Source organism: Herpailurus yagouaroundi, unplaced genomic scaffold, assembly GCF_014898765.1.
Source record: "Herpailurus yagouaroundi ecotype Mexico unplaced genomic scaffold, PumYag 28, whole genome shotgun sequence".
NCBI classification, from domain to species: Eukaryota; Metazoa; Chordata; class Mammalia; order Carnivora; family Felidae; genus Herpailurus; species Herpailurus yagouaroundi.
Window position 1 is genome coordinate 81,637,124 of NW_024412376.1, and position 114,865 is coordinate 81,751,988.

The window sequence follows — 114,865 nt, forward strand, 5'->3', positions numbered from 1 at the left end:
TAAATAAATAAATAAATAAATAAATAAATAAATAAATAAATAAATAAGCAAGCAAGCAAGCAAGCAAGCAAGCAAGCAAGCAGAAACTTAGAAATGAAATGTAGGAATATATTTTCATGCAAAATAATGATTATTTTTGTATTCCTAGAAAAATTACTTTTAAAAGGCATATAAATACTATTCTAAAAGTCCTGGCTCGGGGCGCCTGGGTGGCGCAGTCGGTTAAGCGTCCGACTTCAGCCAGGTCACGATCTCGCGGTCCGTGAGTTCGAGCCCCGTGTCAGGCTCTGGGCTGATGGCTCGGAGCCTGGAGCCTGTTTCCGATTCTGTGTCTCCCTCTCTCTCTGCCCTTCCCCCGTTCATGCTCTGTCTCTCTCTGTCCCCAAAATAAATAAAAAACGTTGAAAAAAAAATTTAAAAAAAAAAAAAAAAGTCCTCATTCAATAAGACATGAAACAGAGAGGCAATAAAAAACAATCTCATATACTTTAATGTAAAACTAAAAACCAAGAAAATCAATTGTAAATTCTTAGAACTTTTTAGAATAATTATTTAATATTTCAAATCACATTTTTATTCAATCAAGAAATATTTGTTGAGTCTTCTATATGTTGGTCATTCCTCTAGATGTCATGTATACAGCAGTGGAAAGAAAAGTACCTCCCTTCCTTCTAGTTGCTTATATTCTTGTTCAGGAAGACAGAAAGTAACCATGTATATATGTGTGTCAAATGGTGAAAAGTGCAATGGGAAAAAGTTAAGCTAGACAAGGGGTGTATGGGTGCTGGGTGAAAGTGAGGGTGGGAGGGAAACCTCTTATCTTACAAAGCGTTGCTGAGCAGAGCCACACCATTAAGAGGACTTGAAGGGATGAGTGAGCTCTGTGGTAGCAGAAGGGCCTTCTAGGCAAAGGAAATCTCAGATAGCCTAGACATGTTTAAGAAACAAGCCGGTGTCTCCTGTGCAGAATGAGCAAGGGGACAGAGGTGGGAAAGAAGGTAAGAAGTAGCAGAAAGTCAACTCGTAAAGGGTCTCACAGGTTATCATAAGAACTTTGGTTTTTATTTTGAGTGAGCTGAGAAGTCATCGGGATTTTGGCAAAAGGATATAATGATCTGACTTAATTTTAAAGGCTGCCCTTTGAAAATCAAATCCAAGAGGGTGTGTTTGTTGTAGCTGCTACAACAAAGGGAAGCAGACTGCAACAACTCAAACAAGAGAGAATCTTGTTTCTCTATCTCATATAAAAGTATGAGTTCCAGGTTGGCAGGAGGGTCCATACTGCATGACCATTCAGAGGCTCACTTGTCTCCCATCCTGTTTCTCCACCACCCCTCTGGTGCTGTTTTCATCTGCATGGTTAAAGCCAGGTTGTAAGCAGTTCATGCTCCGGTTCATAGCAAAGGGACAGATGGAGAAGCCAAAATTCATCTTAAAATCTCTATTCTTAAAAAAGACTCTGGCCCACATGCCTTCCTTTCATATTTCTTGGAGTTAAGACATTATGCCAGAGTTTTTGGCCCGGACAACTGGAAGGTTATAAACTTATATTCTATAAAATGCAACGTGTATTTAACTCAACATAAGAAAAAACTTTTAACCTATTCCCCACTATTTGAAAACATCTTGGATATAGCTGTCCAATATAATGTGGGGTTTATTAATTGAATAGAGAAGAAAGTAATTTGAACAAATGAATCATTAAAATTTTGTTTCAGTCTTGATACATTTCCTCCCTTGTATCATTACAAATTGTTTATATCGAGTAGCAGTGAATTTATAAAAAATTTAAGTTGCATTAAAACTTTAGGGACATCCCGCATGATGGGAAAAAAAAGATTTTTTTTTAATTTTTTTTTTTTAATTTTTTTTTTCAACGTTTATTTATTTTTGGGACAGAGAGAGACAGAGCATGAACGGGGGAGGGGCAGAGAGAGAGGGAGACACAGAATCGGAAACAGGCTCCAGGCTCCAAGCCATCAGCCCAGAGCCTGACGCGGGGCTCGAACTCACGGACCGCGAGATCGTGACCTGGCTGAAGTCGGACGCTTAACCGACTGCGCCACCCAGGCGCCCCTAATGTTTATTTATTTTTGATAGAGCACAAGTGGGGAAGAGGTAGAGAGAGAGACACAGACACAGAATCTGAAGCAGGCTCTCAGCTGTCAGCACAGAGTGGGGCTCAGACTTACAATCATGACCTGAGCCACCCAGGCACCCCAGAAGAAAAAAGATCTTATTTATGATGGTCACAAAATCAAAAATAAAATGTTTGAATGACTAACCTTAACAAAAAATGAGGAAAACATATATGAAAAGAGCAAGAGAACTTAAAAAAGAAATACAGAGCGTGTGGTTTATAAGAAACACACCATTTCCTAGGTTGGAACTTCAATACTGTACAAGCCTAAGTTGTTCCCAAGTTAATTCCTAACTTTCATGTAATTCAAATCAGAATTTCAAAGGAATTCTTTCTCAGGTAGAGCCAGGAAACTTTCTTAACTGAATCCATCTAAAATGCAGCTGATAAATAGGTGATATTAACAAATTTATGTTTGCAGTCTTCTCAGTTTATTAGTGAAACTATTTAAGACTCAGTATTTCTTGAGTGCAGCATTGGTCGCATGCCGTATGTTTGAAATATGGAATTCTGTTGTCTTTCATTTCTAATTTGGTATTTTCAGTTTTGATTTCTCTTACATAAGAATGTTTTAAATAATGTTATATGTGACATTTATTTCATTATACCATGGCAAAAAAAACTGTAATCTCTGCATTTTCTTTTTAGTGTCATAAGTGGATACCTTTTTTTTTTAAAGTTCTTTGAACTTTTAAAACAGTATATAGACAAGTAGATCAGTGGAAGAGAATAGAAGGCTTAGAAGTAGACCCACACAAATGCAGTCAGCTGATCCTAGACAGAACAAAGGCAGTTGAGTAGACTCAACTTAGCAACTAGTGATGCTGGAGCATCTGGACTTCCATAGGCCAAAAAACGAATCTTGACAGAGACCCTCTATCTGCCACAAAAAGTAACTCAGTTGATCAAAAATCTAAATGTAAAACACAAAACTAGAAAACCCCCAGAAGAGAAGATAGAAGATCTAGGTGGCCGTGGGCTTGGGAGTGACTTTCTCTTAGATACAACACCAAAAGCACGATCCAGGAAAGAAAAAACTGGTAAGTTGAAATGAAAATATTTAAATGAAAAATATCTGCTCTGTGAAGGACAGTTAAAATTAAAAGACAAGTCACAGACCGGAAGAAAAATTTTTGCAAAACACATATCTGATAAAGAACTGTTGTCCAAAATAAACAAAGAACTCTTAAAAGTCCATGATAAAAACAACCTGATTAAAAAATGGGCAACAGATCTAAACAGACACCCCACCTAAGAAGATACTCATGGGACAAATAAGCAAATGAAAAGATTCTCAGCTTCATGTCATTAGAGTATTGCAAATTAAAACAAAATACACTACACTATAACACCTATGGTATCTCAAAATGCCATGCTCGCCAAAATCCAAAACATCACACTAAATGCTGATGAGGAGCTGGAGGAATAGGAACTTTCATTCATTGCTTGAAGGACTGCAAATGGGACAGCCAGTTTGAAAGAGAGTTTGGCAACTTCTTACAAAACTGACAACACTTCAGTCAGCCACATTCTCAGGGAGTCCCTGATATGAGCATCTGAATCAGAAGGTGGGGTATTGAACGGGTGCTGTGACTGAGCAAACAGTGGGCTTCTCCAAGAATGGGCTTATCTTACCCTGTCATCAGCCTCCTTAAGCTGAACATCTGTCATTTTGCATCTTTTTAGTCTTTGCTAGCCATGGTGTGCATGTGAATGTTTCTATGGGGTTTGGGGTGAGAAAGCCTAGAGAAATAAAGAGAGCTCTCTAGGTCCCTATTTAGATGGGTTTTATTTTGTATTCAATATCTAATTCTCCATTGTATGGCTGCGGTACAATGATAAAAAGTGATTTATTCAGCAATAATAAGAAATGAGCTAACAAGCCACAAAAAGATGCGGACGAACCTTAAATACACACCGCTAATTAAAAGAAGCCAATCTGAGGGGCACCTGGGTGGCGCAGTCGGTTAAGCGTCCGACTTCAGCTCAGGTCACAATCTCGTGGTCCGTGAGTTTGAGCCCTGCGTCGGGCTCTGGGCTGATGGCTCGGAGCCTGGAGCCTGCTTCCAATTCTGTGTCTCCCTCTCTCTCTGCCCCTCCCCCATTCGTGCTCTGTTTCTCTCTATCTCAAAAATAAATAAACGTTAAAAATTTTTTTTTTTTTTTTTTTTTTTAAAAGAAGCCAATCTGAGGTGGTGCTTGTGTGGCTCAGTTGGTTAAGCGTCTATCTTTGGCTCAGGTCATGATTTCATGGCTCATGAGTTCAAGACCTGCACCAGGCTCTGTGCTGACAGCTCAGAGCCTGGAGACTGCTTTGGATTCTGTGCCTCCCTCTCTCTCTGCTCCTCCCCGGCTTGTGCTCAGTCTCTCTCTCTCTCTCTCTCTCTCTCTCTCTCTCTCTCTCTCTCTCAAAAATAAATAAAACGCATTAAAAAAAAAATTCAGAAGAAGCCAATCTGAAAAGACTACATTCCCTATGATTCCAACTATATGACATTCTGGAAAAGGCAAAACCAGGGAGACAGTAAAAAAATCAATGGTTGCCAATGGTCCGGAAGGGGTTAGGGAGGGAAAGATGAATAGATGAAACACAGGGGATTTTTAGGGCAGTGAAGCTATTCTGTATGATACAGTAATGATGGATATGTGCCATTTTACATCTGTCAAAATCCATAGAATGTACAGTACAAATAAAAAACCCTAATGCAACCTAAAATATATCAATATTGGCTCATCATTTGTAACAAATGTACCACACTAATATGTGATGTTAATAATGGGGGAAATGGGCAGGGTGGGGAGGGAGATGGAGTGCAACAAGGGTATATGGGAACTCTGTGTACTCTCTGCTCAGTTTTTCTATCAACCTAAAGTTTCTCTAAAATATAAAAATCTGTTTATTAAAAAAAGATTTAAATATATGCAAGTATGTATTTATGTACGTTTTTGTTTTTGTTTTTGTTTTTTTCCTGTGATGGGAAGTAGATACATTGACAGCACTGGATTGAACCATCCTTGAGTACACAATGTCCCAACAACACTTTATACTGCTTTGTGCCTTGGTTCAGTTCTAGTTTGCTGTTTGTTTTGCCATTCTGGCATCTTTTTGTTTCATTTTACCCTCCCTGTCTCTGCCCCCCCCCACCCCCATTATTCTCAACATTTGTTGCATTTTGTCTTAAGTATTTCATTTTTAATTGGAAAAAAAATTGTTTTAAGAAATGAAAGTCATATGTTCTTAATTACGTATTAGCTTCCAGTAGTTTCAAATATACTTCACATCAAATATCTGCTTGTTCATTTTAGGATTAAATTTTGGGCCTTTTCCTGCTTTTCATATATTTGAAGTTTGCTGTTTTAAAATGTTCCTACCGGGGCGCCTGGGTGGCACAGTCGGTTAAGCGTTGACTTCGGCTCAGGTCATGATCTCACGGTCCGTGAGTTCGAGCCCCGCGTCGGGCTCTGTGCTGACTGCTCAGAGCCTGGAGCCTGTTTCCGATTCTGTGTCTCCCTCTCTCTCTGCCCCTCCCCTGTTCATGCTCTGTCTCTCTCTGTCTCAAAAATAAATAAACGTTAAAAAAAAAATAAAATGTTCCTACCAAATCAAGGTAGTTAACAACTCTTTAAAACTGCTCTGAAATTATTTTCTTTTTCTCTTCTCTAAAAAATTTAGGACAAAGTTGCTTTAGGAGCTAAGCCCTACAAAGAAGAAATTGAAGATCTCAAAACAAAGCTGGTAAAAATAGACCTAGAGAAGATGAAAACTGCCAAAGAGTTTGAAAAAGAGTACGTCTTTGCCTTAATTGAACACGACTTTAATAGCTCAAGTTTGCCTTCTAAATTATATAAATTCCTTTGCATTGGTTAACTTTTTAAAATATATGGAAATACTGTTATTGCTTTTTAAAATAAATATCCACATCCACAGATTTTAAACTTGTTAAATTCTCATTACATATCCAAAGTTTTTTAAAAATGTGCATAGTTCTGGCCAATTACTAATACAATGTTTCTTTTGATGCTTCTTGCTCAGTCATATATAAACAGCTTAAAAATGGCCTTTTTATGCTTGAAAATGAATGTTAAGAACCTGTATGTGTGTGTTTGTGTCTAGCAGTTTGACCAAGGTTTCTGTCGGTTCTGTTAATTTAATTTGTTCCTCCTGTTGTGTTTTTGTGTAAAGGTTGTATTTCCTTTTAAATTATGGTACCTAGTACCCAAATGCATAACCTCTTTTTATTTGTTTATGTATACTACTGTATATAATGGCACGCCTAAAATTCTTTATGATATGGCGTAATGAAAGAACATGAAACAGTCAGAGACAGTGAATTGGAAATATAATATTGCCACATTATTATATCACCTTGCATAGGCTGTTTAATCTCTCTGGGCTTTATGTTCATATTCAATAAATAAAGCAATAAGTTTGTATTAGACGATTTCTTAAGATTCCTTCTGGCTCCTAATGCTTTTTGTTCTTCCTATAAATATTTAACAAGGATACCTAATTTGCCCAAAAAGTAGCATTCTGAAGCTTTTGCATCCGGACTAGCCTTCCATTGATAAGACTATTGGTTTTAGTGAAACTTATACCTATCAAGTTCTTCACTATAAAAAAAGCAATTTTACTTAGAGAATAGGATCAGCAGATAACTTTCAGAGTCTCTAAAGGGAGAAAGTCTCATGATTTATCACTGCTGATTAATGCTTAAGCCAGGAGTTCATAAAATATCACTTTCTACTGGGAGACAGTGAGCAGAATTTGTTTGACCTTTGACTATCACACTGGACTGGACTGCAGCCGGGGTTTACTTCCCTGACAATGTAGACATAGGTAGAAGTTTTTTCTCACTTTCATGCTCTGGTAATCATTGTATCCAATTAATAGCTATTGGGCTTCCAGATATTTAAAAAGAATTGTTTTAAAAAATTACTCCTGCAACCAGACAGAATGCTTCTGATTTGATGGTGTTGTACCTATAAAACACTCGGTACCAGGAGGGTATCTGCTACTACTTATGGGTTTCATGTCAATGTGATATATCTTATTAGAAAATTCTTGACAGCAGTTCTGGTTATTCTTCCATTAAAAATTAGTTGCTAGGCTTTTACATATTTCCATTGTTCTTTTTAGAATTACTTCTACAAAAGCCACTGTAGAATATCAAAAAGAAGTTATAAGGGTATTGAGAGAAAATCTTAGAAGAAATCAACAAGCGCAAGATACCTCACGTAAGTAGAAAATGCTGATATTTCCATAACTCTCCATTTTACTTCTCAATACACTTAGACATTTTGAATACTATTATATATGTGACAGTCAAGAATAAACATGTTAATCACTAATTTAGAAAGAACTGTTTTTGAAACGAACTTACTGGGATCATATTTATCCTGTACCAAATTTAGTTTGGTTTCCTATAATTTTAACTGTCCATTGGAGAGTCTTAAAAAAATACAAATTTTACCTTTGCATTATCAGATCATCACATCTTTACATAGTAGTGAAGACATTCACATCTTAATAGATTTTAACCATAGGCACAGTAAAAATGCAATCAGTACACAGTAGAAATAAGGAAATAAAATCCTATTCTTAGTACTGAAAATACAGAGTTGATGCTTATTTGCAAACTCTTTGAAATCGTGCAATCTTTTTGAAATTGATTTTAGACACAGTTTTCAAATCTAATGATAAAATTTCTCATATGATTTCCTCAACCTATATCTTTTTCCATATTTTTATCTCATGTTTCATTTGAAAAGAGAGGATGCTGAACAGTACTTGGGACAGCTTTGTGTAGTAAAGACTGAACTAAGAACAGGTCACTCTCACTTCATGGCCCTATGAAATCATGGGGACAATAATACTTGACCTTCTAGCTTATATATATACTTATTGTAGCTTATATATATACTTACTGTAAGGATCAAACTGAAAGTTGTGTGTGAAAGCGCACTGAAAGTTCTAAATGTCAAGCAAACATAAGGTAATACTTGTGTGTATTATTATCCACTCATTTAAAAAAAAATGAGAAAGTGTTAAAGATGTTGTCTAGTACATATGTAGACTGAACTTCTCTAGTGGCTATTGTGGGATAATTGCACCCCTACCTGGAAAACTTTAAGGGATAAAAATAGAAATGAGCAAACTTTGTTGTTACAGAAGGGTCAGGATAATTAACTCTTGATTTGTGACTTTCAGGACATATTGTATCTGAATCCAAAGTAATTCAAAAGAAAATGGACATTAAGTGTCTTCCCCATACACACCTTACCACCCTTTTGTAAATTGTTGGTTACACAGTGGATTATTCTACGTAGAAGCACCTCACATTTTAATGCAGTTTTACCTGAAATTTAAAAAACAACTCCTTACATTACTTTTACACACATAGTGCAGAATACTTAATAATATATGCTTTAGTATCTTTCTGAGGTTTATTCAGCTAACAAGTATGTGTTGAGAGCTTACAGTGCACTGAGTAACTGGCAGTGGACCCCACACACACACATTCTGTATTGTAAGAAGCCCTCTGGGTGTTTCCACTGATGGAGAGGAGAGAGAGTGAAGGACCACACTCACTGGGGAGATTACTGCTCCTGCCGTCATTGTGCAAGATTTCAGGGAGCACTGTGGTGGGAGTGGACTTGGTGGGTTGGAAAGAAGCAGGAGGACTCTAGAGATAATTAGAAATGTTCATCATATAGGCACAGGAAGTGAGGTAGAAGGAGAAGGCAAGGATAGCTTCTAGGGAGATGATTGAGATGGTCTGGTTTTTACAGTGACTTATTGCGCTCAGTAACATTCCCTTTATTTTGAACTTTGGAGATAATTAAAATTATCACTTAATGTGTGTATTTGCCCTCCTCACAGTTGTATCAGAATGTACGGACTCTCAGCCTTCTAATAAACCCTTAACCTGTGGAGGTGGCAGTGGCATCGTACAAAGCACAAAAGCTCTTATTTTTAAAAGTGAATATATACGGCTAGAAAAAGAAATCTCTAAGTTAAAGCAGCAAAATGAACAGCTAATAAAGCAAAAAAATGAACTATTAAGGTAAGATCTGCTTACACGATACTGAAATTATGCTTCTGGCTATTACATGTGGGGAGCATGGCATATACATATGCATATATATTTTTTGCAATTGGCAAGCCTTCACACATCTGGGGAAAGTTATTTTTTAGAGTATGTGTAATAAATATATATTTTTTTAATTTAATTTAAATCCAAGCTAGTTAACATATAGTGTAATAATGATTTCAGGAGTAGAATTTAGTGATTCATCACTTAACATACATTACCCAGTGCTCATCCCTACAAGTATCCTCCCTACTGCCCATCACCCATTTAGCCCATGCCCCAACCCAACACCCCTCCAGCAACCCTCAGTTTGTTCACTGTATTTAAGAGTCTCTTATGGTTTGTCTCCCTCTCTGTTTTTATCTTATTTTTCCTTCCCTTCCCCTATGTTCATCTGTTGCGTTTCTTAAATTCCACATGCATGGAATTATGATATTTATCCTCCTCTGACTGACTTATTTCGCTTAGCAGAATACATTCTAGTTATTTTTTTTTTAACGTTTATTTATTTTTGAGACATGAACAGGGGAGGGGCAGAGAGAGAGGGAGACACAGAATCTGAAACGGGCTCCGGGCTCTGAGCTGTCACCACAGAGCCCGACGCGGGGCTCGAACTCACGGACCGTGAGATCATGACCTGAGCTGAAGTCGGACGCTTAACCGACTGAGCCACCCAGGTACCCCAGAATACATTCTAGTTATATCCATGTTGTTGTAAATGGCAAGATTTCATTCTTTTTGATTGCTGAGCAATATTCTATTATATGTATATATACACACACATACCACATCTTCTTTAGCCATTCACTAGTCGATGGACATTTGGGCTCTTTCCATAATTTGGCTATTGCTGATAGTGCTGCTATAAACATTGGGGTGCGTGTGCCCCTTCGAATCAGCATTTTTGTAATATATGTCTTTTAAGAGGAATAAGACTGGGGCGCCTGGGTGGCGCAGTCGGTTGAGCGTCCGACTTCAGCCAGGTCACGATCTCGCGGTCCGTGAGTTCGAGCCCCGCGTCGGGCTCTGGGCTGATGGCTCAGAGCCTGGAGCCTGTTTCCGATTCTGTGTCTCCCTCTCTCTCTGCCCCTCCCCCGTTCATGCTCTGTCTCTCTCTGTCCCAAAAATAAATAAAAACATTGAAAAAAAAATTAAAAAAAAAAAAAAAAAAGAGGAATAAGACTATGGGACACCATTCCAGATGTTTGCTATCTATCAATTGACCTATTTTTAACAAAGCCCAGAAGCAGGAAGTAAACAGATCTTGAGGGGCAGCTCAAGTATACCACAAGTCTGTATACCCAAGTCAAAGGAGAACTTAAGTCCATTATTGTAGCGTATTTCCTTTTACTTCATAAACAGTTCTAACAGATTTAATTATTTGGCTTCTATCAAGGATTAGAATCTTGTGCCAAGCACTTTACTAATGATACAATAGAAGAAAAATAGGCATTAAACAAATAACTAAACAACTAATTTTTGCAATGAGTGCTATTAAACAGCAACAGAAAAAAAACACATTATCTAGTTGTGGGGAGGGGTGATGGCGAAGAAACTGATAGAAGAGCAGTTATAGAAAAGGGTAGAGGTTAGGCCAGATGAAAGGAGAGACATAGAAGCCTTCTAGGCAGGGGCCAGCATGTGCACAGGCTTCAATCAGAAAGAATAACCTGTTGGTGGAACTGAAAGACACCCAGTGTGACTGGGGTGTAGAGAATGAAACATTAAGGTACAAGAAGAGATGCCAGAGGTCACTGGTCTAGGTTACTTACACAGGCCTTTTTGGGTCAGTCTGAGAAAGCGTGGGTGATAATCTGCAATATAATGAGAAAGTGACCTCCAGTGGAGGATTTTAAGCCAGGGTCTGATGAGATCAGATAGCATCTCTGGCTCTAGAGCAAATAGGGAAACCCAGTTTAGGAATCTATTTGCTATAGTCCATGCAAAAGATAATTTTGGCATGGACTAGAATGGAGCCAATTGGGATAAATATAAGGAGATAAATTTGAAAGATTAAGTGTGAGGTTGGGTCCACAGACCTGGATGACCAAATAAAGGAGAGCAAGGCCTCTGGGATTGGTCCCCAGGCTTCTCTCTGCAGGAACTGGATAAATGCTGGTGACATTTCCTGCAGCAAGCAAGACTATAACTAGTTCAGAAGCATGGTGTAGTATTTTTTTTAAAATAACAAAGGTACATTAAAGATTAGTCTATCCAGAAGATTAATTTGTCAAGTTATTGCTGCAAGGTATCAATAGGTAAACCACTCTGGATGATCTCACTGATTCATTTGAAAATCTGTCATACTCTAAGCTTTCTTTTCAGGACTCCATGATTACAATTGTTCAGTTAATGCGACCTCATTTCATTTTCTGAACTGTGAAAATAATCCAAGCAGGAAGCATTAGGTGGGAATATAAGTATGATAAAATGGTAAATTATAACAAACAGGCAAAGGGGGGGGGGAGAGAAAGAGAGTTGGGGTGCCTGGGTGGCTCAGTTGATTAGATGTCTGACTTCAGCTCAGATCATGATCTCATGGTCCGTGAGTTCGAGCCCCACATCGAACTCTGTGCTGACAGCTCAGAGCCTGGAGCCTGCTTCAGATTCTGTGTCCCCTCCTCTTTCTCTGCCCCTGCGCCACTCGTGCTCTGCCTCACTCTGTCTCTCAAAAATAAATGTAAAAAAAAGAGAGAGAGACAGAGACAAACCAAGAAGCTCTTAACCATAGAGAACAAACTGATGGTTACCAGAGGGAAGGGGGTAATGGGATGGGTGAAATAGGTGATGGGGACTTAAGAGTACACTTGTTGTGAAGAGCACTGGGTATTGTATGCAAGTGTCGAATCACTATTTTGTACACCTGAAACTAATATAACACTATATGTTAACTGTACTAGAACTAAAATTTAAGATTAAAAACAAGACAAAGTGGTAAATTATATGTTGTATATATTTTACCAGAGTTTAAAAAATTTTTAATGTAAGTGTGAATAAATTTCAGGAATTGAGCAGACTTACAGTCTCTTTTTTTTTTTTTTTTTTTTTTTTTTTTTCCCTACTACATTCAAGCAATAATCATCATCTTTCCGGTGAGGTCAAAATGTGGAAGGAAAGAATCCTTAAAAGAGAGGCACACAAAGAAGTTAATTGTGAGAATTCTCCACAGTCTCCTAAAATGACTAGAACAGCTTCCAAAAAGAGGCCACATACACCTTCTCAATGCAAGGAACGGAATTTACAAGATCCTGTGCCAAGGGAATCACCAAAATCTTCATTTTTCGATAGCCGATCAAAGTCTTTACCAACACCTCAACCAGTTCGCTATTTTGATAACTCAGGTTTAGGCCTTTGCCCAGGTAAGTAAATATCCTGGTTCCTTAAAAATCAGGGGATATCTGTCAGAATTTATCATTAATTTGTGACCCCAAAGGGCAAGTTTAGACAAGATATAGTTGAGCAAACTATGGTGCTCAACTTGATTTGGCATTTCTGGGGTGAGAAAGTTTCTCCAAAGCATGGCACTAACGTGTATTGTTTTTTACCCCAAGCTAAGTCTTTATTCTGCCTCTTAAACCTTCAGCTTTTCCCTAAGAGAAATAAGCAATTCTGTTAAAAACATGAAGACACTACACTATAAACAAAACTTTTACCGAAGAAGCCCTTCTTATCAATTCAGTTGGCCAGCATTTCCAATAGCATTATATTCATTTTACACAAGCCAGATCATAGACTTATTTCACTTACTTATTAATTCAATCAACAAAAAATTTTGATCTCCAACTATGTGTCAGATACATTGATAAGCAAAACCAGACATGGTCCCTTACTCTACTGGAGTGTATAGTCCAATAGGAGATATAGTAATCAAGTAGTCAAAAATAAACAGACAGGTAAAATTCTAGAGTATAAAAGGCTATGAGGCATATTATAGGTTTTTGTTGCAGGAATATTAAGGAAGTCTTCCTTGAAGAAGGAAACTGAGATCTAAGGTTAATGGGAGTTTGCTTAACGAAGAGGGGAGGGAAAAGTATTTCTGGCAGATAGAACAGTGACAGCCCAAGGTAGGAGGGACCATAACCAGGGGAAGCATTAGAAGAAAGATCGTATGGCCACAGCACAGTTAACACAAGCTGCTGTGGTTGGAGGCCCTGAAGGCAAAGAGGAGAAGAGCCAGGTGTGTGGGAATTTGTAGATTGTATAGAAGAAGTCTTTGAAAGATTTTAAACAACATAATGGCAGGGGATCATAATGAGTTATAAATTTTGAACACATCACCTTAGTTATATGGTAACCAACAAATAATAGGAGCAAGAGTTTATGACAGTTGTCTAAGCAAGAGGTCATACTAGCGTGGACCTGAGCAGATTCAGTAGAGCTAGAGAGAAGTGGATGGACAGGAGAGATAGGGGAGTCAAAGCAGTCATAGGTGCCTGGCTAGATGGTAGGAGGGGTGCCAGACACAGAGGTGTAGAGCATTGCAGAAGAAAGTCTGTAATACTGTGTTTCTTGTAGTCCTTCTCACCACACAGCATTGATTGTGTGTGTGGCCAGAGCCTTTGTGACTGCATATCTGCCTGTCAGAAATCCCATTACACAGTTGTAGAAATCTACAGCAATAAAATTGTACACCTAAGGAAAGCAGTTGCCAAATCATTTTTGGCCCCAAGTGAAGGTTGTGGATTTGTGAGGAACTCTACTGTGTGACTTTAAAAAAAATCTGTCCATTCTCATCAACTTTAAAATCAATATTAGATAAGTCCTCAGTCTTAAAGTGCTCTTTGGGATATAGGAAGACATCAATTTGAAAAAATGTTTAAACTATTCATTTTATGGAATAGTATTTAACAAACATTTAAGCACTTGCCATTAGCTAACACTTATGTGGAACTTTTGCTGTATATGCATACATGCTATTTTAGAAGAGTCTTCTGAAAAATCAGGAAACTGTTAATCACCTCTTGATTTTATCTGATAATGCCAGAGACACATGCATGATATGAAACCACAAGTAGAAATGCTTAAGTCTTTTTATCAATATATGGATCACTCTGGTACTGTTTTTAAGTAAAATAAATAAAAGAGTAGGCTGGAGGGACACCTGGGTGGCTCAGTGGCTGACTCAGTTAAGTGTCTGACTCTTGATTTTGGCTCAAGTCCTTATCTCATGGTTCGTGAGATCAAGCCCCACTGGGGCTCTGCACTGACAGTGTGGCATTCTCTCTCCCTCTCTCTCTGCCGCTCCCCTGCTTATATATGCTCTCTCCCTCTCTCAAATAAATAAGCTTAAAAAAAAAAAAAGAGTAGACTGGAATTATATATGAATCAAAAAACTGGCCAATTCAGCCTTAAAGGACATAGTCCCAGCCTGAATTAGTAAAATACCATTCTAAGAAAATTTTAATGCTTTTATTTTGAATTATAAAAGATAATTTAAAATTTCTCAACAACTTGAGATAATTGCAAAGACCAGGTATGAGACATTTACTTATATGAATATAATCATTTGAAAATCAATATTATTTATAAACAAATAAACACAACTGAAGTGCTCTTTAAAGGCTCAAAGAGGGGCGCCTGGGTGGCGCAGTCGGTTAAGCGTCCGACTTCAGCCAGGTCACGATCTCGCGGTCCGTGGGTTCGAGCCCCGCGTCGGGCTCTGGGCTGATGGCTCAGAGCCCGGAGCCTGTTTCCGACTCTGTGTCTCCCTCTCTCTCTGCCCCTCCCCCGTTCATGCTCTGTCTCTCTCTGTCCCAAAAAATAAATAAACGTTGAAAAAAAAAAATTAAAAAAAAAAAATAAATAAAGGCTCAAAGAAAGTTTTCCAAGGATGGCTAAATAGTCTCCAAAATTAATAGTATTTGTTTAGTATAGCATTTTTTTTTCCCTAAAATTCAGGCAAAAGAAAATCAGACTCACTCTGTGTTTGATTTCACTTTGAATCTCAAACTGATGAATTTCAAATGAGACTTTATTGCTTCTTGGTTTTATGTTCAAAATGGTTTTTCTAACAATTGATTTTGTGAGAAAATGGGGAATAAACTTCTCCAACTCTGATGAAGTGAAATATACCTTTGTAATGACCAAACATGAGGTTAATGACCATATTGTCATTTTTCATTCTTCTTATCTCTGCTGTCTTAGCATTGTGTACATTTCCAATTCTATTAGAATTTTGTGTAGTTTTTTTAATAAAATATGGTTACTTTTGGGTTTTTTTTTTTTCTTTTTGTTTTTTCTCAGAAGAACAAACTGCTGGAGCAGAGAGAGTGGGTCCTCAGCCAAGTCTTTGGCACACCTCCTCAAGAAAAGATATGCCTGAGTGCAAGACCCAGTAGGCTCCTCTACTGTCACTTTCCTGGGGGCCCAGCATTTCCTGCTGAGAAATGACTGTACTTTTACATTATGTGCCTATCCCTGGCAATGTTACCACAGTCCAACGTAATTTCAGTTCAGTTTTCACTTTGCCACTAGAATTGGAAGATGAAGGAACAGGAGGTTAATGCATTCCAATAATTTGGAATGACTGATAGCAAAACCTCCTTGAATGTGGTAATACTTTAGAAATTGAATTGTTTTATTTATTTATATATTTTATAAAGAATAAAATTATTGAAGGAAATGTCCAGTCTTTCCATGCATATGCAAAATGTATTCATCTTTATTAATGTAATGTTTTACACATGACTTAGGTAATTCTAAGGCCTAATACATAAAGTGTCATTTAATTAACATTATGAACTACTTTTTAAGTGCCTTGAACATTGAATAAATGTTTAACTAGTGGTTCTGAATCACAACTTTATGTAATATTGATGGTTTCTTGGTGGGGTATTCAGGGTATATTTGGCTGTACTCGTTTGGTGACTTTCAGAATTTTGCTACAAGAATATATACATGCTTCCTGGATTTAAGTTGCTAAGGGACAGCAAAGTGCTGTGACCTCTTCATTTTCTAGTCTGATCTTTGTTTTGCTATAATAAATACAAAAATTCTCTTTGTTTTTCTGTACCCACCCACTCCCTATACAAGAACTCTAAATTGGTTGATTTGCTATTACACTTTGTACTGTGCTGCATTTTACTCCCAGCGGTAAGAACTTCATACCATTTATCCTACCCTTGTATTTCAGACATGAGGAAACAACACCTGGTTTCTATCAAAGTAGAAAATCTTAGAAACCCAGAGTCCCCACACATACATATGGCATCTGTGGATAGGCTTCATGCAGTCTGTAAGACCTCTGAAATTTTATGTTAATTTGTATGTAAACTCATTTTTCTAGGATACTTGGGTCCATACTTCTATCATATTCTTAAAGGGATCTGTCACCCTATAGGAGGTTAAGAACTATGGTTTTAGAGAGCATCTGTTACTACTTTTAAATCATAAGACTTTGAAAAATCACATAAAACAGCAAGTTGCATAAGGTTTAGAACAGTTAGTGATTTCAGTGCATTCTTGGCTCTTTGATAAAATTCATTCAAAGGAAGAGATTGTGAATTACATCATAGCCATCATTTTACAATCTATGGATGGATATTTTCCCTTAATATACTATCATAGGCATTCACTAGGGCTAAGGGAAGGTGTCCCTTCCAATAACTGTCTCCCCCAAGCCAGTCCCTTCGGAGTTGTTTCTCCTTTCCACTCTTCCCCCAATAAGACACTATAGCAGAGCTGCAGATTTGTTTCTTGACAATGTCTGCTCCTCCACTGAATAACAGTAACTCAAGGTAGTAGGTTCACCTGGATAATAAAACTAAGTCCATTAAACGTAATCAGTCATCAGGTATCCAGTCTAGTAGAATATTGCTCAACTCTAGAATTTGGATGTCCATTTCCTTAGATTTGGGAAGTTTAGGGCCATTATTTCTTCAAATAAATTTTTTGACCCTCTCTCTGTTCTGGAAGTCCCATAATGCATATATTGGTCCACTTGCTGATGTCCCATGAGAACCTTAGGCTTTCTTCATGTTTCTTTATTCCTTTTTCTTTGATTCTTTCTGCTCCTGGATCAAGTCTTGCTACTGAACCCCTCTAGTAAATTTTTTAATTCAGTCATTGTATTCTTCAGGTCCAGAATTTCTTTATGGTTCTTTTTTTATAGTTTATATTTCTTTGTTAATATTGTCATTTTGTTCATGCATTGTTTTTCTAATTTCATGTAGTTGCCCATCTGCATTGTCTTGTAGATCATTGAGCATCTTTAAAACTATTGTTTTGAATTCTTTGGTAATTCATAGATCACTTTTTCTTTGGCGTTAGTTTCTGGAGACTTATTTTGTTCCTTCGGGTCATGCTTCTCTTTGTGTGTACATGTGCTTTCTGATTTTTTGCTGAGTTTAATGCATTTGAAAAAGCAGCCACCTCTTCTAGTATACAGATTGCTTCACACAGGGGAATGCTTACACCAGTCAGCCTGGTCATAGATGCCAGGGGTCTCTGAAAACTTTTTAGGGGGATATGACTTCTCTGGGCTATGTGTATAATTTGCCAATTTCTTTTCTGAGAGCTGGATCTCTTGCTCCCTCTGGTGTCTCTCTGCAGTACAGCATGTTCTTTAATGCAGTAAGAAGCCACCTGCTCTCCTTTGTTCTCATTAGCCCCCAGACATCCAAAGCATCTCAGCCCCCCATTAGCACCCCAGGTAGATAAGACAAATATCAGTCTTGGACAGCCTTCCAAAGAGTGGGAACACCAAGCACATACTCTACTCTTCCTCCTCTCTCCCAAGTGTGCTGAACCATTCCAGTCTCCTTCTGGGGCACTGCAGGCCGTCTAGTGCCAACTATGCCAGTTCCATCAGCCTCCCAAGTCAGGCAAGACAGAAACCAGTCCCTTGGGCTGCCATATGGAAAGAATTTTGGATGAATTTTCCACTCTTTTCTTTCCCCCTACTCCCCTGGAGAAACCAGGAGCCAGAGGCTGAACTGTGCTAGCTTGGGAAAGGGGTGGGGTGGGATGGGCGGAGCCACAGGTGAGGTGAAATGGCTCTTGCCCATTTCAATGCAGCTGTTCTTAGCTTTCTCCTCACCAAGGGTACTGCAACTTCTTAACTGGCTTAGTTAGGTTAAGAAGGTATTTTGGTTCATTTAGTGTTTTAAATCAGTGTCTCGGGGGAAAAGAGAGGTGGGACTCCCTTTTCCTCCATGTTGTCGACATCTCCCTCAGAATGTTAAACTCTTGAGATCTGAGTTTCAATATCATGATGAATGGCTGTGAAAGGATAATGATGAAAGTCATCAATGAAACATGCAAGAATGTTAAAAAGCAGTAATATGGTCAGAAAACACTAAACTGGCCTGAAAATAAAGCCAAGACTGAAGACAAATAGATTATTGTTCATAGGAAATATTTTCTTGAGAGCCTGGCAGATTTATATTCAAGAAAACTAAGAGCCTGCCATTCATACTCGGCAAATATTTAATGGTTGTTTACTGTGTGCCAATCGCTGGTCTGGACACCAAAAGGTACTGTCTTGGTGAAATTCATGTTTAGTTGGAAAACAAATTACTGTATGCTGATTGCAATATAAGGGTGAAAAAGATATGGCCCCTAGCCTTGAAGAAATTTAGTCCATGGAAAATACAGATGTGTAAGCAAATTTTTACAACACCATGTTACTTAGGCTATCACAGAGTAAGCATTATTGTGGAAAATCTGGGGACAAAGGGGTCAGAAGAAAGTTGCACCAAGAAAGTGTTAGAGTTGGCCTTGATTAGAGAATTCTCATGTCCATATAAAATCCGTTCTAAAATCCTCAAAAGTTAAAGGAAAGACAGTGAGGCAAGGAGCACAGCTGGGGATGATTAGAGATCATTAGACTCCATTGGAAGCTACCGTAGGCAATGAGGGACAGTTTTACCAAAAACTGTATGTGGATGTATGCAGAAATTAGATCAGAGATTTTTTTAAAATCAAATTTTTCCATCTACTATAATTGAATTTTAATAATCACTAACGTTTATTAAGTAAAAATGTAACAAATGTGTTGGCATCTGTACATGCCTCTAGTCCCTCCTCACATGCCTGAGGTAGGTGCTATGGTTACCTTCATTAACAGATGAGAAAACTGGGGTTTGGAGAGTTGTTACTTACTCAGCTAGTGAAAAGATGTGGGGCTTACCTTGGTCTTTCTGACTCCGCAGTCTTTGTTCTTAACCATCATGACTGTTATGAAGATACTTGGTTCCAAAGACAAAAAAACCTGGAGAAAAACATAATCTAATGAAGTTAACTTTTTCTCATATAAGGAGCACAGAGGAGTTAGTCTAGGGCTGAGGCACTGAGGCTGTCTTCAAGCCATCAGGTTCCTTCCCTTACCGGGCTCTGTCCTTAATGTGTGCCTCTGACCTCGTACCAAGTCACAAAATGGCTGCCATGTCCCAAGGAATATTCGCATTCCAGGAAAAAGCAAGGAAAGGGCAAAAATGGAAAGCATTTCAGAGTGGCCTTGCCTTTCTATCCAAGAAGGAAGTCCTCCTCAGCTTGTGTTTCCTTGGCCAGCACTAGCAGCAAAAGAGGCTGGAATTTGAGACTTTTGTTTTCCGACCTTTATAAAATAAAAGGCAGAGGAAAGTGAGGTGGGTGCATGTTGAGTAAACCAACTTAAATAGTACATGCAGAAAATAACTTACACAATCACCCTGCTCAATTACACACCTGATAAGTATGAATGACTAAGCCTAGCACACATGACCTCATCCTTTCTTTTCAATCTCTAATATCTGTTCTCTTCAGCCGAGCTTGATTTTTTTTTTGCTCCTACCCAACATGTCCTTCCCTTTCAAGCCTCCACACCTCCTCCACACTGTGAAGCTTGAAGTGTTGCCTGGACCCTGCCTCCTCAGGGTAGTCAGGATGCCTGCACTCTGCCACTAAATATGTACTAGTGTTAGAGTAGACTGTGACGAAACAACCGTAACTATGCCTTAAAATGAGAGAATTTTTATTTCTCTCCCTCAAAACAATCTTGGTGAAGGGCCAGGAAGGAAGCCTCCACTATCTTAAATGATCTAGGGCCCTTCTATTTTATTGCCCTGCTCTCTTTCACGTGAAATTTCTTACTCATTAAAATGTAAATATCCTAGAAGAGCGCATAATAGACCCCAACAAACAACAAAGACCCGTTAAAGTGAAGCAAATGATTTCCACATCCTAAGTAATTTGTAAGGGGGCTTTTCCAGTTTTCACCTTCTCCTTGGAGTTAACAGTTCTAGATGAGCTCCACTAGATGGCAGCACACACACGTGTATATAGTATACAAACGTGCGACTCCTTAAAACTGAACGAAACTACAAATCCCAACATGCATCTTTAAGCGCCTGACTTGTTCCTGCACAAAGGTCTCAAGTTTGTTGCTCGCACGGGGATCTGGAGGACGCCGTCCACTTGCTGCTCTAAAGTAAGATTTCCTAATATTTTTTAAATTTAATTTTAGCCTGGGAAAAGAAGAGGTTTAGATTTTTGCTTTGTTCTGCAAGTTACCTATTTCAACATTAATCTTAGCAGTTAGGTCAGGGTAATGGTGTGTTTTTAACAAGTTTGAAACTCTGGTATATTAGTTTTTCAATGTGCTTTTCACGTTGGATTTTACCATTTAAGGCCACGTTTGCACTCATTTTCCCAAATAAACCCATTTATATTTAATAATGTAGTTTATTCTAACAGGTTTTAGCCCCAAAATCTGGTTCCAGAAAGCCAAGGCTAGCTAGGGGAGATATCGGAGTGAGCAAAGTGGCTACTCTGTGCTCCAGCAATTGTTCAGTAGTAAGTGCTTCTTTCTCCTGGTGTCAGAGATTCCTAGGGACACCTTTGGTGTGTGCCTTCAGTGTCATGTTCCTGAAGCCAGCAATTGACAGAGGTGTAAAATAATCGCTTTTTAATACACCACGCCCAGGATTCGGGGGGGGGGGGGGGGGGGGAGATGATTGGATTCTCTTACTTTCTATAGTATATATGGTTATATCTCTCAACTCTTTACATGTTTAAAGTGAAAACGTATCACTCGTGTAAGAATAAAGACAAAATAAATACAGAAAATCCATGGCATCAGAGTAGGTCAGGCAGTGTAAAAGCTCAGTTTCTCTGGCGCATGACAAACGCAGATTTAATCCCAGAGAGTATCAGTGAGACTCTAAGCAGGTCCCTGGAGCGGGTTGTTCGTCTGGCCCTCGGGGAAGCAAAACTCCAAGACAGAGGTAAACGTGCAGGAGAGTTATAAGGGGAAATGCTGGTGTGAGAGAAAATGAGAGGGAACCAGCCGTCAGACCACGAGGGAGCCCCTCCTCCCTCCCCGGGGCAGGAAGGCAGTGCAGTGACTGGAGGGTCCGCAAGGCCCCGGAAAGAGCCCCGTGTCCCCCAGAAAAGAGTCAGCCTTGGTGGTGGTGCGCACTCGCGCCCAGGTCTCACAGCGTGCGGGTGGGCGTGCGGAGACTGCGAGAACCACGCGAACCACGAGGTCCTCTCCTGGACCTGCAATCCGCAGGCCTAATTCGCAGCCGCGAGGCAGGGTGCAGACCACATGATCTCTCCGAAGATAGGGCACTGGTGACCAGGCCTTGTGTCACGTCTCAAATGCTTCTCTGATCCAGGGGCCCCCCCCCCGCCTCCCTGCTATTTCACGCTCGGCCCTTCAGGCCCCCGCAGCACCCTCCCAAGGAAACCACCCACTCCCCAAGGTCTGCTCCAGTGATCTTTCCAAAATACATGTCTTCTTGTGTTGCACTCATTTCATCAGGCCTTCAGTGCCCATTATCCACAGGAGTAACTGGCCGCTCAGCATTCCGAGCTTAGATAAAGTGTGAAGGCTTGATTACAGCAAAATGCCAAGGTTGGCAGAAGACAGCAGAGATATATTCACAAAGATAGCACTAGGTCATGTGAGCCCTTTAGGCAAGACTAGCTAGTTACCTGTATTTTTTTAGGCGGTGTGGGTTATCTGTACATGTACTATTTAAGTAAGTTCACTCGGTACCCACCCAATTACGCACCCCTTCCCCCAGCTTTTCTCTTAATAGAGGCCAGAAAACAAAACTCAAATTCCTAGCCTTTGCTGCTAGAGCTGGCGAATGAAATGTAGGCTGAAATGTTTGGCAAGGGCTTCCTTGTTGACCAGAAAGTGAGGACTCTCTGAAAGGCTTTTTTGGCTTTTATTTCCCACCACCACGCCCACTTTTTTTTTTTTTTTTTTTTTTTTTTTTTTTGCCTGAATGCTGATGAGATGCCTTGCGACAAAGTAGCCATTTTGTGACTTGGCAGTGAGATCAGAGGCAGCCATGAAGTACAGCAGGTTGAGAAAAGACGCCCAGGTCCTTGAAGACAGCCTCAGTTGATCATCATCTGACTCTTAACCACCCCCAATCTCGTCATGAGCCATTCCTCTTATCCCAGAATCTACAATCCAAGCACCAGATATCTTATGCGTATCTTATTTTCCTGATGTCAGAATTTCTGTCTCCAGTTTGAAAATTACTGATGGTATCTGATAAAGTGTCACTACTTTAAGAGAGGATCAGCAGCATTGTGGAGTGGAATTTCACATAGCAAAGGAGTCGGGAGGATTGAGCTTAGTTCTGGTTCTGTCATTAACTGGCTCTGTGACCTCGAGCAAGTCAGATCAGTTTTCCCCTCTACAAAACGGGAGTGTTGGACATGATTTTATTTTTCCAGTTCTTTTGTTCAATGACTCTCTGAGGCCAACCACTAAATCTTTCCAAGGGAGAAGGAAAAGCCATGGACAATTGATAGTGCAAACCCCAACAAAAATTTATAGCAGAGAAATTGGGAAGCAGCCCCAAGTAGTAAGGACATATACAATGCCAAAAAAAGTGTGTATAGAGAGAGTGGTGGTAGTGAGGGGAAGGACTCCTCCCCTGCTGTATCAGTATCAGAGGCTGTCTTCTCTAAGTAGTGAAGAAACCAAATGGTAGGTTGAAGTCCCATGTCTGTCTGTTGCCGGTTATCACTTCAATGGGTTATGCTAAATGTTTTTGATTTACAAAGCTACGTATCTAGAGTCAGCAATCTTGGAGAATTCAGTTGATGGACTATCTGTACAGAAATGCTGCCTTTAAGTTCATTCTAGGTGTCACTGCACAGGACCACATGCTGCAGTGTAAGCCATTAAATACACATGTCTCTAGATTGAACCACAGGTTCCATGATGGGTCGACTTGATGGGAAGATCATCGTCCTGACCGCTGCTGCTCAGGGGATTGGGAGGGCAGCTGCCATAGTAAGTTATTATTTCTTGTTAGCTTACTAACTTTTGAGGTATTAAATTATGTGGACACAGCCCGTGGTTATTTAATTCTGCTCTCGTTTTTGGTTGTTTTTGGCTTTGATTTTGTTTTGTTTTACTTTTGTGCTTCTGTTGTCTGAGGTTACAAAAAGAAAACTCACTAGCCTTGACCCAGGGTAAGTGAAGGAATGAATACCTCACATGTTTATTATGCAACATCAGTGATAACCTTGGACTCTGAGAAACTTAATTCTCTGCCTCAGTTTCTCTGCACGATGATATATTTACTGCAGGGGACCTACAGGAATGTATTGCTTTCTGTAATTGTCAATTCAGATGTAGGACTCCAGAGATACAAGACTATCAGGTTACTTTCACCTTCTAATTTATATCAACTTCTTGTGCATTATAACCCACACCTGAACTCATTAATGCACTTACAGTATAATAGGGTATGGTTTGACATTTATGAAAACAGTAATATAGTTTTAGGAGAAAAAGTGTGAAAATAACGCATTTTCTCTTATTATTTGGGATATAGTAAAAAATGGAAAATAATAAGAACTAGCTCAGAAATGAAATACAGGCTATCACATCACAGAATAGTATTTTGAGAGGTGTCAGTAACAGAGTCCTAGTTTTTAAAAACACTCTTTTATTTGATAATGCTTACAGGCATAAAGTCAGATGACAAGCACAATGTATGTCATGTTGTTCTAATTAATGGTAAAAATATTAACAATGGGAAGGATGAAATGAGAGTAGAGAGCTTAAAATTCCACCTATTTTTTAGGTAAAACAATGAAAATAAGATAAGGGAGGAAAGGCTAAATGACTTTCCACTCATAAGAATGGAATCAAATCGAATAAACAAAGGATTTATTTGTACATTGTGTCTACCAGGCTTTTGCAAGAGAAGGTGCCAAAGTCATAGCCACAGATATCAATGAGTCCAAACTTCAGGAGCTGGAAAAGTACCCTGGTAAGCAACTCAGCACTTTGAACTTGGGATTCAGAATCTACAAGGTATTATAAAGCAATATTGTTCACATGTTGAAAGAAAAGTCCTTAGCTGCTCGGTTCTGCTGGCCTTTTTTAGAGCCTTTTTCTCTGCTATCACGTCCATATTCTGTATGGGGCTCCTGGGCGGCTCAGTCAGTTAAGCATCTGACTCTCGATTTCAGCTCAGGTCATGATCTCATGATTTGTGAGACTGAGCCCTATGTTGGGCTCTATGCTGACAGCACAGAACCTGCTTGGGATTCCCTCTCCCTTTTTCTCTGCCCCTCTTCCTCTTGCATTCTCCCTCTCTCTACTTTTCTCTCTCTCAAAATAAATAAACGTTTTTTAAAAATCTGTATTCTGTGAACCTACAGACAAAAATCTATACATTTAAATGTATAAACAAAATTTTAAGATGTATGCTTAAATTTTTTTTATTTAGCCAAAATGTTGAAGGATTCATTACTCAATTACAAAATTACATGTGAAAATTTAATAGTTGTTAACTTTTTTTTTTAAGTAAGCTTTCGTCAATGATGAGCTTGAACTCACAACCCTAAGGTCAAGAGTCACATGCTCCACTGACTGAGCCAGCCAGGTGCCCCTGTTACGTTAACTTTTGATGATGACTTTCTACTTCTCTGCCTCCCTCTGGGGGAGACACTGTCCAATAGACACATGACATGAGCCATATGTGCAAGTGTAAATTTTCTTAGTGGCTACATTTAAAAAGTAAAAAGATACAGGTGAAATTAATTTTAATAATGTATTTTAATTAATTCAATGTATCCGAAATATTGTAATTTTAACATATGCAATTGTAAAACATTACAATAGAAAATTTTACATTTTTTACACTAAATCTCTGAAATCCATGTGTATTTTACATTTACAGCACATTTCAGTTCAGACTAGCTTCATTTCCCATCCATGCTTAGTAGCCAGCCACATGTGGCTAGTGGCCACCATATTGGAGACAGCTCAGCCTTAAAATCACATGTCATGATCAGAAACTATAAGAGATTAACTTGTTCAAGTGCATATTGCCCCTTACTGTACCACACCGAACCTAACTCCGACGTCAAAGGGCTTTAATTGGCGTTACTCAGAAAGAAATCAGAACATAGAACTCATTTCAAAGTTAACTGTTTCAGCGAAATAGAATAGGTTTCATGATCAAACATAATTTAGTTCAATTGAATTAACTGAATTAGACTGAGTTATCATTTCAACAAATGTAAGGGAAGCTGCTGTCGTAGAAAAGCACAGAGGAAAGGAAAGTCCTTCTGAAACTCCATTCTAGTCCTCCCTTTATTTATAATCTTTCTTTTCTATATCCAAAAGGGAAGAATAGAATAATAAACCATATATTTTTTAAATCATAAAAATTATGACTGCTGCTTAATGAAAGCATTAGAACATATTTTTTTAGTAGCTAGTACAGTGTGTCTGCCTCAGACCCCATGCCAACTCTCTCATGGCTAGTGTTTTCATCCCTTCTTGTGGCCTGTCATTTCTTCTTGGAATTTGGTCCAGAAATAAGTGATGGTACCTGTGATCCGCAAAGTCATTTCTAGTCGATAATACAATTGACATAAAGGTAAAATGCACAAATAGAAACCATCTCTTATCCCACTGCCCCTGTCCTTCCCCCTCAGACAGAATTCAGCATCACTGTAGCAGTGATTCAACCTCTGGGTTGAAAGACGGGACTAGAATGAGCCCACTTGCAGGTATTGCTGCTGGTTTGCTGAGAAGCATCTACTATAGAGGTCAAGGTGGAGCACCTGGCTGGCTCAGTCTGTAGAGCCTCCAACTCTTGATGTCAGGTCGTAAGTTCAAGTCCCATGCTGGCTGTGGAGCCTACTTAAAAAAAAAAAAAAAAAGATGGGGAGGACTTCAAGATTTTTACTAATGAGATTCTTAAGATTGGTAAGACCCTACTAATGGCCGACAATCCTGTGAAGTCTAACTGGACAAATACTACAGTCTTCACACTTCAGAACAGCTAAATCTTCAAGGCTAAACACTTTGTTTAGTTTTTCAGGTATTTTGTTTTGTTTTTCAGGTATTCAGATTCGGGCACTTGATGTCACAAAGAAGAAACAAATTGATCAGTTTGCCAATGAAGTTGAGAGACTTGATGTTCTCTTTAATGTTGCTGGGTAACTCATACTTTTTCATTTCACTCTCCTTACAGAAAGTTTTATATGACTTTTATTTAAAAAGTTTTGGTAAGGGGCACTTGGGTGGCTCAGTCAGTTAAGCATCAAGTCTTGATTTTGGCTCAGGTCATGATTTCACGGTTCGTGAGATCAAACCTTGCATCAGGCTCTGCACTGACATTGTGGAGCCTGCTTGAGATTCTCTGTCTCCCTCTCTCTCTGCCTTTCTCTGGCTCGTGCTCTGTCTCACTCTCTCAAAATGAATACACTTTTAAAAATTTTTTGATAATAAGGCATAATTGTTCATCATGAACCATAATATATTTCTTAGGAAACATAGTTAGGTTTTAGACAAATTTTATTCCAAGTAAGATTCAGCAAATAAGACCGCCATAGAAGTGAACATGGGCTTCAGGCTCTGCACTGATAGTGCGGAGCCCACTTGAGATCCCCTCTCTCTCTCTCTCCCACTTCTCTCTCAGTCGCTTCCCTGCTTGCATGCACATGCACTCTCTCTCCCTCTGTCTCAAAATAAATAAATAAACTTAAGGAAAAAAAAAAGTGGACATGGACTTGAGTCCTAAGGAAAATGACGGTCTACTCAAGAGAACTGGTATTAATCCAAACCTGTTAATCTTAAGGCTGGTCATAGGCTTACAGCAATGGACTGGCTGTGGACGCTCCACTAAGACTTATAAAATAAAATGAAAAACCATTTTCCAGTAGGTGTCTTTTTTTTTTTTTAATGTTTTTATTTATTTTTGAGACAGAGAGAGACAGAGCATGAGCAGGGGAGGGGCAGAGAGGAAGACACAGAATCTGAAGCAGGCTCCGGGCTCTGAGCTGTCAGCACAGAGCCTGATGTGGGGCTTGAACCACGAACTGTGAGATCATGACCTAAGCCGAAGTCGGACACTTAACCAACTGAGCCACCCAGGCACCCCTCCAGAAGGTGTCTTTAAAGCAAAGTATATTTACCAGAAACCAAGTACTCAGCTTATTGAAATGCAGGTGTTCCCAATTTTTTGGCATGGCATTCTAGCAACTCCTTTACACATCCCAAGCTCAGTGTTTCTTACTGGGACAATGAATTCCACCCAGCAAAAGAAGTTTCCTTGTTGCGTCTCTGCATAGAGCACAAAGAGAATGGTTTAATTGAACTTACGCAGATGATACCAAACATGCTGAACCGTGTATGAATGAGGAGAGGCTGGAACTGGAGCAGCTCGTGCTGGGACTTTCCCTGCTCAGGCGAGACAGGAGAGATGACTACAGCCGAGGTTTACACAGGAACTAAGTGACATTCCACTTTTCTTATGTTCTGTTATATTTGTACTGCCGCATTGACGGAAAAATTCCAGAGCCTTCTAATACATGTTTGTTCTTCCTAATCATTATGTTTCTGCACCAAAAAAATGTGTGTGTGTGTGTATATATATATATACACATATGTATACATATATATGCGTGTATATATATATATATATATACATATATATATATATAGTTTGTCATAGGTTACACTGTGTGGATATCAAACCAACAATTTATGACAATCTGCTACATAAATAAACTGCTCATCCCTTATATGAGAATATACTCAGAGCCATGACAAAAAAATCAGTTAGCAGAACTGGTTTTTTAATATCTACGTATTAAATTCTCAGCAAGGTAAGGGATATAGAAATAGAGCGTGGGTTCCTGCTGTCATACGAAGGATGAGAAGGTTATTTAAGAGTGTGACTTGAGGGGCACCTGGGTAGCTTAGTCGGTTAAGCGCCCAACTTCAGCTCAGGTCAGGATCTCACAGCTCGTGAGTTTGAGCCCCGCATCGAGCTATGTGCTGACAGCTCAGAGCCTGGAGCCTCCTTCAGATTCTCTGTCTCCCTCTCTCTGTCCCTCCTCTGTTTGCACTCTCTCTCAAAAACAAATAAACACTAAAAAAAATTTTTTTATAAAGAAGAGTGTGACTGGAAAAGAAGTGAAAGTTGCTTTAAGAGTTTTGCTTTGTTCTGCTTTGTTTACTCAATATGTTAGAACTATATGATACCGATATCACTTTGCTACCCTGAGATGTTGAGACAATGGTTTTCCTTTGCAATTTGATTTCCTTTTGAAAATGTTAAATCTATGCCACCTGAGGGCACTGTTGCTTATGAAATAGGAGTCGGGGCGCGTATCATGTTCTCATTTGTTTTTGATATTGTTTTTGCTATTTCCTGTGCACTTGCCATAGAGCTTCTTATGTTTGGTGGCCCCAAGCCTTTGCCTTTCTTTCAAAAGAAGGATGTTGTTTTCAAATAAATGTATTTAGCTTAAGCTGTTGGATACTTACTAACTTAATGTACTAAGTGTTTCTATGAATTGCTAAAATCTTCATAAGGTTTAAGTCAATAAATGACAATATAAAATGATAAGGAAGTACAATAGAAATCCTAAATGATCATTTTTCCCCACTGATTAATCCCTCTTCCAGTTTTGTCCATCATGGAACCATCCTGGACTGTGAGGAGAAGGACTGGGACTTCTCGATGAATCTCAATGTCCGCAGCATGTACCTGATGATCAAGGCATTTCTTCCTAAAGTAAGGACCACCATCACTATGATAAGTAGGTCTCCACACTGGGCATCCAGAAAGGGCCCTTACCTTTCTGTTCTGAAGTGTGACAGTAGCTACCACAATGACTAACCCATACTGAACATTTATATCAAGACACTTAATACAAACTCACTTAACCTTCCAGTTAAGAAATATTCAAGAAGTATTAAGAACTTTCTTTATGCAAGTCTCCATTCTGGGTGCAGAAGACTCATCAGAAAAACAAGTCCCTTCTATGAGAGAGATCTCATTTTGGGGGAGTGAGACAGGATAACATAATTAAATAAACATATAACTCCGGGAGTGGTTAGAAGTACTATGAAGAAGGAGCACCTGGGTGGCTTAGTAGGTTGAGTGTCTAAATCTTGATTTCAGCTCAGGTCATGATCTCATGGTTCATGAGTTTGAGCCCCACTTCGGGCTCTGCACTGACAGCGTGGGGCCTGCTGGGAATTCTCTGTCTCCCTCTCTCTCTGCCCCTCCCCTGCTCATGCTTGCTCACTCTCTCTCAAAAATAAATACACTTAAAAAAAAAAAAGTGCTAGGAAGAAAAGGAAGCTAGGATATCAGTAAAGCCCAGGGTGCCTCGCTGATAAGCTGAAATTTTCATGGAGGTCCAAGTGAAATGAGGGAGCTAACCATTGAGGTATATGAGGAAGAGGGTCCCAGAGAGAGGGATAGCAAGGAGGTACATGGGACCAGAAGAATGGGATAAGGTAGGTACTACTTTATCACATCCACTGTACAGAGGATAAAACTGGGAGGTGAGGTAACTTGCCCAAGGTCACATAACTAGCAAGTGGTTAGAGCCGGGATTTGAACCCTGGAGGTTAGGCCCCTTCTTGAATTTCATTGTCTAGGCACATGCTGTCAGATGCATGTACCTCATTGCTTTTCTGTTCCTTGAGTATTCTTCTTGCACTCGTGTTTTTAACTGAGCCACAGAGGTACCAGAGAGGTGAGAGACAGTGTGTGCTAAAGAGAGAGAGCATTCTTCCTGAATCTGCTACCCTGGAATTCCACAGCTTTTCCACAACTCATTAATAATTTTCATTTTGTTTTACAAACAAGCATTACATGCCTTTTGATGAAAAGCACACACTAGGCATTCTCGGAGAGGGGAGTGTAAATATGAAAAAGATTGAGTTCAAATGAACTTGTAAGCCGATAATGAGCACAGGCTCAGACAATGAAGGGATTGACTGCGTACAGAACCGGCTCAGTCCAAGGCTGCAAACTGAACCCTAGTGAAAGGCAGAGGAGCCGTTCTTCTCTTCCATCCCGGCTGGATTAGATGGCAGACGTACTGAATGCTGCCAACCTAGTACAGGAGAAGAGCTTTTTAAAGGCAAGGCAGGGCTGATGCTTTGCTCTGAACATTCAATATAATGTCAAAAAGGATCCCAGGTCACTTAGGTGGCTCAGTAGGTTAAGCATCCGATTTCAGCTCCAATCATGATTTCACCGTTCGTGGGTTCAAGCCCCATGTCAGGCTCTGTGCTGACAGCTCAGGGCCTGGAGCCTGCTTTGGATTCTGTGTCTCCCTCTTTCTCTACCTGTCTCTCTCTCTCTCTCAAAAATAAGTAATAAACATTAAAAAAAGAAGAAGGATCCAGGTGAATGTTGAAAGGAAAACTAGAAAAACTGACTTCATAACAAAGGAATTTGTTTCAATCTACTTGTTTAGTGCTTAGAAAGGATCTCTTAGTGGTTCCATGGGATATGGGACTAGCAAATTGTTTTTTTAAATGTTTATTTATTTTTGAGAGAGAGAGGGGTGGAGAGGGGCAGAAAGAGGGAGACAGGGGATCTGAAGCCGTCTCTCTGCTGATAGCAGAGAGCCTGACATGGGGCTCCAACCCACGAACTATGAGATCACCACACAAGCCGAAGTCAGATGTTCAACTGACTGAGCCACACAGGTGCCCCTACCAAATTTATTTTTAATGTAAATTTCATTTTTTTGTTTATTCGGAGTTCATGAGAATCTGTTATTTGGAACCCTGATTATTTTTTTGAAGCCTGATCCTTAACCTATGATTGGGAGAGAAGCCAAGGTTGTGGCAAAAGGAGAAAACTTAGATCATAGTGGGTAAGACTATCACATGTGCAAAAACAGCCTACTTCATGTCTGCAATGCTTGACAAATATGAGTGAAGGGAGCAGGCATGGGGTATGGTCCAGCGGCACTGAAATTCAAACTTGTCAGTAAATGTTAACTTTTGAAATATCAAACACTAACTTGCAAATTAGTGAGTTTTCCTATAATTTAAAGCATCTTAACAATAATCCATATGAGCCACTAATACTCATTTGTAAAAAATCCCAAGAGATATTATTGACTGGGATGGGCAGTGAGAAGAAGTCAGTGCCACTTATTAAAGTGACAGTAACCAACCTGACCCTGGATTTCAAACTCTGGCATCACAGCCTGAACTCTGCCCCTACTTCACCATGTGCCGTGGGAAATGGCACTTGTACTCTGTTCTATTTAAAATGAGGATGAGATGGGGTACCTGGGTGGCTCAGTTAGGTGTTCAACACTTGGTTTCATCTCCGGTCATGATCTGATGGTTTACAAGATTGAGCCTCACATCAGGCTCCACGCTGACATCGCGGAGCCTGCTTGGGATGCTCTCTCTCCCTCTCTCCGCCCCTCCCCTGCTTGCTCACTCTCTTTCTCTGAAAATAAATAGGCTAACTTTAAAAAAATAAAATGAGTGGGGCGCCTGGGTGGCTCAGTCGGTTGAGCGTCCGACTTCAGCCCAGGTCATGATCTCACAGTTCGTGGGTTCGAGCCCCACATCAGGCTCTGTGCTGACCTCTTGCTCAGAGCCTGGAGCCTGCTTCACATTCTGTGTCTCCCTCTCTCTCTGCCCCTCCCCCACTCATGCTTTGTCTCATTCTGTTTCTCAAAAATAAATAAATGTAAAAAAAATAAAATGAGGATGAGAGATTACACAATCCCTTCCAGCCCTAATTGGGATCTTCTGGGTTCATTAACAATGATGCACATACAACAGGTTAGAACTTTCCAGGGGAAGTCAGGATCTGGACTCTAGGCAGATCTGAAAAGTCAGGTGGTCAAGACATAGGAACACTTGTAGGAAATTTTTGATCATGGATACACATACAGAAAACCATTCCAAAACTGGAATGTGAGTCAAAAGGCAAAGAACAAGCTGAAAATACTGTAAGAAGAAGTCAGTGCAAAATCCAAAGTCAGGGAAGTCTTGGATATGTGGAGGTTTTTCCCCTTTGCTGTATCTTAGAAGATTCTCTAGTACATAGAGATGCTCTAGCAAGTATTTGTTGAATGAATAAATGAATCTAGGCTGTCAGTCCAGGTAGAGGTGAGACATGGAATCATCAAAGAGCCAAGAACCCAAGGTCTGCCAGGTTTAAGAGCTGAGTTCAGTGGAGATAGAAAAGCTAGGTAGGTAGGACTGACTAGATCAACAGCTGGAGGAAATTTTCAGAGCTCTTTCTTAGCCCCTGCCTGAGCTTCTGGGAGGTCAGTCCCATCTAGAATTACTATATACCAGGCACTTCACTTTATACTTGCCAAGTGATATTTGCCAGAGCAGGACGTTGCATGGGGAGCCAGGAAGAGCATCCACACCGTACCAGCAGGTACTGAGCTGGTGTTGAGAAAACAGCATGGAAGGGTGCTGAGCATGGACTGAGGGCTCTAGATCCAGCAGACAGACCTGGCTGAATGGATGGCACAAGTGTTAAGGGACAGCACTAGCACCTCCTAGGTGAGACTGTATTCCAAAGTTTTGCCTGAGGAATTATAGCATTTCCGGTGATTAGAGACTGAACTTACTTAGTAGCTCATCGTTATGTATTCTACTGTAATATATGTATTCTGTAGGTATTAAAATGGATTATATATGACAATGATAGCTCAATGAAACTGGAACAAAACTAAAAATAAGTAAAAACAGATTATTTGCTAAATTGGATAAGAAAGAATAATGTTAAGGCTTCGTTTCCAACACCATTATACTTTACTAATTTTCATGGTCGTTTTTGTGAAGACCCCATCTCATTATGATCCTCTTTATCACATAGACAAACAAGTGGGGTTAAATATTTTCACCCCTACTGTGTCCTTGCCTTGATCGGGTCACTTCAGCCTCCCCTGTACCCTTTAATCCATCCAACACAATGCCTTAGGTTGTTGTAGATTCTCTGCTCTTGAGAACAAACAGTAACTAAGTATCAAAACAGAAAGTCAGGAGAATACCATGGGGAGATCTGCCATCTCACAGCCACATCCCTGGACCATCCAGTCACTCACCCCCATCCCTATGCCTCTCTGACTGAAAGCTGCTGGAGAAGCTCACCCCAGCAGGAGTGACTTCTCTCCCTACCCTGACTATTGAGACTCTTTTCTTCTTAGAAACTCATTCTTTGCTTGACTTTCATGGCACAGGATATCCTGCTTTTCCTTCCTCTGTTCTCTGGAGGTGGTCTTCCACTTCCTCTCAGCAGTTGTTTTAACTCTTCACCACTCTCTGTGTCCACCATTCCCCCCACTCACCTTGTTCTTTACAGCCATCCTCCGAGCTTCTGATGTCAATGAGAAGGTAGTGCCCATCGAGTAGGAATTCTCTCCATGTCTCACTTCTTCATGGGTACCCACACTCTTGCACATACCTACGTGCCCTGAAAGCACACGTACTTATTATACTAAGTACAAATGTATATGAAAACATTTTTAATTCATAGCAGTTTTTCATTTATATATTCCTTTACATCAGGGGCAGGGCCCAGCAATCTGCACTTTAAATTAGCCCCTCAAGAGATTTTGATTCATCACAGTGTTTGACCACCTACTGTGTACCCTGTCTAGGAGAACAAAACAACCCCAAACCCTCCTCTTCAGACCTTCACACTTGGAATGGGGGAATTCTGAGGGAGGTGTTCTTAGGAAGCACTGCCCTCGATGAGGGAGGCAGGCCTCACTTCGTGTAACTGTTTACCACGTCCTGCCCTTACCACCTCAACCTCCCCCTGCATAACTCACAGACATTGCTGCATCTCAGCTTTTCTCAGTCCTTTCTGAAATCACTGTATCACCTTCCAGTGGTCTCCTCTATGTCGTGCCACTATAATCTTAGAATTCCCCAAATCTAAACATGCCACTTCTCTGCATTAAGCCCCTCATTGTCACCACCACATTGCCTCCTGCATAAAGCCCAAATTCCTAAATTTAGCCCCTGTTGGCCTCTGCAGCCTCATTCCTCCCACTCCGGGCATTCCAGCCAGACCCATCCCTTCCTCCCAGCTCTGTGCTAGAGCCTTTATACATGTGGCCCTCACTCCTTAAAACACTTTTCTCTTTTATTTTTCTGAATTACACTCCAGTTTTCAAAAATCAGCCCACCTCCAATGCAAGCTGGTACAGCCACTCTGGAAAACAGTATGGAAGTTCCTCAAAAAACTAAAAATAGAACTACCCTAAGACCCAGCAATTGCGCTACTAGGCATTTATTCACTGGATACAGGCGTGCTGTTTCGAAGGGACACATGCACCCCCATGTTTATAGCAGCACTATCAACAATAGCCAAAGTATGGAAAGAGCCCAAACGTCCATCGATGGATGAATGGATAAAGCAAATGTGGCATATATATACAATGCAGTATTACTCGGCCATCAAAAAGAATGAAATCTTGCCATTTGCAACTACGTGGATGGAACTGGAGGGCATTATGCTAAGTGAAATTAGTCAGAGAAAGACAAAAATCATATGACTTCACTCATATGAGGACTTTAAGAGACAAAACAGATGAACATAAGGGAAGGGAAACAAAAATATTATAAAAATGGGGAGGGGGGACAAAACAGAAGAGACTCATAAGTATGGTGAACAAACTGAGGGTTGCTGGAGGGGTTGTGGGAGGGGGGCATGGGCTAAATGGGGAAGGGGCATTAAGGAAGACACTTGTTGGGATGAACACTGGGTGTTACACACAGGGGATGAATCACTGGAATCTACTTCTGAAATCATGGTTGCACTACATGCTAGCTAATTTGGATGTAAATTTTAAAAAATTAAAAATAAAATTAAAAAAATAAATAAAAAATAAATGCTTTTTCCTCCCTGGCGGGGGGGTTGGGGGGGGTAGTATCAGCCCACCTCTTTATTCCTCAGGAGCCCTCCTCTGAGTGTCCTGAAGCCTAGTTTGGTCCCTTCCCACCACCGACCCCTCTCTGTGGAGGTCTCCGCTGTTGTTGGATGCTGGTTATGTCAGCCCCCCCAGTCCCCTGGCAGCTCTCCATAGGCAGAGAGTGTGTCATTTATCTTCGTGTCTCCTGGACCTAGCACACTAGGTGTTCAACAAATATATGTTGAATAAAGTAAGAATTTTCCAACATTGGGAGTACAAAGTAATAATTAATGTTCATTAACCTTCCATTCAGCTCAGAGTTTCTCCTTGGTCTTGCTGATGCTCCTGTGCCAAAGGAAGGCAGTAATCCCCCTGGGAAATGTTCCTGCCAGTGAGTGCGTCAGCATGCCATCAACTCCCAGCAGTGACTGGGTGAGGCTGTTAAGACGCTTAACCGTGCTTAATGTTAATAGCTAAGAAGATGGTTCTGCAAACCATAAGTAAATGCAAATCTTTTAAAGAGCTATTATTTTTATCTTGCAGAGTGGCATTTTTTAAATTTGTTTTTGTTTTGGCAGATGCTTGCACAGAAATCTGGCAACATTATCAACATGTCCTCTGTGGCTTCTAGCCTCAAAGGTAAGATCCGTCTTCCTCTGGGAATCACGATGCACATACTCCAAAAGCTTTATGACCTATATGGGTTTCCGGAACAAACATAGCAGGGATTATAAAACCCACACGTAATTTCAACACCACTTCTTTAAAAAAATTGTTATTAAGCTCCCTTCTATCAGCCCTTTCTGCCTTAGATGTAAACCAATTGTAACAAGTTTGGTTTCATTTGCCCTTCCTCTAATCCCTTCCAGTGGATATGGAAATGGAAATCAAGTTGGAAGAAGGAAACATTTACCCATTTAATTAACCAAAAAAGATGTATTGAACACTGTGTGTCCCTGCCCAAGAGAATTCACACTGCAAAAGGAAGAGAGTCAGGCAGATGTAGGTCTTCTATAGCATGATAATATTACAACACAGGTTTGTGCAAAGTACTGGCACGATATGGGGGAGGGTAACAATTTGGGAAGTGCTTCACAAAGACGGTGGATCTGGGCCCTAAACAAGAGGTCAAGTTGAAGAGCCAGGATCACAGTGCCATTTGGAATAATGTCAAATGTCACAGTCTGGCAGATGGGTTTGTGAGTTTAAAATGAAATCACTACTGCTGAGATAACATTCTTTCTCTTTGCAAGAACACACAGTGAGCCTGCACGAAGAGGGGAAGGTAGAGAAATGCCTCGGCCCCTTGACTTTTTGGTTTGGTTTTTGTTTTGTTGTTCTTTACCCTGATTGTCCTTTGGTGTCTTTTGGAATCTGCCCAAGTGTTCGATCAACTGACGATGAAAACCTAAGACCATTGCCATTACCTAAATGCAGCATCTCAACACCTAGGTCTCAACTGAGTTGGGCCAGTAATGATCTTATTTTCCCCACACTCAGAAACTAGCCCCAGGAAGGGAGAAAACCTGATACCAAATTTTATTATTTCTTAAGTGTATTTATTTATTTTGAGAGAGAGAGAGAGAGGGTAAGGGGCAGAGAGAGGGAGAGAAAGAATCCCAAGCAGGCTCTGTGCTGTCAGTGCAGAGCCCAATGCGGGGCTCAAACTCACGAACCTAAATCGAGAGTCAGACACAACCGACTGAGCCAGCCAGGTGCCCCCTGAATCAAACTTTAAAAAGGATGGCATGGGAGGAAGTATGACAGTAGGTACCGAGGACAGTTATTTGTGTTCCCTTTCTAAAGGAGATTTTTTTGTTCCTTCAATGGTTAAACCTTCTTTTCATCCTCAGGAGTTGTGAACAGATGCGTGTACAGTACCACGAAGGCGGCCGTGATTGGCCTCACAAAGTCTGTGGCTGCAGATTTCATCCAGCAGGGCATCAGGTGCAACTGTGTTTGTCCAGGTGAGGTAGGCACAAAAGGGCTGTGCACTTGTCCTTTCTGAACCCTGGTTCGCACTGTGAAACATATGCATAGAAGTTTGTTTACCACATGCTATATTGTGTCCTGTCATTAGGAAAAGCTCAAATGAAAAAGGGTCTAGGCTAAGATAACAGTCCAACGGTATGTTGGCAATGAGATTCTCAGTCATTAGGAATGAACCACAGATGCAAAGGGTTTAAATGGTATTCACACGTGTGTGGAACAACTCCAAATCTCGTGGCCAAGATAACTGACCAGAGCTTGGTGTTTCGGAGGTAGACCAGAGATGACCTTGTCAGGCGAAAGATGAAAAGTAGACCGTGTTCACTGGACCGCAGGAAGAAGGTAAGAGGAGCCTCCCAAAACACAGGGAGCTACTGAGGCTTGTAAATCACCTGGGCTGACCCACAACCAAAAAGGAGAGATTAACATCTTCCTTTATGCTATAAAAAGGGGATCAGCAAACTATGACCTGCAGGTGGAATCTGGCCCGTCACCTGTTTAGTAAACACAGTCTTATTGTAACACACCCACACCTAGTTTGCCACATGTATGGCTACAGGCAGAGTTGAGTAGTTGTGCCAGACCAAATGGTTCTCAAAACTAAGAGTATTTCCTATCTGGCTTTTTACCAGAATGCATGCTGACCTCTCATATAAAGGAAAGAAGAAAAGAAGAACTTATTAGTAGAAAGGACATTCAGTCTGTCCAAACAAAAGCATTCTATAACTTATTTTGTAGGAATAACTTCCCATTTTCTTAATGACTATGGGTATGTCTATTAAACAGATATGCCCTTTCACCTGGTTCCACTGACCCAAAATGAATACAGGTTGCCTAAGAAGAATTATTAACTTCTTCTCTAAAAAGGAATTAAATATCACATATCCAGAATCAAGCTTGCTCTCAATGGTTCACAACTGGTACTGGGGGGTTGGGGAGAAGCAGCATTTCACAGTTACGTATGGAACTTTTCAAAACCTGAAGTGCATGCCAGAACTTGGGGAAAGAGTTGATGGGGAAAATTGTGTGTAGTTTGGAAAGTTCCACATGAGATTGTTATATAATCCACCATGGTCTCCCCTCAGGTTAAAAAACACTAACTCATTAGTTTAAAAGAGGAATGTGAAATACCTTTCAAGCTACAGAATTTCCATGACGGAGGTATTCTGTTTAAGTTTTCTTGGATTAGAAATGTAAACATAGGTAACACCAAGAAAGAAGAGGATACAGAAGAGACAGTTTCACTGGGTTTTAACATACACGCTGGTGATACTTGACTCTAGCTATTTCTGGTGCCATTTACCCAGTGGAAAAAATGGAAAAATGATTTGGAAAATGTGGTTGTTTTAGCAGCTGGACTTTTCAGAAGTTTGGAAAATATATTATCAACCTGTGTGGGACAAAGAACGAGCTGTGACTCATGAGCCAGTCACGGCAGAAAACCTGACAAGGAGTGAGTGTGTCTGGGATAGTGCTGCTGGTGGTATAGTCACACTCTTCAACACCAGCCTTTGTAGACTATGACATGCTATGTGGTCCATGCCCTGGACACAGTAGAGTTGGGAAAATGGAATTAAGTACAAGGCATAGGCTTGCTCTATAGTTTCATTTAATAACCATTAATACCAGCCATATGAAAGACATGATGCTCCCTCGCCTGAGTGGTAGGAAGCTGTCAAAGTTGTATTTTAAAACTGGATTTTGAGGACATTGTTCAATGAAAGCTTACGACGTCTTGAGCATACTGTTGGTAGGACTGGGGACTGTAAGGAGGCTATGGACGAGGGAAGTGAGGAAAATATTACCAGAAGATGGGTACAAGGGAATCTTTGTTACACGGTTTCAGAAAGTTTATCAACATTATTGCCTGCAGTAATGTGGAAGGTAGAAAATGTTCCTAATGAACCAGGTGACCATTTCTAGTAAAGACAGTTTCTACCCTGAGTGTCAAAAGTGCTGCCCACTTATGATGAAATGTGAGAGGAAACAGGTAAGCTAAAGAAAGGGTGTAAACACAAAGGAGCCAGAACTTTCTGAATTTGAAGATTTCCACCCTCTCCAGAGAAATGACAAATGATGCTAAAATTAAGAAATGGTTGGGGCTCCTGGCTGGCTCAGTCGATAGAGCATGCAACTCTTGATCTTGAGACTGTGAGTTCAAGCTCCAAGGTAGGTACAGAGATTACTTAAAAAAATAATTTTTTTTAAAAGAAAATAAATGATTTCCTAGTAAACATCATCCCTATGGCACTCTCAGGAGCAGAGGATATGACTTTAAAATCATTTTTTATGACCTTAGAAATACCATGTAGTTGCCCAGAGTACTGTCAGCACCCCCCACCCCCCCCCCCCAAAAGGCCCTCTAAACAGAATTTACAGATTACAAAAATTGACAGAAACTCTGGGAAAGTTGCTCTGTAGGAGCTTGAACCAAGCGGGGTTTTCAAATGTTTAGTGTCATTCTTACTTTAAGTGAGATAATTCAAATTATTTTTTTTTTTTAATTTTTTTTTTCAATGTTTATTTATTTTTGGGACAGAGAGAGACAGAGCATGAACGGGGGAGGGGCAGAGAGAGAGGGAGACACAGAATCGGAAACAGGCTCCAGGCTCTGAGCCATGAGCCCAGAGCCCGACGCGGGGCTTGAACTCACGGACTGCGAGATCGTGACCTGGCTGAAGTCGGACGCTCAACCGACTGCGCCACCCAGGCGCCCCTCAAATTATATTTTTTATGAGAAACATGAAACAGTGGTTAAAAATAGGAATTTGAAACCAATGAAAATAGGCAAGATAATGAAGAAAATGTCGAGCCATCTAATTACTGAGGACCGTGACAGGCATGGCCCTGTCTGAGGATCCCCAGAGTGAACCTGACAGCAAAGAATGGTTTGGGGATCATTAAGGGAACCTAGGTTCTTTCACTGATGAAGTATTTATATGGCTGTATTTACAACTCAGGGTTGTTGTGAGGAGTAACTGAGATAATACATGTAAAAGTGCTGAAAATCCATAAAGTCATGCAGTGTAATGTGACTAAAATATATCTTGGGGATGCTTGTGTGACTCACCCAGAGTCCTTGCCTAATGTCACAAAGAATTATGGTCTGTGTGTGTGTTTTTTTAATGTTTATTCATTTATTTTGAGAGACGGAGGGAGGGAGGGAGGGGCAGAGAGAGAGAGGAGAGAGAATCCCAAGCAAGCTCAGTGTTACCAGCACAGAGCCCGATGCAGGCCTCAATCTCACAACCATGAGATCATGACCTAAGCTGAAATCAAAAGCCAGATGCTTAACCGACTGAGCCACCCAAGCACCCCTATGGTCTGTGTTTTTAGAAATCCTAAACACGGAGGTGAAATTATCATTGTAAGTCATGGGGAAGGATTTCATTGATGTATCATGTGGAAAGGAAGTTTAAAGTTTGTCAACTTCTTTTTCAATTTGAGTAATTAACCAAACTGAATGTCCCCCTTTGATTTAGGAACAGTTGATACCCCATCTCTACAAGAAAGAATACAAGCCAGACCAAATCCTGAAGAGGTATATCTACTATTTTAAATGCGATTAAATCTTCTGGTTGAAAAATATCCTCTTCCTTACCTAGAGTAGACAAATTCAGAGACAGAAGGGCGGCTGCCAAGAGCTGGGGGAGGAGAGAACAGGGAGCTATTGGTTAATGGGTACAGAGTTTCAGTTTTGCAAGACAAAGAGAGTTCTAGAGATTTGTTGCACAATAACGTAAATGTACTTAACACTACTGAACTATACACTTAAAAATGGTTAAGATGGTAAATAACGTGTATTTTACCACAGTTTCAAAAAAAATTTTTTTAAAGCTCTCCTCTTTAATATGTATTTTGATCTGACACAGTATCTACAGGTTTTATTATAGACACAGTGTCTATAGGTTTTACTAGTTTGAGTAGCTTGGAAGTCATTCTAGTCCTGCCTGGTCCACAATTAATGATATTCTCATGTATCATGTATCATACATGATTAATCAAGGCAGCAAGCCAATGGTAACTCTATAGATTCCTCTTGCCTCGGACTTCCTGAAGGAGTTGCAGGTGAATTCAGACTTCACCTCCTATCACTGATATCTGGTATGGTTTCTGATCTCAGGCACTGAGCTCTTTCCTGAAGAGACAGAAGACTGGAAGATTTGCAACCGCAGAAGAAGTAGCCCTCCTCTGTGTGTATTTGGCTTCTGATGAAGTAAGCACTGTTCTTCCCAGGGAGTTCATTATTCCTCATTTGGCCACGATTTGCTTATCAAAATAATGTCATTTTAGAGAGTTGCAACATATATAAGAGGTTGCATTTACAAGATAGGGATCAATTCTAATTTAATTTGCTCAAAGAAAGGCCACTTTGATCTGAGCCACCAACTCTTCCTTATTCAACTCTATGTGTCACTAAATCTTGTAGCAAATGACATGGAAGATTGAAAAAATAAATTGCTCAATTTTATGAGAGACAGTTGCTTTGAAAAATTATAATTGGGGAAAGTCGAATTAAATGTAAGTCAAGCAAATGAACCTCCAAAATTATGAGAGCTTTAACCAGATTTAGTTGTGTCTAGAATACACAGAATTGGCATTTGGTGTTTTTAGTTTTACTGGTGACTTAATTAGGACAATCCCACTGGCTGGTTTTTTCCTGTGAATTCTTGTTTATCATATATGGAAATCCCAATTCTATCTCATTCTGTTTTGCACCTATTTAGTAATCAATTTCTTCCTTAATGGCTATTGCATATTCTTAAATGGCATGCAACTAGGAAAGCAGAAACTATAAGGTAAAGAGTACAAAAACACCCCCCTCTGTTGGATGTATTTGAATATTACATGAAGAGGGAACTGCAGCATTTGAGATGAGAGGAAGACGGCGGGGGGGGGGGGGGGGGGGGGGGGGGGAATAGGCAGGAGTGAGGAGGTGTGTTACTGATCTGTTAGCTCTTCTTTACAGTAACTTGCAGCTAGTTGGTGAATGTAACAAATGGTTGAAATGTTAGTGACCGAAGTTACCACTTCTCAGGACTGTTAACAGCAGTTTTTAGTAGCTGGGAAATTGCTAAACAAATTACTAATGGAACAAGTTCATTGGCTTTTGTTGTTTCTCTGAATCTGTATCTGCAGAAGAGTTCATTTGAATTGGGGGGTACTGCTGATAAGCTAAATTGTCCTTGTTTAGCCAGAGCTTAAGTTTACCAAATATTTGGAAATGTTCTGGCTTGAAATGTGCAATAAAAAGACCTTTGGACTTTTAGAGGAGCCCCAAGGCGTCCATATGTATAACAAAGTTTGCTTTTTAAAAAACCTTTGGGGAGTTGATGATAGTTTACCTACAGTATGTGATTAGTTTTCATAGATTGAACTTTAAAAATGTCTGTACTCATACTGTGATGTCTTTCCTTCCTGCCTCTTCCATTGTGTCAGGCCTCAGATAAATTTAAAAATAAGAACACGAATTTAACATCTATGTTTAAGTTAACTATGTTAAGTTAAGTTTAAGTTTAACTTAACATAGATGTTAAATATATATATATCTATATATAATAGATATAATTATTATTCATATAAATTTTTAAAACACATTTGCTGTGCCTCAGCTTCTGACAACACCTATGTATTTTTATCAACTAAAAATACAAAATCTTCTACAAAAAATTCTGTTTGGTAATTAACACAACCACTTTATGACTAACACACTTGACGACATTCAAAAGTTTATTAATGTCATAAAACTCAGCTGCTTTAGAATAGTTCTGAATTTCAAAATGAAAATGTACTGTTTTAGCCTATACTTTATCCTAATTTAGGGAATGGCTGCATATCACTGAGCTTAATTTTCTGATTCTGAGACCAAACATCTGCTTAGAATGTGACATGTGCTAAAACACTAGCCAGAGGCCAGGTAACTCTAAATCACAAGAACATGCAGCAGTTTCAGATCATCCAAAATTTAATTCAGATTTTTCCTAAAATCTATTTGTTACGTGAGATTTCCGTTACCATGAGAGTATATTGTTTAGGTTTCTGAGTCATGGAAAAATTGAAGAAACACAACCTGTGTTAAACCTGGTTAATTGTTCTGTCTCCTTGTGTTTGTCATTGCAGTCTGCCTACGTAACAGGTAATCCTGTCATCATTGATGGAGGCTGGAGCTTGTGATTTTAAAATCTCCTTGCTGGGAAGGCAGTCTGTTCCTGTCCACAGTGAACCTGGTTACAAAGAAAACTCACCCATCATGTCTCTCCTATTAACAGCCTATTAATGAAAACAAGCCCTTTTTATGATGTCTTTGCTCACAAGAGTCAGATTCTTTAAATATATTAATCTCTTTCTAACCTCTTCTGAAATCATTATAGGTAGACGACATAAAAGATAATGAACTCACTGCAAATGAAGAGGTTTAACATCAACCACAATTTGTAAACATATAAAATTAAAATGTAAATTTGAAAAATGGAAGGTTTTTAAGAAAAAAGTATTTGTATTTTACTTCTATTTCCCAATATTCAAATATTTCATATAATTCTGCTTGGTCTGTACATGGACTCTAATTTTAAAATTTTACACCATCATAAATGAACACAAGATAGGAAAGAATTTAGCTTCAGTGACTTACATTAAAAAAGAGTTTAGATTCAGAACTATATTGTTAATCTGTTATATAAAAGAAAAATAATCATCAAGTATTTATATTTAACAGATGTTACCACTCATAATTGAGTACTATTTTCTTAGTGTAACTAAAAAATCTTTATTAAAATAAATAATGACATTGGCATGGGCCTAAGAAACTTACAGTGAACCAGCAGTATTTTCAGTTTGAATATAGATTAAGTGTAGATTTTTTTCACCAAATGCCAGGTTGACAGTAAGAGGACATGAAATTTAGAAACAGTCTCTGGATACATAAATATAAATGAATCATATAACAGGAAATTAAATTAAAATAATTTTCAAGGGATGGGTGAAATAGAGAATTAAGAAACACAAACTTCCAGTTATAAGTAAGTCACAGAGATGAAAAGTACAGCATAGGGAATACAGTCATTAATATTATAATAATGTTGTATAGGGACTATACTTAATCATGATGGGCACTGAATAATGTATAGAATTATTGACTCAATTATGTTTTACACCTGGAGTTAATACAGCATTGTATGTTAATCATAATTCAATAAGAAATGGTTAAAAAAATTTTTTTCAAGAAAAAGTTTAAGCAAATTCATGGATGATAATTGTATAAGAGGTTATTAGGAAGTTTTTTCTTTTTATTTTAGTTTTAGGGTTTTATGTTTGTTTTTTACTTGTTGCTACTTCAAAAGACCAAATGGTATGATGCAAATATAGATAATAAAGGAGCAGTTATTCTTAGTCTTTCCTCTTAGAAACTTAATTAACAACTAATATTAATATTAACAAGGAAAATTTTGAAATGGACATTGAGAGGATAACATTTTATGTGTGAGGAAGAGTATTATGTGATTGATGAAAAAAAGTTAAAATTGACAGCAAAGGATATTTTGACCAGCATTCCCAAAGAGTCCATTGATACAGGATTTGTTTTGGGGTTCTGGACCAGGTTTCCACAACTGCATCACAGAACGCTTGGTTTGTGACTAGACCAAGTCACCGGATATATGTTAGATTTTAGTATTCTGGTTTGTGAAATAAGGGAGCTGGGCCAAATGACTTGGGTTTTTGTTTTGTGTTTTGTTTTTGGTGTATCATATTCAAAATGCTGTAACTTCTTATCAAGTGGAGTAGTGGAACAACGAAACTTACAAGTATATTATGAAGTACTTCATGCTGTGAGCAAGTATACGGGTGTGTGTATAACTATGACAGATGAATTCTAAATAAACAAATGATGAATTCTTGAAAATGAATTCTAATTAACAAATGCTTCTTCAGACTGCATGCTCTCATCCAACTATAAACTATAAAACATTATAAACAATAAAAGTGCAGGTAAAACCTAACTAAAAAGTTCAGTGTTCCTCTCCAAAGTCGTGTTATTCAAATCGGGTGATGTGTCGATGAAGACCATATGACTGAAACAAAAGGAAAACTGTATTTCATTCCTGTGGTAAGAGGAAGCTGGATACCACTAGAAACTTCCCCAGTCCTTAGGAGAGGAAGAATTCGACTTAGGAAAATACAGTAATAATCACGTTAGATGCCCTGAAGTTTACTGTACAGAACGTAGGTTCATCCGTCCTGCCCACAAAGGAGGCTGAGAGACAAGAATGAGTGGTTTTTATTTGGTGGAGATATTAACTTGACATTGTCCCCCTTGCTTGAAAAGCGGTGATTAAAATTGAGCCAAGAAGTGAAAATTAGGTAAGACCATTTTTATTTCTGAAGGAAATGAAAATTACCCCGAACGGGGCGCGCGCATATATACACACACTTACCTGGAGCCGGGAAACATACAGAAAAGGAAGACCCAGAAATGGAAGGGAGTTTTAATGGAAAAAGAAACTGCTGATGGGAAGGTTCAAATCTACAACAACGCGGTAAGAAGGGCTCCTGTTAAAGACGCGATACAAGGGGGAAGGACAAGTCTTTAATCCCGCCTAACTGGCCGCCCAAACGGAGAATGCTATCTTCCCACCGCATCGGAGAAGACACTTCGAAAAGCACGGCTGAAAGGTGGAGTTAAAACCCGAAGTGGGTTTAGGGAACATTAAACCTCGTAATTGGCTGTCGGGCCTGCACTCCCGACTCCAGAAAAGCCAGCGCTGCGCGTCCTCTCCAGAGTTCTCGTCACCGCCGGGGTCCGCGCTCGCTGGGCGGCCTTTCCTGCGAGTTTCCCGGGGGAGACGCGCTCGTCCCGGCACCGGGAGCCGGCCGCCCAGCCAGAACGCACGACTGAAACACGACGGTGAGGCGCGACATCTCGGCAAGCGGGCGGGTGGCCCGCCGGGCACCACCGCCCGGGAAGGCCGCGCGCCGCCAGACCCCGACCCGGCGGAGGGCACGTGGGGCGGCCGCCTGGGGCCGGGCCCCTCCCGGGCTCGCTCACGGTGTTAACTCAGGCGCCGCCGGACCAGACGGCCCTCCCTCCACAGGGCCGCCCCGCGCGCGCAGAGAAGGCGGAGCCTCGGAAATCCGCGGCGCGCCCAGGGCCCAGATATAAGCGTATTTCACAGCCTCCGGCTCCGCCTGGAGCGATGCGCGCGCGTGGCTGGACCAGGCTCCCCCGGAAGATATTTTAGCCCGTCTCCCACTCTTCCTGCGCTGGAGACCGCCAGGTGAGTAGCCCTCAGAGGACACTGAGTGTCCAGAGCGTGTTTTTCTTGTTTGTGTTTTAGTTCTCGAACACCAGAGGCTGTGGCTACTGTGGGCTACGTTAGCACCGCCTAGATGCTGAGAACCATCAGATCCCACTGGCTGGAGAACAACCACATGCTGAAAGTGCACACTGCCTGTGGCTTTTTTTACTTACCAGGCAGCAGCTTGTTATCTCATCCTTGTTGTTGCATCCTTGGTATCTCACCGAAGACTTTGGTGATTTGTTGCCCTAAAAAATTGATATCAGAAAGCCACCATTGACTTTAGCCTCCCTTCAAGAAATGGACAACACCAGTGGACAGAGAAGGCGGGTACCTTCCTTAGCCACATTAACCTCTGTTTTCACTGAAAGACAGAAACCCTATTCCCCTACTCTGTAATGGGGCTTCACCTGACATTGTTGCTGCTACAAACTGCTGTCATGAAATTCTGGCTTACTGTTTCTAAGTTCAGAATGAAACATTTAACTTTAGCAAATATCTTTTTGTCTTCTCTGGGCCAAGCAGGCATGGGGACAGGAAATACAAATATGAACTAACTACAGTTTCTGCCATTCAATACCTCAAAATCCAATGGATCAGAATATACTTAAGTTACTAGGTAGAGTGATTCATGCTGTACTAGTGACGTGAGCAAAGTGACTGATTCACAAATTTATATTTACTAGAATATTAAGATCTTTAGAATTCTAACCCTATTGAGTAGATGTTTGCTTTTTTTAAATTTTAATGTTTATTCTTTTTTAATTTTTTTAAATGTTTTTATTTATTTTTGAGACAAAGAGAGACAGAGCATGAGCAGGGCAGGGACAGAGAGAGACACACACAGAATCTGAAGCAGGATCCACCCAAGCTCTGAGCTGTCAGCACAGAGCCCGACGCGGGGCTCGAACTCATGGAGTGTGAGATCATGACCTGAGTGGAAGTCGGATGCTCAACCAACTGAGGCACCCAGACGCCCCATAATGTTTGTTTATTCTTGAGAGAGAGAGACAGAGTGTGAGGAGGGGAGGGGCAGAAAGAGAGGGAGACATAGAAGCTGAAGCAGGCTCCAAGCTCTGAGCTGTCAGCACAGAGCCCGACGCGGGGCTCGAACTCATGTACCATGAGATCATGACCTGAACCGAAGTCAGATGCTTAACCTGACTGAGCCACCCAGATGTCCCTTGCCCTTTTTTTTAAAGGATTTCTGAAAAAATGGGAAGAACTCAGTGATACAGGTCTGTCTTGGAGTCTACTCCAAAAGTTGCTGTGCTGGATATAGAAGGTTGGCACTCATATCGATCCCTACCTGCTTCCAGCATGCCTTATTTTATAGGAGACACTGGAGAGCTAAAAACACTTCCTTAGACTCCAATCCAGCCAAAGTTCTAGATGTAACATTAGTGTCTGGCAAGTAGATGAACTTGTCTGAGCTTTTGAAGGCAGAGGTGAGACAGAGGCCATCTCCTTGCTACTTTTTGCTGTTTTCTCTTGGCAAGGAAGGTCCAGGATTTGCCAGTCCTAGTCTCCACAACTGTGGGTGTGGGGAGGGACTTACAACAGTGGTGACAGCCAGACTCAGCATCATCATATTGAATCACCAGCTCTGTGGCCATCAAGAAGCAACTGAGGGAAGTGGTGAACATAGTCTGTGTTCCCTGCCCAGGCAGCTTCCAGATCCCAGCTTCTCGGACTCATAGCTACAATGGTGTCCTTGAACTCTGTAGTCCTTGTGGGGCCTTCTGATTGTAGCAAAAATAGTACATTCCTCAACAGTTCATTTACTACTGTTCTAGAAGTCATTCCCGGAGGCCCAATCTAGAACCTACTCTTCTAACCCTTTCAACAGTCTCTAGCCTTTAAACAATTCACTTAATTCCCTGTGTAAAACCTCTTCCTGCTTAAAATACCTGAAGTGTTTTGATGTTCTGCACTGACTGATGAATATGTTTGCTATGTGGCCTCTAAGAGTCATATAAACCTAATCCGTTCCATTTCCTTTTTTTTTTTTTTTTTTTTTTTTTTTTTTTTTGAGAGAGAGTGAGAGAAAGCACGTGCGTGAGCAGGGGAGAGGGGCAGAGGGAGAGAGAATCTTGATCCCACAACCCTGGGATCATGACCTGAGCCAAAATCAAGAGTTGAACACTAAATAGACTGAGCCACCCAGGATCCCCTAATCTCTTCCATTTCTTTAGAAGGGAAATGAAACCAAGAGATTAGATTCAGGGGCTTGCAATGATGTGAATGCTTTCATTTGGGCTCTGCCCTCAGCAGTTGCCGTAACTATCTGTTATAACAGATAAACTCCAAAATCTCAGTACCTTAACATAGTAGAGGCTTATTTCTACTCAGGTAAAGTCCAATCAGGTGTTCAGTGGGTGTCATTCTACTCAGTGAGGAACCCAAAGTCTTTATATTATGGCTTTGTCATCCCCTAAAACCTTAAAAGTTCTTAGTTTTCAGACGTTAGACAGGGTATGTTGTAGAGGGAGGTATGTTGTAGATTGCATGAAAGTTTCTTATAGGTAAAAAATGGAAGTGGCAGACATTACTTATGCTCACATCCCATTGGCCACACCTCAATGACTTGCCACACTAACATGTAAGGGAGACTGGGAAATGTCTACTATCTGTGTGCCCAGACCGCACAGGAAACTGGTTTGATGAACATGTATCAGTCTCCTTCCGTCCCTCAAGAATAGACTGCATCTCAGTAATCTTTGTATCTCTTGTGCTTTACACACCACAGAAAATCAGTAAAAGTCTGATGAACTTCACCAACTGTAAAGGGATAGAGTTGTTATCTCATGTGCCTAATATCGAAACTTACCACCCTTTACTATGGTTGTTTAAGGAATGAGCTATCATTCTCTGACTACGTTACAGCCTTTGAGTGTGGGAACTATGTCAGACTGTTCACTTTTTTGTGTGTGTTTTTTTTATTGAAGTATAGTTTACACACAATGTTATGTTAGTCTCAGGTGTACAACATGGTGATTCAACAAGTCTCTATGTCATGCTATGCTCACAACAAGTGTGGCTATATCTGTCACTGTACAACATTATTGTAATCCCATTGACTGTATTCTCTATGCTGTATCTTTCATCCCTCAGACTGTTCATTCTTGAATCCCTGGAACAAGGGCTAAAATCTGGCAAGAGTTTAATAGATGTTTGTTAAATAAATGAATGAATGACTCCACAGAGAGAAAAAAGAGGTACAGAGTTAGTCTACATGAAGTTAAAAAATACTAATTGAGAAGGTGACATTTGAGTGAGATCTTGAATGACTAGTAGAATTTTACCAGATAGAAAAAGCAAAAAATGAAACCTCAGGTGGTAATAGTAGTGCTGTTTTGTTGTGGTTGTAATTGCTCCATGAATAGACATTTAGAAAACCATCAAATGTTTATAAGCCCAACTTGTTATTATTCACTATTCAAATATTACAACCAAACTTCAGGGATAGGAAAGGAAAAATATATAACCTTACAATCTCTGTAATCTCTATTGACTAAAAGAATGGCACTAAAAACCTTGGCACTGATTTTTTTTTAGCTACTTAAATATTCTTTTCTGAATATTTTTGATAAATAGCAACACAGAGGCAGTATTCTGATTGTTCATCCTCCATGAAGATTTTGCACCATGTCAAGAAGCTAGGGAAACACATATGAGCCAAAGGTTCCCATTACTGCTCATCAGAGCTTCTCTGAACTGGCTTTGCATCAAAATCACCTGTTGTATTGGTTAGGCTGCTTTTGGCTGCAGGTAATAGGAAATTCAGCTAAAATTGTCTTCAAAGATACAAATTTACTTTTCTTACACAAGGTGTGTGGAGGTAATTGGATCCAGGGTTTGTTCCGTAGCCCAATGATATCAAGATTTAGTTTGCTTTCCATGAGCTAATTTTGTCTTTTTCTTCATGGTAAATGATGGCTGCTAGAGTTCCAAGAAACACAGTCGTCATCCTTGGCCCCATCCCCTCCCCACCCAAACACACACAGATACACAGTTTAAAGACATAAAGAAGAGAAGAAAAATAAATAGTAACTAAATAAATAGATAGGTGCAATTTTAAAAATTAAAAATTTTGAGCACCTGGGTGGCTCAGTCAGTTGGGCATCCAACTTCGGCTCAGGTCATGATCTCATGGTTCGTGAGTTCGAGCCCCACGTCGGGCTCTGTGCTGACAGCTCAGAGCCCGGAGCCTCCTTCAGATTCTGTGTCTCCCTCTCTGTCTGCCCATCCGCTACTCGGCTGTGTCTCCCTCTCTCAAAAAAAAATAAAAACATTAAAAAAATTTAAAAAAAGAATAAAGGTACTGCAAAATTGTTTTAAAAAATTAAAATTTTTAAATTAAATAAATGTTTTTTAAAAGAAGAGGGTTCTTGCCTCTTTTTGGGGGGTGAGGGGGGAGGAATATCATCCAGTGGTCCCCAACAGCCTTGCCCACAGATTTCATTGGTGAGAAGTGAATCATGCCCAGCCCTAAACCAACAGCTGGCATGAAGGAATGGTGTTACAGAGATTGATTTAGACCAATAATGATTTATCCCTAAGGGTGGGGAAGGTACACACTGACATACCTGAGTAATGGCTCTTAGGTAATAGGTTGGGTTGCCCCACTTGAGGAGATCGAATCTTTGGAATCAGATTTTAGTAGGCCTAGAGGTAATATTTTAAATTTTAATTAAATGCATTTGTCCTTGGGAGAGATTAGAAAGGAGAGAAGCAAGTATTGGGTCCCTTCTTACCTAGGAGTAATTTCCTTATATTCGTATCTCATTACATAGTGTTTTACTTCACGATGATTCAACCAAATCACTGTATCAGTTAGACAAATAGAACAGTACTTGTTTTCCTTTGGTTGCTTGGTCTCATATGGTCAGCACACCTAACACTTTCAGATAAGGTTATTTTGTTCAGGGAAACATTCTTAGTCATTTCAGTTAACTAATTCAAGGAAATTTTAAGTCCCACCCTTCACTTGACCTGAATTCCTCACTGCTGGGTGGGTCTCCTTTTGGGGAATGAGCATTAGATCAGCAGTTGATTAGCAGAATCCAGAAACTGAAAGGTTTCTATATGTTCTACATAGACATATCAGACTGAGCTTCCACTTCCAACACATGAATGGTTGAACACCAAAGGTAGGAGTTTTTGTTATAATCATTATAGAGTACCTAATGGGTAGTCATTGAGATGTTCTTTCAAATGTATAAATAACACATACAGTACTCCAGCCATATATGTAAATTCTCATTAAGATTACCCCATTAAGTGTTGGTCTGTCCCTACCTCAGACAGAAATAAGAATAACCAGCCTTTATCTATGTAATGATCCTTTAGCAGTAATTTAACTGATAGCAGTAAGCATATTTTACTTGACCAAGAGTCTATGGACATTCACAAATTGAGAGTTCTTTTATTTCCTCTGGAATATTACAGAAAGCACTTTTAAACATTTAGATTAATAAGATAACCTGAAAAAGAGAAGGCTGATTTAACAGCCTTCTGTATATGAGAGCATATTTGCAAAAGTGATTTTCAAAGTGTCTTTCACTTGCCAGGAGAAGTAGGGGTTAGTGGACACGGCTCCTGCAGTCCCCTTTATTTGTCCCATTTGTTGGATTTCAGGGTAGGGTTTTATTTGATGAAAGATTATTTTTTGACCTAAAAAATATTTGAAAACTGCTGTAGAAGATGCTAGGCAGTTCCCCATCGTCTCTGAAAACCCCCAAAACAAAAAAATTAACTTAAATTGTAGCAATGGGATTATCTAAAGGGAAATTACCAGATTTTATCTCTGAAAAATACTATTACTGAGGAAAGCTGTATCATTTTCTTTTCTCTAAAGCTTTAAGAATTACATAACGTTTAAATGTATTTTGAATTGCATAAGAAAATCTTATTGTAAAAATCCTAACAATGCAAAAATATAGAGAATAAAAATGATATTCCAACCACTCTGATTCCATTTCCCTCCCCAAAGGCAACTACAATTTACAGACTTTTTTCCTATTTATTTACCTGCAAATGCTCACACATATTGTTCATATTCTTTATCCGTGATTCTTCATCTGCAATTTTCTCTCAAATTTGGAGGAAAGACTTAGGAGACTGTTCTTTTCAAGTCCACAGCTCTATGATTTTGGTGGCATATGTTCCTAGTATTGCAACATAAAGCTCAAATTAAGCCAAGATGGTTTGTAAGCATGTGGATCAGTCCTGCAGGAAATTCTGTATACTGGGAATGCTAAAGAGAGGCATGAGTGACCAACAACTTTTGAATATGTTTGTAGAACTTGATCTACTAACCTTCTAGCAAGTGGGTAATCACAACAGTCATAACAGCCACATCCTTTGGCTTAGGTCAAACCACATTCTTCTGTTGAAATCTATATTTGAGTCACAGAACTTTGATTAAATTAACATGATTGAATTATGAAATCTGTAAAATTCCACCATTTGATGTGAGATAAATTTGTTTAATGTAGTTTATTGTTGTGTATCAATCAGAATAATACAACGTCTTGATTGAGAAGCAGAAAAAAAACTGTTGCTTCTGTATATAGGTACTTTTAGTATTTATCTAAAATGTGCTTTGCCTTCCTATTTCTTAGTGTCATATTTTTATATACAAAAATCTCTCAAAGCATCTTAGTCTAACTGGATTTTTTATCAGATAAGATCGAGAGTGTTCAGGGTGGTATGACAGTAGACTAACTGGATTTTTTAAAAAGAGAGCTCCTTAATCCCTAGAATCTTAGGGCATATTTAAATGGCAAGTTGTTGCTTAGCCAATTAACTAATAATTTCAGAATATATAAGCAATATTTGTCATGAGAACAGAATAAAGTTCTTGTTTCATTTATTTTGTCACCAATGTTGTGCAACCTAAATGGACTAATAAAATATTTTGTTTATAATAAACTCTATCACAGTCATAACAATGGGAAAGAATAAAGCTGAAGGTGATACAAGATAGAAAATAAAAATATTTTCCAAACTTATTATGGAATGTGTTTTCAAACTTATAGTTAATTATGACTATATGTGAGTGGGATTTTAAATAAAATATTACAGCAAAAATATATAAAAATATAATGCAGTGATTTAGTAGAAATAACCTGAAATCAAAGATATAGATTAAAGAATTCTCTCATTTCACAAATATTTATACAGTTTTACTATGAGGCTTGCCTGATATTGGCTATGTTAGTTGAAAACAGTCATTTAGCTTCTCTAGGCTTTAGTTTTCTTATGTGAATATTAAAGAAATTGGACCAAGTAATTTCTAAAACCTTTCCAACGTTTATTATTCCATTAAACTATAATTCTTAATTACTAGGAAATCAACTAGTTTCTCCATATTTCCCCACTTTTTAATTTCTCCATTCCAGACACCCAGTATCTCAGCTTAACAGCCTTCATGAAGTTTTACTGGGACAAAATATTTTAAAAGACTTTTATGAACACAGTAAAATATTATTCATCTCACTTAAATAGCATTTATTACTTAAATAGCATTATTAAGTAGCATCTTGGCGGCTCAGTCAGTTTAGCATCCTAGTCCTGATTTTGGCTCATGTCATGATCTCATGATGGGCATGAAGCCTGCTTGGGATTCTGTCTTTTCCAGTAAATAGATAGATAGATAGATAGATAGATAGATAGATAGATAGATAGATAGCATTGTTGAAAACAAAGCATTTCACTTAACTTTCTGGATAACTGACATCTATTTTATTGAATGCCACATTTTCTTTAACATTCTTTTTACATTGCTAAACCATGCTATGTACTTTAATGCCTCTTAAAACCAAAAGTATTAGCACATCAGTTTTTTTTTTTTTCTTTTCATTTTCTTGAAGATGTAAAATCACCTTCCAAACATTTGTTATTATACAAGACATCCTTCAGGGCCAATTCAGGTATGAAGGTTCTTACTGAGGATTCATTTGGTGGCAAATGACAGAAACTCAACTCTAACTAGTAAGGACTTTATTAGCTTACCTATAACTGACAAGGAGCTGCTTCCTGTTAAATCAACAGTGTGGTTATTAATTTGGGACTTTCCTTTTTTCTCCTTCCATATTAAGGATCTGCTTTGCTCTGTGGTCACTTCATTCTTTGAAAGGCTTTTCTGTATGTCACAAGGGTTGTCAATAGTGAGTCTGGGCTTAGCAACCCCAACAGAAAGAAAGCTCTTTCTCAATGGTTCCAGTGAACACCTTAAAGTTGACTTTCACTGGCCAGGTATGTATCACATGCTCATGCCTAAAACAATCAGTATGACTGGGGAATAAGTTCTCTCATTGGCCGGGCTTGTCCTCATCTCCAGAGCATTGGTAGAGCATGGAGATAAGGAACGTGAGGAGGACATGAGTCTCATATGAACCACATGGATGGAGAATAGAGGAGATGTGGATTCCACAAAAGAAAATTAGTATGCTGTTATCAAAAAGCTTGTTGGGGGGGAGATGTTTGGGAGGCCAAAACTACAAATATGGAAAAGATAGATATCCCCACATTTTATAGCCTTAAATTCCTATCTTTCTATCTCCTTCCTGTCAGCTGTCACTTATGGTGCTTTCAGTTTGCCTCTATCACAATTTCTTCCTACATGTAACTTTTAACATCTTTTCTTCTGAGGGTTTGGAAACCAGATGAGGAGAGTCATTTGAAATGTTTTTATTTTTGGTTTTTTTATTTAATTTATTTTTTTAATTTACATTCAAGTTAGCATATAGTGCAACAATGATTTCAGGAGTAGATTCCTTAATTCCCCTTACCCATTTAGCCCATCCCCCCTCCCACAATCCCCTCCAGTAACCCTCTGTTTGTTCTCCATATTTAACAGTCTCTTATGTTTTGTCCCTCTCCCTGTTTTTATATTATTTTTGCTTCCCTTCCCTTATGTTCATCTGTTTTGTATCTTAAAGTCCTCATATGAGTGAAGTCATATGATATTTATCTTTCTCTGACTAATTTCACTTAACATAATACCCTTTAGTTCCATCCATGTAGTTGCAAATGGCAAAATTTCATTCTTTTTGATTGCTAAGTAATACTCCAGTGTGTGTGTGTGTGTGTGTGTGTGTGTGTGTGTGTGTGTGTGTGTGTCTTGATATATATCAAGTCATTTGAAATGTTTTAAAAGTTAGTGGGCTCTGAGTGAGGACTTGAGAGCTTCTCTATAAGAAGTATAAACTTCCCAGGGGCGCCTGGGTGGCGCAGTCGGTTAAGCGTCCGACTTCAGCCAGGTCACGATGTTGCGGTCCGTGAGTTGGAGCCCCGCGTCGGGCTCTGGGCTGATGGCTCAGAGCCTGGAGCCTGTTTCCGATTCTGTGTCTCCCTGTCTCTGCCCCTCCCCCGTTCATGCTCTGTCTCTCTCTGTCCCAAAAATAAATAAACGTTGAAAAAAAAAATTAAAAAAAAGAAGTATAAACTTCCCCCACTTTTTAATGGACTTCATGATATATCTTATCCCCCTTAAAAGGTAATTTTTGTGTATGTTCTGATTTCTTTGCTGAAACCAACTTATTGGTAGGGGATATACTATTGTAATTTCAAGACTCAATGACTATGAACAGTAAGTGCCATGAACATGGTTGCTATTAGAAATAGTCATTCATACTTGTTGGTTATTTAAAAATATTCTTCATAAATGGCAGAATTGGCTGATTTTAGAAATTTGATAAAGGAGATGATTCTAGTAACACTGCTCAAGATTTCCTATATGATTCTACTAATGAACAAGTGAAGAACTGACAATGGTGAGTGTTCCACCCACCTTATCAAGAAGTTGGCCTTGAAAGAAAGAGGTAAAGGGCATTATCAAAGAAAAGCAGTGGGATTAAGTAGTAAATTCTTCAACATGGGGCTGGGGGGACCTTGTCTTGTTTAATAAGGAGGGCAAAAAGAATCTTAGAGATTTATGTTAAGTAGGGAGAAGGAACAGGAGTGGCTCATAACCAACACTATTGAATGCTTACCAGGTGCATGGTTGGAACCACTCTTATCTCCGTTTTATAAATAAGGAATTAGTTACAAAGAGGCTAAGAAATTCGGTATATAATAGAACTAGACTACAGACCCAGCTTTGTCTAACTCCAGACCCAGCAGATCATCACTTACTATATGAGGGGGTTATTCTCTACATAGGGTAAAGGGCAAGTGCCATGGTTTGGGAAATGATATCCTAGCTCTCCCACTTCATTTGCCATTGCTTTCAGCCTTACACCTCATGCTCCAACAAAGTTTCCCCTGACATCCCACTGGATTCCATGCCTCCATACCTTCAAGACAAGGGTTCTCTGAGCCCAACATTTTTCCTATCAAAATGCCATTCTTTCTCATTATGAGTCTAAATTTTGGAATAAATTTATAAACTTAAAAAATTGTATCTACATACATACACACATATATATTATTATATGTACATGAACTTATTATATGTAGTATAAAAACCAAACTGAAGGTTTTTTGAGATACCACCCTGGCCAACATTGTATTTTGTAAGGAAGAAAAATGGTGATGATGGTGATGGTGAGGGTGGTAGTGGTAAAAAGGATATAATTTTCTTGGGAATATTAAATGCAAACATCTTGGCACTTTTTTTAACATTTATTCATTTTTGAAAGTCAAAGAGAGACAGAACACGAATGGGGGAGAGGCAGAGAGAGAGGGAGACACAGAATCAGAAGCAGGCTCCAGGGTCTGATCCATCAGCACAGAGCCCGATGTGGGGCTTGAACCCATGAACCGCAAGATCATGACCTGAGCCGAAGTTGGATGCTCAACCAACTGAGCCACCCAGGTGCCCCTCTTGGCACTTTTTTAAACAGAAAATTATTCCTTGAGGCAGGGGTCTTGTCTAATTAATCCTTATCTTTATAGCCTAGCATAGTGTATGGCACATATTAGACACTCAAATGTATTGATTTAGATTTTCCCTTCTCTCACATAATTTTCCCTTTGCTTATACCAGGGTTTGTAGTTCGTGCTTCTATTGTAATATCATTATACTTGTTGCATTAGAAGTAAGTTTGATTACTAGTAAAAATAACACTTGACTAACAGTAGCTTCAACAATTAACTTGAAGCTTGGCATCCAAGACTGATGGAGCAATTAAAGGGTATCGTCAAGGAACCAGCTCCTCCTATCTTAATTTTCTACTCTCCTTAGTATAGGGCTTTTTCTTCTCATGGTTGAGAGATGGTCACTGGCCCTCCAGGTAGTGTATCTACATTCTAGGAAGAAGAAGGAGAAATGTTAGAGGACAAAGAATAAAAGTATGATCTTCAAAAAGCCTTGCCTTATAGTCTGGGAATGAAAGTTCTCCCTAGGGACTCTCACTTATATCTCATTACACAGAACTGCGACACATGGCTATCTATAGCTACAGAAGTGGCCAGGAATTGGAGTATTTGGTTGTTCAGCCTATATAGCATGAGAAGCCAAGAGAGAGGAGATTGAAGTAGTTTACAGAGTCAAGCTATAGGTCTGTCCTACAGGTTTTTTAGTGACTTCATGTAAGTTTATTTTTCCTGGTATATCGTCAGCCTATAGAGAACAAAAAATATGTTTTTGTAATCTTTGAATTACCTACAGTGACTACCAACATGTCTCAGTTGTCTAAGACATTGTGGCTACTCAACCAATGTTATTATTTTAACTTTAATTTAGAAATATGAGCCAGACAAGAATTAGTGATTCTAGTTTCTCTGAAAATGATGGAATCCATAGGTTTTTCTTTGGCGACTCATTTCAACATTGAAAAATTGCCTAGTGCTTATGAAGGAAATTGAAGAAGACACAAAGAAATGGAAAAACATTCCATGCTCATGGATTGGAAGAATACACTTGATCTTAGCCAAAAGGCCAAGAAGCAATGGATTGGAAGAATAAATATTGTTAAAATGTCAATACTACCCAAAGCAATCTACACATTCAATGCAATCCCAATCAAAATTGCACCAGCATTCTTCTCAAAACTAGAACAAGCAATCCTAAAATTTGTATGAAACCATAAAAGACCCCGAATAGCCAAAGTAATATTGAAGAAGAAAACCAAAGTGGGAGGCATCACAATCCCAGACTTTAGCCTCTACTACAAAGCTGTAATCATCAAAACAGCATGGTATTGGCACAAAAACAGACACATGGACAAATGGAATAGAATAGAGAACCCAGAATTGGACCCACAAATGTATGGCCAACTAATCTTTGACAAAGCTGGAATGAGTATCCAATGGAAAAAAAGTCTCTTTAGCAAATGGTGCTGGGAGAACTGGACAGCAACATTCAGAAGAATGAAACTAGACCACTTTCTTACACCATACACAGAAATAAACTCAAAATGGATGAAAGACCTAAATGTGAGACAGGAAACCATCAAAACACTAGAGAAAAAAACAGGCAACAACCTCTTTGACATCAGCCACAGCAATTTCCTACTCAACACATCTCCAAAGGCAAGGGAATTAAAAGCAAAATGAACTTTTGGGACCTCATCAAGATAAAAACCTTCTGCACTGCAAAGGAAACAATCAACAAAACTAAAAGGCAACCGACAGAATGGGAAAAGATATTTGCAAATGACATATTGGACAAAGGGCTAGTATCCAAAATCTATAAGAGCTCACCAAACTCCACACCCAAAAAACAAATAATCCAGTGAAGAAATGGGAAGAAGACATGAATAGACACTTCTCTAAAGAAGACATCCAGATGGCCAACAGGCACATGAAAAGATGCTTAACATCGCTCCTCATCAGGGAAATACAGATCAAAATCACACTGAGATACCACCTCAGACCAGTCAGAGTGGCTAAAATGAACAAATCAGGAGACTATAGATGCTGGCGAGGATGTGGAGAAATGGCAACCCTCTTGCACTGTTGGTGGGAATGCAAACTGGTGCAGCTGCTCTGGAAAACAGTGTGGAGGTTCCTCAAAAAATTAAAAATAGACCTACCCTATGACCCAGCAATAGTTCTGCTAAGAATTTACCCAAGGGATACAGGAGTGGTGATGCATAGGGGCACTTGTACCCCAATGTTTATAGCAGCACTTTCAACAATAGCCAAATTATGGAAAGAGGCTAATTTCCATCAACTGATGAATGGATAAAGAAATTGTGGTTTATATACACAATGGAATACTACTTGGCAATGAGAAAGGATGAAATCTGGCCATTTGCAGCAACGTGGATGGACCTGGAGGGTATTATGCTAAGTGAAATAGGTCAGTCAGAGACAGACAGATACCATATGTTTTCACTCATGTGTAGATCTTGAGAAACTTAACAGAAGACCTTGGGGAAGGGGAAGGGGAAAAAAGTTACAGAGAGGGAGGGAGGCAAACCATAAGAGACTCTTAAATACAGAGAACAAACTGAGAGTTGATAGGGGTGGAAGAGAGGGGAAAGTGGGTGGTGGGCATTGAGGAGGGCACTTGTTGGGATGAGCACTGGGTGTTGTATGGAAGCCAATTTGACAATAAATTATATTAAGAAAGAAAGGAAAGAAAGAAAGAAGAAAGAAAGAAAGAAAGAAAGAAAGAAAGAAAGAAAGAAAGAAAGAGAAAGAAAGAAAAGAAAGAAAGAGAAAGAAAGAAAGAAAGAAAGAAAGAAAGAAAGAAAGAAAGAGAAAAAGAAAGAAAAATTGCCTGGAGATTTCCTGTTTCATCAAGCCAGACCATTAGAGAGAACGATTTAACAGTAGTATTGCTTGGAATATTTGAAATATAACTCAGAAAACAAGGTGGGAAAGACATCATATAAAAATATGATAAACAAGGGCTTTTTCAGGAGAAGCAGAATGTAAATAAGAATTAGTATAACATATTGTAATCAAAGAAAAGGTTAGAAATTGAAAGTTAAGAATAGTCTAATTTAAAATATTTTAGACATTCAGAGTTCCAAGGGAAAAAATAAGTACAATTCATTCATTTAAATTGTTCAAATTACTGCTTCATTCATATAAATCTCAAGTTGATGCTACATATCTGTACTATTTCTCCTTCGAAACAGTTCCCGTTCCTCTCCCTTGTGTCATCTTATTTTTAATTATAAATCATGGAAGATGAAGATAAAGCAATTGAACATGAAGATTTGACACCATACACAGGAATGGACCACACAGCCTCTACATATCAAGAAACACAGGTAAACCTACGATCAAATATAGAGCATTCCAACCATTTCCTTAAGAGAGGGACTATATATTTCCAAATCTCTGATACAGTTGTGTTCTCTTCATGCTCTATCACTCAATTAACAGTTCTTCCCATTTTTAATCCCCAAATTTGTACAGTAGGTGTGACTACCAGTTTTCCCAGATTCATTAGCAGCTGGCCCTACACGAGGCTGGAAAAATAGAGAGCCTGTGAAATGCTTTGTGTTCCCAGCCTCACCCCTAGAATGGTTGTGATTACTTCCCTCCCTTTTTATTGCTTAAATTCAAGTAGATGAATGAATTTTAATTCACTTTTACCACAAATAGTTATCTTTTCTGAACCACTTTAATATATTAACCAACTATTGCCTTGAAAAATATCTTAAGTAGGCTAATTTTTAAACCCAGTATTGTAAAACAAAATGAAATAGTATGTGTACCCCAAGGATTTATAATGCTACAAATAGTGACTCAATGGTAAATATTCCTCTAACATAATTCTTGTTCCAAGCATTCACTGATTAGCTATTAGTATAGCTCTGCATTTCCACTATAAAGTGTTAGCCTTGATTCTAGCAGTAAAAATTTGATTTGTGATTTGATGACTCAATAGCTATAAAAATGTACAGCAGATATAACCGTTTTAAGTATTATTAAATTGTTTTAAACACAGGAGGAAGCAGTTATGAACTCTAAAGGAATAGATGCAAACGAACCAACAGAAGGAAGTAACCTCCTGAATAGCAGTGAAAAAAAGCTACAAGAAATACCAACTGAATCAAATAATTTGCGAAGACTAGGACAAACATTTGCTTGCCCTCCACATGGCTTGCTGGCTAGAGGGATAACAAATGGTATGTAAATGGTAAAAAATAATTCAGAAAGAGACGGTAAAAGATGAAATTGTTTTAATGAGAGATTCCAAAATAATATGGTTTAAAGAACAAAAAGAAGTTTACTTCTGTATACATAAAAACTAGAGTGCTATTGCTACTACCATTCCAGCTAACAGGAAAAGAGCAGAGATCAAAGACATTTTCCTTTTCTGTCTGTGAATAATTTCACAGGATTACATTAGGCCTCCAATGAGAAAAATTAGAAATCACCTGTAAACAGAAAGGCACTGCATAAATGTTGGGTTTAATCGCTATTAAGTAATGCAACTAATGTTTGAACAAACAGCTTAATTTATGCTTCCAAATGAATCCATCATTTTGTAAGAATCTTGGTTTCCAATCCAACTTACTCCAGTACAACTACTATTACCTAAAATATTTGGGAGATTTTTCTTTTTTTTAATGTTTTATTTATTTTTGAGAGAGAAAGAGCACATGAGCAGTGGAGGGGCAGAGAGAGGGAGATAGAGGATCTGAAGCAGGCTCTGTGCTGACAGCAGAGAGACCACTGTGGAGCTCAAACTCACAAACCATGAGATCAACAAACCATGAGATCATGACCTGAACTGAAGTTGGACACTTAACCAACTGAGCCACCCCGGGCACCCCTGGAGGACTTTTCTTTGGGAGTTTATCTCAGCACTATTTCACATACTGTCTTTGAGGAATGGATTTGGTTTTTGGAGGGAGCCAAACATTATTATGATATCAATTTGAAGAATAGATGGATATTCAGATTCAGTAATCCTGTTTTTTTGTTCAGAAAGGAAATTGTGTGTGTGTGTGTGTGTGTGTGTGAGAGAGAGAGAGAGAGAGAGAGAGAGAGAGAGAGAGAGAGAGAAGTGTGTGTATTTTGTACATTGGAGGAAATGTAGTAGGAAAAAGAAGAGCTTTGAAAATTGTCTATAAATGTTGACGTTTTGTTAATTTTTTAAGTTTATTTATTTATTTTGAGAGAGACAGAGACAGTGCGAGTGGGGGAGGGGTAGAGAGAGAGGGAGAGAGAGAATCCCAAGCAGGCACTACATTGCCAGCACAGAGCCCGATACAGGGCTCGAACTCATGAAACCATGAGATCATGACCTTGGGCCAAAACGGAGAGTTGAACACTTAACTGACTGAGCCACCCAGGCACCCTATAAATGAGAATTTGAAGACAATTTCAAAATGATATTGAGGAGCGACAGCACCACTAGAGTAAATATATATCTTCCCAAAGTAAATATGTTGAAGAATATAATACATTTGGTCTAAAAGTTGTGTTTACTAAAAAATAAGACTCAGTTATTGTTATACTTCATTTGTGAGCTCTGAAAAACATTTTTACCATTCTCAACTGGGACAGTTGAAGCCCAGTTATACTCTAGGCTCTACATATGTTTTTAATAAAATTAGGTAAGTCTGTAAACTAGCATGAGAAAAAAATCTCAAACTTTATTTAAAAAATGTAGAGAAAAACAGGTTCCAAAATATATACCAGTTGATAAGACAACATATAATTTAATACCTTTTCTGTCCTATTTATTATTTTTTTGAAATTTCACCATTCAAATCATGGCACATTTCTAGTTAAAACATTTACAGTAAAACAGATAGTGATTGTATTAGGGAAAGGGTGTAAATGAATGATGTGATTTGGAGACTCATTTTTTAATTTTTTTTTTTTTTTATTTTTAGAGAGAAAGGGGGTGGGGGACAGGCACTGGGAGAGGAAGAGAGAGAATCTTTATAAAAATAATTTTTTTTTTAACGTTTATTTATTTTTGAGACAGAGACAGAGCATGAATGGGGGGAGGGTCAGAGACAGAGGGAGACACAGAATCTGAAGCAGGCTCCAGGCTCCAAGCTATCAGCACAGAGCCCAACGCGGGGCTCCAACTCAGGGACTGTGAGATCATGACCGGAGCCGAAGTTGGACGCTTAACCTGAGCCACCCAGGTGCCCCAGAAGAGAGAGAATCTTAAGCAGGTTCCATGCTCAGTGCAGAGGCAGACACAGGGCTTGATCCTATGACCCTGGGATAATGACCTGAGCCAAAATCAAGAGTTGGTTGCACAACCGACTAAGCCACCCAGGTATCCCACAGAGTCATTTTTTAAAAATTCTATGATCATTGTCCATAAAGGTGCCTGATAAATGGGAACTCATAATATATAAACACCTCTTCACTTGTTTTCCTGTGCTTCTGTTGCTTAGGCTTACAAGACTGTTCTTTTTTTTTTTTCCTATACTCCTTCCTGTATCACTTCAGTATATTTACATATTTTTCTTAAGTAAATCTGATTTTCCAAATGAGAAGTAAATTACTAACTGAATTAAATGTGATTTAGAGAAACCCTGTAAATATACACTTACTATTTATTTAGAACTGCATTTTGAATATGAAAAAGGAAAGGAATGTTAGAGGTTTAAAAGAAAAGTGGTCTTGAAGTGGAAAACTTAATTCTACCTTTCTGAATTTTGTACAAAACTGATTTTGTGCTATGATAAAGTAAAATTTAGTAGTTTACAATTCCTACTATCCCATTACACTTCCCATACTATATAGAAATTTCAGCTTCTCTACCCAACTGGAAGATATAGAAGGCGCTTTAGTTATTTCATAGCATCACAGCCTACAAAATGTGTAATAATTCTGTAAGGGTTAAAAAATGAGACATTGGATTTGATCTCTAGCAATGGGGTGGATGACATTCAATGAACAGCCCTCTCACTTATGTCAATGAAAACAGTAGTTTAAGTCTCTTTAAATATACCTTTTATCTGTCAAGAAAACAGGAAATCATCAGACACTAAAAACAGTATGACTAGGAGAGATAAATAAGCACTCAAGCTGGCTTTCGCTCTGGGGCTTCTGCAAAACACCAGTGAACTTGAGATTCATTTTGAGAACCATGAGAGTATAAGAGGCTATGCGTGGGCCTGCCCAGGTTGGGAGAAAAAGGAGAAATCATTCCTTCTCACCCACACAAAGCTGGAACCCAATGTAATGATGAATTTGAGGTAAACCTGCCCTGCAGAGGGGACCCACAGCTAAACTTGACTGTCTGAACTGTAGTGCTGTCTGGGCAAGAAAAGAGTCTCCACTAAATATGTGTAACTTCATGCTGATCTGTGTTCCAAAGTCACAGAAAAAAACGTCAAGCTGAAAATATATCTAAAAGTAGTCCCAGATTGTGAAGATTGTAAGCACATGGTAGGGGCAAATTCATATCCTATCTGGGAAAACTGACATTCAACTTCAGCAATTCCCAAAGATTAAGTTTCAGGGAAGAGCTCACTGTTGCCAAAAACAAAAGCAACAAAACAAAAACAAAAGTCACAACATGCACAAGGAAACACGTTTCAAAAATTTGCATTATCAGAAAATAAAATATAAAATATTTTCAATAACTATGAAGAAATTAAAGAGGAGGTAACAAATATAAGTATAAAACAAGAAACTATTTACAAAAATGAACACATTTCAATAAGCACCAACTTCTAGAAATGAAAGATATAATAAAGTAATTGAAATTTCAAACTCAGTAGATTAGGCAGCAGATTAAGTGAAAAGAAAATTGGTAATCTAGTAAATAGGTCTGAAGAGATTACAGTGCAGTACACACAGAAAAAAAATGGACGATATGAAAACTGAGCTTACCCAAATGGAGAAGAGACTGTGACTGTTCAATGTTTTAATCATAGTTCCAGAAAAATACAGGGAAAAGAATAGGGAAGAGGAAATATTTAAACAAATAAAGACAGAATGTTCCAGAATGGATGGAAAACATAAATCCTAAGCAAACTAAAAGGAAGCCATATGGAAATTAACATAAGTACTGAACAGATCACACTGAAATTGCAGAAAACCAAAGAAAAAGAAAGATCTTAAAAATAGCCAAAGGAGGGGCATCTGGGTGGCTCAGTCGGCTAAGCGTCCGACTTGGGCTCAGGTCATGATCTCACGGTCTGTGAGTTCGAGCCCCATGTCGGGCTCTGTGCTGACAGCTGAAAGCCTGGAGCCTGCTTCAGATTCCCCTCTTCAGATTTCCCTCTCTCTTTGCCCCTCCCCCACTAGTTCTCTCTCTCTCTCTCTCTCTCTCTCTCTCTCTCTCTCTCTCTCTGTCTCAAAAATAAATAAACATTTAAAAAAATTTTTTTAAATAGCCAAAGGAAAAAAACAATTCCTAAAAGACACTTAAAAACAGCAATAAAAGCCAGAAAACCAAGGGACAGTATTTTAAAGGAACTGGAAGATAGTAACTCTCAACCTAGAACTGTATATCCTGAAAAACTATCTTTTAAGAATGAGAATAAAGATAATTCCAGATCAATAAAACTAAGAATTTGTTACCAACAGATCTTCATGAGAAATATAGCATGCTCTGGTGCACTGTTTCTGAACTATGAATTAGTTCATATATGATGGTAAATGAGGAATTGTGTTAGTGTAACATGAAAATTTGCATTTGTACATAATTTCTCCTGCCATGTTAATATTTTACATCACCAAACAATGGCATGTGAATGCAAAACACATTGAAAAACAAGAACAGACAAAAAAGGTCAGATATATGATTCCTTACAATTAAAGATAAAGCCTTACTAAAATGAAGACTTTTTAAATTTTTTTTTTTTAACGTTTATTTATTTTTGAGACAGAGAGAGACACAGAGCGTGAACAGGGGAGGGGCAGAGAGAGAGGGAGACACAGAATCAGAAACAGGCTCCAGGCTCTGAGCTGTCAGCACAGAGCCTGACGCGGGGCTCGAACTCACAGACCGTGAGATCATGACCTGAGCTGAAGTCGGACGCTTAACCAACCGAGCCACCCAGGCGCCCCGAAATGAAGACTTTTTAAAAAGCTGAACTCCCTATAGAAGTACTTTTTTTTTTTTTTCCAGACAGTTAGTTGCTGGTTTAGGGGTTTCAGAGGCTTTTTAAACTTTCTAGACCATTAAACTATCTAATGAAACCATATATGGATGTAGAAGCTGACATTACAAACAAAATAGCTGCCAACACTTTCCCTCAGTTAAAACAACAACAACAAATATTTGATTGATGGAGAAAGCTATAATCTGGATCAGATTTGGACAGAACTGCTTACTATTTAAAGCAAATGCTTTCAAGGTTCTACATCTCGAAATAATACGTGTGGTTCCAAGGGTTTGGGTCTGCCAAAAAGAGACTGTGAAATGCAAATGCCAGTGGAGATTTAACTGCACTAGCACTTTTATTAGGATCATTACTGTTTTTGTCAATACTTTGGTCACAGGATTTAAGCTTTGAGTTGTCTGCCCAACTGTTTTCCCATGAGTCTTTGTTGTTTCAGTGTAAACTTTAGTACAACACAAGGTTTTCAAACAAGGAAACATGTTTCACCTTCTAATAGAAATACCTCTATTAAAGGAAATACTTTAGGCAACAAAATAATTGTCCCAGATAAAAAATTTGAGTTGCCATAATGAATAATGATCAAAACGGAAAATAGGTGAGTATATGGATAATTCTAAACCAACATTGACTATAGAAAAGAAACAATAATAGTGTTTAATTCAAGACAGAACTAAAATACTAGAATGTGATTATTCAGGTATTATGTTCCTATGAAGAGAGTAAAGATAGCCAGTGTTTCCCTTTTTATTAATGAGTGAATATTTGTGGTAAAATTATAAAGGAAAAAGGAGGAATGATAAAAAAAAAATTCAAGATCATAGTTCCTTCTGATGGTGTGAAAGGAGATGGGAGATGGGATTAAGAGGGGCACATGGGTGGATCCAAAGGCACTAGTAATATCCTATTTCTTAAGATGGTTGGTAATTATTACCCAATTGTTCATATTACTGATGCTTTCTAAAATTTACACATGGTTATAAATACTTGTATGTATGCTCGATATTTTTAAAATTTTTATATTATATTGAAACCATATGACAACTTACTGATAGAAACTAGTTTTCCTGGTTTATTTCAGTTACCATGGTTGTTCTTCTCTGGGCTGTAGTTTGGTCAATTACTACCAGCGAATGTCTTCCTGGAGGAAACCTATTTGGAATTATAATCCTATTCTATTGTGCCATCATTGGAGGTAAACTTTTGGGGCTCATTAAGTTACCTACATTACCTCCACTGCCTCCTCTTCTAGGTAAGTGCTAAATACTTTCTGACTTCAAGAGTAAATCATATTTTAAAAACTGTAGTTTGGGAAGCTTTGGGAAATAAATATAAAATATTTCTGTATTTGATGTGTTGGAGCCAAAAGCCAATTATTAAATTTTGAGTTTGGTAAGCCAGTTGTTAAACACAGACATTTTTTAAAATTAAATTATATATATTTACAATTAAATAACTTGCATTAAAAATAAAACCAATAGATACTCAAAACTAATCACTTACGGCATTTTCTCCTTATCTAGGCTCTTGAAATTATGGAAACAATATATAGTGGTGTGCCACTGGCTCTCTCTTCCCAACTGCACATTCATTGACATCGTGTTGGTAGCTTAACATCAACCATGGTAGAAGTAACTGTAAGACAGAAATGCTACAAAACTAGGGCTCAATGTATTGTAAGTCACTCACATCATTGACAAAGGAGTGAAGGGGTCGTCTGCCAGATCAGTATCAGGTGGCCATATCAATCCAGACCATCCAGAAACAGTGTCCCAGCGAAGTTGTTGTCACATTCATTTGGAGAACAAAAAAATGCTTCCTCTTGCGCCCCCCCCCCAAAACTCCAAAAGAAACTCTTAACATATTTTTGAGTCCTTGTTAGATTATTATTTCTTTTGAACTCTGCTCATTTCAGCACTATTTGTAATGAAAAATCTGAAAAGTTCCTTAAAGTCCATTAATTGGTTCAAAAAATTACAGTACTTCCAAACAATGAGATACTATTTCTACTATTAGAAAATGAGGCACACGAACACATATACTGAGGCATGCTTACATAGGTATACAAACTTTTCTGGAAAGGCAAAGAAAACCCTTAAGAGTGAAAATCTTTGGAGAATGAAGATCGAAAGTTTGCAGTTGGAATAGAACATGTACTTGTCACTTCCTACTTGTTGGTGATGTTTTAATTCACCATGAGCATGTGTTATCCTTATTACTCTTTAAAAAAACAACTGTGGTTGGCTAGTTCCCACTTTCAAAAATTCTGGAAAGACCGTAACTGCAGAATTCAAAACTTTACGAGACCTTCTTCTAGATTAAATGGCAGTGATGCTTCCTGGCCTAGCGGTGTCTGGAGCAAGTCACAAAAGCTATGCTTGTCATTAGTCTCCATTCTCATAGCTTACATACAGAACATTGCAACAATAGTAAGTTTGTTTAGTCATTTAATGTGTAATGCTTGTAAGGTCATGCTGAGAAGAGGGTACTGCTAGAGAAGAACAGTCTGGAAGCCCAGTGTCTGGTGGAGAAGTCTCTCTTTCCTGTTGTAGTGACATGTGGTATCAGCGAGGGCAGGATTCTCTCGCAAACTCCTCAGCTCCCTCGGTCACTGTCAACTACTGACACTTCCCAGAATGTGTCATACTTCTCTTCATACCTTGGAAGAAACTACTAACCCATCCAGAAACTTCTTGACTCTCCACCCGGTTCTTCCCCTTGTTTGGATCCCTCTGACTTACTACTCTTCTCTCACTCATACAACACTTCCTTATGCTTCCATAAAATTGAGGTTGTCAGTTTATCTCACTCCCCTAGAGGCTGAAAACTTGTTGAGATGTAGTACCAAGTTTTTGTTCATTATTATACTTCTACTACCTACTGTACTGTCTAAAATACTGAAGGCATTTGGTAAACAGTAAATGGCTGAATGAAAGAAGAATCAGAAGCTGACCTGACAGAGCAATGTCCATTTCTTCATAACTCACAAGCCTTTGGAAAGCAAGGATTTTTTTTAATGTTTTTTTCATGTTTATTTTTTTCATGTTTATTTTTTTTATTTTTTTTTAATGTTTATTTTTTGAGAGAGAGAGCATAGGTAAGGGAGGGGCAGAGAGAGAGGGAGACCCAGAATCTGAAGCAGTCTCCAGGCTCCGTGCTGTCAGCACAGAACCAGAAGCGATGCTCAAACTCACGAATCATGAGATCATGACCTGAACCAAAGTCAGAATGCTCAATGGATTGAACCACCCAGGCGCCTCGCAAGTTATGTATTTTTTGTTAAATTACCTGGCTTGAGGGTGAAATAGAATCCACATAAGTATTTGTTGATAATTCAGGTAAACTGACATAGCAAATAACTTCAGGAGCTGTTTACTTTGCACATAAAAGAGTGACTGAATTAGGCATTGTATTAAAACATTTTATATTTATAATTTGATCACATTTCTATCTGAATACTCCATTACTGATTCTAATGATTTTTATTTGCATATTAAAGGCTTTTCTTGGGGCGCCTGGGTGGCGCAGTCGGTTAAGCGTCCGACTTCAGCCAGGTCACGATCTCACGGTCCGTGAGTTCGAGCCCCGCGTCAGGCTCTGGGCTGATGGCCTGGAGCCTGGAGCCTGTTTCCGATTCTGTGTCTCCCTCTCTCTCTGCCCCTCCCCCGTTCATGCTGTCTCTCTCTGTCCCAAAAATAAATAAACGTTGAAAAAAAAAAAAATTTAAAGGCTTTTCTTCGCTCCTCTAATATAGTATATTATTTTAATTTTTTATTGAAAATTTTATTTAAATTCTAGTTAGTTAACATATAATGTAATATTGGTTTCAGGAATAGAATTTAGTGATTCATCTTGCATATAACACCCAGTGCCCATCATAACAAGTGCCCTCCTTAATACCCATCACCCATCTAGCCCATCTCCCCACCCACCTCCCTCCATCAACTCTCAATTTGTTCTCTATCATTTAGAGTATCTTATGAATTATGAGCAGGTAGATAGGCTAAATGAGTAAGGGGCATTAAGGAAGACACTTGTTGGGATGAGCACTGGGTGCTGTACATAGGTGATGAATCACTGGAATCTACTCCTGAAATCATTATTGCACTATATGCTAACTAGGATATAATTAAATAAATAAATAAATAAATAAATATTTTAAAATAATAAAAAAAGAAAAAGAAAAAAAAATAAAATTCAAAGAAAAAAAAAGAGTGTATTATGGTTTGCTTCCCTTTTTTTCCCTTCACATATGTTCATCTGTTTTGTTGCCTAAATTCCACATGTGAGTGAAATCATATGATATTTGTTTTTCTCTGACTTATTACACTTAGCATAATGTACTAATATTATGGATATGGATATATAATATACTAATATTATGGATATGGATATATAATATCCATCCACATTGTTGCAAATAGCAAGACTTCATTCTTTTTGATGGCTAATATTCCATTGTGTGTGTGTGTGTGTGTGTGTGTGTGTGTGTGTGTGTGTGTATATATATATATACACCATATCTTCTTTATTTATTAATCAGTCAGTGGACACTTGGGCTCTTTCTGTAGTTTGCTATTATTGATAATGCTGCTATAAACATCAGAGGGCATGTACCCTTTGAATCTATATTTTTGTATCCTTTGGGTAAATACCTAGCAGTGCAATTGCTACATCATAGGGTAGTTCTATTTTTAACTTTTTGAGGAGCCTCCATAAGTGTTTCCCAGAGTGGCCACACTAATTTGCATTCCCACCAACAGCATAAGACAGTTCCTTTCTCCACAGCCTCACCAACATCTGTTGTTTCTTGTGTTAGTTTTAACCATTCTGACAGGTGTGAGGTGGTATCCCATCATGGTTTGGTTTGTATTTCCCTGATGATGAGTGAGATTGAGCATCTTTTCATGCATCTGTTAGCCATCTGCATGATGGAAAAGTATCGATTCATGTCTTCTCATTTTTTCACTGGATTGTTTTTTGGGCGTTGAGTTTGGTGAGTTCTTTATAGATTTTGAATACTAACCCTTTATCTGATATGTCACTTGCAAATATCTTCGCCCATTCCATAGGCTGCCTTTTTGCTTTGTTGATTGTTTCCGTTGCTGTGCAGAAGCTTTTTATCTTAATGAAGTCCCATTAGTTCTTTTGTGCTTTTGTTTCCTTTGCCTCCAGCAATGTGTCTAGTAAGAAGTTGCTACAGCCAAAGTCAAAGGGGTTGCTATCTGTGTTCTCCTCTAGGATTTTGATGGTTTCCTATCTCACATTTAGGTCTTTCATCCATTTAAACAAAAATGTTAAACAAAAGAATATTAAAGAGACATGAACTCAAAAAGTAAAAATGCCAAAAATATCTTCTCTATTTGAAAACCAACTAAGGAGTTGTTTGACTTCTCCATTCTAGGCATGCTTCTTGCTGGGTTTCTTGTCAGAAATATCCCTGTCATCAGTGATAATGTACAGATCAAGCATAAGTGGTCTTCCTCTTTGAGAAGCATAGCCCTGTCTATCATATTGGTTCGTGCTGGCCTTGGGCTTGATTCAAAGGTATGAAGTATAAATTTCTAATTGTTGACTAGGAATTGAACTCTTCCAGTACTGCTACTATTCAGAATCACCGTGCTTTAGGCACTGTGACAGTCTAAAGAAGAGAATGGAGGGGGGCCTGGGTGGCTCAGTTGGTTAAGTGTCTGCTCAGGTCATGATCTCACAGTTCGTGAGTTTGAGCCCCACATCAGGCTCTGTGCTGACAGCTCAGAGCCTGGATCCTGGTTCGGATTCTGTGTCTCCCTCTCTGTACACCACCCCCGCTTGCGCTCTCTCTCTGTGTCTCAAAAATGAATAAATGTTAAAAAAAATTTTTTTAAAGAAAAGAATGGAGTTTATTTCATGGAGGACCGACTATTCCCAGAAGATGACCCTATATTCGTTCTTGGAGGAAGGTGGAATTGCTGTCTGGGGACAGCACTAACAATAAAGGCTCCCCTTTTCTCTGACAGAGATGTAGGTCATCCTTATAAATAACAGGCTAGAGAGAGGATAGCACATTTATGGCATGCAAAGCCTTATGCAAGTGCTTAGGCTAACTATACAGCTTAAGAAACTGCTTGATACATAGGACGAGTCTCAAGTATGCCTTTTTTAATGCTTTTACTAACGTATATTTTTGAATGAGAGAATGAGTGTTCCTGGGGATGAAGGTTTTCACCCTGGCCTCATTCTGGGGCCACAAGTTATAAATAAAGCTAACACCGAGAGGGTTAAATCAGCTACTTTGGGGATTAATGAGCACAGACTACAGAACATCCTGCTTGAGTTCAAACCTAGCTGCACAATTTACCAATTTCATGATGTTGGACAAATGACTTTAACTTGTATCTTTTTAGATGAGGACATCTAAATATAATGGGGATAGTAATTTCACCTATATCATAGTGTTGCTATGAGGACTAAATAAGCTATCTCCAAAACACTTCAAACACTGAAATGTTTGTTAAATAAAACTCATTACCTAGCAAATTCATGATAATCCAAACATGGTCTGAATACTGAAGAAAAGCGTCTGATGTCATAATCTCTTTCTGTCTTTAAATGATTGTTTTTGTATTTCTGCTTGCATATTTCAGGCCCTGAAGAAGTTGAAGGGTGTTTGTATAAGACTGTCCATGGGTCCTTGTCTTGTGGAGGCATGCACATCTGCACTTCTGGCCCACTTTCTAATGGGCTTACCATGGCAATGGGGATTTATCCTGGGGTAATGGTTTTTCTTTTTCGTATGAAAACAATGCAGGGATGTTTGGGGCTTTCTCTGATTCCATACCAGAGAATGCATAATAGCATTTTCTTAAGGACATCAGAAAATACAACATGGATATTCCAGCGTAATCTAAATATTATAACTTCAAAATATACTATTTATAGAATACATCTAACTTTTACAGGCATTATGATTTAAACAGTTGAAGAATTAATGGTGTTTTACCTACACCTTATTCCATGCTGGTGAGAGAGATGCCATATCTCACCTAAAAGTCCATACAAAGGGTAATAAACATATCAACAGTAATGAACACCTAACACTCTTTTCTCCTTCTTTTGTCACCAGACAGTTATGATTGGGTGGTTCTGCTGTCTCTTCCTTCCACTGCCATTTCTTCTAATGGTGAACAGCCATAAGAAGTAAATAAATAAAGGGGAGCCTGGGCGGCTCACCGGTTAAGTGTCTGACTTCGGCTCAGGTCAAGATCTCACAGTTCGTGGGTTCGAGCCCCATGTTGGGCTCTCTGCTGACAGCTCAGAGCCTGGAGCCTGCTTCAGATTCTGTGTCTCCCTCTCTCTCTGCCCCTCCCTCACTCACTCATGCTCTCTCTCTGTCTCTCAAAAATAAATAAATATCAAAAAAAGAAAATAATTATGAAAGTACTTAGTAAGAATTTAGTACTAATTAGTAGGCAAGAAGCAAGAAATCCTTACTTCTGGTTAAGACGGTAGAGCTATACTGCCTGGATTTAAATCCCAGCTCTGTGACTCCAATATGTGAACTTTGGCAAGTTATTTAATCTCTCTGCATCTCGTTTGCAAGAATGAAGTCTCCTCATTTGCAGAATGAAGACAATTATCGTAGCTACCTTTTAGAGTTGTTGTGAGGATTAAATTAGTTAATTTATGTAGAGCACTTAAAATGGTGTTTGGCACATAGTAAACACTGTAAAATGTTTTCTGCTGTTACTGCTGCTGCTAGTGTTAGTATCACTGTCACTGCCATTATGGGCTTCTTCTAATCTGTGGTCTTATTCTACCTACCAAGTCCCAACAGAAGGCCTAATATCAGTCAGTTCCAATTTAAAAAGCCTGCAGCTGTGTTTTTCAAACCTCATACCATAAATGTTTCATCTTCATTTTTTTTAATGTTTTGTTTATTTTTGAGAGAGAGCAAACGGGGGAGGGGACAGAGGATCCAAAGTGGGCTCTGTGCTGATAGCAGCAAACCTGATATGGGGCTCGAACCCACGAACCATGAGATCATGACCTCAGCCAAAGTCAGATACTCAACCACTCAACCAACTGAGCCATGCAGTTGCCCTGGCTTGCTTGCTTGCTTGCTTTTTTTTTTTTTTTTTTTTTTTTTTTATTTATTTATCTTTTTTTTTTTTTTTAAGGCAGATTCCTGCAACCTAATCCCATTAGGTCTTCTGTGCCACCCATAACTATATATTTCGGGGCAACCTAAGTGGTTCCAATATAGGCTGTCTGTAGCCACACTTTCAAAAAGTGTTCTGTAGAACTTGTGTGTGTGTGTGTGTGTGTGTGTGTGTGTGTGTGTGTGTGTGTGTGTTTCCAGTTTGGTGCTTCACTGCTATTTGAAAGACAGTAGTTGTCTAAAGTGTAACCTCTAAAAGAGTAGATGTTATTATAATTTCAACAATAATAATAATAATGAGTAAGCTGCTATCACAAATGTTTAAAGCGCTGCCTACTTAGTTTTGTTTTAGGTGCTGTATCTCCAGCTGTCGTAGTGCCTTCAATGCTCCTTTTGCAGGAAGGAGGCTATGGAGTTGAAAAAGGCGTCCCAACCTTACTTATGGCTGCTGGCAGCTTCGATGATATTCTGGCTATCACTGGCTTCAACACATGCTTGGGCATGGCCTTTTCCACAGGTAAACTGGTCAGTTCACGATGTGCTGTTCCCTTGCGCTACAGAGACATAGATTATGATGTTACAAACTGGGCATATTTGCTTGATAACTGAATACGGCAGATTAAAATGGAGAAACCAACTCCACAGGTTAGTTCTATACCTGAGGAGGGACCAGTAGCTTATTTTACTCCCTTCACCCTCTGGACATGGACTGTTCCAATGGTCTGGTAAATGCATTGACAGGGATCCAGAGTAGCAAAGTTTAAGAAAGGATTAGAATAGCTTTTGCATGGAGGCTTCTGAGAAAGCTCAATCTTGGAGACTTCACACAGAGATGAGTAGGTTTTTCAAAGACAACAATGACACAGAACAGTCCAAGTGAAAGGAACAGCATTCTTCTAAAATAGGAACAGTTTCTGCTCTCTGTAACATTTTATGGGTAATAATGGCAATGATTTTTCACAGGTATCTTACTTCCTTACTGAGTGTCTGACATGGATGTATTTTGTGCTAAGCAGTAATAAAAGAAGAGTGTAAAACATTTTTTGTCTCCCACTATTATTTAAGACTTTTACTATCTTTGGCACAGCACAAGTTTATTTTTAAACCATGTCCAAGATTCAGAAATAAGATTTGCGATCCCATGCGATTGACAAAATGTAATTGTAGAGTGAGTTTAGCTTCCAATTATTGTGGAACACATTTTCTTGGGAAGTCATATGTTCTCAATATCTCTACTCCCATAGTTATCTAGGGATAACATTTCAGGATTTAGGCTGATTACCTAGAACCTCAACTCTTCCCACTGCCCCAAGTTCCTTATATCCGGTCACCCTCCATACACTGCTGTGCATCACTGGTAAATTAACCTTGTCAAAACATGACTCTCATAGTATTACTTTTTGGTACAAGAACCAGTGAGGATTCTCTATTACCTATTAGGTCAAATCTACACCCTTGTCTTTACTTTAATTTTACTGTACCTATCCAAACTTATGTTCTCACTGCCTTCCTGGTATACACCTTTGAAACCATGGTTCTCAGCCTCAGCTGCATACTAGAATTACCTGGAGAATTTTTAAAAATACTTGTAAATGAGCACTACCTTAGACCAATTAAATCAGAACCTTTGGGAATAGAAACCAGATTTATGCAAGAGTTTGCATTAGAATCACACGGGAGGAGAAGAAGAGGGATGAGGGGGTAAGAGGGAGGGTATAAGAGATTATGGGGTTTCATAATCTGGGGAGTATGGGCTATGGATAGTTTAAAGAACTTTCCTAGTCAACAATGCTGTGTTCCCTCTGCCCTGCTCCACTAAATGTGGTCCTTAGACGTTTTGGATGGGAACTACCAGGAGCCTCTTTAAAATATGGATCCCAAGCCCTGCCAGGCTTACTGAATCAGAATTTTTAGAGGTGGGTCCAAGAAGTCTTTTTTTTTTCCCTTACATACTAGAGACTGAAACTAATTAGCTACTTTTTATACATTTATAGTAAATTATTTATTGTGATAGCTTGAGACATTTGCTACTGTCACAGCTAGATGTTTCTGACAGTCACACCATTATCTAACATAGAGCTGCTCTGGCTAAATAAAATTACTACAGAGGTAATTCTTTTTTTTTTTTTTCTTTTAATAAGAGAGATGATTAAAACTGTAAGGAAGGAAAAACTGTTGCCCATCTACCCCCCTTAAGTCCATTGGCTGTGCCCTGTAAATCAGAATGACAAAAGACAAATTAACAAGAGAAAAGCATGTGCACCCTGTTGTGCATGTTGTTAGCATGTGCACCCTGCTTACCTAGGGGAGTACTTACTCACTGATGCCTAACTCAAAGAGGTGGTTAGAATTTGGTATATAAATATATATATAATTTGCATGTAAGTGAACCATGCAACTCAAACCTGTATGTGATGTATATATCACATCTTAGCAAAAAACAGTAATTTTGGTGAAATGCAAGACAAAAGAAAAGAACTTTGAACTTTTAGAGGCAGCAAATTGTGGAAAGGCAAATAGGGTAACCAATGGTATCTAGGGATGCTCTTAGTAGAATCTGTCTTTGGGATGATAAGAGTCTGAAGTTGTCCCAGTGGTTAACTTCTGTCCTTCTGGTAGAGGAAAAATTTATGCCCTTAAAAGTTTATGCTCTCCTTTTAGGCAAATAGGAGGAGATAGATACCTTTTCTTGATTCTGTTTCTTCTCAATTGCCTTCTGCTCAAAATCATCTTTATGCCAAAGTGGCATACCTTGGTGTGGCATATTGTTACCCTAAACTACAATAATAAGAAACTACATACTAGTTGCATTTTTTAAAATGTTGTGTTTATTTTTGAGACAGAGACAGACCGAGAGAGAGAGAGAGAGAGAGAGAGAGAGAGAGGGAGAACATGAGTGGGGGAGGGGCAAAAAGAGAGGGGGACAGGGGATCCAAAGTGGGCTCTGTGCTGAGAGCAGAGAGCCCTGTGCAGGGCACAAACTCATGAACTGTGAGATCATGACCTGCGCCTAAATCGAGAGTTGGACTCTTAACCAACTGAGCTACTCAGGCACCCCAGTACATATTTTCTTTGAATAGTGTGGAAGGAAGGACTTCATGTGTTGAGCAATTTACTATGATTTTGTGTACAATGTGCTAACAGATTTTTTTAAAGTATTCTAAATTCTGTTTGCCATGAAAGAAAACAGAAGTCTACTTATATATATATATTATGATACTTCAAAGAAGCAATCCAACAAATAAAGGCTCTTCTAAGAGCAGTTTCAAAAATAATTTGTTTTTGGGGGTGCCTCGGTGGTTCAGTCAGTTAAATGTCCAACTTCAGCTCAGGTCATGATCTCGGGGTTCGTGAATTTGAGCCCTGCTAGGGCTCTGTGCTGACAGCTCAGAGCCTGGAGCCTGCTTTGGATTCTGTGACTCCCTCTCTCTCTGCCCCACCCCTGCTTGCACTGTGTCTCTAAAAAATGAATAAACATTAAAAAAAATTTTTTTTTAGTAATTTGTTTTCAGATTTACTTTTAGAAATAGCTTTTGAGAAACAGTAAGTCCCCTACACTCCTTGTAGTAAGAAGATTCTTGGGGTACTTGGCTGGCTCAGTTGGAAGGGCATGTGACTCCTGACCTTGAGGGTCATGAGTTTGAGCCCCACATTGGGTATAGAGATTACTAAAAACAAAAAAATAAATAAATACATTTTAAAAACTTAAAAAAATAAAAGATTCTTGATTTAACTGCCAAATTTTTAAGTTACTGTATTCTTTACATATCAAAGCTACCATAATCAATTATCAGTAAAAAATCAGGCTCTTAATTGGCAATATGAAAACTAGATATGTCTTCTCACCCAGCCTGTGCCTATAGTATAGTAGAACAAATTAGCTCTGTTCATGAATTTTTATTCTTTCATATTTTCTTAGGCCATTTAAGTAAACTTTTATTGATGTAAGCATAAAAGAAGGGCACAAATCATAGTTTATACCAATTTTGAAATTTATCTGCAATAATATGCATAGGTTTCTTATAATATAGGCCCATCTTATTAGACATTTTACATCACATATATTAAAGAAAGTGGAGAGCAGGAAATACCTGTATAACTTTCCTTCTATGTAATTAGATGCTTTTTATGTTGATAATTAAAGTCTAAGTATTTACAGATTTAGAGTTCTGCCTGAAGTTTTTCTTTTTATGTGTTTTTAAGGCTCCACAATTTTCAATGTTCTCAGAGGAATTTTAGAGGTGGTAATTGGTATGGCAACTGGATCTCTTCTTGGATTTTTTATTCAGTACTTTCCAAGCAGTGACCAGGTAAAAGAAATAATCTATGGGAAAGTCATGCTCTAAAATGTCATTGGAAAAACATTCTGGAACAGTCCCCTGAACGTGAAGAACACGATTTAGAAAATGGCCCCCCATTATAAAACTGCTTATTCCCAAATCAATGCTATCCATGAGATGTATGAACAAGGCTAGATGTGCAGTTGACCCCTGAACAATGCAGGGATTAGGGGCACTGACCCTGTGCACAGTCAGAAATCCATGTATAACTTTTGACTCCCCAAAAACTTAATTACTAATAGCCTGCTGTTGACTAGAATCCTTTCTGATAACATAAACAGTTGATTAACACATATTTTAGATGTTGTATGTACTATATACTGTATTCTTATAATAAAGTAAGCTAGAGAAAAGAAGATATTATTAAGAAAATCATAAAGGAAATACATTTATAGTAGTGTACTGTATTTATCAAAAAAAAAAAAAAATTTGCATGTAAGTGGACCATGCAGCTCAAATCTGTGTTAAGGGTCAACTGTATAAGGTTTTAATGCAATCCTAAAATTTTTACTCTATTGTATATTCTATAAACTTACATTTCACTGAAAAATAACATCATTTCCAGAATATGCAAGCAATCCTTTCTTTTTGTTTTTAGTTTTTATTTTATTATTATTATTAATATTAGCTAAGTCAAGATGTAAAATGGCTTTGGGGCCCTCTTTTTAGTATCAGCATATCTTAGATTATAATACTACCTATACCTTAACATCTCATTGTAATATAGTCTAGTATTTGTCACCAAGATGATCAAAGTTCTTTACTCATCACAATAATTTCATAATATTCACAGAGAGTTTTTTTGTTTTGTTTTCCTTTACCCTCCTAAGTCTCTTGGGATAGACAAACATATAAGAGTCTTTGTTTTCCTATAAGAACTGGCATTATTTTGAAATTTCAGAGAATTTTGAATGGAAATATAAACTTAACTAAAGTAGAACTTTAAAAAAATTAATATTTCCATTATAAGAAAGTATGATGAGTTGGATTTTTACTATGCTCCAAAACCCTCCAATTAAAATTGTGAAAAATTTTATGAATGCATAAAAGAAAATTATAGGATTTTCTAATTACACAACAAAATAAAGAAAAGAGTGATGGCTTACATTTTGTTGCTTACTGTATATAAAATGATATAGTAAGTACAATAAAGTGCCACTACATTCAATATGGCAGCCACCAGCTACATGTGGCTATAGCAGATAGAGAACATTTCAGTGGTGCAGATGTAGAAATTTCCATCATCACTGGATGTTCTTTTGGGAAGCACTGATCTAGTACAATCATATAAACTCATGTAATCTAGTGTAAACCACATAAGACCCATGAAGAGAATACTATTAATAGTATTCATCAGTACCTTTCTACTGATGAGGAGATTGAGATTTAAGAAGTAACTTGAACGAGTTCATATAGCTAGAAAGCAGCAGAGCTGGGAGTGAACTCTAGTAATCCTGAGCCTGGATGCTTCCAAGTCAAGCACTTCTAAAGACCTACTTGCCTTCTAAAGTGATCAAGAAGTTTAGGCCATGGCAAACATTTTTCTAGATATGTCTTCTAAGGCAAGGGAAACAAAAGCAAAAATAAGTTATTGGAACTATATCAAAATAAAAAGCTTTTGCACAACAAAGGAAACCATTAACAAAACTAAAAGACTAAAACCTACTAAATGGGAGAAAATATTTGCAAATGATGTATCCAAGAAGGCTTAGTATCCAAAATATATAAAGAACTTATACAACTCAACACCTATATATATATATATTCTGGTACTCTGCCCATTTTTAATCGGAATATATATATATGTATATATATATATATATGTATATATATGTATATACATATATTCCGATTAAAAATGGGCAGAGTACCAGAATGGACATTTTTCCAAAGAAGACATAATATATGGCCAACAGACACATGAAAAGATGTTCAACATCACTAACCATTAGGAAAATGCAAATCAAAACCACAATGAGTTATTACTTTACACCTGTCAGAATGGCTAACATCAAAAAGATAAGAAATAACAAGTATTGGATACAGAGAAAATGGAACACTGCACGGTTGGTGGGAAGGTAAACTGGTACAGCCACTGTGGAAATCAGTGTGGTGGTTCCTCAAAAAATAAAATATAGAGGGGCGCCTGGGTGGCGCAGTCGGTTAAGCGTCCGACTTCAGCCAGGTCACGATCTCGCGGTCCGTGAGTTCGAGCCCCGCGTCGGGCTCTGGGCTGATGGCTCAGAGCCTGGAGCCTGCTTCCGATTCTGTGTCTCCCTCTCTCTCTGCCCCTCCCCCGTTCATGCTCTGTCTCTCTCTGTCCCAAAAATAAAAAAAATAAAAAAATTAAAATAAATAAATAAATAAATAAAATAAAATAAAATATAGAATTACCATATGACTCAGTAATTCTACTACTGGGTATCTACTCAAAGAAAACACTAATTTGAGAAGATTATGAACCCCTGTATTTATTGCAGTATTATTTACAATAGCCAAGATATGGAAGCAACCTAAGTGTCCATCAATAGATAAATGCTAAGGAAGGTGTGATATATATACAATAGAACATTGAACAGCCATAAAAAAGAATGTGATCTTGCCATTTGCAATAACATGGATGGATCCAGAGGGTATTATGCTAGTAAATAAGTCAAACTGAAAAAGACAAAGAGCATATAATTTCACTCACATGTGGAATCTAAAAGCAAAACAAATGAATAAATAAACGGAAGGAGAATCATGTTTAGAAAAAAAAAATGAGGAGAGCATGGCATTAAGGAGTAACCAGCCCAAAAATACTAGAGATATCACATCTTTAACTTTCACAAAAACACTGTGACAAAACTGCTTTCAGGGAGGAGAAGAAAAAAAGCCTGAGGAAGCTAAGTTATGTGACCACTACATATGCCAGTAGTGTAAAAGAGCTAGAATTTTAACTCTGGTCTGTCTGGCTCCAAAGCCCATGCACTTTTTTCTACTATTACATTCAGCCCTGTGAAATTCTGCTTGGATAACTGCAGGAGAATACAACTAGTGTTCTTGGAAGAGGAAGCTGCATTTGTCCATGTGTTGACTCTACTTTTATTAAGGAAAAGAAAGTAAATGTCATGGCATGCATTTATTTGCTTAGACAGACATTTTCATTTTCCACTAAGTCCTGAATATAGAAAAAGCAATCATTAAAAATCAGTTATAGGAAATAATTGAGCTAATCAACCTTTCTTTTTCTTCTCAAGGACAAACTTGTGTGGAAGAGAGCATTCATTGTTTTGGGGCTGTCCATACTAGCTGTGTTCAGCAGCGTGTATTTTGGTTTCCCTGGGTCAGGAGGATTGTGCACACTGGTCATGTCCTTCCTTGCAGGTTTGAGATGGGCCGGCGAAAAGGTGAATTTCAAGTTCTTCTCATTTAAGTTCTTTCTGATCAGAGTAAATTTTTTTCTTTACAGATGTTTCCTAATATAAAATTAATAAAATTATTTAATCACAAAAGCTATTTTCTATGCATATGTAAATGTATGCCCAAGTGTACACACAGACATCCTTTTCCATGCTGCCTCCCTATTCTTTGTAAGGGCTACGGCTACAGAGTATTGCATGGTATAGCTGTCCTATATTTAACCAGTCTCCTGATAACAGATTTTAAATTGTTTCTGGTTTTCTACTAAGACAAAAAGTATTTCAGTAAAATATCCTACCTATGCCATATTTCATTAACTCTAAGATGCTATCAAATCTAAGAAGCACCATTTTACATGCTACCAAGAAAGAAAAAAGAATACTGCCTATTAAACTATGACATGACATCCTAATTTCAGAAATTTTAAAATGTGAAAAAAAATCAACAAAATACAACATATGTTTGAGTTTATCTATAGGATAAATTTCCAGAAACAGGATTGCTCTATGAAGGCGTATATACATTGATATTTTGATAATATCAATTTTCCCTTTTAAAAGACTGCGCCAGTTTATATTTTCACCAACAGTATGTGAAGATCTGTCTTTCTGATCTGAGTATTTTCAATCTTCAGATATTTTGCTAATCTGATAGGTTAAAAATGTATCTCATTATTGATCTGAATTACATTTCTTTATGAGTGAAGCAAATCATCTTTTCCTGTGCTTACTAACCGGTTTGCTCAAAAGCCTGTGCCTATTTTTTTAAAAGGTTGTTTTGGTTTTTCTTATTGATTTTCATGATCATTAAGATTATTGATTTTTTTGATATGTACTATGGAAATTAGCTGGTTGTTATTTACTAATTTTAATTTCAAGTTACATCCTTATAAATTTGAACTTGACAGCAGCATATGCTATTCTGTTTAATGGAGAAATTAGATGTAGGTGACCCACCTAAATGCAGCTATATCATTTTGGACAACCTGGAAACAACTGTTCAAAATAATTAAGCTTAAAATAATGCCACATGGAAAAATATGTGAGGGTTAAAAAGCTGGAGGTTAGGTATATAATCAAATTCAATTGAGTGAATCTCTGCAGAGGTAGAATAGAGACAGAATTTCCCTGTGAGTAAAGAACACTCAGATAGGAGGCTCTCACTATGTAATCTATGATTACAAAGTTAAGACAAGTATAACTGAATTGTCTTGCTTCAGAGGAGACAAATGGTAGGGACAGCCTGGAGCATTGTGTAGAGAACGGTATTGAAGCCACCAGAAAGTACATGGAGATGGATTGGGCTTCGAAGAAAGTAGAGAGTCCCTTTGAAACTCTGCTCCATGCACTAGATGCACCCCTTGGTTTGCTGCCTTGCAAGACTCTTGGCTACAAGGCTTATTTCAGGTCTACTTTTTTCTTTCCTAGCAACACCTATATTACTCAATTCTACTTTCTGATTTCAAGTAACCTAACATTTGACCAGAGCAGAGCTACAGAATAAACAAACTTCCTAGCATAAATCAGGTACTCTTATCATCCCTTGTCTCCCATAAGCATTTGCTCTTATCAAAACATTTGTTTTTCCATGGCTTCACTTTGCTTGTGGGCTGAAGCAGAGTTATCACCTATCACTGGTCAGTCTTCTATCTAATCTCCGCTCTGGACTTGAGGGCTATACTGCCTCCTTTGCTTCTCTCTGTGGATTCACTGCTCTCTGTCTTGGGTCCTCCCCAGGGCTGCTGACAAATGTGCCCTACTCTTTGAAGCGCTCTGATCTATTCTCTGCCCCAGGACCGAGGTCACAGTTTCACTTTAGTGAAAGATGCTGCTACATTCACGTTGTGAATGTAGCACAACACTTTTCTTTGTCCAACACTTGGGAAGTTTGCCTGCATTGGCATTTTACAAATTGTCCATTCACTTCTTAATAGTAATCTTTTTTTCAGCATTAAAAACGTAAATTACCAAAGACAGTAATTTTTAAAATAAAATTAACTTTATTTTAACTTTTATGAAGGTACTATATGCTCACTTTTTAACTTTGGAGGTGGAAAATCTGAAAGAAAAGGAAAGAAATCATTTGCAGTTCCTCCATTTAAAGCCAACAGCTCTGTAAACTATTTAAATATTTTAGTTTATTTCCTTTCACTTATTCAACAAGAAAACTCTCAAAAATGCTCATAATAAGCTTTTTCAAACTGAACTTTATGGATAACTGTTTTTATGTTGTCACCCCCTTAAAAATCTTCGAAAATGACAGCCAACTCATTATTTCATACTGTAACAGGTAAAAAGAGGAAAGGGAACTAATAGTTTGTTCTTTTTTAATATTTCTTTTTATAATCTTAATTTGATAATTAGATTATTTCATGTTTTTAAGTTTTCATTTAAATTCAAGTTAGTTAACATACAGTATAATATTAGTTACAAGGGTATGATACAGTGATTCAACACTTCCATATAACACCCTGTGCTCATCACAAGTGCACTCCTTAATCCCATCACTTCTTTTACCCATCTCACCACCCACCTCCCTCTGGTAACCATCAGTTTGTTCTCTATAGTTAAGAGTCTGCTTCTCGGTTTGTCTCTGTCTCTCTTTTTTTCCCCCTTTTTCCTTTTGTTTTGTTTCTTCAGTTTCATATATGAGTGAAATCATATGGTATTTGTCTTTCTCTGACTGATTTTGCTTAGCATAATACTCTAGCTCCATCCATGTCATTATAAATGGCAAGATTTCATTCTTTTTATGGCTGAGTAATATTCCATTGTATATATACTACATTTTCTTTATTCAGCCATCTATCAACAGACACTGGAGCTGTTTCCATAATTTGGCTATTTTATATAATGCTGCTATAAACATCAAATTAGTGTTTTTGTATTCTTTGGGTAAATATTTACTAGTCCAGTTGCTGGATCATAAGGTAGTTCTACTTCTAACTTTTCAAGGAACTTCCAAACTGTTTTCCACAATGGCTATACCAACTTGCATTCCCACCAACAGTGTAAGAGGATTTCTCTTTCTCCACATCTTCGTCGACCCCTGTTAACTTCTTGTATTATTGATTTTAGCCATTCTGACACGTGTGAAGTGATATCTCATTGTAGTTTTGATTTGCTTTTCCCTGATGATGAGTGATGCTAAACATTCTTTCATGTGTCTGTTGGCCATCTGTATGTCTTCTTTGGAGAAATGTCTATTCATGTCTTCTGCCTGTTTTTTAGTAAATTTTTTTGGCCAGTCTGTATGGCTGTATGCTGGGCACTAAGTGGATGTTCTCATTTATTTTCACACACACAAAATAAACTTTAAAAAGTATTACCATTTCTATTTTATAGAGACTATAAATCAGAAAGACATAAATAACATGTCCAAAATCACAAAATTAGAAAATGGCACTGTGATTTAAGCTCAGGTTTACCTGACACCAGAGTTACTACTCTGTGATACAACTGTAGCATTGTTGTTCAGGGCACATTTTTATACTTTTGACATCTATTTGAATAACACATACCAAGTACCTTAGAAACATTATATTTCTACACTTTGCACTTCAAAATTAAGTCTCTAAATCCCTAAGTGATAGGATAAAAAATAAACAATGAAAGGGGCCATATCATTTGGAATGGAACATATAAGAGTAGTTTTAGCAACAGGGAAATCAAAGGGGAGATTAGTGCCTGTTGCAAGTGGGCATTAGCTATGGGCACAGAAAGACACAGCAAGGCAAGGGAAACTTTGACCAGTTCCAGTTATACCACTCTTCTCAAAAACTGGAGATTATAGAGAAAAGATCATTATAAACCAAAACACAGCATCTGCTAGTCTGCGTTTGTCATAATTTTGCCTGAATTGCCTTCAACCCAGCTGAACATAGGTCCATGTAATCCTACAACCCAGTGGAAGAACTAGGAACACTTTTTTCATATGTACCTCTGGTAACTCTCATATATGGATCTCTTTACCTTACACACACACACACACACACACACACACACACACACACACTTTTTTTTAACCATTATACTCTATACAAAGCTAAATCCTTAGCTGTAGAATACACTCAGTAAATAATAATATAATCCTTATTATTTTGTAATTACTTTGTAGAACAATACAATAAAAAGAGCTTAAAATTTAAGATAAAGTAATTGGGATTCCAATCCCAATTCTACTGCTCTGTAGCTGTATAATCCCCCCAAACTTACATGCCTTCTCTATTACTCTGTTTTCTCAAACTGTAATAGGAAGAAAATAATAATAATATCAAAAGAATAGTGACACTATGTAGGAAAACAGATATGAAACAATTGTAAACTCAACAGTGCTATATCAAGGCTAGTTTTGAGTTATAATTTGAAAAGCTAAAATATGTTATAAAACTTTGTTTATGCTATAGTTTTCTGACATTATTTCATACTTCTTTACTTGGTTTTTCCATATATCATTAATCTTGCCATTTATTGTATTCAAATACACTCACCTTTTTACAGCCTCTGTCATTTTTTTTTCATCTATTTTCAAATCCAGTGCTTCTTCTGAAGACCTTTGTAGCTATGGGATGGTTTTTCTGACATATTTTGAATTTTCTGAATCTTGAAATACTCTTTCTGAGAAGGGAGGTATCAGCTTACGTAGGTATTTAAGTCATGGTAAAACTTCCATTTCTGCTCATTTTCTTCCTTTGTCCATCCTTGAAAGTGATTTATGTTTTTGAAGATTCTTGCTACTGCTACAAACAGATGTATAAAGTAGCCTTAAACATTTAGTGTGGACAACGTAGTTTTCATTCCTCTGCTCTCTTTTACACTTAGCCTATTCGATGACTCCATTTTCTTTTTTTTTTTTTTTCAACATTTATTTATTTTTGGGACAGAGAGAGACAGAGCATGAATGGGGGAGGGGCAGAGAGAGAGGGAGACACAGAATCGGAAACAGGCTCCAGGCTCTGAGCCATCAGCCCAGAGCCTGACGCGGGGCTCGAACTCACGGACCGCGAGATCATGACCTGGCTGAAGCCGGACGCTTAACCGACTGCGCCACCCAGGCGCCCCTCCATTTTCTTTATAAGCACATTCATTTTGAAGTTATGAAAAAGCATTAAGAGGGTACATTTTGGCTCTTCTACCATTTTTAAGTCTTACAATATATAAACCTATGTCTGATGTTCAACTAGTCTAAAGCATTACAATCAAAAAAACAAACGGTGGCCTTTGTCTACAGTTTAGAAATGAAAATAATTGGATGGAGAAAGCTTTTTAGGCCATCTGCTTTCATTGGAGTTCTGAGTACATTAAATATTTTTGAGGCCTTCCCTTAAATAATTAGTCATGGTAACAAAAGACTAAGTAACCTAAGATTAATAGAGTTGATTTTTGTTCTGCACTAATGTGGATAGCAACTAAAGTCTGAGCTATACCTATGATATACTCTAAAAACTAAATTAAAAAGTAAAATTTAAAGATAGGTAGAAAGGTGGGCAACTGGACTCCAGTTTTGGTAGGACAATTTAATTGTCATTAAATGATAAATGATCTTGGATGTTGTATAAACTTCCCATTTTACAGATGAGAAGAAAATAAGGCACTGAGGGACAAGTGGCTTGCATTTAGCAGGTGGCAGTATTTGACCCTAAGTTATTATCTGATTCCTTATGATATGAAAACATAACTCTTTGCATGATGTAGGAATAGAACTGTATAAGTAAATCAACCAGCCCCCTCACACATGAGCTCTTTTGTAAGCCAAGAGGAAACAGAATCTTCACCCTAATAAACATACCAGAATTTGTTTAAAAATAAAGAAAACAGAGACACAATGTAATCTTCCTTTGTTAAACTGCTGAATATAGATATAGAAAACCAGATCCTCAAAGGTGTGTAGTTATAAGTGTAAAAGTGTTGTTTAAAAATAGATTCTTATTAGTTGACTGGAAAAATCTGTTCAATACAAATTTTTAGATACTATGATGGGTACTGCTAAATTGCCCTCTAAAAAAAAGCACTATCAATTTGTTCTCCTACCAATTAGTGAGAGTTTCCTTATAATCACAGATACTTGACATTATTAAAACTTTTTAGTAGTTTTTGTAATGTAATGCCTCCTCAAATGTGACATATCATTTTAATTTGTGTCTCACTGATTACTGAATTTTAACATCTTATGTTTTTGGCCATTTGTGTTTCTTCAGCTATGAATTACTTGTATATATACATTGCCCATTTTTTTCTTTTACTTTCTTTTTCTTATTGCTTAGATTTTGCTCCTTATTCTGTTATGCACAGTACAAATATTTTCTCCTGGTTTGTCATCTTTTTGTTCTTTGTTTGTGTGTGGTTTCTGTTGCCACAAAACATTCTAGCCTTGGTATAGTCAGTTGTGCTCATCTTCTTTTAGGATTTTGGCAGTATGTGTTATAAAGTTAGTGCTTTTATCAGTTAGGATCTTATCAGGCAAGGGAAATCACATGATAACTGGAATAGGGAAAGTTAATTATTAACCATACCAGGGGATCAGATAACAAGAGATTGGCTTGTAAGATGTAAAGGACCCCTGAAGAATATAGGAATAAGCTATAAACCCCTAGCGCTCAGACTGAGCATCTCCTAAGACCTCCCCACTCCATCCCACCTTCTCCCACCCCCAGGGCTCAGAATCCAGATCATGTTAGAAAGCCTTTATTCCCTGGATGGTGGAGAAGGCAGCCATGGTGCCCTGCTTGGACAATTTGCTGGAAATCTATACTCCAAATTCACCTTCTAGCGTGCATAGGGAGGTATTTTGCCCAAGGGAATAGGCTATGAAACTCCCTTGCAGTAAGCTAGGAGCTGCTGCTGGCCACTGGGTGCTGCTGGCTGCCATGCACTATAGAAGCCCAGCACTGGAGAAGATACCTGGGTGCTGAAGAAACCCAAGTGTGCTATAGGATCCTGCTGGGAGGAGCCCCAGAAATCAGGAAGGAGAGTATCTTCCTTGCAATATCTCTTCAGCACTCTCTACTGACAAAATTTAATATGATGCCAGCTGGCAAAAGAGAAATATTTAAAGGCTTAGCTTAATTTTCTGCAGAGCAACAATGAAATGTGGATTTGGAACCAAGGGGTAAAAAATTAACAACTGGCACAGCATTTTACTAGACCTGAGTTATATTTCTGTGCATGATTTGAGACAACCTTAAATGATGTTTTCTATAAAGATAAAATAAAATGGGAAACAAGGGGCCATCCATAAAGAAATTATTGAATAAACTATGGTACTACGATACTATAGATTACTGTATAACAATAATGAGATGTGTATCTAGATATATGTGCTACTATTATAAGATCTCAAAATCATATTGTCAAATGAAGATTAACATAACATTTTAACTATAAAATACTAGGTATTACATTTGTACATATACACATATCATATATTCAGAAGTAGAAACCCCCCTAAGATTATTTTATTAGACTTTTTATAATTAACATCCACTTGCAAACCAACTCTAAAGCACCTCATATAATAACTGTGTTAGAAATATCTTTATGCAGTTTTTTGTTCTTTTTTAGCTAACCTCTTAATTATAGGTATCACAGAAATAGGGACACCTGGGTGGCTCAGTCGGTGAGCATCCGACTTTGGCTCAGGTCACAATTGCACAGTTTGTGGGTTCGAGCCCCACATCGGGATCTGTGCTGACACCTTGGAGCCTTGAGCCTACTTGGGATTCTGTGTCTACCTCTCTCTCTGTACCCCTCCCCTGCTTGCACTCTCTCTCTCAAAAATAAATAAACATTAAAAGAAAAAAAGATGTCACAGAAATAAAGCCTATCTCAGGTCAAATTGACTCAAATTTCAAATTAGTAAAATTCTTAGAACTTGTAACTTCATGTAATAAAAATCTGTGTGTGGGTGTGTTTCTTTTAGGCAGATGTTGAAAAAATTATTGCAGTTGCCTGGTACATCTTTCAGCCCCTTCTGTTTGGACTGATTGGAGCAGAAGTATCTATTGCATCTCTCAGACCAGAAACTGTAGGTAAGAATTTCTAGGGGCGCCTGGGTGGTGCAGTTGGTTAAGCGTCCGACTTCAGCCAGGTCACGATCTCGCGGACCGTGAGTTCGAGCCCTGCGTCAGGCTCTGGGCTGATGGCTCGGAGCCTGGAGCCTGTTTCCGATTCTGTGTCTCCCTCTCTCTCTGCCCCTCCCCCGTTCGTGCTCTGTCTCTCTCTGTCCCAAAAATAAATAAAAACGTGGAAAAAAAATTAAAAAAAAAAAAGAATTTCAAAGTAGTACTTTTGTTACAATCAACTTTTATATTCAGTGGAATACCTTTATTAGGTAAATTTATTGTCACAATTATATAAAAAGTTAATAATGATCTAAGTCTCTTCCAGGAGTTGGCTAGAAAGTAATCTTTGTCAATCTAAGGCATAAATTTTATACCTTTAATATTATTCTTTGTAAAGAAAAGTAACACTGCTAACTACTATCTAGAAAATGCAGGTCTTAAAAGTTTTTTCTAAGGATAAAAATGTTCAGTTAGACTTGTTCTTATCAAGGGCCAGAATTGCAAAGATAACTACTCAGTTCTATAATATACACCCATGGAGCAGAAATGTCCATTCGAGCATTCATTCATTTATTTATTCATATATTCGAAAGCCATCATATTAAAACTTTTTATTCATAACACTACATTTAAAAATTTATTGGTGCACATGTACACACTATTTCTTCTTTCTGCTCATTCCATATTCTTTCATCTTTACTAGGAATCCCATGTCCCTGCTACTTTCTTCTGGATCTCACACATCGATTCTTCCCCTTTTCTCATATATCTTCAAATATCCATGTCACAGTTCTTTCCTCTTCAGGATTTAAACGAACTCTAATCTCTCCTATCTCAGTGTCTTTCCATTCCAATACATACTACAACATGGATGAACCCAGAGGACAAATACTGTGTGATTCCACCTGTATGAGGCATCCGCAGTAGACTACAGAAACAGAAAGTAGACTGGTGCCAAGGACTTGGGGGAGGGAGAAATGAAGTGTTAAATAGGTCAATACGCAAGATGAAATAATTCTGAAGATTTGTTGCACAAAAATGTGAATGTTTAACTTAATGCTACTTACCTTGTACACTTAAAAATGGTTACGATGCGGGGGCTCTTGGGTGGCTCCGTCAGTTAAGCATCCGACTTCAGCTCAGGTCTTGAGTTCGAGCCCCACTTCCAACTCTGTGCTGACAGCTCAGAGCCTGGAGCCTGCTTCAGATTCTGTGTCTCCCTCTCTCTGCCCCTCCCCCTCTCGCACTCTCTTACTCTCTCAAAAATAAACATTAAAAAAAAAATCTTAATAAAAAAATGGTTGTGATGGCAAATTTGTTACGTGCATTTTACCACAATTTATATTTATATATAAATATGTAAATACATAAAATTTCCTTTCTTCATTTCACTTCCCCCCCATCTACCATGCTTCTTCTTTATTCCTCTTTTCAAACTTTTCCAAAAGGTAACTGTATCTCCTTTTTCCATTTCAACTCTCACTCTGTTCTTCAAAACATCTCTGCCCAGCTTTCACCCATCGTACAACCATCCCTGCTCTCACAAGGTTATATTGCTAAATATACTGAATACTTATCAGTCTTTTTTTTTTTTTACGTGATCGTTCAGCAGCATTTGATGCTATTGACCTCTTTAAAATACATTTTACATTGAATTCTGAAACTTCATATTTTTCAATGCCCTTTGAGTCCTCACTTACACTGTATATGGCTTAAATTCTACTCTTCATCCAAGTTCTTCCAAAGCATTCTGTGCTTCTCACTCTATGTCATTTTTATGGGCTCATCTATATTCAGTAGCTTTGATTATAAACTATATAATTCCAAAATTTTTATCTCTAAATCAGTGTATCTAATTGCTGATTGGAAATCACCACTTGTAAGTCTCACAAAACTTCCAAGTCACTATGTTCAAAACTTCTAAATCATCTTTTCCCCAAACCTTCAATGTTTCCTCCTGGAAATGAACCAAATCATCCCTTTGGTTTCTTGTACTTCAGGCAACAAGTACTTTTGAACCCTACCAACCTGATTTGCAACAAATGATGATAAGAGCAATGTCCTTCTATAAAGAACCACAACACTTTTTTGTAAAGAAGCCATATTGCAGATTCACAGTAGATCATCCAGCAATGTCTGTCTGGTGTTTTACTAACCTTTGAACTTGAGAAAGTCATTGATCCTTTCTAAACTTCATTTTTTTTTTCAACTGTAAAATAAGAAACATTTCCCCACAGGTTGTAAGGATTAAGTAATGAGTGCACTTAAAGCTGAATGCAGAACCTAGCACACAGTAAACACTCAACAAATGTTACTTTTTAGAAAATCACCCTCTTAGCAGTCACCTTAGCTCAGGTTAGCACCTTTCTCAGGTTCAGTAGCCTGTAGCAGCCCTAGTCACAGTTCTTGTTTTGCAAATCAGGATGAACTTATCTCTGAGCAAAGGATTCTGAAGGACTGAATGAAGTATCTGTGCACGTTAACCAGGGCTAATGGGCAGTCAGTGTATACACCAATATGGTGAAACAGATGTAGGCTGCCAGTGTCTATTCTGATAGGTCAGTGCCCAGCCAGCCCTGTTCTGATTGGCTAATTGCTTCCATACTGGCTGATAAGTATCTTTAATGTCACCTCTGGTTTATACTCTGTAAATAGTTCTCAGCCATTTTGATGAAGACATTAATGTTTTCCTCCTCTATGACCTCTTACCAGTATGTTTATATTGCCCTTACCTTATAGCGTATTAATTAGCTGTTTATGCTTCTGTTCTCCTCTGACTTTGAATTTCGTAGAGGCAAAGTCTGCACATTATGCATTTTTGTATACACAATACGTAGTCCAAATCCTGTCATGCATAGTTATCATTTAATGAATTCTTGTTGAATAAACACATGGAAGAAAGTGTGGTTCTTGCTATACAGCTTAAAAGAAATAACATTCAAATCTCCTTTGTAATATATATCAAATCTCTCTCTCCCTCTCTCTCTCTCTCTTTTTTTTTTTTTTTTTTTTTTTTTTTTGCTATGGAGAATTTGTGCTCAACCTTTTTCTTTCTTTTATTAAATTTTTTTTTAATTTATTTATTTTTTAATTTACATCCAAGTTAGTTAGCATATAGTGCAATAGGGGCACTATATGATTTCAGGAGTAGGTACCAGTGATTCATCCCCTATGTATAACACCCGATGCTCATCCCAACAAGTGTCTTCCTTAATGCCCCTTACCCATTTAGCCCATCCCTCCACCCACAACCCCACCAGCAACCCTCGGTTTGTTCTCTGTATTTAAGAGTCTGTTTGGGGCGCCTGGGTGGCGCAGTCGGTTAAGCGTCCGACTTCAGCCAGGTCACGATCTCGCGGTCCGGGAGTTCCAGCCCCGCGTCAGGCTCTGGGCTGATGGCCCGGAGCCTGGAGCCTGTTTCCGATTCTGTGTCTCCCTCTCTCTCTCTGCCCCTCCCCTGTTCATGCTCTGTCTCTCTCCGTCCCAAAAATAAATAAACGTTGAAAAAAAAAAAAAAGAGTCTGTTGGGTTTTGTCCCCCTCCTGGTTTTTATATTATTTTTGCTTCCCTTCCCTTATGTTCATCTGTTTTGTATCTTAAATTCCTCATATGAATGAAGTCATATGATACTTGTCTTTCTCTGACTGACTAATTTTGTTTAGCATAATACCCTCTAGTTCATCCATATATCAAATATATTTAATTAATTTCTGGTTTAATCTAGGAAAAATAACTTCTTTCAAACATGTGGTTTGATCCTTAATGTTGATGTTTTGATAAATTATGCCTAATCATCTTTGTCTTTTTAATTTTTTAATATATTTAGACAATTACAGTTGATAGTATTTTGAATCAATAACCATGAGTTTCATTTTCTCCCTCAGTATTTCATTACATCTAAAAATTAAGTATTTCTTACAGGCCTTTGTATTGCCATCCTCGGCACTGCAGTATTGATACGAGTTTTAACTACATTTCTGATGGTGTGTTTTGCTGGTTTTAACATAAAGGAAAAGATATTTATTTCTTTTGCATGGCTTCCGAAGGCCACAGTCCAGGTAATAATGGATAGGATGGCTTAGCATCTTAACTCCTATTTATATATGGTATCTTGAACTTTTGAATAAGAGGGCTAATTCAAATTTGGTGAAAAAATGTAATTGAAGACTGATTTACAAAAAAGGTTTATACTAATCTACTGTTTAAAAGTTTTATTTTGAGTATATTGATTTCCTAAATATGATGGCTCATTTAAATTTATCTAGATCACCAGATTTACTTAAATCAACTAAAAATCCAATATATCCCTACACTAAGCAGAAAGTAGTAGTCACAGGAAGAAAGTGTTTGAATTTTTATCAGTCAGAGTTCTCTAAATCACCCAGAAAGATAGTTGTCAATCTTTTGACAACTTTGCATTTCAATATCTTCCAAGAAGAGAGTGAAACAGAAATAGCATGGCCCATCTTAGTATTTGGAAATACTTCAGTGTCCGTATGACTAATGATCAGTTATGCTTGACCACAGTTTTTATATATAAAGGAGACAGATTTATTAAAAACAATTAGGAAAATGCTTTATTGCCTTCCTAGATTATTGGTTGATATTAAAATTTTCAAACTAGCCGAACCTCCTGTCAAATGTATCAATCACATGACCCCAAAACTGTGCACTCTCATGAGCAAGGCATGAACAAATAGGTGCTTGAAATTACTGACCACGTATTTGATAGAATTTAATTACTAATTAAATTACAACTGTGTAGATTATTATTTGTTGCAAATGTAATATATTTCTGATTATGTTCTATATTTTCAAACTAAACATAGCAAACAAGATTTAACTGTCTCTTCTCTGATTATTTTGCAGTTGTTTAAATATGCACATTTCTGTTTCATGAAATGAAAATCAGATGTTCTTAATTTAGGAAGCTTTTGGGGATATGTATGCTCTGTAACTATGCCAGATTTTGTGTGGCTGTGAGCTTCGGCATTATTCCAGAGAAGTTTTCATTTCCATCAGACTTTCAAAGACGTCTGAGACATAATGGATAAGAATACTGTGAGGTTAATAGTACAGTAAGTGAAATAGTTTCTCCCTCAGAGTGTCTTCAGCTTCCTCACTACCTCTGGTAACTTTAGTGGGTAAATAGCAAATAATCACTCTAGTAGCTTTGGTATGAAAGATTTGTTTCTAAACATTAGCATTTGGAAAATGACACTTTCCTGCTTTCAAAGCCAATTTTAAAATAAGGAAACATTATCCAGAACCTGTTGAATAATGTATGTTCTGTGAAGTAAGTATTGTATAAAAAATTTTTTCTCCTCTTGCCACTGCACAAGAACCAAAACTGTCTTGTATGTTTTTTCTACATTAGTGTTTTTCAAACTTTTTTGCTCATGTATACTATAAGAAATATATTTTAAATCACAACTCAGCATATGTACAAGCCCCAAAACACACATGCATACTCACACACACAACAGAAAATTGAAAACTACACATCGTAGTATGTGCAAATCTTCTCAGGAATTCTTGAAATGTTGTATTAGTTATGGTACAAGGTAAACTGCAATAACCAAGAACCTTCAAATAAATTATCTGGGCATTCCAGAGCTGGCAGGGTGGCTACTACCCTCAGCGTGTGCCTTCCATCCGTGAGTCCACCTAGAGAGCAGTCTACTAATAGCATTTATCACTTCTGCTTGCCTCTCAGTGGCCAGAACTTAGAAACATAGCCTCATCTAGTTGTAAAAAAGGCTGAAAAAAGTCTATTTGTACGGTAATTGACCAGCTGAAACTCAAGAGTTTCATTATAGAAGGAGAAAGGGGCATTCAGATATTTGCGGGCAATTAGTAGTCTCTACCATGTCTCTTATGCACACTGATATTTTCTCTTCTATTTGATTAGCCTCCAGGCTAACATTGTTGTGTTCTGTGGAATAAGGGAATAACCAGATCATTTAATATATTATTTTGCCATGTGCACTGATAATACTGCATTTTGCCTGTAAAAAAGGAAACAAAAATTGTGTAAGGCTTTTCAAAAGCCAAATCTTAAATAAGACATTTTACCAACTCCCAAGGCAAAAATTAACTAAATACTGAATAACATTAATTTCAAGTTTTGAAGGTGGCTAACATTTTCAAGTTTCATGATGTTTAATAATTAGGCTCTAAAGCAAAACATATTCTTTTGTTTGTTGTTTAAATTTTTTTATATAATTTATTGTCAAATTGACTAACATACAGTGTATACAGTGTGCTCTTGGTTTTGGGGGTAGATTCCGTGATTCATCGCTTACATACAACACGGGCTTTTATTATTATTGTTGTTATTTAAAACTTCACCATCTTCCAGTATCACTGCATTTTTTCATCTTGCTTTTTTTCTTAATTCAGAATTCTAAACATAAAAGAATGAGATGACCAGTAACATTCAGCTTTACTCAGGAGGAAGTTAGTATATAAGATCATGTTATAGTTAATTAATATTGTGAGTCTGCATTTGCCTTTTGTTTTGAAATATATTTGCCTGATACTTTTTGTAACCCTACGTTATGCAAATAGGTACATATGAATCACTATTCTTTCCCCAAGCAAGGACAGGGAGAGTTTTCAGACAAAACTAACTGCAGTATGCTTTGAAGGAAGACTAAGAATTTTCTTAGTTGAGCAAGAGAATAAGCCATTTGTTTTTGCAAATGAGAAAATAATTCACCTTTTTTCTGTGTGCTTGTCTTATGTTTACAATGTTACCTTTAAACTTGTATAGGCTGCCATAGGATCTGTGGCTTTGGACACAGCAAGATCACATGGAGAGAAACAATTGGAAGAATATGGAATGGATGTGTTGACAGTGGCATTTTTGTCCATCCTCATCACAGCCCCAATTGGCAGTCTGCTCATTGGTTTGCTGGGCCCCAGGCTTCTCCAGAAAGCTGAACATCAAAATAAAAATGAAGAAGTTCAGGAAGAGACTTCTGTACAAGTTTAGAGGTGAAGAGAGAGAATGCTGAATATAATGATTAGAAAGCTGCTACCAGAAGCTAATTTTATCAACTGCCAGAGGCTACTTTATCTAGATGGATATTGAGATATGTCATGTTTAAACCTTAAATGTAATAGAAACAAAAGTGTGGCTATTTCTTTAAAGACCATTTTCAGCCATTATCCTTTCCATTTGTATGGTAATATTCTACAACTCCAACCTGATTTCTCGACCTTTTTTTTTTTTTTTTTAAATAAGTCTTCATCATATATCTTAATTTGTTTAGGGACATATACACTAAAATGTACTACCACAATTTAAGATTAACATGGAAAACATCAAGTGCAGTATCCTATTCTATTAGCCAACAGCTTGTTCTAACTTACTGTAACTGTCACAATTTCATGATTCATAGTCACCTGACCTTTCATGCCTTGACATATTTTTGGCTCCTCTTCTCTTTTTTATTTTTAAATACCATAATGCAATCCCCCATTAATTTCTACCCCCACTTTATGCAATTCCCCATCAGTTTTACCCCCACTTTCTGTGCCAATCTGCCTCTACTCCATTTCTACCTCTCTTGCTAACATTCTGTGTAGTATTGTAACTGATTGGTCCCACCAAAATTTCAAGTATGCAGAGTATCTTCATTGGCTCTTCCTCTTGCAGCTATGCACCTAGACAGACATTATCCTGTCTCCTAGGTGGCAACATAGAGTCTCCCATTTTAGTGGCCCATCTGAGTTTGCCTTAAGGAGTGCCCTGATTCAGCCCTTTCTTATTAAAGGAATAGATTGTGTTAAATGAATAGATTACAAATATTCTGATCCTACCAAGCTGATCTGCATAAAGCCTATCCATTCCTCTCTTGTCCTTAGACTACTGTTCCAGACCCTTTCTCCATGACTTTCACCCCTGTTCAAAACCAACTTAATTTTTATTAAGCTAACATAATATGAAGCCACAATAGCTTCAATTTTTATATCAGCCTGACTTTGGTTACTTTATGGAACTGTGTTTCCTTCTAGTTTTTGCTCTTTATTTGGATTGGATTAATTTATGCCGAAATTCAGATAAATATTTCAAACTGAACTTCATTGGTTAGATGCACCTTGGTGGTAGCAACATAAACTTAATGCTCATCTGTTCCTCTACTTTTGCAGGCTCTGAAACTAGATTCCTTCAATAAATACTTAGTGGAAGGCTTTGATGACCTAGGGACATCATCAAAACTATTATTGCTCCTGTCCTTAAGGATCTGACAGTCTAGTAGACAATTAAATAAGAGATTTCAAAGCAATATGATATGTGCTATGATGCAGAAAATACAGGAGTCCTGGGGGGCTCATAACAGGAGCACCCACACAATCCAGGGGTGGTACAGTTCAGGCACAGCTCCCAGACAAAGTAAGGCCTGGGCTAGGATATGGAGGATGCTTAGAACATAGACAGCAAAAGGCATGTGAGGCAAAAGGGTGCTGCAGTTAGTGCTAGGTCCCATGTTCTCCAGTAGTTTTTCTCCAGTAACAGCTTTGAATGCTTGTTAACGTATACAAAATACAATTAGTATAAGTAAATGAGAATGTTGTTATAAATATTCAAGGCTCCAAAGAAGAATTGGAAGTGGAAATTCACAGTACAGAAATGGTGCAAGAGGCCATTTGTCCACTAGCAATAGCCTATACCATTTTGGAGGGCATAAAACAGGTTCTGTCCTCCCTCTCCTTGATGGGCAGCCACTATCTAAGTGCCTATAACTGTCCAGTATGGGCCTATGCAGGGTTTGTAACTGAAGTCTCAGGCTTATCACCACATCATGAGTCACAGCTATTGACTTGGTTGAACTCAGAGTTAACTAGATACAGAGTGTTGACTCCGGCCAACCAAACTTACACCACCCCAACACAGATAGAAACAATTACCCTGACCTCTGAGTTCCTGAAAAAAGGATGTAAGTACCCCATACATACTTCTGTCAAAGCATTTATAATCTTTTTTCAGTTTGTTTACATGCTTGTTTCCTATTACATGAGCTCCTTAGGGGTGGGAGCTTTGTCTTGGTCATCTTTGGATCCGCAGTACTTTGCACAGGGCATGAAACACAGTAGGCATTTAATAAACTTTCATCGACTGAATCACTGAGGAGATCCTATTCCAATATAGAAAACTACCTGCCAGGGGTGCCTGGGTGGCTCAATTGAGCTTTCAACTCTTGAATTCAGCTCCAGTCATGATCCCAGGGTTGTGGGATCGAGCCCCCACCAGGCTTCATGTTGAGTGCTGAGCGTGGAGCCTGTTTAAGATTCTCTCTCTCTCTCTCTCTCTCTCTCTCTCTCTCTCTCTCTCTCTCCCTTTCCCTTTCTACTCCCCGTCATGCTCTCTCCCTCTCTAAAAAAAAAAAAAAAAAGAGAGAGAGAGAAAGGAAAACTACCTGCCACATAACAGTTCCGATCTTAGTCTTCTTGATCTGTTTTATTCTGCTTGGGCAGCTATAACAAAGTACCATAGACTGAGTGACTTAAACAACAGACATTTTCTCATAGTTCTGAAGGATGGAATTCCAACATGAGGGTGCTATCATGATCAGGTTCTGCCAAGGGCTCTCTTCCTACCTCATTTATGGCCTCCTTTTTGCTGTGTCATCATGTGATAGGGAAAGAGATGAGAATGGGTTGGGGGAGGGGGAGTATGTAAGCTCTCTGGTGTCTTTTCTTTCCTCATGACCTCATTTAAATGTAATTACCTCCAAAAGCCCATCTCCACATAGCATCACATTGGGGGTTAAGCCTTCAACATATGAATCTGGGCGGAAAACAGTCCACAGCAAAGGTGTCATACTTCCAAGGCACTGCTAAGAAATCACTATAAGTTCTTGTTCGATGATGTCTTTGTCTTTTCCTAGGGTTGGTGCCATTCATCTCTCCTCTGAGAGGTATTGTTTTTTAAGAGAGGCTTATTACATTTCAGGTCAAAGTAATTTTCACATTCTAATGTTTTCTCTCTGATATTAACTCCAGATAACCTTGATTGAACTTGGATGTCCTCAAAGTTTCCTCAACCATACATTTGCAAATGATCTCATCCTTTACACTCTTTAAAAATATTATTTTTTTCTGATTATAAAATAAGACCTTTTCATTACAGAAAATTTAGAACACAGAAAAGCACAAGGAACAAAACCGAAACTACTCTTAACATAAACATCCATTTTATTTTCATTCTTTTACATTTTACTCTTGCACTTCTAGGAGATGTCTTATTTTCAGAACGATACATCATCCACTGAATTCGTTGGGGGAAAAGGAACAAACACTTTATATTTGACTTCTGTGAAGATATAGAGATTGAAGAACTTTTATTGTATATGATGAATACTGATACTTCCAAATAAGCATGTGTTCACCTGGTAATATTAACATATTCATTTTGCAATGAATAAAATGACAAATCCTTGGAGATTATGGAGATAACCTTGATGGAGATTATGTTTTAAAATCCTTACATACACTCACTCAAAATACACTTATAATATGCTTGCTATGTGCCAGGAATTATGCTCAATGCCAAGACATACAATGATGACCAAGATGTGTGAGAGCCCTGTTTAATAGAACTCAAATTCTACTGGGAAATTGACACTGTGGAAAATACAAATACGAATAACACATACTTGCCTTCAAGAATCTTACAAGGAAATAAGATATGTACAAATAGCTGTAATACAAATGAATGATTCAATAGTGTTCTCAGTGGGGAAAATTAAAGGAGGATAAACGCGAATTGGACCTTCAATTTGAATTGATGGATTAATATTAGAGTAAGGTGAAGAAGGAAACAACTAGACAAAGGACAAGCATATTGGAAAATTTGAAACAGTAAAGCCTGGTATACAGTAAATATTTGGCACTTAGGGTTGATAAAAAATTAGTGACAGGTAGGACTAGAAAAGAAAATTGGCGATTAGGGGAGCCTGGGTGGTTCAGTTGGTTAATTGTCCGACTTCAACTCAGGTCATGATCTCACAGCTTGTGAGTTTGAACCCCTCATCGGGCTCTGTGATGACAACTCAGAGCCTGGAGCCTGCTTTGGATTCTGTGTCCCCCTCTGTCTCTGTTCCACCCCTGCTTGCACTCTCTGTCTTTCAAAAATGAATAAACATTAAAAAAAATTATTGGCAATTAAATCATACCAAATAGATCATTGACCACACTTCTATTTGTATTAGTTGACCATCTTTCTATTTATTGCTCCCCGAACTACAGAGAGATTTTTTTTAATATGAAATTTATTGTCAAATTGGTTTCCATACAACACCCAGTGCTCATCCCAACAGGTACCCTCTTCAATACCCATCACCCACCTCCCCTCCCTCCCACCCCCCATCAGTCCTCAGTTTGTTCTCAGTTTTTAAGAGTCTCTTATGATTTGGCTCCCTCCCTCTCTAACCTTTAAGTTTCACAGGATCCACATAAGAGTGAAAACATATGGTATCTGTCTTTCTCTATTTGACTTATTTCACTCAGCATAACACTCTCCAATTGTATCCACATTGCTACAAAAGGCCATATTTCATTCCTTCTCTTGCCACGTAGTATATAAACTACAATTTCTTTATCCATTCGTCAGTTGATGGACATTTAGGCTCTTTCCATAATTTGGCTATTGTTGAGAGTGCTGCTATAAACATTGGGGTACAAGTGCCCCTATGCATCAGCACTCCTGTATCCTTGGGTAAATTCTTAGCAGAGCTATTGCTGGGTCATAGGGTAGTTCTATTTTTAATTTTTTGAGGAACCTCCACACTGTTTTCCAGAGCAGCTGCACCAGTTTGCATTCCCACCAACAGTGCAAGAGGGTTCCCGTTTCTCCACATCCTCTCCAGCATCTATAGGCTCCTGATTTGTTCATTTTGGCCACTCTGACTGGTGTGAGGGGATATCTGAGTGTGGTTTTGATTTGTATTTCCCTGATAAGGAGCGACGTTGAGCATCTTTTCATGTGCCTGTTGGCCATCCGGATGTCTTCTTTAGAGAAGTGTCTATTCATGTTTTCTGCCCATTTCTTCACTGGGTTATTTGCTTTTCGGGTGTGGAGTTTGGTGAGCTCTTTATAGATTTTGGCTACTAGCCCTTTGTCCGATATGTCATTTGCAAATATCTTTTCCCATTCCGTTGGTTGCCTTTTCGTTTTGTTGGTTGTTTCCTTTGCTGTGCAGAAGCTTTTTATCTTCATAAGGTCCCAGTAATTCACTTTTGCTTTTAATTCCCTTGCCTTTGGGGATGTGTCGTGTAAGAGATTGCTACGGCTGAGGTCAGAGAGGTCTTATCCTGCTTTCTCCTCTAAGGTTTTGATGGTTTCCTGTCTCACATTCAGGTCCTTTATCCATTTTGAGTTTATTTTTGTGAATGGTGTCAGAAAGTGGTCTAGTTTCAACCTTCTGCATGTTGCTGTCCAGTTCTCCCAGCACCATTTGTTAAAGAGACTGTCTTTTTTCCATTGGATGTTCTTTCCTGCTTTGTCAAAGATGAGTTGGCCATACGTTTGTGGGTCTAGTTCTGGGGTTTCTATTCTATTCCATTGGTCTATGTGTCTGTTTTTGTGCCAATACCATGCTGTCTTGATGATGACAGCTTTGTAGTAGAGGCTAACGTCTGGGATTGTGATGCCTCCTGCTTTGGTCTTCTTCTTCAAAATTCCTTTGGCTATTCGGGGCCTTTTGTGGTTCCATATGAATTTTAGGATTGCTTGTTCTAGTTTTGAGAAGAATGCTGGTGCAATTTTGATTGGGATTGCAATGAATGTGTAGATAGCTTTGCGTGTATTGACGTTTTGACAATATTTATTCTTCCAATCCATGAGCAGGGAATGTCTTTCCATTTCTTTAAATCTTCTTCGATTACCTTCATAAGCTTTCTATAGTTTTCAGCATACATATCTTTTACATCTTCGGTTAGATTTATTCCTAGGTATTTTATGCTTCTTGGTGCAATTGTGGATGGGATCAGTTTCTTTATTTGTCTTTCTGTTGCTTCATTGTTAGTGTATAAGAATGCAACTGATTTCTGTACATTGATTTTGTATCCTGCAACTTTGCTGAATTCATGTATCAGTTCTAGCAGACTTTTGGTGGAGTCTGTCGGATTTTCCATGTATAATATCATGTCGTCTGCAAAAAGCGAAAGCTTGACTTCATCTTTGCCAATTTGGATGCCTTTGATTTCCTTTTGTTGTCTGATTGCTGATGCTAGAACTTCCAGCACTATGTTAAACAACAGCGGTGAGAGTGGGCATCCCTGTCGTGTTCCTGATCTCAGGGAAAAAGCTCTCAGTTTTTCCCCGTTGAGGATGATGTTAGCTGTGGGCTTTTCATAAATGGCTTTTATGATCTTTAAGTATGTTCCTTCTATCCCGACTTTCTCAAGGGTTTTTATTAAGAAAGGGTGCTGGATTTTGTCAAAGGCCTTTTCTGCATCGATTGACAGGATCATATGGTTTTTCTCTTTTTTTTTGTTAATGTGATGTATCACGTTGATTGATTTGCAAATGTTGAACCAGCCCTGCATCCCAGGAATGAATCCCACTTGATCATGGTGAACAATTCTTTTTATATGCCGTTGAATTCGATTTGCTAGTATCTTATTGAGAATTTTGGCATCCATATTCATCATGGATATTGGCCTGTAGTTCTCTTTTTTTACTGGGTCTCTGTCTGGTTTAGGAATCAAAGTAATACTGGCTTCATAGAATGAGTCTGGAAGTTTTCCTTCCCTTTCTATTTCTTGGAATAGCTTGAGAAGGATAGGTATTATCTCTGCTTTAAACGTCTGGTAGAACTCCCCTGGGAAGCCATCTGGTCCTGGACTCTTATTTGTTGGGAGATTTTTGATAACCGATTCAATTTCTTCACTGGTTATGGGTCTGTTCAAGCTTTCTATTTCCTCCTGATTGAGTTTTGGAAGAGTGTGGGTGTTCAGGAATTTGTCCATTTCTTCCAGGTTGTCCAATTTGTTGGCATATAATTTTTCATAGTATTCCCTGATAATTGTTTGTATCTCTGAGGGATTGGTTGTAATCATTCCATTTTCATTCATGATTTTATCTATTTGGGTCATCTCCCTTTTCTTTTTGAGAAGCCTGGCTAGAGGTTTGTCAATTTTGTTTATTTTTTCAAAAAACCAACTCTTGGTTTCGTTGATCTGCTCTACAGTTTTTTTAGATTCTATATTGTTTATTTCTGCTCTGATCTTTATTATTTCTCTTCTTCTGCTGGGTTTAGGCTGCCTTTGCTGTTCTGCTTCTATTTCCTTTAGGTGTGCTGTTAGATTTTGTATTTGGGATTTTTCTTGTTTCTTGAGATAGGCCTGGATTACAATGTATTTTCCTCTCAGGACTGCCTTCGCTGCGTCCCAAAGCATTTGGATTGTTGTATTTTCATTTTCGTTTGTTTCCATATATTTTTTAATTTCTTCTCTAATTGCCTGGTTGACCCACTCATTCGTTAGTATGGTGTTCTTTAACCTCCATGCTTTGGGAGGTTTTCCAGACTTTTTCCTGTGGCTGATTTCAAGCTTCATAACATTGTGGTCTGAATGTGTGCATGGTATGATCTCAATTCTTTTATACTATGAAGGGCTGTTTTGTGACCCCATATGTGATCTATCTTGGTGAAGTTTCCATGTGCACTCGAGAAGAAAGTATATTCTGTTGCTTTGGGATGTAGAGTTCTAAATATATCTGTCAAGTCCATCTGATCCAATGTATCATTCAGGGCCCTTGTTTCTTTATTGATCCTGTGTCTAGATGATCTATCCATTGTTGTAAGTGGAGTATTAAAGTCCCCTGCAATTCCCACATTCTTATGAATAAGATTGCTTATGTTTGTGATTAATTGTTTTATAGATTCGGGGGCTCCCATATTCGGCACATAGACATTTTTAATTGTTAGCTCTTCCTGATGGATAGACCCTGTAATTATTATATAATTCCCTTCTTCATTTCTTGTTACAACCTTTAATTTAAAGTCTAGTTTGTCTGATATAATTATGGCTACTCCAGCTTTCTTTTGACTTCCAGTAGCATGATAGATAGTTCGCCCTCCGCTCACTTTCAATCTGTAGGTGTCCTGAGGTCTAAAATGAGTCTCTTTTAGACAGAAAATAGATGGGTCTTGGTTTTTTTATCCATTCTGATACCCTGTGTCTTTTGGTTGGAGCATTTAGTCCATTTACCTTCAGTGTCATTATTGAAAGATATGGGTTTAGAGTCATTGTGATGTCTGTAGGTTTCATGCTTGTAGTGATGTCTCTGGTCCTTTGTGGTCCTTGCAACATTTCACTCACAGAATCCCCCTTAGAATCTCTTGTAGGGCTGGTTCAGTGGTGATGAATTCCTTCAGTTTTTGTTTGTTTGGGAAGACCTTTATCTCTCCTTCTATTCTGAATGACAGACTTGCTGGATAAAGGATTCTTGGCTGCATTTTTTTTCTGTTCATCACATTGAAGATTTCCTGCCATTCCTTTCTGGCCTGCCAAGTTTCAGTAGATAAGTCTGCCACTAGTCTTATGGGTCTCCCTTTATATGTTAGAGCGTGTTTATCCCTAGATGCTTTCAGAATTTTCTCTTTATCCTTGTACTTTGCCAGTGTCACTATGATATGCCATGCAGAAGATCAATTCAAGTACGTCTGAAGGGAGTTCTCTCTGCCTCTTGGATTTCAATGCCTTTTTCCTTCTCCAGATCAGGGAAGTTCTCAGCTATGATTTGTTCAAGTACATCTTCAGCCCCTTTCTCTCTGTCTTCCTCTTCTGGAATTCCTATTATACAGATATTGTTCCATTTGATTGCATCACTTAGGTCTCTAATTCTCTCCTCATACTCCTGGATTTTTTTTCTCTTTCTTATTCTCAGCTTCCTTTTTTTCCATAATTTTATCTTCTAATTCACCTATTCTCTCCTCTGCCTCTTCAATCCGAGCTCTGGTCACCTCCATTTTATTTTGCACCTCATTTATAGCAATTTTTAGCTTCTCATGACTATTTCTTAGTCCCTTGATCTCTGTAGCAATAGATTCTCTGCTGTCCTCTATACTTTTTTCAAGCCCAGCGATTAATTTTATGACTATTATTCTAAATTCTTGTTCCATTATATTGCTTAAATCGTTTTTGATCAATTCGCTAGCTGTCACTACTTCCTGGAGTTTCTTGTGAGGAGAATTCTTCCGTTTGGTCATTTTGGATAGTCCCTGGGGTGGTGCGTAACTGCAGGGTACTTCCCCTGTGGTGTCTGGAGTAACTTGTGTTGGTGGGCAGGGCTGCAGTCAGACCCGATGTCTGTCCCCAGCCCACCGCTGGGACCACAGTCAGAGTGGCGTGTACCTTATCTTCCCCTCTCCCAGGATCAGGACTCACTGTGGAGTGGTGTGGTCCCTGTCTGGGTTACTTGCACACTGCCAGGCTTGTGGTGCTGCTTTGATGGGATCTGGCATATTAGCCAGGGTGGATCCACAAAGTGCACAGGGGCAGAGGAGCAGGCTCAGCTCATTTTGCCCTTGGTAGTCCCCTGCGGGAGGGGCCCTGCAGCACTGGGAGGGAGGCTGACCCGGTCTGAGGGATGGATCTACAGAAGCACAATGTTGGGTGTTTGTGCGATGCAAGCAAGTTCGGTGAACTGGTTCCCTTTAGGGTTTTGGTTGGGGGATGGGAGAGGGAGATGGTGCTGGCCAGCATCTTTTTCCCTGCTGAGCTGAGCTCTGTCTTCCAGAGCTCAACACCTCTCCCTCCCGGTGTCCTCTTGCCCTCCCGCTCTCTGAGCAGAGCTGTTGACTTATAACATTCCACGTGCTTGCTAAATCCCGCTGGCTGTCAGCACTCACTGCTTCTGGTCCCTCCGCTTTTGCAAATCAGACTCAGGGGCTCTGCCTTGCCAGGCAGGCTGCCCCTCCACCGCCCCGGCTCCCTCCCACCAGTCCATGTAGTTTGCACCGCCTCTTGGCCCTTCCTACCCTCTTCCGTGGGCCTCTTGTCTATGCTTTGCTCCAGAGAGTCCGTTCTGCTCATCTTCTGGCAGTTTTCTGGGTTATTTAGGCAGGTGTGGGTGGAATCTAAGTGATCAGCAGGACGAGGTGAGCCCAGTGTTCTCCTACGCCGCCATCTTCCCTGTTTTTCTCCCAGAGCGATTTATATAGAAGATATTTTTCAGCTATTTTTGTCATATCAAATTTAGTGAAAAATGCTGTCATTAATAAGGTCATCCTTGTTCCTCAAAAGTGTTTTGCTCTCAATGGCATGGTTGCAAATATAACTGACTTATTTTTTTAAGTTTCTATTAAGTTTTTACAAGAGAAGACATCGGTGTTTTTTTAGATGTTTTTTAAACCATTATTAAATTTTCATCATGTTATCTTCAAATAAATGAAGGACATAGTTTTTGAAATGTTTCAGAACGTTTATTTCTATATGAATAACTTATGTAGTTCTTTCCAACAGGTAGGAATTGCTTCATGCCATTTTAGGAGCAAATAATACAGGTTTAGTGGACTAAGCCAAATTAAATCTGGCTTGAGCCTTCTGTTCCAATTAGAGCAGAACTTGTTTATGTGTCCTCCATCCTCCTTAGATGGACCCTAAAGCACTAAACTCTCCAGTATTTCACTGCATTTGGAGCACAGAGCAGTGCCCTGTTCAGACTCTTCTCAAAAGCCTTTCTTCCCAGCTCTACCATTTGTAGAGCTTTGCACCAGTATCCTGCTTTTCCCTTCCCTACCATGAGAACAAAGCATTTCCCTAACCCTACAATCACAGAAATCTTATCTACTCTCCTGAAACAAGGGAGAAAATAACTTTGAATCTTTTTTGAGATGTCTACATCATGCTAAAGGTGAAGGAGAGTGTTTTTTTATTTGATCACCCAAGAAAGAGTTGTAATTTAAATCATATCCTGAGCAATAAGAAAAGGAGAAAGAAAACAGTCCTAACCAAAAACTTGAGAAAAAACACATAGGCAAAAAAGGATATGGTGTGTGCAGGGACCAAAGTTGTTTGCAGTGTGGGGAGCAAAATTAGAAAAGGGCAGTTTGTCTCTATAAGAAGTTGTAATTCTTATTGGAGAAATAAGAGTTGTTTTTCGTCTATTATTTAGGAAGCTTGCAGAGTCCATTAGAGGAGCCTCAGAACTAAGAACCCAAAGCTTCTGGGGGCCCACCCTCAACTGCTTTTATTTGTTTCATATGAAGGTCTCCACATAAGATCTCATGTGGGCAAAAACACAAAGGTTTTATGCTGATAACAGGACATTTGAGTGTTTATTTGTACCAAGCCCTGTTCCAGACACTTGTCATGTACTCGCACCACCGCCAACCATGTCCTTTACAGAAGAGAAAACTGAAGCTCAGGGAAGCTATGTATTTGCCTGTAGTTCCGTAGCTATAAAGTGGCAGTGCCGACATTTGAGTCCAGTCTTAACCGCAGAGACTATTCTCTTTTACAACTGTACTATATTTAAGTTGACTTAAGGGGACACTGATGTGAGTTGACAAGTCATTTCTGACACGTGCAGCCCCTGGCGCTGCTTTTTGGCTTAAGGACCCTGTGATGTCAACTCTGTACCTGGACTTTGACAACGCAGTAAGTCACCATTCACAAGAGACGTGGGAAGGAAAGGGTCGAATAGACTGAAAGCACACCACTCCGTCCGGGAGCCCCCAAACCCGAGCCTCCGCAGGCCAGAGCAGCCGGCAGGCGGCTTAAACGCAGGGCCTCCATTAGCCCCGCCCTACTGCTGCCATCCCTGCCCAGACCCCACCCAGACCCCGCCCCGCCGCCCTTGGCTGAGCCCGCGGCCATTAGTCTGGCCCCAGCACCCGCGCGGAGTTCAGGCCTTGGCGGCTTTTCCCCCAGAGCGGCGCGTGGTCTACGCGGCAGTTGCTGGGCGCCAGGACCGCTCCCGGGGTAGCGAGGGATGCTGAAGGAATTGTAGGTACGGTCCATTTTTCTCAACTCTCACCCTTTCCAGGCCCTTGAGCACTGGCCCCTCATCCCGCGCCGTCCTTCCCTTCCTGTAGGCCCGTGGAGCTCCTTTCCTCCCGCTTCAGGAGCAGACGTGGGCTCCTTTCTCAGAAGCTGGGGAAACAGCAACAGACCTTTTTTCTCTCCTCCCCCTGACTCGTTTCTTTACTCCCTCATCCCACATCGCTGTCTTCTTTATTCTCTCCCTTCCTTCTCTGTTCCTCTCATTTTACAGATAACTCGCAAGTAAGAAAAAAGATCTGTCAGTCAAGACTGACTGCAAAATTACTTTTATTAAGGGTAGACTGTTGTCCAAAGGGTGAATATGTGCAAATGAACTTTAACGTGCTCCTGTGACCGGACGTGTGTTCCAGGATTGGTAGCTTATCCTGGGAAGGCTTTCCTCCCTAACCTACCCACCTCTCAGTTCCCCCTCCCCAGCCTGTTTCTGTTGGCTTTATTACACTGGACAAGCCCTTTAGCTCAATGCTTTTGAAGAGACTAAGAGCAACTGTTGTACAGGTACCATGTGTCCAGTATACAGCATTCAGGAATTACAAGAGCTCTGCAGGCCCATACCAGGTCCCTGAAAAATTAGATGGAGAGGAGCAATTGACGTGGGTATTCCCTAATTCTCCATAAGCGTATATAAAATTGTAATTTGTGCAAGAGCAGTGTGGAAAGTTAACACTTGTTACTATCTCAGCTACAGAATTCATGACCCCAAAGGGTTTAGTCACTATGTGCCTATGAAGAGCGCATTCATATTTATTGCCTTCTGTGAATACCAAAATGTATATTAGCCATTTTTATCAGTTGGCTGTCTCTTGTCATGAGCTCCTGCCCGTTACCTAACAAGAGGGAAGAGGCAAGCGCAATAATAGTACCATCTAAAGTAACATGTTTATGGTGCATCTCATGTTGTACATTATTTTCATATTTTCGCTAAACAGATTTAATAGTACCTGGAGCTTAGTATAATATACATTCAGTAAATATTTGTTGAAGAGACGAACGGATGAGATCCTCAAGGAGCCATGCCTTATTCGTTTTTGAATTTGTTTTTTCAACGTTTATTTATTTTTGGGACAGAGAGAGACAGAGCATGAACGGGCGAGGGGCAGAGAGAGAGGGAGATACAGAATCGGAAACAGGCTCCAGGCTCTGAGCCATCAGCCCAGAGCCCGTCGCGGGGCTCGAACTCACGGACCGCGAGATCGTGACCTGGCTGAAGTCGGACGCTTAACCGACTGCACCACCCAGGCGCCCCGCCTTATTCGTTTTTGTATTCCTTGGACCCAGAGCTAAGTCTAGCACTAGCAAGTCTGCAAATGTGAGAGATCAGATAGAGTGAGTGATTCACTCAGGAACAGGCATTCATTAAATATCTCTAGGAAATCTGTTTTGCCAGTTATTCTGAATACAATGGTAAGAAAGACTGGCAAGATTCCTATTCTCATGGAACTTAAGATTTAGTGAGCAAAGCAGCAAGGTATGAATGAGGAAATTTTGGATAATGTTGAGTGTAGTCAAGAAGTAAAACAGTATGAAGTGAGAGAGACTGGGGAAGAGGTTGTCTTAGATTGATTGGTTAAGGAAGGGCTCTCTGAAGACCTGACGTGTGCTAACACCTCAGTGATCTAAAAAAAAAAAAAACAAAAAACAAAAAAAACCCCACAGAAATAGTAGGATCAAAGCACTGCAGTTAAATGGAATTCCAAATGCAAAAATCCTACAGTAGGAAAGAGCTTGACTCTTCCAAGGAACACCATAAAGACTGCTCTAGCTTCAATGTGGATTAAGTGGTACAACTTGACCTTGAAGAGATAGGTAGGGGCCAAATCATACAGGGCTTTGAATAGGTCATGAGGATCTACCCATAGAATAAGTTTGGAATTCATTTAAAGCATGATGATAAACCAGCAGGAAGTTCTCCTGGAAAGGAGTAATATAATCTGATTTTCATTGAAAACAGATGTGTTCTGCCTGTTATGTGGTTAATCGATCATAGGGTTGGTGACAAGATTAGTAGCAGAAGACGATTGTGATCCAGGAAGGAATGACAATAGTTTGGGCTAAAGTAGTATAGAAGTGGATGGATATAAAGTATATTTGGGGCAGAACCTACAGATTTGGTGATGTTATGAATGTAGGGGGTGAGAAAAAAAAGAGAATCTCCTAGGTTTTTGTCTTGAATTTGAGTGGATGGTTGTGACATTTACCAAATGAAAAAGACTAAAGAAGAAAAAGTACGTGTGTGTGTGTGTGTGTGTGTGTGTGTGTGTGTGTGTGTTGATGTGCATTGGGAAGAGGTTGGTTTTATTTTGTTCACCTAAAATTTGATCTATGCTTATTAGAAATCTAAAGTAAATCTGGTGTCTTGAGTTCTGTGTAAGGAACCAAAGATACAAAATTGAGGAACATCATGTAGAAAAAACTATCTGGATAAAGTGTATTCATAGAGAGGATTCCAATGATTAGAGGTAAAGCAGAAGAAAAGAAGCAAGCAAAGGAATTGGGTAAGGAGTAGCCAGTGAAGTAGGAAGAAAATCCAAAGAGTGCGGTGACTTAAAAGTCAAGACAACAAAGCACGCCAGTGCTATTGAAACACGTTGAAAAGTCAAATAAAGTAAAGATATCTGATCATTGGATTTTGGCAACATGTAGTGGTTATGTGTCTTGACAAGGACAATGAAGAGAAAATGTAATGTGAAGAATAGATACACCACTATAGACATCTCAAGATACTTCAGGAAGAAGAGCTGAGAAATGTAGATAATAGAGGAGTATGTGGAGTCAAAGTAGAATTCTCAAAGATAAGGATACTTAAGTATGTTTCTAGGCTAATGGGAATTATTCAGCAGAGAAGAAAAACATTATAGTGTAAGAGAGAATGTGTATATTTTAGGAGTGAAGTCTTTGAGAAAACAAGAGGGAATGGGATCCAGGGAATATGTAGCAGTGTTGGCTCAGGAACATGAACATAAAATTTGTAGTAATAAGAAGAAAGGCAGTGAGTATAGGTAGAGATGCAGATAAATGAGTAGATCTAGTGATCTCAGGAAAGAGTTTCTGCCTGATAGTGATTCTCTTTTTCTCAATAAAATAGAAAGTCCAGGGGCGCCTGGGTGGCGCAGTCGGTTAAGCGTCCGACTTCAGCCAGGTCACGATCTCGCGGTCCGTGAGTTCGAGCCCCGCATCGGGCTCTGGGCTGATGGCTCGGAGCCTGGAGCCTGTTTCCGATTCTGTGTCTCCCTCTCTCTCTGCCCCTCCCCCCTTCATGCTCTGTCTCTCTCTGTCCCAAAAATAAATAAACGTTGAAAAAATAAATAAATAAATAAATAAATAAATAAATAAATAAATAAAATACAAAGTCTGAGGCAAGATCAGTAAGGAGAGAGAAGAAAGAATGTTTGGGTAGGAAGAGAAGGCATAAAATAGTCATTTTAGAGAATGGAAGAAAGTCATTTGTCTTAGTCTGTTTGGGCTGCTGTAACAAAATAGCATAGACTAGGTGGCTTATAAGCAATTTTATTTTTCATAGTTGTAGAGTTTGGGAAGTCTGAGATCAAGGTGCTGGAAGATTCAGTGTCTGGTGAGAGCCCTATTTCTGATTCATAGAAAGCCGAAAGGGATTTGAGAGCTCCCAAGAACTCTTATTAAGAGCACTAATCCCATTCCTAAGGGTTCTGTTCTCATGACATAATCATCTACCAAAGACCCCCTACCTCCTCATACCATCACATTGGAAGATAGGATTTCAACATATGAGTTGTGAGGGGACACAAATATTCATCTATAGCAATACTACAGAAGCATAGTAGCATAGCTAGGCAGGATCAAGTGCCCATTTGAGATTTGTAGCCTTGTAAGTGGGTAGCTGAGATAGGGTGTAGGAAAAGATCATAGGAGCCAAGGAGATCAAGGAGCCATAAGACCATAAGGGTTGGCTTACCTGGATATTCTAGTGGCTAAGTGAGATCTTCAACCCAAATATCCTGACTGCCCACTCAGTAGGTTACAGTTTTCCTGAGAAATAGCTCATAGCATTACTCTTTTGTACCACCTATCCTTCCAGTTGACATAAAAAAATTAAAAAAAAAATTGTGATCTGATTTATTTATTTTTTTTATTTTTTTATTTTTTTTTAATAATTTTTTTTAAATTTTTTTTTTCAACGTTTATTTATTTTTGGGACAGAGAGAGACAGAGCATGAACGGGGGAGGGGCAGAGAGAGAGGGAGACACAGAATCGGAAACAGGCTCCAGGCTCTGAGCCATCAGCCCAGAGCCCGACGCGGGGCTCGAACTCACAGACCGCAAGATCGTGACCTGACTGAAGTCGGATGCTTAACCGACTGCGCCACCCAGGCGCCCCGATCTGATTTATTTTTTGATCCATATATCCAAATTCTAGATAGGCTGCTGCTTTTGTCTCTCTTATTTCTTTAATATTTAATTTTTTTTGTCTCTCTTATTCCTTTAATTTTTTTGGCTTGTTTTCTTTGTGAGTTTTTTTTTTAACCACTTCCATCAATATATGTTTATTAAATTGCAAAAGCCTACCTCTTAAGTGGCAAAGTAAAGATGAAGAATAAAATTTGGAAATCCTGTTGCCTGTAGAGCTGGGATGACCAGTAATAGGGAAACCTGATTGATCTGTATTCACGCTAATAATAATAATAATGATAATAATAGCATTGGGGTAGCCTTTTACATTTTGTGCTATGTTTTTATTTTCTTGTATCTCATTTGATTTTATAACTACCTTTTTCAGATGAGGAAACTGAGGCTCAAAGAGGTTAAGGGTCTTGACCAAGGCCACATACTGAGTAAGTGGCAGAATTATTAACCACAGTGTTCTGACAAAATCCCATGGTTGTTTTTTGTTTGCTTTTTGGGTTTTGGGTTTTTGTTTTTTTTTTACCATAGTGGTTTGTTTCTTTGCTTTTTACCCTCTATTATATCCAAAGTAATATCCAAAAAACAAAAAACTCTGCTAGGTAGCAAGTAATGGCTGGCTAGAGGCCTTTTACAGTTTAAAAACTTTTTGTTTGTGTTTAAAATTCAGCAGTTAATGAGATTAGATAATTACCTGCCATCTACTGTGTTAGGTAGAGAACTCAGAAATGATTACAAAATCAGCACTGATTTAATCCAGTAGGGAAAATGCAAGTCACCAAGTAGCATTTCTTGGGCCCTTTCCAACATACTATATATGCTTCCACAATACCCTATACTGACTAAATTCTATATACAAAGGAAAATGAATACAGTACCAGTTATATGGTGGGCTCTTGCTGAATATTTGTCAAATAAAA

The 114,865-nt window shown here is 38.6% G+C and overlaps 4 protein-coding genes across 15 annotated transcripts in view; all 4 read left to right on the forward strand.

Annotated features, from left to right (window-relative positions):
* The window catches only part of CENPE (centromere protein E), an 81,877-nt gene extending 65,645 nt beyond the window's left edge, over positions 1–16,232 (forward strand). For all 5 annotated transcript variants that reach the window (XM_040477081.1, XM_040477108.1, XM_040477114.1 and 2 more), the window contains 5 exons: positions 5,814–5,926; positions 7,278–7,375; positions 9,021–9,204; positions 12,304–12,590; positions 15,475–16,232. In XM_040477081.1, coding sequence (XP_040333015.1) covers positions 5,814–5,926; positions 7,278–7,375; positions 9,021–9,204; positions 12,304–12,590; positions 15,475–15,569 — 777 coding nt within the window. In that variant the 3' untranslated portion in view covers positions 15,570–16,232. The remainder of the gene's footprint in view (positions 1–5,813; positions 5,927–7,277; positions 7,376–9,020; positions 9,205–12,303; positions 12,591–15,474) is intronic.
* A 4,293-nt stretch (positions 16,233–20,525) lies between these two features.
* Positions 20,526–45,248, forward strand: BDH2 (3-hydroxybutyrate dehydrogenase 2). Of its 2 annotated transcripts, XM_040477166.1 has the most exons (10): positions 20,526–20,638; positions 23,379–23,470; positions 24,380–24,458; positions 26,547–26,643; positions 29,120–29,228; positions 35,943–36,003; positions 37,218–37,331; positions 40,836–40,894; positions 41,477–41,569; positions 43,474–45,248. In XM_040477166.1, exons 2-10 carry the CDS (start codon positions 23,396–23,398, stop codon positions 43,525–43,527), a joined length of 741 nt encoding a protein of 246 aa, XP_040333100.1. In that variant the 5' UTR covers positions 20,526–20,638; positions 23,379–23,395; the 3' UTR covers positions 43,528–45,248. The 2 variants fall into 2 exon arrangements, with proteins under 2 accessions (XP_040333100.1, XP_040333093.1); XM_040477159.1 differs by lacking the exon at positions 20,526–20,638 and having other exon boundaries at positions 23,369–23,470.
* Positions 45,249–45,363: 115 nt separating this feature from the next.
* On the forward strand, positions 45,364–97,763 carry SLC9B2 (solute carrier family 9 member B2). 4 transcript variants are annotated; one of them, XR_005790879.1, is made up of 12 exons: positions 45,364–46,625; positions 60,689–60,823; positions 61,507–61,687; positions 67,689–67,859; positions 72,012–72,154; positions 73,234–73,361; positions 75,089–75,264; positions 78,951–79,057; positions 82,327–82,476; positions 90,407–90,515; positions 94,470–95,626; positions 97,324–97,435. XR_005790879.1 is itself a non-coding variant. In XM_040477127.1 (12 exons), exons 2-12 carry the CDS (start codon positions 60,734–60,736, stop codon positions 97,543–97,545), a joined length of 1,614 nt encoding a protein of 537 aa, XP_040333061.1. In that variant the 5' UTR covers positions 45,364–46,625; positions 60,689–60,733; the 3' UTR covers positions 97,546–97,763. The 4 variants fall into 4 exon arrangements, 3 of the variants coding, with proteins under 3 accessions (XP_040333061.1, XP_040333070.1, XP_040333082.1); XM_040477127.1 differs by having other exon boundaries at positions 94,470–94,606; positions 97,324–97,763; XM_040477136.1 differs by lacking the exon at positions 94,470–95,626 and having other exon boundaries at positions 97,324–97,763.
* An 11,624-nt stretch (positions 97,764–109,387) lies between these two features.
* SLC9B1 (solute carrier family 9 member B1) overlaps positions 109,388–114,865 on the forward strand; it is a 76,935-nt gene continuing 71,457 nt past the window's right edge. For all 4 annotated transcript variants that reach the window (XM_040477177.1, XM_040477202.1, XM_040477185.1 and 1 more), the window contains exon 1: positions 109,388–109,515. The gene's annotated coding sequence lies outside the window, so the exon portion shown is untranslated. The remainder of the gene's footprint in view (positions 109,516–114,865) is intronic.

Coding starts and splice junctions, on each gene's coding strand:
- BDH2 (XM_040477166.1), top strand. CDS start 23,396: ATGATGGGTCGACTTGATGGGAAGATCATCGTCCTGACCGCTGCTGCT. Junction 26,644..29,119: donor GTTCTCTTTAATGTTGCTGG/GTAACTCATACT, acceptor TCCCTCTTCCAG/TTTTGTCCATCATGGAACCA. Junction 29,229..35,942: donor TCAAGGCATTTCTTCCTAAA/GTAAGGACCACC, acceptor TTGTTTTGGCAG/ATGCTTGCACAGAAATCTGG.
- SLC9B2 (XM_040477127.1), top strand. CDS start 60,734: ATGGAAGATGAAGATAAAGCAATTGAACATGAAGATTTGACACCATAC. Junction 82,477..90,406: donor TGAGATGGGCCGGCGAAAAG/GTGAATTTCAAG, acceptor TGTTTCTTTTAG/GCAGATGTTGAAAAAATTAT. Junction 94,607..97,323: donor TTCCGAAGGCCACAGTCCAG/GTAATAATGGAT, acceptor AAACTTGTATAG/GCTGCCATAGGATCTGTGGC.